This window comes from Macaca nemestrina, chromosome 7, assembly GCF_043159975.1.
Source record: "Macaca nemestrina isolate mMacNem1 chromosome 7, mMacNem.hap1, whole genome shotgun sequence".
Classification (NCBI taxonomy): domain Eukaryota; kingdom Metazoa; phylum Chordata; class Mammalia; order Primates; family Cercopithecidae; genus Macaca; species Macaca nemestrina.
The window spans coordinates 5,677,278-5,798,976 of NC_092131.1; the positions used below are offsets into that span (position 1 = coordinate 5,677,278).

The window sequence follows — 121,699 nt, forward strand, 5'->3', positions numbered from 1 at the left end:
CTTCAAGACTATGCTGGGTGCCAGTGGCTCACCCGATAATCCCAGCACTTTGGGAGGCCGAGGCCGGAGGATTGGTTGAGCCCAGGAGTTCAAGACTAGCCTGGGCAACATAGCAAGACCCTGTTTCTACAAAAAATAAAACATTAGGCCAGGCATGGTGGCTCACGCCTGTAATCTCAGCACTTTGGGAGGCTGAGGCGGCCGGATCACCTGAGGTCAGGAGATTGACACCAGCCTGGCAACATGATGAAACTCCATCTCTACTAAAAATTAAAAAATTAGCTGTGCATGGTGGCGGGTGCCTGTAATCCCAGCTACTCGGGTGGCTGAGGCAAGATAATCCCTTGAACCTGGGAGGTGGAGGTTGCAGTGAGAGCACGCCACTGCACTCCAGCCTGGGCAACAAGAGCGAAACTCCATCTCAAAAAAAAAAAAAAAATTAGCCGGGCAAGGTGGTGTGCACCTGTAATCTCAGCTACTCGGGTGGCTAAGGCGAGATAATCACTTGAACCTGGGAGAGGGAGGTTGCAATTAGCCGAGATCACGCCACTACACTCCAGCCTGGGCAACAAGAGTGAAACTCCATCTCAAAAAAAAAAGAAAAAGAAAATTAGCCGGGCAAGGTGGCGTGCACCTGTAATTCCAGCTACTCAGGAGGCTGAGGCGAGATAATCACTTGAACCTGGGAGGGGGAGGTTGCAATTAGCTGAGATCACGCCACTACACTCCAGCCTGGGCAACAAGAGCGAAACTCCATCTCAAAAAAAAAAAAAAAAAAAAAAAAAATTAGCCGGGCGAGGTGGCGTGCACCTGTAATCCCAGCTACTCGGGAGGCTGAGGCAGGAGAATTGCTTGAACCTGGGAGGCAGAGGTTGAAGCGAGCCGAGATAATACCACTGCATTTTAGCCTGGGCAATGGAGTGAGACTCTGTCTCAAAAATATATATATAAAAAAAAGAAGTGTGTGTGTTCATCCTGGGAAAACGGGCCTCTACGGCCTTCTAGGGCTTCCCGTTTTCCCTGGTGGCTGATCCAGAAAAGGTGCTCAGATACTGAAAGCCTAAACCAGATCACCGTTGCAGGTGGGTGGAGGAGTAAAGATGCAGCATGCGGGGAACGGAGAGCATTTCAGTATTGCCTGGGAACGAAGGGATCTGAGTCTCAGCTCACCCTAAGCCTCTTAGGAACTACGCTGGGGAGAAGGAGCTTGAGAAATCTTTCACACACATTGCAAGGAAAGGATGTCTGGTTTTGAACTAAAACTATTGGTGAATCATTAAATATTGTTAAGTGGGAACTCCTGAATCACGTTTTTCCTTTAAGGCAGAAACGCAGCGTTGAGTTAAGCACTGGTCTGAACCTGAGGGCAGCCTAGAGGTCAACGCAGAGGTCATCTGTTCTGAATCCTCACTCACCCACCATGCCTGGGGTGGTAGCCTGATTTTCTCTTTGCTCTCTGATGGTATGGAGGGTGGGGACAGGTCTGGAGAGTATATTTGCTAACCCCTCTTTGTGGAAAGACCATTCTGCATCGGCTGGGACCCCAGTCTCCCCTGCTCTTCTCTCCGGAGTCTGCTCCCCAGACTACACTCCGCCTTCCGGACCCCAGGTAGGAGCGCTGGGAGGCGTTTCTGGCCTTGCAGCCGCCTGGCCCTACCGGCCGCCGCTCCCCTGGGCGTGGCTGCAGGGGTGGGGTTACAGGGCTGGCGCCCCGGGAACCCGGTCAGTCCAGTCTCGGGGAGGGAGGCCGCCAGCACGCCTGGGGCTTTGGTCTGTCTGGGGAAAGCCCTTGTCATCTCTGTCCTCTTACTGCCTGGTTGACAGGCATTTAATTATTATTATTATTATTTTTTTTTTTGAGACGGAGCCTCGCTCTGTCGCCCAGGCTGGAGTGCAGTGGCGCAATCTCGGCTCACTGCAAGCTCTGCCTCCCGGGTTCACGCCATTCTCCTGCTGCCTCAGCCTCCGGAATAGCTGGGACGACAGGCTCCCGCCACCACGCCCGGCTAATTTTTTGTGTTTTTAGTAGAAACGGAGTTTCACTGTGTTAGCCAGGATGGTCTTGATCTCCTGACCTCGTGATCCTCCCGCCTCAGCCTCCCAAAGTGCTGGGATTACAGGCATGAGCCACTGCATCCAGTCTAGATAATGTCATTTTTCTCAAAGCACCCAATTCGTTTTTTTTTTTTTTTTTTTTAAGACGGAATCTCATTCTGTCTCCCAGGCTGGAGTGCAGTGGCGCCATCTCCGCTCACTGCCAGCTCTGCCTCCCAGGTTCACGCCATTCTCCTGCCTCAGCCTCCAAAGCAACTGGGACAACAGGTGCCGGCCACCAAGCCTGGCTAATTTTTTGTATTTTTTGTAGAGACGGGGTTTCACGGTGTTAACCAGGATGGTTTCGATTTCGTGACCTCGTGATCCGCCCACCTCAGCCTCCCATAGTGCTGGGATTCCAGGTGTGAGCCACCACGCCTATAACCTTTTTTTTTTTTTTTTTTTTTTTTTTTTAAGAGAAGTCTCTCTTGTCCCCCAGGCTTGCGTGTAATGGCCTGATCTCGGCTCCCTGCAACCTCTGCCTCCTGGATTCAAATGATTCTCCTGCCCTTCCTTGCCTCCCAAGTAGCTGGGATTAAGGCACCTGCCACCACACCCGGCTAATTTTTGTATTTTTAGTAGAGACAGGGTTTCACCATGTTGGCCAGGATGGTCTCGAACTCCTGACCTCAGGTGATCCACCCGCCTCTGCCTCCCAAAGTGCTGGGATTACAGGCGTGAGCCACCGCGCCCGGCTCCCAGTTTGTTCTTATACCTCACAGAGTGTAGGAGTTTCTTATAGCTGCCAACAAATTACCACAAACTGGTGGCTTCAAACAACAGAAATGACTTTTTTTTTTTTTTTTGAGGTGGGGGGTCTCACTATGTTGCCCAGGTTGGTCTCAAACTCTGGGCTTAAGGGATTCTTCTGCCTCAGCCTGCCGAGTAGCTGGGATTACAGGTGTGCACCACTGCACCCAGAAATCGATTCTTTCACAGTCCTGGGAACAGCCCTCTAGGGCTTTCTGCTTTCCCTGGTGGTCTTGGAGGTTAGAATTCTGACAGGGCGTGTCAGCAAGGCCGGTTTCCTCTGCAGACTCGGAAAGAGGGTCTGCTGCAGGCCCTGCTTCCGGCTTCTGGTGGCTCCTGGCAGCCCGGGGCACTCCTTGGCTTGGGGACGCCTCTCCCCTGTCTCTGCTTCCGCGCGCGCGCGTGTGTGTGTGTGTGTGTGTGTGTGTTTGTGTGTTTGTGTGTGTTTCAAATCTCCTTCTGCCTTTCTCTTATAAGGACACCTGTCATTGGATTTAGGGTCTGTCCTAAATCCAGGATGATCTCATCTTGAAATCCTTAACTTAGTAATTTCTGCAAAGATTCCATTTCCAAATAAGGTCACATTCACAGGTTCCAGAAGTTTCGATGTGGATGTGTATTTTGTGGGGGGTCACCATTCAACCCACTCCACAGGGCCTCCTGAGAGCATTTTAAACAAGACCCTCCCTTCAAAGAAGACGACACTGGGCTGGGCACAGTGGCTCATGCCTTTAGCCCCAGCACATTGGGAGCAATGTGGGAGGAGTTTGAGACCAGCCTGGGCAACACAGTAAGACCCTGTCTCAAAAAAAAAAAAAAAAGAAAAAAAAAAAGAAATTATCTTAAAAAAAAAAAAAAAGATGGCCAGGTGCAGTGGCTCATGCCTGTGATCCCGGCACTTTGGGAGGCCGAGGCAGGTGGATCACCTCAGGTCAGGAGTGCGAGACCAGCCTGACCAACATGGAGAAACCCCATCTACACTAAAAATACAAAATTAGCCGGCCGTGGTGGCAGGTGCCTGTAATCCCAGCTACTTGGGAGGCTGAAGCAGGAGAATCACTTGAACCTGGGAGGTGAAGGTTGCAGTGAGCCGAGATCACGCCATTTGCACTCCAGCCTGGGCAACAGGGGCAAAACTCCGTCTCAAAAAAAAAAAAAAAACGACACTGTGTGTGGCATGCAGACTTCCACTGCCCTGGGTGACAGGTGATGCTCTTATTTAAAATGCAATTTTCCAGTGACTGGGCATCCTTTGAGCCTTGTGATTTTCATGGGCAGTGATTTGTGTGGAGTGGGAAGTTGGATGTTGAAGTGAAATGTTTACCTTGGGGTAGCCAATGAAATGAAAACCTCTTCACGTGTGGGGACTCCTCACTGTTTTGTCCAGATTTACTGATGGGAAAACAGGCTAGGAGAAGCCACTTTAGATGTCTGAAGTCACACAGCTGGGTTGGTGGCAGATCCGTTTTTTGGAGTCATGTCACTGCTCAATGCGTTCTTCCTGTCGGCTGTGCAGACAAAATCAATCCACTTTAGTGCATGGCATTGCACTAAAAAAAGTTTAGGAGGCGGCCGGGCGCGGTGGCTCAAGCCTGTAATCCCAGCACTTTGGGAGGCCGAGACCGGCGGATCACGAGGTTAGGAGATCGAGACCATCCCGGCTAACCCAGTGAAACCCCGTCTCTACTAAAAAATACAAAAAAAAAAACTAGCCGGGCGAGGAGGCGGGCGCCTGTAGTCCCAGCTACTCGGGAGGCTGAGGCAGGAGAATGGCGTGAACCCGGGAGGCGGAGCTTGCAGTGAGCTGAGATCCGGCCACTGCACTCCAGCCTGGGCGACAGACCGAGACTCCGTCTCAAAAAAAAAAAAAAAAAAAAAAAAGTTTAGGAGGCCGGGCGTGGTGGCTTGCGCCTGTAATCCCAGCACTTTGGGAGTTGAGGCGGGTGGATCACCTGAGGTCAGGAGTTTGAGACCAGCCTGGCCAATGTGGTGAAACCCCTTCTCTACTAAAAATACAAAAATTAGCTGAGTGTGGTGGCTCACATCTGTAATCCCAGCTACTTGGGAGGCTGAGACAGGAGAATCGCTTGAACCCTGGAGGTGGAGGTTGCAGTGAGCCGAGATCACTCTGCACTCCAGCCAGGGCAACAAAAAGCAAGACTGTCTCAAAAAGAAAAGTTTAATTGACATGAGGCTGGCCATGCCATAAAGGAGACAGTTATTACTCAAGTCAGTCTCATCAAAGGCTCGGAGGTTACACGTTTTTCAAAGGAAGTATGGTGGGTGGGGGGCTAGGGCATGGGTGCTGCTGCCTGGTTGGGGAAGGAACTGTAGGGGTGTAGAAAATGGTCCTCAGGCACTGAGTCCGCTCCTGGGCGGGGACCACAGGACTGGTTGAGTCATGTTCTGGCTGGGGCCATCCTGTTATCAGAAGGCAAAATCCTAAAGACATCTCAAAAGGCCAATCTTAGCTTAATTGCAGGAGTGATTCGGGGAAGTTGCAATTCTTGTGACATGCAGAACAATGACTGGTAATTGTTTTAACTAAGCCGACCAAGACCAACCGTTAGCACAATTCAGGGCCCTCTCATCCTTCTAACCTGGTGGCCTTTTTTTTTTTTTTTTTTTTTTTGAGACAGTCTCACTGTCTCCCAGGCTGGAGTGCAGTGTCCTGATTTTGACTCACTGCAAGCTCCGCCTCCCGGGTTCATTCTCCTGCCTCAGCCTCCCAAGTAGCTGGGACTACAGGCGCCTGCCACCACACCCAGCTAATTTTGTTTTTGTATTTTTAGTAGAGACGGGGTTTCTCCGTGTTAGCCAGGATGGTCTCCATCTCCTGACCTCGTGATCCACCCACCTCGGCCTCCCAAAGTGCTGGGATTACAGGCGTGAGCCACTGCGCCTGGCCTTTTTTTTTTTTTGAGACGGAGTCTGGCTCTTTCGCCCGGGGCCGGAGTGCAGTGGTACTATCTTGGCTCACTGCAAGCTCCACTTCCCAGGTTCACGCCATTCTCCTACCTTAGCCTCCCAAGTAGCTGGGACTACAGGCGCCCGTCATGGTGGCCCAGCTAATTTTTTGTATTTTTAGTAGAGGCGGGGTTTCACTGTGTTAGCCAGGATGGTCTCAATCTCCTGACCTCGTGATCTGCCCGCCTCAGCCTCCCACAGTGCTGGGATTACAGGTGTGAGCCACTGCGCCAGCTCTTGGTGGCCTTTCATTTGTTTTACAAGGGCGGTTTAGTATGGGGAAGGGCTATTATCATTCAAACTCCAACTAAATTTCTCCCAAAGTTAGTTTGACCCACTCCTAGGAACGAGTGAAGACAGCAAGGCTGAGAGGCTAGAAGCAAGATGGGGTCGGCCACATCAGATTTCCCTCAGTGCCATCATTTTGCAAAGGCAGTTTCACCCAGGGAGTCTGGTTCTAGACCCGTCAGCTATTCAGCCTCTGGTGGAAGCTTTGTGGCTTCAGGCTCAGGAGTCTTCGTGGATAGTGGGAGGCAGATTTGCCCTAAGCAGTTGCCCTAAGGAGTTAACTAAAAAATCAAGCCCCAGCTGGACCTTTTCCTTTAGCTTAGTGATTTTGGGGCACTCAAGGAACACTGCAGACAGAGGGGCACGTTCTGGGGGAAAGGCATTTGGTTTGGGGCGTGTTAGGTGAGTGGTCTCTGGGATGTGCGTGTGTTCATTCATCCAGCAAATACCTGCTGAGCACCCCTGCCTGCTCAGAGCCAGGTTCGGCTTCCGGGACACGGCTGGAGACAAAGCAGCCGAGCCCCAGGCCTGGAGCACTGGTCAGTTGGGAGGGAGTGATCCTGACCCTAACTGTGATAGAGGAGGAAGATGTGAGCACGTTACAGAGTGCAAGGACCAAAGAGAAAAGTGCAGAGTGTGTGTGTGTCTGCATCTGTGCAGCACGTGTGTGTGAACATGTGTGCATCTGTGCAGCGCATGTGTGTGCGTGTACACATGTGTGCACCTGTGCGTGTGTGCACCTGTGCGTGTGTGAGGTGTGTTGAAATATGAGGAGGGGGCTCCAGGAGGGCCTCAGGGAAGGGTCACCCTAGAGTAAAGACTGGCTGGAAGGAGGGGTTGGCCAGGTGGAAGGCGCGGGTGGGCTGAGCTGCAGCAGGAGTTGGGGTGTGGCGAGGGATCAGCCTCTCTGGCGTGCTGCGTGGCGGGGTTTAGCAACATGTGAAAACAAAAATCTTGGGGCCCCCAAATCACTAAGCTAAAGAGAAAAGTCAAGCTGGGTACTGCTCAGGGTAAACCTGCCTCCCATTCTATTCAAAGTCATCCCTCTGCTGGCTGAGATCAGTGCATATCTGATCGCCTCCTTTGGAGAGGCTCATCAGAAACTCAAAAGAATGCAACCGTTTGTCTCTCACCTGCCTGTGACCTAGAAGCCCCTCCCCACTTGGAGGCTTCCCGCCTTTTCCAGACTGAACCAACATCCATCTTACGTATGTTGATGGATGTCTCATGTCTCCCTAAAATGTATAAAACCAAACTGGGCTCTGAGCACCTTGGGCGCATGTCAGGACCTCCTGAGGCTGTGTCGTGGGTGCCCTTCCTCAACCTTGGCAAAATAAACTTCTTTTCTTTCTTTTTTTTTTTTTTTTTTTTTTTTTGAGACAGAGCCTCGTTCTGTCGCCCGGGCTGGAGTGCAGTGGCCGGATCTCAGCTCACTGCAAGCTCCGCCTCCCGGGTTTACGCCATTCTCCTGCCTCAGCCTCCCGAGTAGCTGGGACTACAGGTGCCCGCCACCTCGCCCGGCTAGTTTTTTGTATTTTTTTAGTAGACATGGGGTTTCACCGTGTTAGCCAGGATGGTCTCGATCTCCTGACCTCGTGATCCGCCCGTCTCGGCCTCCCAAAGTGCTGGGATTACAGGCTTGAGCCACCGCACCCGGCCAATAAACTTCTTTTCTAAATTAACTGAGACCTGTCTCAGATATTCGGAGTTCACAAGCATTGCTCCAGTCTGAGAGTGGATGATGGGCTGGGGGCCAGAGCAGGGAGCTAGGGCAGAGATCGAGATGGAATAGCGGGGCCCAGGACAGGCAGGGAAGTGGGGAGATGGGGCTGAATTCTGGACATGTTTCAAGGTTAGAGTCACCGTTTGCTAATCAGCCGCCTGTGGGGTTTGCAAGGAGGAGGAGCCAGGGCCTTGGGAAGCATTTCAGCCTGAGCAACGAGATACCTGGAGGTGCCGCCAAGGAGCAGGGACAATTTCAGGGTTTTACCTTGGACAGGTGGAATTGGAAGAACCCATTAGAGACCTCAGGACGGGGCTGGGCAGAGTGGGAAACCAGGGCTGTGAGTGGAGCCTTGGCCAGGTCGACAGGGGGCCTCGATCAGATGTCTGGAGGGCAGTGGGGACACGGGGGTGGAGCTTAATTGGAGGTGGAGGTTTGGTGGCTTTGGCGCAGGGGCAGTGACTCCAACAGGAGAGCATGGGGTCATACTCTACCAGCTTCAGTGACTGTCGAGGCCCGGCCGATCCTGTTTCATCGTCCCACCCGCATCCCATGTGTCCCCCTCAAAGAGGAGGCCTTTGTAGACACAGCCACGCACCCTGGGTCCGGGTGTTCCTAGCCTTGGCTGTGTCGGGGGCGGGGCACTGCTGCAGGAGGGCAGAGTGGTGGTCATGAAGCGCACACTGCACCTGTCACTTAGGTGACTTGTCACTTGAGTCCAGAAGACAGCTGGGATTCTGAGGTCAGAAAGCCGACTTCCAGGGGTGGAAGAGAGAAAGTGGAAGTGAAGAGGAGGGGGCTTCTCCTCCAGGGTCCTCCTTAAGGCCTACTTTGACCTTGGCTAGGAAAGAGAAGTCCAGGAGGCCGGGCGCGGTGGCTCAAGCCTGTAATCCCTGCACTTTGGGAGGCCGAGGCAGGTGGATCACGAGGTCAGGAGATCGAGACCATCCTGGCTAACACGGTGAAACCCCATCTCTACTAAAAATTCAAAAAATTAGCTGGGCGTGCTGGCGAGCGCCTGTAGTCCGAGCTACTCAGGAGGCTGAGGCAGGAGAATGGCGTGAACCTGGGAGGCGGAGCTTGCAGTGAACCAAGATAGCGCCACTGCACTCCAGTCTGGGCAACAGAGCAAGACTCCGTCTCAAAACAAAGAAAGAAAAAGTCAGCCGGGTGCGATGGCTCGCACCTATAATCCCAGCACCTTGAGAGGCTGAGGTGGGTGGATCACCTGAGGTCAGGAGTTCAAGACTAGCCAGACCAACACAGTGAAACCCTGTCTCTACTAAAAATACAAAAATCAGTGGGCGCCTGTAGTCCCAGCTACTCAGGAGGCTGAGGCAGGAGAATCACTTGAACCCAGGAGGTGGAGGTTGCAGTGAGCCAAGATTGCGCCACTGCACTCCAGCTTGGGTGACAGAGCAATATTCTGTCTCAAAAAAAAAAAAAAAAAAAAAAAAAGAGAAAGAAAAATTCATTTGCAAGGCAGAGCCTGCAAAAACCAGCCTCAGTGACAGAAGGAAGAGTCAGTGCGTGTGAGCATGTTAGACTTGACTCTGCCTCGAGGAACTGCTCCTGGACTGAGAAACACTTTTGTCCTCAGCTGTCAGATCTTCATGATGGCAATTCGGAAGACACCCCCGGTCGTTCCGACTGGAGCTGCAATGACTGCTCTCTGGGTGGCATGAGCTGTACAGTGGCTTCCTACACACCGAAGTCAGAGTCCAGAGAAACTTCATATAGTAGACGCCCTGTCACCAAAAACCCCAATTCTTGTCATAAAACTGGCCAGCTGGGCCCCATGTCCCCGGAAGCCAATGATGTGGACATGTAGCCTGAGGACTCGAGGATGATGGAGGAGGACCAGACACCCAGGGCTGCCGAGTCCTTCCTTACTCCCATGGAGCCCCTGAGACTGGCAGACATGTGCCAAGCAGAGCTCGAGGGGCATGGCCACCACCTACGTTCGGGAGTGACAGAGAAGAGGGGCTCAGAATCTCCTCCAAGAGGAAGCTGGAGCCCTTCCTTGCAGAGCCTGAGAAAAGGAACAGGAAGCAGCAGTGCGTGGCCTCATCCAAGACGGGCAGACTCAGTCCAGGAAGGGGTCCCAGCCCAAAAGGGGCAGGGGCTCCTCTGATCAAAGCTGATGTCAGTGCACATAAAAAATGTCTTTAGGGGCTGGGTGTGGTGGCTCACACTTGTAATCCCAGCATTTTGGGAGGCCAAGGTGGGAGGATCTCTTCAGCTCAGGAGTTCGAGACCAGCCCGGGCAACATGGTGAAACCTCATCTCTACAAAAAATACAAAACTAGCCGATGTGGTGGTGCGTGTCTGTGGTCCCAGCTGCTCAGAAGGCTGAGGTGGGAGGATCACTTGAGCCCGGGGGGTTGAGACTGCAGTGAGCCATGATCATGCCACTGCATACCAGCCTGGGCAACGAGTGAGACCCTGTCTCTACAAAGAAAAATGTTTTTAGGGGCTGAACTCAGTGACTCACGCCTATAATCCCAGCACTTTGGGAGGCTGCGGTAGGAGGAGCCTTTAATGCCAGGAGTTTGAGACCAGCCTGGGGAAAATAGCGAGATCCCATCTCTATAAAAAATACAAAAACATGGCCAGGCACAGTGGCTCGTGCCTGTAATCCCGGTACTTTGAGAGGCTGAGGAAGGAGGATCACTTGAGGCCAGGAGTTTGAGACCAGCCTGGCCAACATGGTGAAGCCTTGTCTCCACTAAAAATATAGTAATTAGCTGGGCATGGTGGCACGTGCCTGTAATCCCAGCTACTCAGGAGGCTGAGGCAGGAGGATCACCTGAACCCGGTAGGTGGAGGCTGCAATGAGCCGAGATCACACCACTGCACTCCAGTCTGGGCGACAAGAGCGAAACTCCATCTCAAAAACATAAAATAAAGACATTGAGATGCCAGAAGGCCGTTTCCACGGGTGTAGCACACTCGTCACCTCCAGCACCGTGAACGTGAGACGCAGCCAGCCAGCTGTATGGGCCACTGCCATCGCCACCACTGGCAGATTGTGTGGGAATGGATGTGCTAGGGTGGCGATGGGCAACTCCCTCATCCGAAGCAGGAAACTCCCTTGTCTGGAGCCGAGTCCTGGGGCCCCGGCCAAGAACACGAGCGGTTGGGGGTTGTTTTTTTTTTTTTGAGACAGGGTCTCACTCTGTCGCCCAGGCTGGAGTGCAGTGGTGAGATCGCAGCTCACTGCAGCCTCCACCTCTTGGGCTTGGGTGATCCTCCCACCTCAGCCCTCAAGTAGCTGGGACTACAGGTGTGCACCACCATCCCTGGTTTAATTTCTTGTAGAGACGGGCTCTCACTGCATTGCCGAGGCTGGTCTTTAACTCCCAGACTCCCCAAGTGCTGCGATTACAGGCGTGACCCACTGTGCCCAGGCCCCAGGGCTTCCAGAGCCACATCTGGCTGCGTCTGTGTCTGAGAAGGGGTCCGAAGGTCTTAATTCATGAGTGCTGTGGCCGCTCTGGAGCAAACTCATGATGCAAGCGAGGTGGGGAGGGGCATGGCTGGCGTGGGCTGCCCTCCCGGGGCTGCGTGGAAGGCAAGGCTCTCTGCCCCGGACGAAGGTGAGAAAGAGGAGGCGGAGTCGGCTCATGCTTAGTGTTTTATTTCCTCAAAGGAGCCCTGCCGTCGGCCTTCTCAAATACCTCCTGGTATCCTCCCAACTTCCACCACTCCCAGCCGTCAGATTCCATTCAGCTTCCTCCAACCTCGAACCAACCACTTTCTTGTCACAAGCTCAGACCTTCCAAACATTTTAATAATGAATAAATGTTAAATAACAACTTTCACTATTACAGAAAGGGGCAGCTAGAAAAGTTTAGTTCTACTCTGTGCACAAGACCGCGACACCCCGCTCGTAGAAGCTGCGAGGATCCTCCTTTGTAGCAATTTCAAAGTCGACGGTGAAAATCAGGTCCGCCCGGGTGAAGTTCAGGTACACTGGTAAGGTCACCTGCAGGAGAAGCAGAGGGGTTTACTGGTGGCTTCGGGGAAAAGTAAGAAAACTGGAAGACTGCCAGGGACAGCTGATGGGGGCCCTGGCGAGAGAGAGGTTGGGACAGGTGCAAAATGGTTTTGCTCTAGGAACCTGACTTCCAGGTGCAAGCAGCACCCAGGGGTAGAAAGGAGGCGCCTCTGCCCGTGGTTACTGCAGGGGTCGCTGCGGGAGACCCCGGAGAGGTGGCGCTTCCTTACCACACTGGCCTTCTTCTCGGCGTTGGTCTGCTTGAGCCAGCGCAGCTGCGTCAGGGGGAGGGCGGTGGAGATGGCGCTGGACAGCGACAGCTTGTTGTTGCTGCACGTGGCCCCTTGAAGTTTCAAACCTGTGAGGCGGAAGCCAAAACCCAGGCTGAGGTGACCACGACAGCCACACAAACCCCGTCACAGGGCTCCCAGAGGCTGCCAAACACAGCGGCTCCACCCGAGCACCAGCGGGTCACCCTAAGTGCGTGTATCTGGGAACAGTGGTCTCAGGCCACCGAGGTCACCTGCAGAGAAGAGCCGGTATTTCCTGTGAGACTCCACTCACCCGTGACTCCAAAGCTGCAGGCGTCCAGGGTGGCGCCCTGGGAGGTGGTGACGTTGACTTCCAGGCAGAGCTCCTCCAGGGACCAGCTGTTGGCCTGGGCCACGTACTGCCTGGTGGCCGTGATGTACGCCTCCGGCACGAACAGGCCACCCAGGCACACGTGGATGTTCTGTGGAAAGCGGCAGCCCCCGGGGGAAGGAGCTCAGGTCAGACCTGGGCCCTGTGTTTGTCCCCAGAGCCACTCCCACCCCAGCCCAGGACAGCTGCTGGCCACCCCAGACTCGTCAGGAGCGCCTTCACCTTTAGCTCCTTGGCGCCACCAGACGCAGCTGCCAGTGAGATGTTCTGCAGCTGTTTGATCCTCTCGCTGAAGTCGGACACCCACTGGATGACCGTCATGCCGGCAGGCACCGTGTAGTGGGACCAGCTCCGAGGCAAGATCCCTGCAGTCAAGGCACAGAGCGCAGGGCGTCAGCTCTCACAACTGCCCCAGCACAGATGCGGCAAATCTGCAAGTGCTCCGGCATCCTGGCTGCCCACACAGGCGGCTGGCGGCTCCACCTGCTGCCTTTCCCAGGCTGCGCTTTATGCCCCGGGCGCCGCCCTCACCTCCGTATCTGCTCTAACTCAGGCTGGTCCAGAGCATGTCTCAGAACCGTGAAATTTCTAGGGTCAAATTAGTCCAGGTGTGTCTGTCTGGAGGACCATAATCACATTCAAGTAAAACCGTGGCTATAAACTCATGTCACACAAGTGGCTCAGTGTTCCTGGTGATTAGGGCTTTTTGGGCAAATAGGAGGATGCTGGGGGCTCCCCACAACTTTGGACAAGCCCCCCCATGCCTGCCTGCCCCTGCTTTTCCACTGTCCTGGGGGATGGCCATTCTTCACAGGCCGTAACCTACTACCGTCTGTCACTGTCCTGGACCACCACATTCCCCATTCACTGTCTTGGAAGACCCCTAAAAAAACTGTAGAAGTTGCGTAAAGATTTTGGTCAACATTCAGCGAACCAGCACAGAAGAAAAACAAATTCTTCAGCATTTCCAATCCCTGCCCCTCCCCCCGCCCACCTTGAGGGTAAGAGCACAGAGCTGCTCTCAGAGGCAAACCCCCAGGCCTGCTGTCCGCAGGCACGTGGGGCTGTGTGGCTGGGCTGGGCCAGGCTGTGGCCCCAGGCCAAGGTGCCCGCCGGAGGCCACACCGTGAGTTGGGCGTCTCACGCACCTTTCACCAGCTCATTGATCAGCGTGCGCAAGTAGTTGGTCTGCTTCTTCTTTCCTTCGCACACCTGGACCACATCCGCAAGGTCCTGGCGAACGTCCTGAAGCAGCTTCGCGCCCATCTTCACTTCTCTCTCAAAGAACCTGAACAACGGATCCTAAAATCGTTCAAAAGGGTGAAGAGAGGTTAGGAAGAGGTTCTTTCTCCAGCAGAAAGATCAAACAGAAGTAACTCGGCCTCCGGGGAGAGCCCCAGAGCTTCCGACCTGTCCAGAGTCATGGACAGCTCTGGCAGAGCGTGACTTGGAATCGAGCTTGTGTGAGGCTGAGGCTGCTCGGAAACCCGCCGAGGCCCTGCCTGAGTCGCAGCTCTCGGGGCCCTCTCGGGAGGAAGGGCTGCGGTCGCTCGCTGTGGAAGCTGTCTGCCTATCTCGCCGTCTTCTGAGTATTTTCGGTCCACTTCAAAAGGGCCAACTCATTTTGCCCAATGCCTGGGCTCAGCTAGACACCTGCCCTGAGGTGACATGGATGTGAGCACGTTCCGTCCGGCACAATGGAACCAATGATCCACGGAACGATGGTCTGTGACCATATCCAGCACCTGGGACCTTGAGACCTGGCCGGCCCGCCACCCTGCAGCTACCTTGATATCCAGCACCTGGGACCTTGGGACCTGGCCGGCCCGCCACCCTCCAGCTACCTTGATATTCTCCACAGTGCGCTTGAGGTGGCTGAGTGTCTGGGGGATGAGGTGGAGCCAGTTGGACGCGGTGGTGTGCAGCGTCCGCATCCAGGCAGGGCGGCCGTCAGACGTGGAGTCTGTCCTCGTCTTTTTCTCGGTCTCTGCGTAGGCCAGGTCGTCCTCGTCCTCCAACATCTGCATCTTCAGCATCTTACTGATCATGTCCACACCTGGCCCATAGTCCCACAGTCACAGCAGGAGGGAGGGAGGGGACGGGTAAGAAATCACAGAGGGAAAAAGGACTTGAATGTAAAGGCCACGTGGTGAGTCTGCACTGGGAACTGCAGCAATCTGAAAGGTGCTCAGTCGTATATATATATATAGAGAGAGAGAGAGAGAGAGATGGAGTCTCGCTCTGTCACCCAGGCTGGAGTGCAGTGGTGTGACCTTGGCTCACTGCAACCTCTGCCTTCTGGGTTCAAGCGATTCTCCTGACTCAGGCTCCCAAGTAGCTGGGATTACAGGCACGCACCATCAGGCCCAGCTAATTTTTTTGTGTGTTTTTAGTGGAGACAAGGTTTCACCATGCTGGCCAGGCTGGTCTCGAACTCCTGACCTCAGGTGATCTGCTCGCCTCGGCCTCCCAAAGTACTGGGATTACAGGCATGAGCCACCATGCCTGGCCAGTCGTATATGTTTTTAAAGCACAGAAAACGCCCTGACCAGAAAGCTAACGAAACAGATACAGAAGAAAAAACTGTTACCAGGTCAAGTACATGACTCTTAAAACTGACCCAGCAAGACAGACACAGTGGCCCACACCGACAGTCCCAGCACTGTGGGAGGCTGAAGCGGGAGCATCTGTTGAACTCACGGGTTCAAGACTAGCCTGGGCAACATAGTGAGACCCTCATCTCTACAAAAAATGAGAAAGCCAGGTGTGGTGGTGGCACCTGTGGTCCCAGCTACTTGGGAGAGTGAGGTGGGAGGATTGGCTTGAGCCCAGGAAGCTGAGGCTGCAGTGAGCTGTGATTGCATCACTCGTCTGAGTGACAGAGCAAGACTCAGTCTCAAAGCAAAACAAAAAAACTGAACCAGCAGCCTGAGTCCAAAGACTCAAGGAAGGCTCTTCAGGACCCTGGGTTCACTGCGACACCTGGGCCAAGCCCCAGCCCGCTTTGTGCCCAACCATGAATGAGTGCGTGCTCGAGAGGGGCTCCAGGAGAGGGTGCCACCTGCCCTCTTAACTCAGAAAACTGGTCGCCATGGTGTCCCTTGACCTGTGACTGCCACCATGTGGCTGGGATTACCCCGAGCCTTGTGGTGCCTGTAGTGTGCTCCAGCCCCGCCCAGGTCACCCGGCTTTCCCTCCGGCCCCGCCCAGGTCGCACGGTTTTCCCTCCGGCCCCGCCCAGATCACCCGGCTTTCCCTCCAGACCTGCCCATGGCACCTGGCTTTTGCCGTCTCTGGGATGTGACTGGTGATGATGCGGGGCAGCTGGATCTCTGGGTTAGGGCAGCTCCCCTTTCCTGCCCCGACACAGTGCTGAATGTCAGGCTCCCAAGAGCGCTGCCTCTGGGACTTGCACCGCAGGGAGGCAGAGCCTGGGCCTCGCTGCTGTGCTCTAAGTGGGACTGGACTAGGTGACGGGTGTGCTGTCCCCTGCACAGTGCTGGCACAGTACGGGGCTCAAAGAGCAGACATGATAGGCCTGAGGGGTCCTTCACAGGGACCCAGTTGTGCAGGGCCACACTGGGGCTCCCGGCATGTGACACCCAGTGCTAAGCACAAGCCTCTGTAGGAGCCAATGCCCCTGCCCCACCCTTGGAAGCATGCTTGGTACCCAGGGCTCCAATTCTCCTGGGCTTCCTCGCCAGCTCCACATGACTCAGCTGCCAATCGTCTTATGTGTTCATTCTGAATGGGCAGCTGGGTTTGCGGGCCCAAAGCTGGTCTACAAGCACATCCTCCGTGGGAGACGGCTGCTCTCACAGGAGGCACAGATGCCCTGCAGGGTGGCCTCGGCTGAAAGTCAAGCCCCATAACTGGAAGTTCTGCCTACAGGACTAAAGAGGTGGCCTGATACTATCCTGTTAACTAGCCGTGAGCTTCAGCAACCCCTTTGTCTTCTTTGCTTTTCGTGATTTTTCCCCGTAACAAAAAGTCGAGATTTGATCAGCCACTGTCAACCCCATGTGTAGTGCTTGGAGGCTTTGTGAAGGCCAACTGCTGGGCCTCTCCCTAGTCCTGATGGAGTGCGTCTGGGCAGAGCCTGGGAACATGCATTTCTTTCTTTCTTTTTTTTGAGACGGAGTCTTGCACCGTCACCCAGGCTGGAGTGCAGTGGCGCGATCTTGGCTCACTGCAAGCTCTGCCTCCTGGGCCCACGCCATTCTCCTGCCTTAGCCTCCCGAGTAGCTGGGACTACAGGCGCCCGCCACCATGCCCGGCTAATTTTTTTTTGTATTTTTTTTTTTTTTTTTTTTGAGACGGAGTCTCGCTCTGTCGCGCAGGCTGGAGTGCAGTGGCCAGATCTCAGCTCACTGCAAGCTCCGCCTCCCGGGTTCCCGCCATTCTGGGACCACAGGCGCCGCCACCTCGCCCGGCTAATTTTTTGTGTTTTTTAGTAGAGACGGGGTTTCGCCGTGTTAGCCAGGATGGTCTCGATCTCCTGACCTTGTGATCCGCCCGTCTCGGCCTCCCAAAGTGCTGGGATTACAGGCTTGAGCCACCGCGCCCGGCCATTTTTTGTAATTTTTAGTAGAGACGGGGTTTCACCGTGGTCTCGATCTCCTGACCTTGTGATCCGCCTGCCTCGGCCTCCCAAAGTGCTGGGATTACAGGCGTGAGCCACCGCGCCCGGCCTTTTTTTGTATTTTTAGTAGAGACGGGGTTTCACTGTTGTTAGCCAGGATGGTCTCGATCTCCTGACCTTGCGATTCACCCGCCTTGGCCTCCCAAAGTGCTGGGATTACAGGCGTGAGCCACCGCACCCGGCCGGGAACCTGCATTTCTAAGAAGTTCTGGGGAGGTTACTGCTGCTGGTTTGGGAGCCACACTGTGAGAGACACTGGGTTAGAGAATTTTTTTTTTTTTTTTTTTTTTTTTTTGAGACGGAGTCTCGCTCTGTCACCCAGGCTGGAGTGCAGTGGCCGGATCTCAGCTCACTGCAAGCTCCGCCTCCCGGGTTCACGCCATTCTCCTGCCTCAGCCTCCCGAGTAGCTGGGACTACAGGCGCCCGCCACCTCGCCCGGCTAGTTTTTTGTATTTTTTAGTAGAGACGGGGTTTCACCGTGTTAACCAGGATGGTCTCGATCTCCTGACCTCGTGATCCGCCCGTCTCGGCCTCCCAAAGTGCTGGGATTACAGGCTTGAGCCACTGCGCCCGGCCTGGGTTAGAGAATTTTTAAGGTCCCTTGTGGCTCACAGCACTTGAAGTCTTGAAGAAAACATCTTGTAAGTGAAAAGGAAAAAAAGACTGCTAAAAAATTCTAGGGAAGATGAATGGTTTTAAAATATCCCTTAATATCAGGTACTTTTCAACTCTTGAAGAAAAAAAAAACAGTTTTTGTTTTTTGAGACAGAGTCTCGCTCTGTTGCCCAAGCTGGAGTACAATGGTGCATTCTCAGCTCACTGAAACCTCCGCCTCCCGGGTTCAAGCGATTCTCCTGCCTCAGCCTCCCGAGTAGCTGGGATTACAGGTGTCTGCCACCACACTCGGCTAATTTTTGTATTTTTTGTAGAGATGAGATTTCACCATGTTGGCCAGGCTGGTCTTGAACTCCTGACCTTAGGTGATCCACCCACCTCTGCCTCCCAAAGTGCTGGGATTACAGGCGTGAGCCACTGCACCCAGCCTTTTTTTTTTTTTTTTTTGAGACAGAGTCTCACACTCTGTTGCCCAGGCTAGAGTACAGTGACGTGATCTCGGCTAACCGCAACCTCCACCTCCCAGGTTCAAATGATTCTCCTGTCTCAGTCTCCTGAGTAGCTGCGATTACAGGTGCCTGCCACCATGCCCACCTAATTTTTGTATTTTTAGCAGAGATGCGGTTTTGCCATGTTGACCAGGCTGGTCTGGAAATCCTAATCTCGAGTGATCTACCCGCATTGGCCTCCCAAAGTGCTAGGATTCAGGTGTGAGCCACTGTGCCCAGCCAGTAACTGCTTTTCAATATGAGATGAAAATCTAAATGTTATTTCTAGGCTCATTTACATAAATATCAAGGCTATTCTCTAGAACTAAGTTGATGCTGCAGAAAAGATCCCTGTTAGAGCCAATTCTTTCCTCTGCCTCCCCTCCGAGTGGAGCTAGGAGCAGCTGGAGACTGGCAGGGAGGCCGAGGCTGACAGAGCCACGCCCAGCATAACCAGGGAGGGCCCTGGGACAGCAGCGCACACTCACCCTGTGTGTGGGGACCCTTGCCACCCACCCTGCGTGAGGGGAGGACCCTCGCCACCCACCCCATGTGTGGGCACCCTCGCCACCCCCCCGCGTGTGGGGAGGACCCTCATCACTCACCCTGTGTGGTAAGGAGGACTCTCTCGGCGTTGTTGGGCAGGCCCAGCCAGGAGGGCGTCTGGGTGTCAGGGAGCAGCTCCACCCACTGCACAAACTCCTCTCGCCTAGAAAACCAGTGCGTTTGGAAACGATGTTAGAGGCTACCTCTGAGTGACACCAGACGCTCTGACGTCACAACTGTCTCTATTCCAGCAGGCAGCAGCATACCTGATGCCATCTGGCATTTGAATGTCTTTATGCCCGTCAACCTTGCATGCCAGCTTAAATTCACTGTCGAAACTCCTGGTTGTGAACAGGCGCTCCAGGAAGGTGTTGAGCAGACGTTGGTCAAACTCGTTGTCCACGCGCCCGCCATAAATGGACTGGGCCATCAAGGTCTTTAGTGCAGACCACGGGATCTTATCCGGTGAGATGTTCTGCCTGCCCTGGGGGAGGAAAAGCAGGGTTCGTGTGTGGTCGGAGGCGGGCATGCCCGGGGCTCCCTTTCGAGGGGCACAGCTTTCCTCCTCACTCCCCATGGCCCGCTAGGCTTTGGCGGTCACGAGCGGTCAGCTCGCTCTTCCAAGCTGAGTCTGGCCTCTCAGCACCACGCCCTGCAGCGTCCTTCCCAGGTGCACATCCGCTGCCTGTCCTGGCACAGCCCACACTTGCCTTGGCTGTGTCGTCCAGCCACGTGTCCACTGTATCGCAAGCTGACCGCAGGTCAGACTCTCCAAACTCATACTTCTTTGACCACCCCAGTGGTGCGTATCGTAAGCGTTCTTGGATGATGGCATGGAACCAGGCCAGCAGGAAGTACAGGCGGGCACGCTCGTTGGGAGACTGGGTGAGGAAAGTGACCGAGTACAGTCATTAGACAGCAGCACTTCTCCAAGAACAGCGCAGAGGCTAGGTCAGAGTCAAAGCTTTACAAAGAGCTCTCCACATCCTGATGATGGCAGCAAATTCACACGAGTACTGTTGCTAGGAGAAAAGTATGCCAACTTTTCTATTAATAGAGATGTCATCCAATGAGGCCATCAGAGAATTTATTCAGCCAATAAGAAATCTACAGAAGACAGAGTTTCTAAGAATGTCAGAAAAGGTGGATATGGCACAAAATAGAACAGAATTGACAGAACGAAACCCCTGCTCTTCTCTTGCCCAAGAGTCTTGGTTTTCACTTGGCACCTGGGAGGGCTCGGCTTGGTCTCCGGGGGCCTGTGCCGGGGGAGAGGAGATTGTCCGCCACCTGGGGACACAACGCTGAGTCCCAGCTTCTCCGTGGGAGAAGCTGCTCCTCTGGGACCTAATCACACCCCATAATCAAACATGGCTTTTACTTTTCAACCTGCTCACAGGAAGGAAATTTTAGAGAGAGAGACAGGATCTCACTATGTTGCCCAGACAGGTCTTTTTTTTTTTTTTCGCCCAGGCTGCTGGAGTGCTGTGGCCGGATCTCAGCTCACTGCAAGCTCCGCCTCCCGGGTTCACGCCATTCTCCTGCCTCAGCCTCCCGAGTAGCTGGGACTACAGGTGCCTGCCACCTTGCCCGGCTAGTTTTTTGTATTTTTTAGTAGAGACGGGGTTTCACCGTGTTCGCCAGGATGGTCTCGATCTCCTGACCTCGTGATCCGCCCATCTCGGCCTCCCAAAGTGCTGGGATTACAGGCTTGAGCCACCGCGCCCGGCCAGGTCTTTTTTTTTTTTTAGACGGTATCTCGCTCTGTCGCCCAGGCTGGAGTGCAATGGTGCGATCTCAGCTCACTGCCAACCTCCGCCTCCTGCATTCAAGCAATTCTCCTGCCTCAGCCTCCCCAGTAGCTGGGACTACAGGCATCCATCACCACGCCTGGCTAATTTTTTATATTTTTAGTAGAGACGGAGTTTCACTATGTTGGCCATGCTGGTCTCAAACTCCTGACCTCAAGTGATCTGCCCACTTAGGCCTCCCAAAGTGCAGGGATTACAGGAGTGAGCCACCACACCTGGCCTGCCCAGACAGTCTTGAACTCCTGGGCTCAAATGATCCTACTGCCTCGACCTTCGAAAGTGCTGGGACTACCAGTGTGAGCCACTATGCCTGGCCAAGGAAGGAAATTTTACCTACAGCCGAAAAGCAAAAGCACCTGTGCAGTTCACCGCATGGCACTTCTGGGACGCCCAGAGACCCACTTCTGCATTTGGTGATGGCACTGGGCTTCAGCTTCTATGGAGAAAGCACGCCAGGAGGACAAGGTGCTTACCTTGCATATCCGTGAGACAGGAATGCTGCTGAACGTCCTCAGCATGTTGGCCTTCACCCCTGGCGGTGGCTCGAACACAAAGATGCGGCCCGCACGGAGCAGATTCACCGGCACCTAAGGGAGAGCGCGGCCCCCGTTACGGCTCGGGTGTGGACACGGGCGCCGACGGACTGCCACACCAGCCTGCAACGTCTCCACCCCTTCGACTACCCACCTTGGGGTTGATCTCCATGGTGAGGAAGAGTCGGAAGCAGGCATGCGGCTGCAGGGAATGCAACTTCTTTTCCAGCTGCATCAGCCACCCTGGGGCCAGATGCACATTCTTCAGCATCACCCACCTGCACACACAACGTGAGAGTCACACAACACGCCAGGCTGCCTGCCTGAATGCCTGGGGACTAAGGCTTTCTTCAGCCAAAGAGAACAGGCCTACCTGCCCGACTTCACAGCGGTGTTGATTGCCTTATCTGCTTGGTTAAAGCCTTCTGCAGAGCCTGGCGCAAGGAAACTTAGTGTCAGCAGTGGCAGCCGCGGTCATCAATGCCCACCACGAATCCTGCAGGGCTCCAGCCCATGAAGCCCATCCAGTGCCCTTACCGATTGCAATTGAAGTGATCTGCGTGTTCTGCTCGGCTGCAAGGTCCTCGACATGCCCACTGGCGTCGTAACCAGGCACAGAGCACATTAAGACAGGAGTGTTGGGCTTCACCTGCAAACAGAGAAGGCAGAAGTTACAGCGGTGCCAGCAAATAGTGTGTACCTGTCAAGGGAAAGGAGCGCCCCGAGTGAGGGGCCTGAGATGTTCTTTCGGGGTGCAGAGGTGTGGGCACCACACAGCCGGTTGAGAATCTGCAGCGAGCTCCTGGTCTTAGGAGCAGACTGTAGCCTGGAGTGACAGGAGACGCCAGGGCTGCTGACAGCTGTGGTTGGGGAGGTGGGCGTGGAGTCTCTTGAGACGCCTGGGCTGTATCAGGACATTACCTCTGTGCCCACAATGTGGGTCAGGTCGAGCGGCTGCTCCATGATGGACATGAAAGACTCCCCAAGGTTTGTTGAAACAAACATGTGGGCCATGGCCAACAGGCGGTCGGGCCGGAAAGCCTGGATCAGGAGCAGGCGGTGGATGGCCTGGCCAATGGGTGCTGAAACAGGTACAGAGGGGTGGGTGCTGGGTGGAAGCAACGACTTGGAGACACCCTCCCCTGCCGGCAGCGTTCTTCCCAAAGCACCCCCCACGCAGTATTTCAGGATCAGCTCAAATCAGGAAATTCAGCCACATCTCCTGTGCCTTCCGTGAGCCCTGTGGACACACCTATGAGAACACTTACCACCTGGATGTCTCCATAGGACAAGGTGCCGTTTGCTGATTTTTAAATTACTACACTAACACCGGCTGACTTCCTGAAAACACCTGAACGTACTCAGGAGGGGGGTCCACGCTCTGCCCTCCACAGTCCGACACTTCCCCTCAGCCTGGCTAGCCCAGGGTCTGGCTAACACACTCAAAACCGGCTGATGGCATTCCATTCCTCTGCAGCGTGAATACAGCCAGTTAACTCCTTACCATCAGGCAGGAGCTCCCCACCTAGTTCTCTTATGGTCTTCAAGCATGAGATGAATAGGAATTGGAAATTTCTGATCTACCTCTAAGCCAACACCTATCTAGAAGCGATCTCCCTAAGTGGTTTCCTTAAAAAGTTTAACATTGAAACACTTATCTTGGGCATCAGTGACCACTCACTCAGAGACAGGTCTCTGTCTGCTGCCCAGGCTGGAGCGCAGTGGCGCAGTCGCAGCTCATGCAAGCTCGACCTCCCAGGCTCGAGTGACCTTCCTGCGTTAGCCTCCCGAGTAGATGGGACTACAGGTGTGGCCAAGGCTGTATTTTTTGTAGAGATGGGGCCTCCCTATGCTGCCCAGGCTAGTAACTTTACATGTTTTGAAAGCATCCGTTTAAGCAGCAAAACCCAACTTTACATTCAGGTTCAGAAAGAAAACCACAGCGGGGCTTACTTGCAGGTGTTTCTTCACTCCAGAGGTAGGGCACGGTCTGCTCCGGGGAGCTGCTGTCCAGCCAGATGCCAAATTGCTGTGGAGACAACAGTGGAAGCACCCATGGGGCAGGGCCGGCCTCGGGGGACTGACGCAAGAGTCTGACGCGAGAACGCAGACACGACATTCTGGGTTTTATTTTATTTTTTTGTTTTGTTTTTTTTGTTTTTTGAGACGGAGTCTCGCTCTGTCGCCCAGGCTGGAGTGCAGTGGCGCGATCTCGGCTCACTGCAAGCTCCGCCTCCTGGGTTTACGCCATTCTCCTGCCTCAGCCTCCTGAGTAGCTGGGACTACAGGCGCCCGCCACCGCGCCCGGCTAATTTTTTGTATTTTTAGTAGAGACGGGGTTTCACCGTGGTCTCAATCTCCTGACCTTGTGATCCGCCCGCCTCGGCCTCCCAAAGTGCTGGGATTACAGGCGTGAGCCACCGCGCCCGGCTGACATTCTGGGTTTTATACAACATGCGATTCCTGACATTTCCTGGGAAAAGGCCGACATTTTTCACTGGGAACATTCAAAAGAACAATCACCTCGTCTGCCTGAACCTTTGCAATCAAGTCCTTAAACGCGGGAAGGCAGCTCAGCCTCACCACCGCCTCCGCCTGCTCCACAGTCAGGCCCTGGATCCTCGGGGTGGAGCCAGCACTCAGGACGATCTCATTTCCTCTCAAGAAGTGCTGGAATTCTGCATCGTAGGTGGGCTCCCTGCAAAGGGTGCAACAGGTTAGCTAGGGTCCCTCATGTTCATTCCCACTGTCACTAAAATAACAGTTGTGATTTAAAGAAAAGAAAAGAAAAAACAGGCCAGGCACAGTGGCTCATGTCTATAATCTCAGCACTCTGGGAAGCCAAGGCAGGCAGATCACTTGAGGTCAGGAGTTTGAGACCAGGCTGGGCTGCCAACGTGATGAAAATCTGTCTCTACTAAAAATACAAAAAAAATTAGCCTGGGGTGGTGGCAGGCGCCTGTAGTCCCAGCTACTCAGGAGATTGAGGAAGGAGAACTGCTTGAACCTGGGAGTTGGAGGTTGCAGTGAGCTGAGACTGCACGACTGCACTCCAGCCTGGGAAACAGAGGGAGACTCCATCTCAAAAAATAAAAGAAAAAATAAAAGCACGTATCTGATCATGAAACCCTTGTGGGCCACCAGCAAGATGGCATCCTCCTGCGGGCGTGAGTGCTCTTACCCCACGGTGCCCTTCAGTTTGATTCTCGCCAGCAGCATGGCAAAGGTGATGTGGTCCTGATGCAGCATGCCTCGAGCTACTCGGTTAAATGCCACCTGGGACAAGAGCAGGAGACGATGTTGTTCCATAAGAGAAGCAGCACCCTGCTTCCCCCCGCCGGGGAGCGGCTGAGGACCTCGCTCTCTACCTGGAAGAGGTCCTTCGTTATAATGGACAGGCGCTGTGTGTGGTCGGTGACGCCCTTCAGGTTCGGGTTCTCATATAAGACGTTGTGATAAATGTCCAGGAAAAACTGGAGGGAGTACTGGTACAAGAAGTGTATCTGAAAGGAAGCAGTGGGCAGCCGTGAGGCAGCTCCCCTGGCACCCGCCGAACTTCTGCGTGGCCGACGAGCTACTGTGCGGGGCCGGCCAGCCTCTGCGCCACCAAGGCACCCACCTGCTTGAGGGACTCCATGGTGAAGTAGATGCTGCTGCAGGCGGTGGAGAGTGGGAGGTACTGCTGGGACACGGTCTCCACCTCCTGCATGACAATGTCCGTCTCCTCAACTTTCCTGGTGACCTCTGCAGCCTCTCTCTTCAGGTTCTCCAGAGTGGTTATGATGGTGTCGTCGTCCAAAATGCGCCCTTTCACCTCGTTCAGAGCTTGTAGTAGAGATTTTTCCAGCTGACGCAAACGGAGCTGAAATTCCCCTTAAATGAAAACATCCAGAGTTTGCAATAATACTTCAGAAGTGTTTGCCACAAACGTGGAACATCCTAGTCACTTAAAAGTTCAGCCCCTTCACCTGTACCAACCATCTAACAGCCACAGGTCCAGATCCTACCTTGAAGTTTAAGAAGATCAGATCGTTTCTCATCCACATCAGGTCTTTCTGCTTTAAGTACTTCATTTAGACACTGGCTTTGTAAACTGCTACGGGTGACTGTGAAGTTTACAAAAGTAACCCGGGAACAGAGATCTGGTGGGAACTCGACCTGCCAAAATAGATAACAGAACAGTCTGTTTTAATTCAGCTTCAAAACCAAATCCTGCCAGATTTCCCTGAAGAAGAGTCCCATTCCTTACAGTTGGATCCCGGGTGGACAGGAAGATGACAAACGATGGCGACAGGTCTATGTCCTGGTCCCCGAGGGTGATCAGCACTCTCCCTCCTGTTCGCCGCACTTCACGGTTCAGCACCGGGTTCAAAACTGGATCGTAGCTTTCCACATCCTGCACAGCACACGGGTGGAACTTGATGGCCAGGGCTTTGTAACTTTATCTTCACCCAAATGCTATGTTGCTGTCCTACTTTAGATAAGCATACCTTCCCAAAAGCCACCCACCACTTGTGTATGGTGGCCACTAGCTATGTGTGGCTACTTACATTTAAATAAACTAAAATTGGCCAGGCGCGGTGGCTCCCGCCTGTAATCCCAGCACTTTGGGAGGCCAAGGTGGGCGGATCACGAGGTCAGGAGATCGAGACCATCCTGGCTAACATGGTGAAACCCCGTCCCTACTAAAAATGCAAAAAATTAGCCAGGCGTGGCAGTGGGCGCCTGTTGTCCCAGCTACTTGGGAGGCTGAGGCAGGAGAACGGCGTGAACCCGGGAGGCGGAGCTTGCAGTGAGCTGAGATCACGCCACTGCACTCCAGCCTGCGCGATTGAGCGAGACTCCGTCTCAAAAAATTAACTAAAATTAAAAACTCAGCCAGGCGTGGTGGCTCATGCCTGTAATTCCAGTACTTTGGGAGGCTGAGACAGGCAGATCACTTGAGGTCAGGAGTTCAAGGCCAGCCTGGACAACATGGTGAAACTCCATCTCTACTAAAAATACTAAAAAGTTAGCTGGGGGTGTTGGCACATGCCTGTAGTCCCAGCTACTTGGGAGGCTGAGGCAGGAGAACTGCTTGAACCTGGGAGGTTCAGACTAGGAGACAGAGCAACACTCCGTCTCAAAAAAACAAACAAACAAAAAATTAAACACTCAGTTCCTAGTCACACTAGCCGTGGGAAGTGCTCAGTATAAGCCACCTGAGACTAGTGGCTACCACACTGGAGAGTGTGGACCATAAAGCATTCCTGCCCCTGAAGAAAGTTCTGGGGGACAGTGCTGATACAGACCCTCTGAACGGCATTGTATTTCATTTCTTAAATTTTTTTCAATTTGCATAATGAATTCATCTTGTTGCAAATCTGATGCTTCCTAGTGACCTTACATGCTGTATTTAAAAACAAATTTTTAACTTTTAAGTTCAGGAATACAAGTGCAGGTTTGTTACATAGGTAAACTTGTCATGGGGGTTTATTATACAAATTATTACACCACCCTGGTTATAAGTCTAGTACCCATTAGTTGTTTTTCCTGATCCTCTCCCTCCTCCCACCCTCCATGCTCTGAAAGGTCCCAGTGTGTGTTGTTCCCCTCTATGTGTCCATGTGTTCTCATCATTTAGCTCCCACTTATAAGTGAGAACAACTGGTACTTGGTTTTCCACTTTTGCATTAGTTTGCTGAGGATAATGGCCTCTAGCTCTATCCATGTTCCTGCAAAGGAACATGTTCCTTGTTCTTGTTTCTTGAACATTTTTCTAGTTCTTTTTTTTTTTTTTGAGACGGAGTCTCACTCTGTCACCCAGGCTGGAGTGCAGTGGCGTGAACTCGTTTCACTGCAGCCTCTGCCTCCCAGGTTCAAGCAATTTTCCTGCCTCAGCCTCCCGAGTAGCTGGGACTACAGGTGTGCACCACCACACCCGGCTAATTTTTGGATTTTAAATAGAGATGGGCTTTCACCATGTTGGCCAGGGTGGTCTTGATCTCCTGACCTTGTGATCTGCTTGCCTTGGCCTCCCAAAATGCTGGGATTACAGACATGAGACACCACGCCTGGCTGTTTCTTGGTTTTCATGGCTGTACTGAATATAATTTTTTTTTTTTGAGATACAGTCTCTTTCTGTCTCCCAGGCTGGAGTGCAGTGGCACGATCTCGGCTCATTGCAACCTGTGCCTCCTGGGTTCAAGTGATTCTCTTGCCTCAGCCTCCCAAATAGCTGGGACTACAGGTGCCCGCCACCTCAACCAGCTAATTTTTGTATTTTCTGTAGAGACGGGGTTTGGCCAGGCTTTCTTGAACTCCTGACCTCAGATGATCCACCCGCCTCGGCCTCCCAAAGTGCTGGGATTACAGGCATGAGCCACCTTGCCCCACCACTGAATAGAATTTTAAATGCAAATAATGATTCTGCCAAATTTATCTATTATAGAACCATCTCAAAGCTTTATCCTTCTGATACAACGTGAAGTCTTACAAAGTTGAAAACTAAATGCAGTCCCCAAAAAGGAATTCACTCTTGAATGCGGTGTTTCAAGAACTCAAAGGTCAACACCAACCTGGACCAGAAGGGGGTTCCCAAATCGCAGTGCACTCTCTAAGTTCTTCCTGAAGGCGTCATCCAGGAAGCTGGTCCGTGTGATCTTACGATCCTTATATTCATTCATAATGAATTCTGTGGCCTGTCCAGAGGGGTCAATGATCAGGGGATACCTGAGGATGAAGCCACAGAAGAGAAGGTTGAAACACTGAATGGGAAAAGCACAGGATCATGGTCAGCCAAGTCCCTGATGAGAGGGACAGGCTGTTACCGCCACCCGAGGGTGCTTTCCAGAGACGTTTTCAGGTTTACCAGCAAAGCTTACATGCTTAATGCTAACATCACATCATCCTTTTGAAGAATTATTGGCATGAGGAGGTAGCTTGAGTCATATAACAGGAGGGCCATGGTTAAAAATCCTTTTTCTTCTGGGACAATCGTCCTCCCTTAGCATCTGGCACTGTTAGAATAGCTTTTTCGTATTTACGATCCTTCTAGACAGCCGGTATCAACACCGACGCTGAGCAGCACCAAGGGATTAACTTTACACAGAATTTAAATTGCCAGGGACTGTGTCAAATTACAGACACTATCTCAGGTAATCCTCCTAACAGCCCTACGAGGCTGACACTGTTATCAAACCACTCTACAAATGCGGAAAGAAGGGCACAAAGAAGCTAATGTGAAGTACCTATAGTCTAGCCAGTTAAAATGTGGAAAAAACCTAGCTGGTAATACACACAAGCTTCTACAAAACTCAAACTATCAAAGGGCATATGCTGAGAAGAACCACGCTGCTCTGCCTTTTGGACCCTGTTCTTTGGTCCCCAAAGTCCCTTCCCCAGGTGATGGCTTTTACCAGTTTCTCGTCTGTCTTTACAGAGAAGGTCTAAGCATTTACAGACACGTGTCAGTGTGGGTGTTGTGGCCTCGGGGGAGGCCTCTACCGCCTGCTCTGCACCTGTCCAGCCTGTATTCGAATGTCCTGTAAAGACTGCCCAGCACCGCAGCGTCGTGGGCCCTCAGGAGGACCATCTGAGTTATCTCCAGTCTTCAGCTGGGACACACTTGCTCTTAGATTAGCCATTTTGTACACAGGCCAAGCTACTGTTGAATGAACACCTAGAAGTGGAACTCCTAGGTGAAAGGGTCATTTAGGCAAATCTAGCCCTGTGCACAGGGTGTACTGATCGATTCATATTCTTGTTGGCGCCACCTGGTGAGACATGGCGCCCTCTCAGCACCTAGCCCATCTTCACTGCAGTTACGTCCCAGTTCTTATTCTGTCCTTCCTAAACAGAAAAACAGGCAGCACTTCCCCTTTAACTAGCTATTTTCAGTTCTTGTAACAGAGGACTGTTTGAATGTCCACCCCCAAACACAACCCTGCCAATCAATTTTATTTTTATTTATTTTATTTTTTTTTGAGATGGAGTCTCGCACTGTCACCCGGGCTGGAGTGCAGTGGCGCGCTCTCGGCTTGCTGCAATCTCTGCCTCCCGGGTTCAACTGATTCTCCTGCCTCAGCTTCCTGAGTAGCTGGGACTACAAGCGCCTGCCACCACACCCCACTAATTTTTTGTATTTTTAGTAGATATGTTGGCCAAGCTGGTCTCAAACTCCTGACTTCGTGATCTACCCGCTTTGGCCTCCCAAAGTGCCGGGATCACGGTGTGAGCCACCGTGCCCAGCCTATTTTTGTTTTTTTGAGATGGAGTCTCGCTCTGTTGCCCAGGCTGGGGTGCAGTGGCGTGATCTTGGCTCACTACAACCTCTGCCTCCTGGGTTCAAGAGTTTTTCCTGCCTCAGCCTCCTGAGTAGCTGGGATCACAGGCGCACACCACCACGCCTGGCTAATTTTTTTGTATTTTTAGTAGAGACAGGATTTCACTATGTTGGCTAGGCTGGTCTCAAACTCCTGACCTCACGTGATCCACTGTGTCTGGCCCCTGCCAATCAATTTTAGAAGGTTACAAGAAGCATTCACTGCAGAATAACTCAGACACTTGACAATAAAGAGAACAGCACACGCCCCACCGTCAGAGGAGCATCAAGCTGCCAGCACTGTATGCCCACGTCCCATTTTCTAGTCCTGTCTTCAAACAAGGGTGTATTTTGAACAACATTCAAGATCACCACCCACGTTCTTCCCGAGCCTCTCCTTGGCACCCGAGCTCGTACCTGTTGAACCGTTTCAGCATGATGGCGTTTTCTGTGCACAGGTCATCAGCAGGCAAGGAGCTGGCCTGCCAGCGAAGACGCTCATCCGCATTGGAAAGGTATTCCGTCCTGGCAATATCTGTACGGAACTGAAAGGCAAGGCCGTTACCTTTCCTCCTCTTCGAAGCCACAGATGGGGCGTTCTAACTGTGCACTAAACACCAGCTTGCCTCACACTGCTCGCACATCCTTTCTGAATTCCCCGCGATTCTCACCTGGATGTTGGCCTGCTGGAGGTGATGGGACCAGGTAGTGAACAAGTTCTGACGCATCTGCTGGTCAAAGTAACCCGCGTAGGCAATGAACGCAGCCGACAAGAGACAGTCCCCAGCAATGGTGGACATCTGGTTTTTGAAAGTTTCACTTGTTTTTTCCCATCGTTCACGTTCAGCAGACAAGCTCTTCAGAAGAGCAGTGCTTCGGTTTACCTAAAAGGAGAACCGAACAAGATGCTCAGGGATCAGGCCTTTCAGGATTTATACCGAATCCTGTAAATTGGTTCATCCACATCATGTGCAGGGTTTTGGGTGGGTTAGAAACGTGCCCAAGTTGTTCACAATCCCAAAGGAGATAAGACCCAGATCATACATAACTAATGACCACACACGACTCAGAATCTCAGCGGGGCAGAGGCTGAGTGCGGAGTGAGGCCTTCAGGCAGCAGAGCAAACAGGTCTGGAGCTGCCAGTGGGGGATTCAATGGCTGTAAAGCATCCAGTTTGTATCAATCTATCCGAATTAACAACACTTAGTGAATAGTGAATACTCAAGTGTGTATTATTTTCCAGGGAAAAAAGTGCTCTGGGCCCTTACAGATGTTACAGAGTGAATTCACTGAGGCCAGCATGGTACATGCAGCGCGTGTTAAAGTGTGTTAATCTCTGCTTCCACGGCAGGAAAGACTGAGGATGAATGATGATAATCTTACTTTTGCCTCGACAGCAGCCAGATCTGCCTTGATAGCCTGGGCCTCTGAGATCAGGACGGCGTATTCCTCCTTGTAGCGGGCGATGCTGGCTTCCAGGTCTCGGATCATCTGCTCCACCTCATTGGCCTTCTGCTGGTTGTCCTTGGCGTCATCTTCCAGCTTCTGCAGCTCATTGCGTAGGGGCTCCACTCTCTTTAACATGTCTGCATAGTTAAGCTGGGAAGAACCAATTGATAACTGTTATTTAAGTGACAGAAAATGAGGTTATCTTTCACATGGGAGCTCTTGGCTGTGTTAATCACCTGTGCGATTGCCCATTTCACCATAGGGCCGCAAGCCAGGGAAGCCCGATTAACAATTTCGTAATTGTAACTTGGATTGGACATGTAATTTTTCTTCATCTTCTCCCTTATGGCGTCACTGTAAGAGAGGAATGATATTTCTAAGCACATGCGGGACAAAAGCAAGGAAGAGTTTTCATAAAATTAAAATGGAAGAGACCAGAGCCAGCTGTCATCTCATTGCCCTAGTGACTGACCACTGGGGATGAGCGAGACTGACCCTTGGTTCTCAGGCAAAAGCTGGAAATGTGCTCTCAACACTTGAACAATTTCTTTCTTTTTAAAAAGCGAGACAGGGTCTTGCTCTGTCACCCAGGCTGGAGTGCAGTGGCGTGATCTCAGTTCACTGAAGCCTCGATCCCCTGGGTTCAGGCAATCCTCCCACCTCAGCCTCCCAAGTAGCTGGGACTACAGGTGCATGCCACCCCACCCAGCTCATTTTTGTATTTTTTGTAGAGACAGGGTGTCACCATGTAGCCCAGATTGGTCTCGACTCGTAGGCTCAAGCACTTCACCTGCCTTGGCCTCCAAAAGTTCTGGTTTTAGAGCCGTGAGCCACTGTGCCTGGCCTGAACAGCCGAAAGTTCTGGGACTGGAGGCGTGAGCCACCGTGCCTGGCCTAAACAACTGATTTCAGTTTCTGGCAATACCTTGGCACTTCCACTTTCTCACCTGATCTCCTCTGCAGAGAAGTTGACGATGGTGGGGATGAAGTTCTCCCGCATGATGATGGAGCGGATCTGCTTCCAGTCCGTGGTGCTTTCCCCCAGCAGCAGGCAGATGGACTCCAGCGCCAGCTTCACTGCAGCAGGAGGGTTGGCCATGGACCTCACCTCCACCAGGTGCTGCTTCTTGATCGACTTCACAGCTGAGTGGCAGCAGGAGTGGATGAGGGTCAATGGGTGGGAGAAGACAGAGCAAAGCATGGTGAGAATGAACCAAACAGTCAGGAGCTCCAACTCCAATGAGAGAAAGGACAGCTAGCTGCTCAGAAGAGCTAAGAAATGAGAGACTTTTCTGTATTAAACCCTCTGGAATAGGGTAAGTAGCTGATCTCTTAAATGATTACGAAGATCTTACAAAATGCAAGCATTCCTTAAAAAGCAGGATATTACCTTTAATATTTATTTGAGACAATAATTTATTTGAGACAGAGTCTAGCTCTGTTGCCCAGGCTGGAGTGCAGTGGCACGATCTCAGCTCACTGTAACCTCTGCCTCGCAGGTTCCAGCGATTCTCCTGCCTTAGCCTCCTAAGAAGACGGGATTACAGGCCCCTGCCACCACGCCTGGCTAATTTTTTGCATTTTTTTTTTTTTTTGGAGACAGAGTTTTCGCTCTTGTTGCCCAGGCTGGAGGGCAATGGCATGATCTCGGCTCAATGCAACCTCTGCCTCCAGGGTTCAAGCAATTCTGCCTCAGCCTCCCAAGTAGCTGGGATTACAGGTATGCACCACCATGCCTGGCTAATTTTGTATTTTTAGTAGAGGTGGGGTTTCTCCAAGTTGGTCAGGCTGGTCTTGAACTCCCAACCTCAGGTGATCTGCCCGCCTCAGCCTCCCAAAGTGTTGGGATTACAGGCGTGAGCGACTGAGCCCTGACAAGAATATTTTTAAGTGTAATTGTGCATTTATTTCATACAATTTCAACAGACATTTTAAATTTGCTACACTTTAGAGGGATGAGTAAAGATGTGGAGTTAACAGTTCTAAAACAATGGCTGCCAGGCACAGTGGCTCACACATGTAATCTTAGTACTTCTGGAGGCTGAGGCAGGTGGGTCGCTTGAGCCCAGGAGTTTGAAACCAGCCTGGGCGATATGGCAAAACCCTGACTGCACAAAAAATACAAAAATTAGCTGGATGTGGTGGTGCGCCCCTATAGTCCCCGCTACTCAGGAGGCTCAGGTGGGAGGATCGTCTGACATGGAAGCCTGAGGCTACAGTGAGCCACGGTTGCACCACTACACTCCAGCCTGGGGGACAGAGTGAGACCCTGTCTCGAACAAAGCAAAACAAAAACAATGGCCCACGACTGCTATACACTGAAAAAGTTTTCCAGGCTGAAACTTTTGTAGATCAATTTTAAGTAATTATTTAGAAGGTGAGAACTACATTAAATTATCATCCAGGCCGGGCGCAGTGGCTCAAGCCTGTAATCCCAGCACTTTGGGAGGCCGAGACGGGTGAATCACGAGGTCAGGAGATCGAGACCATCCTGGCTAACACGGTGAAACCCCGTCTCTACTAAAAAATACAAAAAAAAAAAAAAAAAAAAACTAGCCGGGTGAGGTGGCGGGCGCCTGTAGTCCCAGCTACTAGGGAGGCTGAGGTAGGAGAATGGCGTAAACCCGGGAGGCGGAGCTTGCAGTGAGCTGAGATCCGGCCACTGCACTCCAGCCTGGGTGACAGAGCGAGACTCCGTCTCAAAAAAAAAAAAAAAAAAAATTACCGTCCAAATCCAACTCTGAATGAAAATCTATAGCTTGGGCCGGGCGCGGTGGCTCAAGCCTGTAATCCCAGCACTTTGGGAGGCCGAGACGGGTGGATCACGAGGTCAGGAGATCGAGACCATCCTGGCTAACACGGTGAAACCCCGTCTCTACTAAAAAATACAAAAAAACTAGCTGGGTGAGGTGGCGGCGCCTGTAGTCCCAGCTACTTGGGAGGCTGAGTCGGGAGAATGGCGTGAACCCAGGGGGCGGAGCTTGCAGTGAGCCGAGATCGCGCCACTGCACTCCAGCCTGGGAGACACAGCGAGACTCCGTCTCAAAAAAAAAAAAAAAAAAAAAAAAAAAAGAAAAAAAGAAAATCTATAGCTTGGATGGTGCCTTTGAATTCATCTTGTTGTATAAGGTAAAAACTACAGATAAGTGGGTTATTTGAAACTGGTTAAATACTAGTGGGCAAGAAGAGAGCACTGTTTTTTTTTTCTTTTGTTTTCATTTATTCAAAAATAGAGATGGGGGTCTTGCTATGTTGCCCAAACTCAGGCTGGTCACAAACTCCTAAGTTCAAACGGTCGTCCTGCCTCAAACAATCCTCCTGCCTCAGCCTCCCAAAGTGCTGGGATTAATGCGAGCCACCTTGCTTGGCTGACAGCAGTCTTAATCACTGCATAAACTGCAAACTAAAATAGGGTGGCAGGTTATTGCCCTTTCTCTTTTTTTTTTTTTTTTTTTTTTTTTTTTTGAGACGGAGTCTCACTCTGTCGCCCAGGCTGGAGTGCAGTGGCCGGATCTCAGCTCACTGCAAGCTCCGCCTCCCGGGTTTTTACGCCATTCTCCTGCCTCAGCCTCCCGAGTAGCTGGGACTACAGGCGCCCACCACCTCGCCTGGCTAGTTTTTTGTATTTTTTAGTAGAGACGGGGTTTCACCGTGTTAGCCAGGATGGTCTCAATCTCCTGACCTCGTGATCCGCCCGTCTCGGCCTCCCAAAGTGCTGGGATTACAGGCTTGAGCCACCGCGCCCGGCCATCTCTTTTTTTTTTTGAGATGGAGTCTTACTCTGTTGCCCAGGCTGGAGTGCAGTGTCTCGGCTCACTGCAAGCTCTGCCTCCCAGGTTCATGCCATTCTCCTGCCTCAGCCTCCCGAGTAGCTGGGACTATAGGCGCCCGCCACCACGCCTGGCTAATTTTTTGTATTTTTTTTTTTTTTTTTTGAGACAGAATCTTGCTCTGTCGCCCAGGCTGGGGTGCAGTGGCCGGATCTCAGCTCACTGCAAGCTCTGCCTCCCGGGTTTAGGCCATTCTCCTGCCTCAGCCTCCCGAGTAGCTGGGACTACAGGCGCCCGCCACCTCGCCCGGCTAGTTTTTTGTATTTTTTAGTAGAGACGGGGTTTCACCGTGTTAGCCAGGATGGTCTCGATCTCCTGACCTCGTGATCCGCCCATCTCGGCCTCCCAAAGTGCTGGGATTACAGGATTGAGCCACCGCGCCCGGCCAATTTTTTGTATTTTTAGTAGAGATGGGGTTTAACTGTGTTAGCCAGGATGGTCTCGATCTTCTGACCTCGTGATCCGCCCACCTCGGACTCCCAAAGTGCTGGGATTACAGGTGTGAGCCACCGCGCCAGGCCTGCCCTATTTCTATAGCATCTTATAGGCATGTAAGGAATGGAAAAAGAGAAGTAAGTGACTGCTATCAATACTTAAATTAGCAACTGGGTCATAGCCAGAGCACTCAGAAATAATTACAAGACAGTCACACTGAATATTTTGTATTTCTTGGTGAAATTCAACTCAGGGATAAATAGCATATTTATGTTATTATCAGCAGATCTCTAAAAATGTATTATTGACATAAAGCTTATATTGTGAAGTTTCTTTTATGAGAGGGGTTTCACTATGGTACATACAATCTAGCTTTATAGGAACTTTGCTTTAAGAGATGAAGACAGTCTCAAGCACTCAGAAAAAGCTTCAGATGGTTACTAATGATATTTTTGGAAACATACATAACCAGAACCTTTGAGGGAAGCGTGTGTGCGATGTTCAGTGACCTGAACTCCACAGTAATGTTGAGGAAGAGCACCCTTCCTAGACGTCAAAGCTCTGACAGTCTTTACATACCATTCTGGGCCTCAATGACAGCAGGTTCCACCTTATCAAGATCTTCTTTGACACTCATCTGTTTGTCTGCAATTACCTCCTGCTGCTTATGCAGCTGTTCCTGGATTTCTTGGCTCATAACCTAGAAAGGAAGGATGGCTTAGGTATGGGTTAAGCATTAATTTGCTGAGTAAATTCTAAACAACATTCTTCACTCTGCCAACACACACACACACTCACACACTCTCACACTCTCTAACCCTAAGACCCATTTTGAACTACAGTTCCTACTCTCTCATTGGAGACTGAAAATGCCCAGTCCGTACAGGCAGAATTCCCTGACACCATACCTTCTTCTTTTCAGCCTCCTGCTGGTCTTTCACCATCTTTTTCAGCTTGTCATTGGCTGCTGCATTCTTCACCTCCAGCTCCTGGCTCTTTATCCTCAAGTCGCGACGCAGTTCTTCTACCTAAAGAGCAAAGCCCACACTCTGAGACGAGAAAGGTGCAGAAATCACATGGAAAGGGGTCCTCACTGCAGCTCACTCCCGTGAGGAATTTGTGCCTGTGGCGCACCTGGTCAACTGTCTCCTTGATCTTCCTGAGCCCCACGTTCAAGTGCATCTGCTGCTCCTCCAGCTCGCTCCGCTTCTCGTGGAACAGGTTGGCGTAGTGATTGATGAAGTCCAGGTAGTGGCGAGGGGTGATGGCCATAGTTCTGCCGCCTCGCTTTGCTAGTCGAGCATTCGCCTTTCAGAAAACAGTTACATCTTCTCACTCTTCGGGAAACTCTGTGACTTAACCTCAGAAAACAAGTTTGGTCTTGGCAGACGGGTGTGACATGACAGAAGGAGCCCAGCCCTCGGGGGCCAGAACACTCGAGTTGGGCCTCAGCTCAGCCACTTAGAGCTTTCGAGACGCCCCCTACACTTCCAAACTTCTCTAAGCCCCTTAACTTCTCTAAACTGAGGATGGTGATTATGCCAACTTTAGAGGTGTACTTTATGTGAAAGGCATCACAAATGTGAGTTACTACAGAAAGGTTAGCTAGCCTGCTTCCACCTTTTATTAATAAGAAATGACACAAGCAAGAAAGGGGCAAGGCAGGCCTGACGTGAGAAGCTGCTCTGGTCCCTTGATTTCTGGAGCACAGCAAGATGATCAGACTACCAGGGGAAGCTGGGGCCGGAAGACATTCCAAGGGCAATGGAGACGGCCTGCAGGGACTGGGCAGCAGGACACCTACAAGCTCAGAATGGATGTCACAAACCTCTTCCGGGAGAGAGGAGTAGACTGAAAGCTTCTATTACAGAAAATCTATAGCAAGGATTAGCAAAATACGGCTAGCAGGCCAAGTCCTGCATTTTTCGGTAATGAGGTTTTACTGGCCACTGTCACACCCATTCACATATATATGGTCTTTGGAGGCTCTTGCCCTACAATGGCAGCACTGAGTAGCTGTGCTGGAGACTACTCCACCTGCAAAGGCTAAAACATTTACGATCTGGCTCTTTGAAGAGAAAGTGTGCTGATTCCTGGTCTACAGGAGAGAGTAAGGGCCTGAACATACAGCAGCACTGGGAGAAACAGGCCAAGGAGATCACTTTATTAGAGGCAGAGTCAGTGGGGGCACTAAAGTGTTAGATGGCTCCAGAATTTGCAGCCCAGTGACAAGAATGAGACGTTGTTAAGGAGGCAAGAGGTAAGAAACAACTATTTCCTTTACAAATAACAGTACAATGTCAAATATGAAGTGCCCTCCTAAGGTCTATTTATGGTTTTTTGAGTCTACATCTTGCTCTGTTGCCCAGGCTGGATTGCAGTGGTGTGATCTCAGCTCAATGTAACCTCCTCCCACCTCAGCCTCCTGAGTAGCTGGGACTACAGGTGCCCACCACCAGGCCCGGCTAGTTTTATTTTTATTTTTTGTAGAGCTGAGGTCTCGCCATGTTGCCGAGGCTGGTCTTGAACTCCTGGGTTCAAGCGATCCTCCTGCCTTGGCCTCCCAAAGTGCTGGGATTACAGGCATGAGTCACTGCACCTGGCCTTAAGGTCTATTTTTATAGCAATTTAGTTTTATGTTAGCATGATGGTTAGTTCTGTGTTTTATGTGTTGATCTGAAAATTGAACCCACCTGGTGAAGAGTCTGATGAACAAACACACAGCTGTTCACAATGGCTTCCCGATGGGATGGTGGCTGTGGCAGTTTATCATACACAACGGGCATGTAATCAGGAACGATGTAATTTGGCTTCTCCAGGTCCATCTTACTTGTGAATTCTTTGCCAACCTGATACAGTGCTTCGGTGGACCAGTCTCCAAACCAATTCAACACACACCTGAGAAAGAGGCCCACGTTTCAAAACAGCTATGAAGGGCAGGCTTTGCCCCTTGGAAGGACACCGACTTTCCTGACCCAGAGCCAAGTAAAGGTCCGCATACCTGTTGAAAAGTGCTGGCGATGTGGCTGCCCGGTCCTTGAGTCCTTCCGAGGACGGGTTCATGGTGAACACGACGTGGAGGTTACGGATAACCTGGCTGGTGAACCACTTGTAGAGCTCCTCGTGCGAGTCCAGCATCAGGCCTTCCTTCTGTGCCCCCTCTTTGCACTGCGTCATCAAGGTGGCATACTCATCTCCTTCAAAGAGACCAGGCACCTGGGAAACAGCACAGGGCTGACTTACTGGTCCCCCGGTAACACGTAACGCAACGCAACACGTCACCTAATTACCTCTCCATTGGCCAGAAGGGTATTCATTCGCTCCAGGAATCCAGAATCTAATACATTAGATTCATCCATTATAAATGCTATCTTTTCATTTTTACAGCCAGAGCGTCTCAATACTGTCCGCAGATCTTCATCGAAGTCTTCCCCTGTGTACTTCCTGTGGACCTACAGAAGCACAGGCAAGTTAGGTCCATTCCTACTCACGGAGCTCTGCACACACATCAAGAATCTGTTGCTGGGATTAAGAGGCCACCAACCAGACGCACCTTAATCTGGTACACACTCAAACCGTTCATCCAGGCGACAAAACGAGACAGGGTAGTTTTTCCTGCTCCACTAACACCAATCAGAAGCAAGTGGCCTTGAGGTTGGCGGAATATTCTGAAACATCATGAGAACTGATCAATGTTAAGGCTTATAACGCCTCATTCCCCTTTTGACTCATATCTAGTGTCTACAGTATTTCGGACATGTTTTAACTTGAACTCGTATATTAAACGTTTGCTGAGCAACTGTCATTTGTGAGGTCCAGGAGGAATGCAAAGGCCGGTAAGACACGGTCCTGTCCTCCAGACTGACATGAGACTAATGCAATCCTAGCAGAAGGTCAAAGGGCCCTAATCATAGCAGGCATGCAGTGCTGGGGGGAGGAAGAATGAAGTTCTGCTTGGGATAAACTGAGGAAGGCTAAGCTGGACTTAGAAAGAAGAGAAGGGGGAAGCTGCTTGGCAGAGAAGGCTGAGGTGGAGGTGGTAGGACAGCATCAGGCCTGGCGTGAGCCGGCACACATACTTACTCAAGAGCAGCTTAGGCGAGAGGCGGGCCTGTAACAACAAAAAAGCCCACCTGTCAATCCTCAGCACGTGGTCTAGGACTTCATTGAACAGGACCAGCGGAACATCAAGTTCTTCTTCATAAAAGACCTTCAGCCTAGCTTTGACATAATCTCTTAACTCTTCTTGGTCTACTGGGATGTAATCCTATAGAAAAAAAAGTAATACCCAAATTACTTAGAAAAAATGTTAGTTATTAGATCAAAGTCAACTGTATTTTCACATACCATGAAGAAACTGTTAAAAAATGCAACAAAAAAAGGTATCATTTACAACATAGCAAAAAAAATATAAATTCACTAGAAATGGATCTAAAAACATGAAAAGTTTTTATAGAGAAAACTGAACTTCACCAAAAGGCAATGAAGATGACCTCAATACATGAAGAGACATACCCTGATCACAGAGGGAAAAACGCTCTACTATAAAAATGTCAGTTCCATCAAACTCAACCATAGGTTCAACGTAATCCCGAGCGAAACCTCACTAGTGGGAGGTGCTTACTGTCTTGGTGCAACCTGACAAGTCAATTCTGCATTTCATTTGGAACAGGAAAGATCCCTCTAAAAAAGAAGCAGGTGTGAGGGCCTGCCCAATTTTTTTTTTGAGAGTAGCCTCGCTCTGTCACCAGGCTGGAGTGCAGTGGCGCGATCTCAGCTCACTGCAACCTCCACCTCCAGGGTTCAAGCAATTCTCCTGCCTCAGCTTCCCAAGTAGTTGGGACTACAGGTGTGCGCCACCACACCCAGGTAATTTTTGTATTTTTAGTAGAGACGGGGTTTCACCATGTTGGCCAGGATGGCCTTGATCTCTTGACCTTGTGATCTGCCTGCCTTGGCTTCCCAAAGTGCTGGGATTATAGGCATGAGCCACCGCACTTGGTCTGGGCCTGCCCTATTAAACAGACTTATTACCATAATCAGGACCATGTGGTTTTAGCACAGAGAGCAACCAACAGATACCTATGCACACAGGGAAACTATGATGACAGACTGATACTGTGGAGTAAATTATTATTTAATAAACTTTGCTGGGATAAGGGGCATACACAAGGAAAGAACTGAAAATGGAGCCACTGCTCACTCCATACACAAACTCAATTAGAGACGTGATTAAGGGTTTCAAAGATCCATCTATTTTTTTTTTTTTTCCTTGAGACAGGGTCTCACTCTGTCACTCAGGCTAGAGTGCAGTGGCCTGATCTTGGCTCACTGCAACCTCCACCTGGGTTCAAGTGATTCTCCTGCCTCTCAAGTAGCTGGGAGGACTACAGGCACATGCCAACATGCCTGGCAAATTTTTTTTTTTGAGTCGGAGTCTCCCTGTGTCGCCCAGGCTAGAGTGCAATGGTGCAATCTCGGCTCACTGCAACCTCTGCCTCCTGAGTTCAAGTGATTCTCCAGCCTCAGCCTCCTGAGTAGCCGAGATTACAGGCACGCGCCACCACATCAGGCTAATTTTTGTATTTTTAGTAGAGATGGGTTTCACTACGTTGGTAAGGCTGGTCTCGAACTCCTGACCTCGGGATCCACCCGCCTTGGCAAGACGGGGTTTCACCATGTTGGGCAGGCTGGTCTCGAACTCCTGACCTCAGGTGATCTGCCCACCTTGGCCTCCCAAAGTGCTGAGATTACAGGTGTGAGCCACTGTGCCCAGCCTGAAAGATACACTTTAAGAACGTTTGTTCTGCAAAAGATCTTAGAAAGGAGTAAAAAAATGGCTGGGCGCAGTGGCTCACGCCTACAATCCCAGCACTTTGGGAGGCCGAGATGGGCGGATCATGAGGTCAGGAGATCGAGACCATCCTGGCTAACACGGTGAAATCCCGTCTCTTCTAAAAATACAAAAACATTAGCTGGGAGTAGTGGCAGGTGCCTGTAGTCGCAGCTACTGGGGAGGCTGAGGCAGGAGAATGGCGTGAATCTGGGAGGCAGAGCTTGCAGTGAGCCGAGATCATGCCACTGCACCCCAGCCTGGGTGACTGAGCAAGACTGTCTCCAAAAAAAAGAATAAAAAAAGATAAGCCACAGGGAGATGTTTCCTATATATGAAAAAGAATGGGTACCTAGAGTCTTTTTTTTTTTTTTTTTTTTTTTTGAGACGGAGTCTCACTCTGTCGCCCAGGCTGGAGTACAGTGGCCGGATCTCAGTTCACTGCAACCTCCGCCTCCCGGGTTCACGCCATTCTCCTGCCTCAGCCTCCCAAGTAACTGGGATTACAGGCGCCCGCCACCTCGCCCGGCTAGTTTTTTGTATTTTTTTAGTAGAGACGGGGTTTCACTGTGTTAGCCAGGATGGTCTCGATCTCCTGGCCTCGTGATCCGCCCATCTCGGCCTCCCAAAGTGCTGGGATTACAGGCTTGAGCCACCGCGCCCGGCCTAGAGTCTTAAAATATATAGAAAATTCTACCACCATTGAACACACCCACTTTACTACTCCGGGCTCCTATCAGGCCCTCTGCCTCGTACGCCCTCCCTGACGTGGTGAACCCTTCTAGAGAAAGCTGAACTTCACTGAACGCCACTGAAGAAGACTTAAACACATGAAGACCCAATGCAAGGGTCACTCTACCAGAAATCTCTTCCCAGCCTGAGTTACCTCCCTCTGTCCCGCTCTTTCCTCCATTGGAGGGGGAGCTCCCTAAAGGAAGCTCTTACTCATGTCTATCACCTGGGGCTACTGACTGAAATGCAAGTGAAGAATGTAACTCAGTAAACATCCTCATCCTTGTCAGAGAAAAAGGACAACTCACAGCCATTCTGGAGAGGTGAACTCCATCTAGTATTTTAGCACATGAAACATTTTCACACAAGTTATTCACAATTGTCCTATTTTCAGTGTGAGGAATGTGAAAACAAATTTGTGGCCGGGCGCGGTGGCTCAAGCCTGTAATCCCAGCACTTTGGGAGGCCGAGACGGGCGGATCACGAGGTCAGGAGATCGAGACCATCCTGGCTAACACGGTGAAACCCCGTCTCTACTAAAAATACAAAAAACTAGCCGGGCGAGGTGGCGGGCGCCTGTAGTCCCAGCTACTCAGGAGGCTGAGGCAGGAGAATGGCGCAAACCCGGGAGGCGGAGCTTGCAGTGAGCTGAGATCCGGCCACTGCACTCCAGCCCGGCTACAGAGCAAGACTCCGTCTCAAAAAAAAAAAAAAAAAAAGAAAACAAATTTGTGAAGCAAAGATATTCACTGTAAACCCACTGAAGCAACACCTTCTACCGGATGGCAATCCAATGGCTTGACCCTCACACAGAAGTCAGAACCCCAGCAGCAGCCAGCCAGCCATACTCCTGGGAGTTCCTGCCCTAAAGCATCAGTGACTGCAAACCCATAGCCCATCACTGACGTAACAGCAGCCTCATTTGTAGTGCACTTCAGGACAAAGAGATTTTTCTTGTTTTTTAAGTGTTTTTTTGAGGTAGGGTCTCACTTTGTCACCCAAGCTGGACTCTTTTTTTTTTTTTTTTGAGACGAGTCTTGCTCAGTCACCCAGGCTGGAGTGCAGTGGCGCGATCTTGGCTCACTGCAAGCTCCACCTCCTGGGTTCACGCCATTCTCCTGCCTCAGCCTCCCAAGTAGCTGGGACTACAGGTGCCCGCCACCACGCCTGGCTCATTTTTTGCATTTTTAGTAGAGACGAGGTTTCACCGTGTTAGCCAGGATGGTCTTGATCTCCTGACTTCGTGATCCGCCCGCCTCGGCCTCCCAAAGTGCTGGGATTACAGGCGTGAGCCACTGCGCCCGGCCAGCTAGACTCTTTTTAAGTTTTTAATTCTTTTTTATTTTTGAGACAGAATCTCGCTCTGTTGCCCAGGCTGGAGTGCAGTGGCATGACCTCGGCTCACTGCAACCTCTGCCTCCCAGGTTCAAGCAATTCTCAGACTCCCGAGTAGCTGGGATTACAGGCATGTGCCACCATGCCTGGCTAATTTTTGTCTTTTTTTTTTTTTTTCGTATTTTTAGTAGAGACGGGATTTCACCTTGTTAGCCAGGATGGTCTCGATCTCCTGACCTCGTGATCCGCCCGTCTCGGCCTCCCAAAGTGCTGGGATTACAGGCTTGAGCCACCGCGCCCAGCAATTTTTGTCTTTTTAGTAGAGATGGAGTTTCAGCATGTTGTCCAGGCTGGTCTCGAACTCCTGACCTCGAGTGATCTGCCTGCCTTGGCCTCCCAAAGTGCTGGGATTGTAGGCGTGAGCCATTGCACCTCATTGTATTTTTTTTTTTTTTGGGGACACAGTTTCACTCTTGTTGCCCAAGCTGGAGTGCAATGGCGCAATCTCAGCTCACCTCAACCTCTGCCTCCCGGGTTTAAGAGATCCTCCTGCCTCAGCCTCCCAAACAGCTGGGATTACAGGCATGGGCCACGATACCCAGCTAATTTTGTATTTTTAGTAGAGACGGGGTTTCTCCATGTAGGTCAGGCTGTTCTCGAACTCCCGACCTCAGGGGATCCACCGCCTCGGCCTCCCAAAATGTTGGGATTACAGGCATGAGCCACTGCGCCCGGCCAATGTTTTGTTTTTTAAAGTATTTTTTGAAACAGGGTTTTGCTGTTTTACTCAGGCTGCAGTATGGTGGTGTGATCACAGCTCACTGTGACTTCCCGGGCTCAAGCCTCCCAAGATGCTGGAACCATAGGCGTGAGTTACTTTGCCTGGCTAAATTTTCAAATTTTTTTGTAGAGATGGGGTCTTACTATGTTGCCCAGGCTGGGCTCAAACTCCTGGGATCAAGTGATCCTCCTGCCTCAGCCTCCCAAAGTGCTGGGATTACAGATGTGAGATACCATACCTGGCCCAAAGGTATTTTTGAGTAGAAGATAATTGGTTAGAATTGGTTAGAATTAGAAAGGGACGGCAGAACAAGAAGGACGTCTAAAACACTGCGAGTCTGCTACCTTTGACAGCCAGTTGCTGTACAAGATGGGCCGGCTCATTGCCTTCTCTCTGTCGATGTTAGGGAAGTGCTTCAGAGCAACCGTGTCGATGTTCTCGTCAGTCCAGCGCCTCTCCTCATCCTCCACGAGTCTGTGGGGAGAGCAGCACGTGCATTTGGGTAATTACAGGCCACGGTGAAGCAGCACCATGTTTGTGGGTGCTGTGGGCTCTTCCAAAGGATGCAGTCTTTATCACACATCTTCCTTTACTATGCATGGACAAACCTAAGAAGCTGAACTCATGACAGCTTAGGCAACCTGAAATTTTATTTACTTATTTATTTATTTACTTTACTTACTTACTTACTTACAGAGTCTCACTCTGTTGCCCAGGCTGAAGTGCAGTGGTGTAATCTTGGCTCAATGCAACCTCTGCCTCCCAGGTTCAAGCGATTCTCCTGCCTCAGCCTCCTGAGTAGCTGGGATTACAGGTGTGTGCCACACCATGCCCAGCTAATTTTTATATTTTTAGTAGAGATGGGGTTTCGCCATGCTAGTCTCGAGCTGTAATCCCAGCACTCTGGGGGGGCAGAGGCAAGCAGATCACTTTAAGTCAGGAGTCCGAGACTAGCCTGGCCAATGTGGTGAAACCCTGTTTCTACTAAAAATATAAAAATCTGTCTCAAAACAAACAAACAAACAAACAAAAAAAGGGAACTGTGATGTATGTAGTTTTAGAGGTGTAAGACTTACTTACTACAAGGCAAGCAGGTGAGACTGTGATTGCCCTGCCGTGTGAGGACCTTTCGAGAAGCTGACTGTAAGATCTCCTATGCGGGCTACCAGGTGAGGGTCTACTGAAGGCAGGTATATACTTACTTACTGAAGCCAATATGAATTTGTAAGCACAACTGCTGTTGCTACATTTGAATTTAAACAAAATTCTCTGTGGTATTAGAAATCTGTGAAAATTATATTGTGGGAGACAGGGTCTTGCTCTGTCACTCAGGCTAGAATGCAGTGGCACAATTATGGCTCACTGTAGCTGCAGCTTCCCAGGCTCAATCGACCTTCCTGTCTCAGCCTCCCGAGTAGCTGGGACTACAGGTACATGCCACAACACCTGGCTAATTTTTCATTTTTTTTTAGAGATGGGGGTTTCACTATGTTGGTCAGGCTGGCCTTGAACTCCTGGGTTCCAGGATCCTCCTGCCTTGGCCTCCCAAAGTGCTGGGATTATAGATGTGACCCACTATGCCCAGCCAATTTTTTTTTAATTGAAAAGGGGAGAGTGAAGGTAGTTGACGCAGCAACAACCAAAGACCGTTTAAACAGCAGCAGAACTCCAATAAGAAATACAAACAGGGCTGCCACGGCCAACACGCTCTGTACTCAGCCTTGCCTGCTCATCTCTTACAGTGGCTCTCAGTAATGTGCCCAGTATTACCCAAGAGCCCCAAGGGGTCGGGTTTGAAAGCCAGCGATTACAGCTAGGCAGTATTCTGAGACCTCTTGTACAGTAATGATAGGAAAACCTGCGGGATGACACCTGGTCCAGAAGCACAGCTGCCCAATACTTAAGCATTTCTTAGTCTGGAGGGCACCATCTGCCAAGTCATCTTACTGTGATTCAAACCACAAAACCTACACAGTTGATGCTGATCAGTCATCCGTTAGCGATTTTTTTCCCTTAAGTACTGGTCACTTAACTAGAAAAACTCAAAACTTACAAAACAAGAATTGATCCAAGTGGGCAACAGGTAAAAGAGAAAACCAGTGCCCCAGGGCTCCAGCTGCAAAGCCTCTGATGAGAACACAGGCTGAGAGTCAGGAAGAGGGATGGTGGTTATGGAGCATGTACAGTGGGCAGTTGTTGGGAGGCCTTTTAACTCAGCAGTGAACCCGTGCTCTGGGAAGGTTATCACAGGCAGCTGCTACCTTGTGTGGTCCCACCTGACAGTTTAAAAGGTTTATTAAAGTGCCCTGTTTTTTGACTTCTATGGTGTATCTTTAAAAAAAAGTACCCCGTTCATGGCCACAAGGTTTATGAAAGTGCCTTGCGTAAGCAGATAGTGGTGGGCAGCTGGTGCATTCAGTGCACTGTGACTTTGGTACCCTGGGGCGACTGTGACCAGTGTCCAGGCGGGAGGCTGCCCTGACTGACGCTCCTTCCACCACTGGCACCACCTGGCTCTAACTTAAGCAGGCCACCCCTGCAAAGACCCCAGCTGGATCCTCGGCTTCCCTTACCTATCTTGGAAGAGACGCAGAGCTTCATGTGCCCAAATCCGAATGAGGCCTTCAACAGGCAGGGTCTCCAGAGGTCTCAGCGCTTCGAAGATGCCTCTCACCCACCTAGTCATTTCACGGGGCGAATAGATATAGTGAGGTTGTGTATCCTGGGTGAATCTCTCCTAAGGGAATGAGAAAAATGGAAGTTACATGTCAATATCTTAAGACACAGAGAAGTGGTCAAAAGGTAAAATGTGGCAAAATATGTTTACATTAAAGAACCCAGACCCTGAAATATTTAAGAAGATAGCTGGACATGGTGGCGGGCGCCTGTAGTCCCAGCTACTAGGGAGGCTGAGGCAGGAGAATCGCTTGAACCCAGGAGGCAGAGCTTGCAGTGAGCCTAGACTGTGTCAGTGCACTCCAGTCTGGGCAATAGAGCGCGACTCCGTCTCCACATGAGTAAACAATGTTGGAACAACTGGATAACCGTCCAGAACAAAGTTAGATTCAAGCTGCTCACTTTATGCTGAAATACATTTTGTTTCATGATTTAAACATTTAAACAATGAAACTACAAAAAATCCTTCTGAAAATGCTTAAAATTAAAAGCAAATTAAATACTGGGAAAAAGCATCTGCCACCTATGACAAGCAAGCCGTCCCAAAGCACGAAGAGCGAGGGAGACACAGCAGGGCGGTCGGCGGCTCCCACTCATCCCTGCAGCCAGCGCTCCATGGGAGGCTCAACAGAGAAATGCCAACAGCAACGACAAGAGTCATTGCTCACCAAATGGGCAACGACATTTTTGTTAATGACTCTTTTTTAAATGTTGCAGAACACAGGGAAGCAGGTGCTGCTGGTGGGAGTGTAGCTGGTCCCACCATCCTGAGAGCAATCTGGCAGATACGCAGCCTTTCTATACATTTAGAAACTGCACAGCCTCTGTTCTCATCATCTGCACATACATACACACGTATCGGATAATGATCTACACATACATACGCACGTATCGATAATGATCTACACATACATACGCACGCATCGGATAATGATCTACACATACATACGCACGCATCGGATAATGATCTACACATACATACGCACGCATCGGATAATGATCTACACATACATACGCACGTATCGATAATGATCTACACATACATACGCACGCATCGGATAATGATCTACACATACATACGCACGCATCGGATAATGATCTACACATACATACGCACGCATCGGATAATGATTAAACATGGAAATGGCAGCAGTCTTAGTACCTGCAGAGAAAAGTGACTTTGATGACAGACCTTGGAGAAAGTCTCTCGGCTCGATAACATCTCTGAATAAAGTCCAATCTTTTTCAACAGAGTTCTCATTTTTTTTTTGAGATAGGGTCTCACACTCTACTACCGAGGCTGGTGCAGTGGCACAATCACGGCTCACTGTAAGCTCTGCCCCCAGGTTCAAGCGACTCTCCCACCTCAGCCTCCTGGGCAGCTGAGACTACAAGCATGCACCACTACGCCCACCTATTTTTTGTACTTTTTGTAGAGACAGGGTTTTGCCATGTTGTCCAGACTGGTCTCAAACTCCTGGGCTCAAAGGATCCACCCACTTCAGCCTCCCAAAATGCTGGGATTACAGGTGTGAACCACCACACCTGGCCAACAGAGTGCCTTCATTATGAGAGGAAAACAATTTCTGGAAGAGCAAAGAAACTCTGCGTACCTGAGACATGGTGTAGAACTCCACCATGGCAGCAGTGAGCGGCTCCGCGTATGTCCGCAGGGATGGAATGAGCCTCAGCATGGCGCGGTTGAAGGTGCCGTAGATCTGTGTGAGGGAGGCGGGGCCCGGGTAATCCACATACACGACAGGCACGTGACGCAGGAACCTGTGCACAGACAGCCCAGCTCAGCGCCCCTCCCTGACAGCGGCTCCAGGGAAGGGGCAGTGTGCCAGTGGAGTCGCCCTGCCAGGGCCCTGTCTGGAGGTCGCTTCCTAACCCAGCTATGCAGACTTGACATCAGTGTTAGCTGAGATCACACACACACTGCTCAGGCTTGGGGTCCGACACATAACAGTCGATGGAAAACACTTGAAATAGAAACCAGCAAAGATGAGAAAATAACCGAGGCTTATTTCAGCCTCATCTTGGCTCTACAGATGAGTCTGGAGCAGTTCATCACTACCAAGAGATCAATGCTTTCATTTTATTTAATTTTATGAGATGAAGTCTCGCTCTGTCGCCCAGGCTGGAGTGCAGTGGCGCGATCTTGGCTCACTGCAAGCTCCGCCTCCCGGGTTCACACCATTCTCCTGCCTCAGCCTCCCGAGTAGCTGGGACTACAGGCGCCCGCCACCTCGCCCGGCTAGTTTTTTGTATTTTTAGTAGAGATGGGGTTTCACCATGTTAGCCAGGATGGTCTCGATTTCCTGACCTCGTGATCTGCCCACCTCTGCCTCCCAGAGTGCTGGGATTACAGGCTTGAGCCACCACGCCTGGCCAACGCTTTTATTTTTAACTTGTTTTTCTGGCATTACAGCAGAGAAGTAACCCAAGAGGAACCCACGATAAGCAGTATTGTTTTTATTCTCAAAACCAGGTTTTTGTGGTGCTGTGTGTACAGCAATCCTGGAGCTGTATGTGTGTGAAGCAGAGCAGTCTACCAAGCTGTTTTACCTGTGTGAGAGGGGCTTTCTTCCAGGGTCTGTGGGGGGATTACAAGCCCCAACAAACTGGATTCTCTCCAGCTTCACCCACGTTTGATCTGAGGTACGGTAAAAGCCTCCGTGCTCCACCATCTGAAGGAATGGACAGGTACTACATTAGGAGCAAAACGTGAACAAGAGACATTGTGGGGCAGGAAGGGCCTTGTGGACAGAAACAAACCTGTCTGATGAAGGATATGACCCTCTGCGTCCCATATTTATCCATATCTGGCAAGTTGATTTCATCACAGAACAACACCAGCCACTTTCCAAGTTGAACAGGAGCCAAAACAACCCCGTTAGGCGTGCGCCTGTACTCGCAGTAGTGATCAAAAGTCTTCAGAAGCAGCTCTGGCGTCGTAGCACTGGAGAAGTTGAGACCCACCACCTTTGGAGGGAAGACACAAAACCACACTGTGAGACCAACCCCCCGCTCAACACCAAAAGCTCTGCTGTCCACCTCCTGGCCTCTTTACCTCCATGTCAGGCAAGGCCCGGAGGGCGCTGAAGAGTGTCATGGTCTTGCCAGACCCCGGAGGGCCACACAAGACCAGGGGCTTGTGCTCGGCCAGCCAAGTGTACAAGAGGGCTTCGTGGCGGACTGTGTCCAGTGTCGGCACGACGACGTCAGGGGCTGCCACCTTGTGCGTCTCCACTTCAATCTGAGGCACTTTGGCCTGCCACGGAGACCACTCTCCGCTGATGGACACCTACACACAGAGATGGAAGTGTGAGTCAGGCTGGAACCAAGGTGTCTCCTCACGAGGTTTGCTTATCTGAACACAAACTTGAGCTTTCAGAATAAGGAAGGAATTGGTCAGGCTAATCTGCATTCTTTGCTAACACATGAAACTAAAAGGATAAAGTCCTTCTACGAAAAGGAATACAATGAAAAGAAAAAATACTCAAGGTCCATGGTCAGGTTGTTCCAGGACGAGTTAAATCAACACGGGCTGTAACCGCATGCTCACCTCATAATCGATAATGGGTATGTTGGGCGCAGTGGGCAGAGGCACGGTCGTGATTCTTCTGATGTATTCACCCAGCTCTGCTCTCATTTTTAGCCGGCTGTCTCCAGACAGGGACCAGAGTATGGCATAAACCAGATATCGCTATTAAAAGAGAAATTAAACTTTGATTTTTACAAAATTTCAACAACAAAAGAAAGACACTTACGGCAAAATTAACAAAAAGACAGTGGTTCCCAGTTTTCTTGCATCACAGACACCCACTGCACCTTTCCTAGCCCCTCAACGAAGGCTCTGCCCTCGCTTAGGAGAGAGCACCTCCACACAGGTGCAGCATTTCAGAGGTCCTCGGACCTGTGGTCGGGCGCAGTGGTGAGCTCTGTGAAGCCCCTGATGCCCCCTGACCTGAATGTAGCGCTCCAACTGCTCGATTTGCATGGGGAAGTCGGGATGGTTGGCGTTATACTGCGCCACGTTGCGGCAGGCCTGGTGCAGCATGGAGAAGAGCGAGCCCAGGCAGCGCAGGCGCGTTAGGTCCATGATGTGCTCCAGCTGGAAGGCGTGCTCTAGTGCCTTGGTGACCAGGCCGTTGGACGTGAAGTACGGTTGCATGATCGTGGCTGCATCTCTTTGGATCTGGAAAGTGGAATGAGTGATACTTAACTATCTTTCAAAAGGCAGGCGTGTTTCATGGATTCTAACCTGGTCCCAGGAGAAGGTCATATGACCTTGGAAAACTAATTTTGGATGAAGCTTTGGTGACCAATCCTCATTCCTTCACCCTGGTGGTTCTCAAAAACCCTGCTTCCCAGGAACTTTGGTTTTCCCATTGAATATGGCAAAGAGCAGTCTTCCATCAATTTGTAGAGAAAAGTAAGATAATGAAAAGAATTCGGTAAATTTTCCCATACATGACTTTTAACATTTGTAGCTGCTACAGCCGGGCTTCCTTGTTTAAGCTGGCGGAAGACAACATTGATTACACAACACTTGGCTGAGACTCACGCCTGTAATCCCAGCACTTTGAGAGGCCAAGGCAGGTGGATTGCTTGAGCCCAGGAGTTCAAGACCAGCCTGGGCAACATAGTGAGACCACATCTGAACATCCTAGCACCCTTGCGTCATGATGTGTGGGTCCCACCTGGGCGTACCTGCAGCATGGGGGAAGCGGCCTCCTCCCCCTCATCCTCTTTGCCCTTGCGCCGCCGCTGTGCCTCATCCTCCCCTTCATCCAGTGGGATGCTGCGTAGCCTGGCCAGGAAGTTGTTGAAGATCATGTCGGTGCTCAGCACATCCTCACTGAACCAGACCATGCCGCAGCGCGACACTGTGGCCAAGGTCGCGTATTTCAAGTCCTGTACCTCAAACATTATTCTCACCTTGAAAGAAAACATTAAGCAGATTTAATGACATAGGTTTAGAAAAAACCTGGACATTAAGATTCTTTCACCTATATACACACTGAAAGGGTGACTTAAAACTTAATTTTCCTATACAGAAAGTAGCCGGGCATGGTGGCGTGTGCCTGTAATTGCAGCTACTTGGGAGGCTGAGGCAGGAGAATCACTTGAGCCTGGGAGGTGGAGGTTGCAGTGAACCAAGATCATGCCACTGCACTCCAGCCTGGGTGATAGTGAAAACCTGTCTCAAAAAAATTTTTTTTCTGCACTTATTAAAAAAAAAACAGGCCGGGCGTGGTGGCTCATGCCTGTAATCCCTGCACTTTGGGAGGCCGAGGCGGGTGGATCACAAGGTCAGGAGTTCGAGACCAGCCTGGCACACATGGTGAAACCCCGTCTCTACTAAAAAAAAAAAAAAAAAAATACAAAAAAACAAAAACAAAAACAAAAAACAACACCTACAGCTCACATCACTACAGTATTCACCATTCTCTCTACAGGAATCTGGGCAGGACAAGTGTGTGTGCCAGAGAGAAGAGCAGGGCAGACCACCGTGTTTAAGGTTTCCCACTGTTCTTGAGGGCACAGAAGCAACAGCCCCTCCAAGGGTGATGTCAGTAGTGACTGCGTCCTGGGTACGCACTGGGCCTGGATCCCTCCAGTCTCACACAACCTGACCAGGCATGACCAGGCAGGCATGCTGTGTCTCCAGTGTTTTTTTTTTTTTTTGGAGATGGAGTTTCGCTCCTGTTGCCCAGGCTTGAATGCAATGGTGTGATCTCGGCTCACTGCAACCTCCGCCTCCCAGGTTCAAGCGATTCTCCTGTCTCAGCCTCCCAAGTAGCTGGGATTATAGGCATGCGCCACCACGCCCAGCTCGTTTTTTGTCATTTTAGTAGAGACAGGGTTTCATCATGTTGGTCAGGCTGGTCTCAAACTCTTAACCGCAGATGATCCACCTGCCTTGGCCTCCCAAAGTACTGGGATTACAAGCACGAACCACTGTGCCCGGCCTCACCTCCAGTTTAAAGATGGCGCAGGTGACTTGCTGGGGTCCCACTGCTAGTCAGTGGTTGAGATTCAAAGCAGGTGGTTGGACTCGAGTCTTAACCCCGGAGCTGTAACGAGGAGCTCAATCTCCTCTGACAACAGTTAGACTCTACTGATCAGCTGTCAGAGCGGAACTCGAGTTGTTGGAGTAAGTGCACTTTCAGATAGTACTCAGAATCCATGGCTGGTTCCTGAAGCTGAGATAAATACCAATCCTAAGCCTTGTTGTTGAAGGCTCATAAGCTGATCAGGCCAGAAACCTCGCATCATCCTTGAATTGTTTCCTTCACATTCACATCTAGTCCATCAGCAAATCCCATGCATGCTTTAAACTCCGACCACAGCCAGCCACCTCTCAGCACCTCTGCTGCTGCCAGCTCACCCCGTCCCTGATGCCTGGAGGACTGAGGCAGCCTTCAACTGGCCTCCTGGCTTTCACCCTGCCCTCTTCATTCTCCAAAAGGCAGCCAGACGGATCTTCGTGGACATACACCACGGAACATCGCTCCTGCCAGGCTGCTCCATGGATCCCAGCTTGCCCAGTGTACAAACTCACACTCCCACAATGACCTCCAGGGCCCCTGACCTGGCTCGTTTCCTCTCTGGTCTCAGCCCTGACTTGTCCTCCCTAGTCCTCTCTGTTTTAGCTGACTGCCCCTTGCTGTCCTCATGCACACCGGCCCCTGTCCCAGACCTGCTACTCCTGCTTGTGTGTTCCTTTGCCCAGAATACTTGGGAGCCTTGGAACCTAATCCCTCACTCCCCTGTGTCTGCTCAAACCACGTTCACAGGGAAGGCTTCACATTTTAACCTCCAGCCCCCACCAACACCTGACAGCTCACTTTCCATTTCTTTTTTTCTTTGCACCAATCACTATTCATTTTGTTTGTCCATTTTAAGCATCACACATGAGCAAGGGCTTTTGTCTTCCTGCTTTTTTTTCTTTTCTGAGACAGAGTCTCGCTCTGTCACGCAGGCTGGAGTGCAGTAGCGCAATCTTGGCTCACTGCAACCTCCACCTCCCAGGTTCAAGCGATTCTCCTGCCTCAGCCTCCCAAGTAGCTGGGACTACAAGCGCCCGCCACCACGCCTAGCTAATTTTTTGTATTTTTAGTAGAGACGGGGTTTCATCATGTTAGCCAGGATTGTCTCGATCTCCTGACCTCGTAATTCACCTGCCTCGGCCTCCCAAAGTGCTGGGATTACAGGCGTGAGCCACCACGCCCGGCCTGTCTTCTTGCTTTCTTACTGCTGTATTTTCAGCATCTACAACAGGGTCTGACTCAGTGCAAATCTATACCGGGCCTGGCAGTGTTTATTGATCAGTAGGTGTTGTCAGGCACCTGCACCATGCACTCATTTCCCAAGGGACAGCCTAGAAAGTCCCATTCCAAATTTCTCATTTTCCCAACTCTTTAGATGTATAATAGCTTAAGAAACCCTAACGACAACCCCACCATACAAGGTTAACCGATAATCACAGAATGTGCTTATTATTCCATAAATGATAGAAAGCCATTAATAAAACCTATTAAAATGTTTCTCACTAGTCATGGAAATGGAAAAAAAAATCTAGCAGTTGAGATGCTGCCTTTGAAAATTACTTACACAATGATCGCTACTCCACGGAATCTGGGTCCACGACTCCAGATCTGCACTTAGCTAGCATATGAATTTTAGTTGGCCAAAAGGAATTATTCAGTTGATGACATACAAAAGGCTACTTACATTGGGTGGAAGACTGAGGCGCTCTCCATTGGGCAGAGTTAGGAGCTTGTTGTCATCCAGCACTGAGTTCAAGTTCTCAACCCATTCTGGATCCACATCGCCATCGAAGACGATCCACTGGCGCTTCTGCAGCTCGCCTCTCACGCTGTCGATGATCCTGGTCGGGGAAGGATTTTAAAACAGCTGCTGACTAAATCAAGATTTTTTTTTTTTTTGAGACGGAGTCTTGCTCTGTTGCCCATTCTGGAGTGCAGTGGCATGATCTCGGCTCACTGCAAGCTCCGCCTCCCGGGTTCACGCCATTCTCCTGCCTCAGCCTCCCGAGTAGCTGGGACTACAGGCGCCTGCCACAATGCCCGGCTAATTTTTTTGTATTTTTAGTAGAGACGGGGTTTCACTGTGTTAACCAGGATGGTCTCGATCTCCTGACCTCGTGATCCGCTCGCCTCGGCCTCCCAAAGTGCTGGATTACAGGCGTGAGCCACTGCGCCCAGCCAATCAAGATTTCAACATTAGGCATGTTTACCTATGATGGTTTGAAGTGACCTTTAATTTGCTCAGACTTTGGCTGAAAATAATGTATACTCTGCTCTTGTGAGAGCAAAGTACGTAGGGCCCACATCCAGGAGAACACAAACACAGATCAAAGAAGACGTACTTTCTCAGCACGTGTGTGAAGAGCCCATCTGTCCATTCCCTGGTGTTGGGGTCCAGGGTTCCGTAGAGGTGGTCTTTGCTGATGGCCTTGGGGTCGATGATATGGGCCACACCTTCCACACCCTCGAGTCTCTCCAACGCCTTCAGCAGGACACGCCAGGCCATGCTCTTCCCACTTCCCGAGGGCCCCACCATCATCAGGCCATGATTGATCTGGGTGATCTGATAGAGCTGGAGAACCTGCAGGGCCCAACAGACCAGCACAGTGACCATCCCAGAGGAGGAATGGGGCCAGCTCCTCGCTCAGCCACCTCTTGTGAAAGTCAGCAAGAAATATTACGTGTGGACTTCTTTTTTTTTCTGAAACGGAGCCTCTCTCTGTCGCCCACACTGGAGTGCAGTGGCATGATCTCAGCTCACTGCAAGCTCCACCTCCCAGGTTCCAGTGATTCTCCTGCCTCACTCCCCCGAGTAGCTGGGATTACAAGCACCTATCTATGGATTCTCTCTTTTTTTTTTTTTTTGAGATGGAGTCTTGCTCTGTTGCCCAGGCTGGAGTGCAGTGGCCGGATCTCAGCTCACTGCAAGCTCCGCCTCCCGCGTTCACGCCATTCTCCTGCCTCAGCCTCCTGAGTAGCTGGGACTACAGGCGCCCCCAACCATGCCCGGCTAGTTTTTTGTATTTTTTAGTAGAGACGGGGTTTCACCGTGTTAGCCAGGATGGTCTCGATCTCCTGACCTCGTGATCCGCCCGCCTTGGCCTCCCACAGTGCTGGGATTATAGGCGTGAGCCACCGCGCTATCTATGGATTTTTAAAGGCAAGTACTGAAACTCCCCAACTGGAGAGATGTTACATAGGCCACATCTAAAACAAACATTTCCAAACTGGCGAGTTCTTTAGTAAGTCAGGAAGGCTGGAGCCAGTGGGACAAGACACCAACGAGCAGCCTCAACAAGGACACATCAGATCCCGGCAAGGACAACGAGAGACTGAATGGATGAGCTGTATGTTCAATCCCGTACAGCGTCTCTCAGGCTAAACACACACAGCTTGTGTAAACAACAAACTTTTTCTTAAATGAATCACATAGATTAAAGGAAAGAAGCCAATACAGAATGTAAACTACTTACTGATCAGCAATTTAGGCTGTTCATCTCTGGCACTGGAAAGTCTTGTAAGCAGAATTTTTACCAGTATAAACAACTTTCCAAAATAGTCATGCACTTAGCATTTTCAGAAATCGAACTGTATCGTGTAAAATTTTCAGGTTAAGTATTGTTTCCTCTTCATTTAAACAACAACAACAAAAAATTCAAATAGGCCTTGGGCAAATCTTCATAAAGCATATTATGCACCTCCACAGCCTCTGTGGACAGTTTCATCAAAGGGCCCACGGTTGTCATTACTGGACACTAAGGCCAGCAGGGTCTGTGAGGGCAGTGGTCAAGGAAACAATCCGAGTTACCTTTTCAACCCACATTCCACCAACTTCTTCTCCATCTCCATATGTCAAATACATCTCCTGACACACTTTCTTCAGCTCTTCTCGAAGGGCAGTCATCTCACCCCTGTGATACTGGACTCCAGGGAACACGTCCGACAGGAGGCTGAAGAGCAGCGGGATGTCCTCTGCCACCAGCTTCGGCACCATCGTCTCACAGACGCTCTGTATCAGAATCTACGGGGAAAGGGCTGGGCTGTGAGCAGTGGAGCACGGCTTAAGTGCTGCCCGCTGCATCCCCAGGAGATGCGTGATCGGTAACTGTTGGTGAACAAAGGGTGCGACCATCACTCGCCCACATTCGTGCACTCAACTCACTGGGCCAACATTCCAGTCGATTCCAGTCATCCCAAGACATGTGAACCACAAGAAGAACCCACAAGTCATGGCTTAAATGTTAAAAAGGTAAAGTTAAATAATGTATAAGGTTTGAATGATCAAAACGAACCTCTTGTTCAGGGAGATTTTCAGCAATTTCTCCTTCATCAACTGCTTCCCCTCGTTCCTCTTTCTCCCTCTTTATCTTCTGGATTCTCTCTCTCTTCACATTGCCTGCACTCACCAGCACACTCTTCAAAGCCCGAAGACCAAAGTCATAATGGCTTTGGGAAGATAGCTGCTCATCGCATAGTCTAGATAAGAAAAATAAAAGGCTTTCTTTAAAAACAGTATACTTTAAACAATAATAGGGTCAAGTGTCAAGAAATCAGAGATGGATATTTTGAAAGACGTACCATCATTACACATAAAAATTGTAAGGTTGGCTGGGCGCGGTGGCTCAAGCCTGTAATCCCAGCACTTTGGGAGGCCGAGAGGGGCGGATCACGAGGTCAGGAGATCGAGACCATCCTGGCTAACACGGTGAAACCCCGTCTCTACTAAAAAATACAAAAAACTAGCCGGGCGAGGTGGCGGGTGCCTGTAGTCCCAGCTACTCAGGAGGCTGAGGCAGGAGAATGGCGTGAACCCAGGAGGCGGAGGAGCTTGCAGTGAGCTGAGATCATGCCACTGCACCCCAGCCTGGGCGACAGAGCAAGACTCCGTCTCAAAAAAAAAAAAAAAATTTTTAAGGTTAAATGGGCACATTTATCACACGTAAGAAATATGATTAGGAAGAATTCTAGGCTACTTACTTAAAAAATGGGACGATTTTGTTGGCAAGCACTTCAGCAGTGCGGAAGCCCTGTGAGTACAGCATGACCTGGGCGATTAACTGCCGGTCGGGCTTGGTCATCGCCAGGCTCCGGAACAGCTTCTTCAAGTTGTCAGGAAGGTTAGACCGGCCCGCGTAGCCAGGGTTCATGGTGATGAAGATGGCCATGTCCGGGCTCACCTTGACTTGTTTGTTCAGTAGCTCACAAGTAATGGGGGCAGAGGCTGAGAACGAGATGACAGTGTTAAGGCCAGAAATGTTAAAAAACAAACAAACAAACAAACAAAAAACCCCATTCTAAAATGTCTCTAAAACAACAGACAAAGCTCTCGTTCTCCCAGGGAGCTGGAGTAGAGGCTTCCTGGGGGGCTACTCTCTGGCCTTTCTTCAGGGACCACCAGCCACGCTCTCCCAGCCCAGGTGGACCCATTCCCATGCACCTCACGTGCACGTGTCCCAGGTCAAGCCACCAGAGGCAGAGACCACTATGTTATTTGGGCAACACAGCACTGAGTGTCACAGAGAACTCAAGATAGAGATGCAGTCCACAAATGCGCAAAAATAAAAAGGAAGAAATGCCGCGACACTGACTGGCTTAGATCATGGGAATTACCTGTTCCTAGCATCGACAAAATAAAAAGAACCCCAAACCTCCAAGCACCTCTGAGCCACTTTGGAACAAAGTGTATTCTCGCCTTAAGAGAACACTGATTGCAAAGGCAAGTGCTGTGCTTTCTTCCACACTCCTTTTGTTTTACTTAGGAGGTCCGGGGAATTCTCCATAAGGCAAGTTGTTATTATGCAATAAAAGGAAACATTAAAAGCTACACTGTGTACCTAAGACAGCATTTCACACCTACCCAATACCTAAATGTTTGCCTCCTTCAGCATCCCACTCTCCCTGACCCATATGCTGGGCCTTTGTGTTGAACCGGGAAGGGAAGTGGTCCCTGGGGCCTCTCTGACAGCTGCTCCTATCATGATAAAGGGCTTGTTTCCAAAGACAGATGGCAGAACACTGGCCAGACAGGTGGCTGGGGAGGCTGGCTCTCTGACGATGTGGGAAGGAAGAGGGGGCACCGAGGGCCCACACCAGAGGACACACTCATCCCGTGGCAAAGGCCATGGAGGGCACACACAAGCTGTAAGGGAGCACGGGGGCATCTGCCTGGCTGAGGAAGGACTGTTCAGGTTTTTGGTTGTCCTGGGACATAGAAACCTCTATGCTGCTGCCCTAGAACAAGGACTGAAAGCGGTGACGCAGAACAGTCCTGGGTTTTTTGGGGGGAACAGTTTTGCTCTGTGGCCCAGGCTGGAGTGCAGTGGCATGATCTCAGTTCACTACAATCTCTGTTTCCTGGGTTCAAGGGACTCTCCCTGCCTCAGCCTCCCGAGTAGCTGGGATTATAGGTGTGCACCACCACGCCAGGCTAATTTTTATATTTTCAGTAGAGACGGGTTTCACCATGTTGGCCAAACTGGTCTTGAACTCCTCACCTCAAGTGATCTGCTTGCCTTGGCCTCCCAAAATGCTAGGATTACACACGTGAGCCACCACGCCTGGCCTGGGTTTCTTACCTTCCATCTTTAACCATGGCTCACTATACTGCCTATAATAGTGAGTTCCTGTGAGCTAAATTCCTATTTCTAATCCAAGAGGTAAAAAATCAGTTCACAAGGGAATTTCTCTCTACATTCTCTAAGTAATCTTTGAAGAAGAGGTGTCTTACTCTTGTCGTAGTTGGGGCTGGAATGTTCACGCAGTGCTTCCTGTATGCACTGCACCTGCTGGGACACAGCTGACAGCATCCGCTCCTCCAGGCGGTTGAACTCGTCAAAGCAGCCCCAAGCACCCACCTGGCAAAGGCCCACAAAGATCCGGCCCATTGCCTGGAAAGGAGAGGAAGAAAGAAGCTAAAACCACCTGCTGTGCCCTAAATTGTCTCCCCCTCTCCCTTGCCACAAATTAGTATGTTGATGCCCTTACCCTAGTGGGTTTGTCTCTAGCAAAAGAGCATGTAAGGATGTAACTAAGGTTAAATGAGGCCATGAGGGTTGGGCCGCTTATCCATGGGACTGGTGCTCTTATAAGAAGAGGAAGAGGAATCAGAATACTCTCCATGCTTATATTCCAAGGAAAGGCCTTGTGGGGACAAAATAGCCATCTGCAAGCCAGGAAGAGGGCCCTCACTAGGAACTGAACCCCACTGGCACCTTGATCTTGGACTCCCCAGCCTGCAGAACTGTGAGGAAATACATTTCTATTGTTAAGTCACACAGCCTGTGCTGCTTGGATATGGTGGCCTGAGCAGACTCCCATACCACCTGCCTCCGTGCTGGCTTCATGGGGCTCAAATCCTGACTCTGACGATCTGTTTGGCCTTGGGCAAGTCACATCTTTTTGAAACGCATATCTCCCCATCTTTGAAATGGGGATAATACTACCTACCTCCCATGGTGGTTGTGAAGGATAAATTAGAGTCACATCTCAGGTGAGGGGCCCAGTGCCCACACACAGCAGTTACTTCATGAACAATAGCCATTATCATGACAGATGAAAAGTATAATACCTTCTTTCCTTCTGTGCCAATAAAATCTCAATGACAAAGCTACTGTTTTTATTCTATCACTTTTTGTCGAATAAAGATAAACCTCCTCCATAACATGTGCTTATTCCAAGACACAGGCACTAAAAATGTCTTCAAAAAACTGACATTTTACAAAAATATTACACTAAAGATCTAACTTTGAAAACATGAAACTAAAGTCAACTTCAAAGCATGTATGCTGGACACCTCAAACACTTCAAAATAACACCTATCGCTACTACAGGACTCAGGAGGCCATACAAACCATGCTGAGCTGCAACGCAAATGGCTTTCACAGGTACGAGCTTGATATTCCCCAAACAATCCCCGCAGGGCATTAGATTTTAGGTGGATCCCATAAAGCGTCTCACCTGGAAATCAAAGGTTTCATCACAGTTGAAAACTAAAACAAACCGTCCAAGCTGATGGCCAAGAGCTTTGACAGACTCCGTTTTCCCAGTTCCAGCAGGTCCTGTTTAAAGAAAAGCAACAGAATGCTTGAGTCCATTACCTAACTGAAAACATATCTTTAGCTTTAAAATAACTATAAAAAGCAACTCATTTAAAAAACCCAAGTAGTGGCCAGGTGCGGTGGCTCACGCCTGTAATCCCAGCACTTTGGGAGGCCGAGGTGGGCGGACTGCCTGAGGTCAGAAGTTCGAGATCAGCCTGGCTAACATGGTGAAACTCCATCTCTACTAATAATACAAAAATTAGTCGGGCTTGGTGGTGGACGCCCATAGTCTCAGCTACTCGGGAGACTGAGGCAGATTGCTTGAACCCGGGAGGCGGAGGTTGCAGTGAGCCAAGGTTGCACCAGTGCACTCCAGCCTGGGTGACAGAGCAAGACTCCGTCTCACAAAAAAAGTCAAAGTAGTAATAAATGCAAACAAATTTAAGATTTTAGAATGTACACACCACATAATTAAGTAGTACATTCAGGCCGAGTGTGGTGGTTCACGCCTGTAATCCCAGCACTTTGGGAGGCTGAGGTGAGTGGGTCACCAGGTCAGGAGTTCGAGACCAGCCTGGCCAACATGGTGAAACCCTATCTCTACTAAAAATACAAAAATTAGCCTGGAGTGATGGCGCGTGCCTGCTATCCCAGCTACTCAGGAGACTGAGGCAGAAGAATGGCTTGAACCTGGAGGCAGAGCGTGCAGTGAGCCAAGATCACGCCACTGCACTCCAGCCAGGGCGACAGAGACTCCATCTCAAAAAAAAAAAAAAAAAAAAGAAGTACATTCAAATAATTAGTTCTATCTTCAAACATTTTAATACATGATTCCATCTGTCCAGATCTGTGGAAGAACTTACCAAATGGGGAACCCCCCAGCCTGGCCTCCAAGGCTTGTGTCATCGTCAAATAGCAGCGGTCAGTGAGGGGGGTCTGGACCAGTTTGTCCTGAACACCCAGGTACTCAAAGCCATAGTTAAATTTGGCATTTGCCATTTGAATTGACAACTGCTGTAACACATCAGTTTGCTTAGGGTCAAAGTAAAATCGCATCTGGCTGAGCCATTCAAAAGATTTGGCGTTGTCAATCTTGCTTTTGATCAAGGACCTTGTAACGTCTCTCTGGTGAACCAACTCTGTAATCTGAAGAAAGACAGTCACTTTAAAAGTTCATCTACACTAAAGCAATACAGTGCATTCTCGGGGGTTGTGGATTGTTAAACTGAAACTGAGGTTCTAGGTCCAGTTACAGTGGCTTTCAGTAAATGTTCCAAAAGGCAAATTCACTTTCAGAGATGAGAGAAAGGTTACTCATGAGATGGTATTACATAGAACCCAGAGCTGCAGCAAAAACAAAGAAACAGAAACACCTGGCTTTAAATATTTTAAAATTCTGCAACTATCCTAAAACATGATGGAAGACTAGCTTTCTGATGTCTGTCCTAAGAGTCTGCCATGTGCCACCATGGGACTCGGAGCAGGCACTGCCCACGCCGTGCAGCTTAGCACTGCTGTGGCCACCTCTCTGGGGAGATGACGGGAATGAGCAAGAGATCCTGACCAAGGTTGATCCCTTCCTCTCTACCGTGATGTCATGTAACCCCCGCATGCCCCTGAGATTACCTTTCAATAGGGACAGGGAGCCAAATGCCCACCCTCAGAGGATATCCGTACACCGTCCACTGTTCTCCTTGATACTATCTGAAACCTTTTTCAAGCATGATTTCCACTTAACTGCATGGTTGAGGGTGTAAGAGTCTAACTGGTAAGGAAGGAGTCTGGCGCGAGACTAACCAAGTGTTCTAGCTTCCGCCTTCGGAGTGGGGGCTGCTCCATGAGGACAGAGTCTGCTAACACATTGAGGGTGACCTCCACATTGCTCAGCACGGAGTGCAAGGGCGCGGCGTCTCCACCTCCGCCCATGCTGCTCAGTGCGGTCTCCACGTTCTCAGACCAGGCTATCTGGGCTGACAAAACCACAAGCTGGGCCTGAAAGACACAGGAACAAGATCCCAAAAGATCATTTTAAAGATTGGTCCACGTTTTCACCATGAGCCCACTCACTTCTATTATAGATTACCTGGTATTTATCAATCCAAGTGATGTAGGTATTTGGGTCAATTGAAGTTGCTTTACCAAAAATCTCAACTTCCGTAACAGACTCAGCAAGCAGTTTGGCCAGGGTGACCCTCATCTCCTTCTCTACCAGCGTGAGCCACTCGTTGATTTTGGGATGCTCAGTAATTGACACAGGAGTTTTAAACAGAACCTGAAATAAATGAAGAAATAAAATTGAAGTAACAATTTTAAATGAGGCGTGCAAAAATGTGAGAGAAGTTTTAAAAGTTACAAACAGAAATTTACCTCCTCTCCTTCCCGAGATGAAATACCCAAAACAACAGAGTTATCCTCGTTCAGGATGATGCTCGAAACTCCAGCAAACATCTTCTTGAAATGTTTCTGTAATTTAGCGACATTCTTGCTGTTTCCAATGATTTCAAGCAAATCTTCATCACCCACAAAATAGAACCTAAAATTAAAATAACACTCAAGTTGCTAAAATATGATATACACATATAAGGTGAATCAAGGCAAAATTTCAAACTGCAGGAAGGGAAAGAAGATGTGGCTGGTGGTGGCAATCTCCAGCCCAAATTCAAATCACATCGAAATTTCTTCCAGTCCTTGGCAAAAGATACACACTTACCTAACAAGATCTTGAAGTAAGAGGAATTCAACGAATGCAAAGAATTGCATGTCATCTGCCTTAGTAAGTTACTTTATTAACTTTTTTTTTTTTTTGAGACGGAGTCTTGCTCTGTCACCCTGGCTGGAGTGGAGTGGCGCAATCTCGGCTCACTACAACCTCTGCTTCCCGGATTCAAGCGATTCTCCGGTCACAGCCTCCCGAGTACCTGGGATTACAGGCAGCCACCATCATGCCTGGCTAACTTTTGTATTTTTGTAGAGACAGGGTTTCACCATGTTGTTCAGGCTGATCCTAAAATCCTGACCTCAGGTGATCTGCCTCCCAAAGTGCTGAAATTACAGGTGTGAGCCACCACGCCCAGCCTATTAACCAATTTTTAAAAAAATCTGTCCAATTCAGCCTAAGCAAACTACTCTGAAAGGAAAAGATGCCACTCAGAAAAATGTCAGAGGCTGGGTGTGGTGGCTCATGCCTGTAATCCCAGCACTTTGGGAGGCCGAGGCGAGCAAATCACCTGAAGTCAGGAGTTCTAGACAAGTCTAACCAACATGGCGAAACCCCATCTCTACTAAAAATACAAAAATTAGTTGGGTGTGGTGGCGGGCACCTGTAATCCCAGCTACTTAGGAAGCAGAGGCAAGAGAATCACTTGAACCTGGTAGGAGGAGGTTGCAGTGAGCTGAGACTGCACCATGTGCTCCATCCTGGGTGACAGAGCAAGACTCCATCTTAAAAAAAAAAAAAGAAAACTGCCAGCGATCAACACTGAAGAGATGCCATGCAAGCTGCCTTGGAGGGTAGATGATAGTTAAATTAAAGACTTAGGAAATCCAAGGTAGGACAATTTAAAAAATCCAAGGTAGGTACAATTAGTAATCACTGCATGACAGGGAAGGGAATGGTAATCATTATATGTATTATTGGCTAACAAAATCCTTGATGTCAAAACTAACAAACAGAGGCCCAGAAGGGAAAGGAGATAGCTGGAAAAATGCACAACTGAAATTCAGCTTGACTCCAGGCCAAGTCAAAGCAAGGATCTTACCTGGGGAAAGATGACCGCTCTCTTTCCAGATATTCTCCCAATGCTTTCTGGATCTTTCCTAGCAGGTCTGCCAATCTTTCCAGAGACCTCTGTACTCCCTGGATATTCAGAACATCCATAACAAGGGGAGACTTGGACACTTTTTTCATTAGAGCCAAAAACTCAGTGCTGATGCTACAAATGAAATTAAAACATGCGTCAGTCTTTGCACAGAGTAGTTACCAGCTGCTGGCAAATCTGGCTCTCGGGCTGGAGGCCATACCTCTGAAACCGCTGGGTTTCCACTGGCAGCAGGTGCTTGATATCTGCACTGCCTGTGAAGATACCCTCCAGGTAGACCCACCGCCTCTGCACATCAATCCACACATCAAAGAGAGCCATGATCCTGTTCAGCTTATCTTCCCAGCTGAGTGCATCCTCTTCAAAAACCTGGTGGACAGACAAGAGGGCAGAGGTAAACTGCTAACCCTTTTACTCACAGACATGCCAAAACTCACTGAAAAATGCAGATCAGGATCTCATGAAGTAATCTCATTCACATTGTAAAAAACAAGTAGATGGGTGCAGGTGGCTCACACCTGTAATCCCAGCATTTTGGGAGGCCGAGGTGGGTGGATCACTTGAGGTCAGGAGTTTGAGACTAGCCTGGCCAACATGGTGAAGCTCTGTCTCGACCTAAAATACAAAAATTAGCCAGGTATGGTGGCGCGTAGCTGTAATCCCAGCTACTTGGGAGGCTGAGGCAGGAGAATCACTTCAACCCAGGGGCGGAGGTTGCAGTGAGCCGAGATGGTGCCATTGCACTCCAGCCTGGGTGAGAGCGAGACTCCACTTCAAAAAAAAAAAAAAAAAAAAAAAAAAGCAAGCAAACAAAAAAACAAGTATTGGCTGGCTGTGGTGACTCACGCCTGTAATCCTGACACTTCAGGAGGCCGATGCAGGAGGACTGCTTAAGCCCATGAGTTCAATACCAGCCTGGGCAATATAGTGAGATGCTGTCTCTACAAAAAACAAAAAGTTAGCCCAGTATGGTGGCATGTGCCTGTGGTCCCAACTACCTAGAGGCTGAGGTGGGAGGATCACTTGAGCCCAGGAAGTCAAGGCTGCAGCAGTGAGCTGTGATCGTACCACTGCACTCCAGCGTGGAAGACAGAGTGAGACCCTGTCTCAAAAAATAAAATAAAAAACAGGTACCTAGTAACTGTCAGTGAAAAGGTATTACAGTGAAAGTGTGGGAGACCACTGGTGGGGAGGCCAAGCTTCCTTCCCCAGCGACAGCACCTTGTAATACGGAGAGAGCTTCATGGCCGAGACGCTGTTGATGTGCTCTTTGACCTTGTTGAAGAGGTCATCCCAGCCGCGGATCAAGCGGCACTTGTTCTGATAGTTAACCAAGTCTAGTTCATAAGTATTCCACACTTCTCGTATCTGAATTCAAACCGGAAAGACGCACGTTATCAATATGTGGGCATCCACTAGTTGCACAAGGGACCAAGCACTATGAGAACCAAAAGGACCACAGATGACAAGGCTCCATTTTTACATAGCTCAGATCCATGTAACAGCCTGGAACACAACATAAAAGCAGCCGTTCAGTCTTATTACTTGCCTGCTTCAAAAATTCTTCCAAAGCCATCTCCCCTTGTGCCACAAGCAGTACATCCTTGACAATAGCTTCATTTTTCTGCAAGTCAACATCCCAGATTTGGCCAAGGGTTAGCTCAGAAACAACCCAATTAACATGAAGCCTTTTCATGAGCTGTTTCCAATGGCGGTCTTTAAGTGCTTCAGATTTCAGTTCAATCACCAGCATGTTTATCTGTGGAGAAAGTAAACGAAGTGTCTGTGCAGGTGCATTTCTGACGGACACTCATCACCGTGCGACACTGGTCACCCACCTTCATGTAACCTTTCAGAAGCCTCTGAACAAACTCATAGGACGCATACTGTCGCAACCGGGCAGGGAAGCTTTTCAGCTGGTTCAGGAGGGCATCCAAATTTTGTCGAAGCTGTCGAGAGAAACATAAGATGCTATTTAGCTTGCCGGCATTTCTTTAAATGGAAATATTTCTTTAAAAAATGGTTTCAGGCCGGGCGCGGTGGCTCATGCCTCTAATCCCAGCACTTTGGGAGGCCGAGGTGGGCAGATCACAAGGTCAGGAGATCGAGACCACAGTGAAACCCCATCTCTACTAAAAATACAAAAAATTAGCCGGGCGCGGTGGTGGGCGCCTGTAGTTCCGGCTACTCAGGAGGCTGAGGCAGGAGAATGGCATGAACCCAGGAGGCGGAGCTTGCAGTGAGCCGAGATCGCGCCACTGCATTCCAGCCTGGGGGACAGAGCAAGCCTCCGTCTCAAAAAAAAAAAAAAAAAAAAAAGGTTTCAAAATAAGTTTTACAATATTCTGGACGAATAATGTAAATGACATGCAGGACATTAAGTGACATCTTATGAACTCACAATACAAATACACGAACTTGGCTTGTCACGTTCCTAAATAAGGTCTGTAACTGTTAAAATAGACATACACAAACACCGATTTCATGAGATATACCTTTCGAGGCTGTACTGAAACCCAGGGTTGCTCCTTCATCTGATCGATTTGCTCCCAAACCTTAGAAAGTTCTGACCAAACGCCTTTGAGGTCCTGTAATTCTTCTAAGGCCACCTGTGATTGAGAGTAGTAAAGCAGTTGACTTTGGAAACAGAAATGGCCCCAGAATCTGGCAGGGCCCCGGAGATGAACAAAGTCAATGGCAGAGTCCGGGTGGGGAGCGGGACTCTCCACCCCTCCCCAGTGGTTCATACCTGCACGCGCTCTTCACTGCCACTGAGAAGCCCAGTATCTGTCAATTCCAGCGCCTCCTTGGCCTTTGCACACTTCTCTCTGTCGTCCTTCAGCCTACCAAACTTCCCTTCATATATGGTGAGAGCCTGAAGTGCCTCTTCTGGGCGAAGGTTGCCCTGAAAGCAGAGCACAGAGAATTGGACACAACGTCTCGGGAGAGATGAGCACTGAGGCTTTAAGATGGCGCATGGAGCCCACAGGGCTTCTGGACATTTCGGATTCTTTGCACACATCTTCATCAGGAAACATTCAACAAGATGTCCACTTTGGATGTGTGTACAGTAGCGAATTTAATTTTTACATCAATATTTTACATAAAATAGAATGGTGGAGCATCTCTTGATTTAGCCATTGTCTTACTCAGTACCCTGGAAGGTGGGAGAAGAGGCAGCACAGACTCGGTCTCAAGTGCACATCCCCAGTGATACAAGAGGACAAACCCCCGGGGCCTGCCAGCCATATCCTCCCCAGAGAACACAGTCGTTACATCAGTCACCTAGCTAAGAGAAGAATGAGAAATCAACAGAAACAGACTCTACTTCAGCATTAACACTACTATTGGCATACTTCCTTTTCATTTTGATAACTGTTGAGAGGTGTACAAAATATTGCTGTTTTCTACTAAGGCAAAATATCAAAAAACATTTTACTTAGGCTGGACGCGGTGGCTCACGCCTGTAATCCTATCACTTTGGGAGGCGAAGGCAGGGAGACTGCTTGAGTTCAGGAGTTTCAGACCAGCCTGGGACTTCATCTCTACTAAAAATAAACAGTAAGCTGGGTATGGCGGGGCACGCCTGTAGTTCCAGCTACAATGCTTGATCCCAGGAAACAGAGGCTTCAATGAGCTATGACCACATCACTGCACTCCAGCCTGGGCGACATAGTGAGACTCTGCCTCAAAAAAAATTTTTGGCCGGGCGTGGTGGCTCACGCCTGTAATCCCAGCACTTTGGGAGGCCAAGGTGGGTGGATCATGAGGTCAGGAGATCGAGACCATCCTGGCTAACACAGTGAAACCCCATCTCTACTAAAAAATACAAAAAATTTGCCAGGGGTGGTGGCAGGCGCCTGTAGTCCCAGCTACTCGCGAGGCTGAGGCAGGAGAATGGTGTGAACCCAGGAGGTGGAGCTTGCAGTGAGCTGAGATTGCGCCACTGCACTCCAGCCTGGGCGACAGAGCAAGACTCCGTTTCAAAAAAAAAAAAAAAAAATTTTAACTCTAACACATTACTGGCACCAAGGTGAGGTGATAAAAAATATTCAAATTTTGATGACCAGAATCTTGCTATTACTACTCAACTCCTCCACTGGAGCAAGCACTCATAACCTAGCAGCAATAGCAGCACTGGCAAAAGCAGAGACCATCAAATCAAAATTAAAAACCAAGGACACAGTAGAACCCGCAGGGAGGGGCCCAGCAGCACGGGAGCGGTTACCGGCAGGATGGGACATTCACCAGCAGATCTTTGTGGAAGGCTCAATCTGTCACTGGCCTACTGTAGGAAACTTACATCCCCAAATGAGAAAAAGATTAATATTCAAAATATGTTCACATCTTTTCCATTTGTCTTTTCTATGCTTATATTCCATAAATAAATAAAAATTTAAAAATTTGAAAATTAGAAAGAAAACAAACCACTCGCCTGGGACCCACGATAACCCAATGGGATCAGCATGTAGAGAGGAGAGGGCCCAGGCATTTGCATTTACACGCTCTCCAGATAATTTCATGCGCCCTTAGGAAACCACCAATACAAATAACAAGGGGAGCAGAACATAAAATACATACAATTTTGAATTCCACTCCCACTAAACCAAACACACCGTTATCTACTATCGCCTCCGCCATCAGCACGAGTTGCCAGCCCCCTTCCACACCACCCTCCCCGGCACGGCAGTAGCCACCAAGCCAGCGTCCTCTCATCCACTTCTGTCGCGGCAGCACTACCACCTGCCTTGCCTGTCTCTTCTGGCTCATTTTTTCTCTCTCCCACTGAGCGTCACTCCATGAAGGTAGGAGGCTCTTGTCCTTTTCACTCACTGCTATACCTCCACAACCTAGAACAATGCCTGGAACACAGGTGGTGCTCAATAAATGCTTGAATGCAAGAAGAAGAGTGGATATGGCAGTTTCTGAGTGGTGGCAGGTTTAATGGCTACGGTAACGATGGCAACGGAACCTGCCTCCCCACAACCCACCAGCAGCACTGGCAAAAACAGAGACCATCCAACCAAAATCAAATTAACTAGCAGCAGAAGTGGGAAGCTTGGCCTTTGTCTACAGGAAATTAAATTCTAATTTCTGTGCATATCTACGTAAGAGAATGAATGATCTAAGAACAGAAAAACTTTAATCCTTGAAACCAGCTCCTGAATGCCATTCTGGGTAAAAAGAGGTCTAAGCTGGGCTTCATATTTTCACATTTACTATCTCCATCTGCTTTTTTAACTACAAAAAGGAAAAGAATCTTCAGTACTGGAAAGCTCAGTCACAGCAAGGACTTTTAGGCTTGAAAGAAAGTCACCAGGCCGGGCGCGGTGGCTCAAGCCTGTAATCCCAGCACTTTGGGAGGCCGAGACGGGCGAATCACGAGGTCAGGAGATCGAGACCATCCTGGTTAATACGGTGAAACCCCGTCTCTACTGAAAAGTACAAAAAACTAGCCGGGCGGCCGGGCGCGGTGGCTCAAGCCTGTAATCCCAGCACTTTGGGAGGCCGAGATGGGCGGATCACGAGGTCAGGAGATCGAGACCATGCTGGCTAACACGGTGAAACCCCATCTCTACTAAAAAATACAAAAAAAAAAATTAGCCGGGCGAGGTGGCGGGCGCCTGTAGTCCCAGCTACTCGGGAGGCTGAGGCAGGAGAATGGCGTGAACCCAGGAGGCGGAGCTTGCAGTGAGCTGAGATCCGGCCACTGCACTCCAGCCTGGGCGACAGAGCGAAACTCCGTCTCAAAAAAATAAATAAATAAATAAATAAATAAAAAACTAGCCGGGCGAGGTGGCGGGCGCCTGTAGTCCCAGCTACTTGGGAGGCTGAGGCAGGAGAATGGCGTGAACCCGGGAGGCGGAGCTTGCAGTGAGCTGAGATCTGGCCACTGCACTCCGGCCTGGGCGACAGAGCGAGACTCCGTCTCAACAAATAAAAAAAACAAAAAAAAAAAAGAAAGAAAGTCACCAAATCACACTGCTGGGTGAGGAGTCTCCTGGGTCCCCAACAGGCGGGACTCACCGTGACAGGCTTGGTCTTCTCCCAGTCGGTCAGCAGGTCGGTGGTGCGGCTTTCCACGGCCCGATCCTCCTGGACAATCTTCATTTGCAGGTTTGCCACCTGCTGCTGAATGGCAGAGTCCTTTCGCCGCATGATGTCATTGAAGGCTCCCCACTCTCCCTCGATGTTGTCAATATAAAGCCAGGAAGGTGGGAACTGGAATCTTTGCTTTTCCAGTAAGCGCTGGCCATTGCGGTAGAGCTTTGAGAGTTAACAAATAAATCAAATTTTTTCTTCTATAACAATGATAGAAATTATTAATTAGAGCCCCATGAAAGAGAAGGCACTTGATAGTTATAAAACATGCAAGACTGGCCGGACACAGTGGTTCTCGCCTGTAATCCCAGCACTTTGGGAGGCTGAGGCGGGTGGATTGCTTGAGTCCAGGAGTTTAAGACCAGCCTGGGCAACATGGCAGGACTTCGTTTCTACTTAAAAATAAAAAAATCAGCCGGGCATGGTGGCATGTATCTGTAAGCCCACCTACTCAAGAGGCTGAGGAGATGTGAGGAGATTTGAGGAGGCTTGAGGAGATTGAGGCTGCAGTGAGCTAGGATCCTGCCACTGCACTCCAGCCTGGGTGACAGGTGAGATGCTGCCTCAAACAAAACAAAACACACAAGATCAATACATGTGCTCTTCTCCTAAAACCATTCATCCTAAGACATCATGGCCAGAGGGCGACTTCCTCTGAGAGCCCACTGCAGCTAGTCTGGGTGCTGCACTCCACTGCATCCAGATGGCCCCGGACAGGATACAAAGCAAGGTAGAGCTGGGCTTCACCCTTTATTCCAAGTTATTAAAAGGATACTTGGCCGGGCATGGTGGCTCACGCCTGTAATCCCAGCACTTTGGGAGGTCAAGGCAGGCAGATCACCTGAGGCCAGGAATTCGAGACCACCCTGGCCAACATGGAGAAACCCCGTCTCTACTAAAAATACAAAAACTAGTTGGGCTTGGTGGTGGGCGCCTGTAATCCCAGCTACTTGGGAGGCTGAGGCAGGAGAATTGCTTGAACCTGGGAGGCAGAGGTTGCAGTAAGCCGAGATTGCACCACTGCGAGACTCCATCTCGGAAAACAACAACAACAAAAAACAGAAAAACCCAGATGCCAAGTATCTGCACTGAGTTTTTCATTATTTATTTAGCTTTTTGAGATGGAGTCTTGCTCTGTCACCCAGGCTGGAGTGCACTGGCACGATCTCAGCTCACTGCAACCTCCACCTCCCAGCTTCCAGCGATTCTCCTGCCTCAGCCTCCCGAGTAGCTGGGACTACAGGCACGTGCCACCACACTCAGGTAATTTTTTGTATATCTTTAGTAGAGATGGGGTTTTACCATATTGGCCAGGCTGGTCTCAAACTCCTGACTTCAGGTGATCTGCCCACCTCAGACTCCCAAAGTGCTGGGATCACAAGCGTGAGCCACCACGCCTGGCCTGCACTGAGGTTTTTTTTTTTTTTTTTTTTTTTGAGACGGAGTCTTGCTCTGTAGCCCGGGCTGGAGTGCAGTGGCCAGATCTCAGCTCACTGCAAGCTCTGCCTCCCGGGTTTACGCCATTCTCCTGCCTCAGCCTCCCGAGTAGCTGGGACTACAGGCGCCCGCCACCTCGCCCGGCTAGTTTTTTGTATTTTTAGTAGAGACGGGGTTTCACTGTGTTAGCCAGGATGGTCTCGATCTCCTGACCTCGTGATCCGCCCGTCTCGGCCTCCCAAAGTGCTGGGATTACAGGCTTGAGCCACCGCGCCCGGCCTGCACTGAGTTTTAACAAGCACATCAGGCTGTTGTAATAGAGATGATCTGTGGGCCATACTAAGAAAACAGTGCCTTAAGGGTTGAGTCAGGTCATTCTCTCAGAATGCAAAATACTATAGAAGCCAAATTAAACTAGAGATCTAGCGTGATTTTTAAATTTTTATTTATTTATTTTTTTGAGACAGTCTTGCTCTCTGTTGCCCAGGCTGGAGTGCAGTGGCGCCATCTCAGCTCACTGCAAGCTCCGCCTCTCAGGTTCACGCCATTCTCCTGCCTCAGCCTCCCGAGTAGCTGGGACTACAGGCACCCGCCACCACACCCGGCTAATTTTTTGTATTTTTAGTAGAGATGGGGTTTTACCGCATTAACCAGGATGGTCTTGATCTCCTGACCTTGTGATTCGCCCGCCTCGGCCTCCCAAACTGCTGGGATTACAGGCGTGAGCCATGGCGCCCAGCTGAAAATTTTTAAATATTCATAGAACTCACCTCAACTTGCTTCTCAAACTGCTTGATCTTCCGTTTCAAAGACTGCACATAGGTGATGAAGGTCACTGCATCGGAGGTGCTGGCTGTGTCTACTGAGTGCTGCTCCAACTCTTGGCGGGACTGTTCAGAGAGAGGGGAGCATTTCATCACAGAGCCGGGGTTTACCAGTAGACTGGTTACAGAGACAGTCTTATGTCCTCACCTTTGAGATCTGGGAATGGAATTCCGTCATGTTTGATCCTAGCATCTGCCCAAATTTGCTAAGAACCTCCTTATGCCAAGAGTCATATTTCAAGTTCACCTTAGATTGTACCTGAGGGTGAAACAGCACACAACACATCATCAGCTCTTTTCTGCTGGCATTTATCCTTCCAATGAGTATCAGTCTAACAGAAATATTGCTTTTACACTTCCCTTGATACCTTTCAACTACACAGCAGTGCTCACCTTGCCATAATCTATAACTACTGGTCCAAACTCTTTCTTGGTTTCCGCATTGTCAAAGGTTCCCCTGGCCTTCCTTATTTGGACCAGGAGGGCCTGCCATTTGCTGAGATCTTCCCCAAGTCTGTTATAAATGTTTTCAGCCTGCATGTCCCATAAACACTGATACTGAAGCCAAACCTGCAAATGAAGAACACAGTTAAATAATAGTTTGAGTTTTCATTTTGTAGAATACTAGCACCTCTGACGTTCACATTTCCCATTAAGAAGGTTCATGTCTTTCACCACTGTTAGAGAAATTCTCATTTGAGATTCTCAGAATTTTCATATCAAAAAAGAATAAAACTTACTATTCTCGAATGTCATGGTTAAAACTCCAAAAGATGTATCCTAGCATTTACTCTCTGCTTTGAAAGAGCAAATATAATCCAGCGAACCACACATACAGTCAAGACCTTTTAGCTCCATGTTCTTTATATCTTGTACTCTTAAGCGTCTAGAATAGATCATATGCATATTTGAATGAAATTAGGAGTTTCTTACCTTGACATATTGCTCAACTTCAGTTACAATGCCCATGACAGCAGAATACGACTCTTCCAGGGCAACAGGGCCATCAGGCATCCGTGTTAAAGCATTCCGATAGAATTTCTCTTCCTCAGTCAATTCGTAATGTACACCCACCTGGCCAACCAAAGCCGAAATGAATGCAAGTAGTGTATATGAAAGCGGTAATCTAAGTGTCACCTTTTACTTAAATAAAATGAACCGAAAAAAAGCTCATGGCCAAAATGGCATTTAAGGGGTAACATCCACTTACCCTGGCCACAAGTAACCAGAAAGCCTACTTATATTTAATTCATCAAACCAATACAAGACACATTAATGACAACAGAGAAATGTGGCAATGCAAAAACAGCTGAAGAGTGCATGAAGCCATTTGCTCATTTTAACTGAGTGCTTGTTATGTGCCAGACACTATTCTAGGTACAAAAAGCAGATAAAAAAACCCCTGCTTACTTACACTCTATGGGAGGAGAGATGCGATTAGGGAATCAGCAAAACAGCCAGAATGTCAGGTGGTGAGAGGGAACTACGGAGCAGAGTGAGGACGAGAGGGAGTGTGGGCGCAGCACGGGGAAGGCTGCATTTTCCTTTTTTTTTTTTTTTTTTGAGACGGCGTCTCGCTCTGCCACCCAGGCTGGGGTGCAGTGGCCGGATCTCCGCTCACTGCAAGCTCTGCCTCCCGGGTTCACGCCATTCTCCTGCCTCAGCCTCCCGAGTAGCTGGGACTACAGGCACCCGCCATCTTGCCTGGCTAGTTTTTCGTAGTTTTAGTAGAGACGGGGTTTCACCGTGTTAGCCAGGATGGTCTCCATCTCCTGACCTTGTGATCTGCCCGCCTCAGCCTCCCAAAGTGCTGGGATTACAGGCTTGAGCCACCGCGCCCGGCCTGAAGGCTGCATTTTCAATAGTGAGGTCAGGAAAGGCCTCGCTGAGAAGGGGAAAGTTGCGAGAAACCAGGAAGAGGGGAGGGGTAAGTTGTGAATATTTGCCGCCAAGGATTCTGAGTTGAGATCAACAAATGTGAAGGCGTAGGGGCAAGAGTCTACCAGCATGTTTGAGGACCAGCAAGACTGCAGTGTGACGGGGCAGAGCCAGTGAAGGAAGCAGCAGCAGCAGCTGAAGTCAGAGAAACAATAAGCAGCACATTACACGGGGCCCAGCAAGCTGCTGGGGCTTTGGTTTTCATGAGTGAGATAGGAAGTCATTCAAGGGCTCCGAAAAGAGTGTCAGGATTGACTCAGAATCTAAGACTTGCTTTGGCTGCTGTGTTGAAAACAGATTTTAGGGAGGCAAAGGCAGAGAGAACAGATAGGAGGGAACATGAATAATTCAAGTGAGAGGTGATGGTATCTTGTACGGAGTGGGTCCAGTGAACAGCTCGGCATTCATTTTCAAGAGACACACAATGGGAGGCAAGGACAACACCACGATTTTTGGCCTGAATGAGCTGAAGGATGGGAAGTGAAAGACTGAGGGAAGATCAAACTCGGGGAGGCAGGGCTCAAGAGGTGCTCAGTGTGACGCCACTCCCAGACAGCCAAGTGGAGATGCCATGCTGGCAGCTGGCCAGACAAGCCTGGATCGGGAGAAGAGGTCAGCTGGAGATATGAACACAGAGCTGTCAGCTTGCAGGTGGCATTTAAAGTCAGTAAGACTAGATGAGACCACAAAGACAGTGCACAGGAGTGGAGAGGGAATGGAACATTTCGAGGGAGTTTAAGGGGAAGGCAAAAGAGGAACCAATAAAGGAGACTAGCCACTGAAGTGGGAGGAGAACCAGGAGGCACGGTGTTCTGAAGAGTCCAGTGCATCACGCAGGAGGCAGCTTCCATCAAATCCTGCAGTTAAGAGGTGAGGCAAAGACAGAGAAGCCCACTAGTCAGCAGGGTGGGACCGCGGGCGATCACACAGAACAGTGCTGGAGGAGGCTGGATGAGCGCCTGAGAAGGGAGCTTCCTTATGAAGATTGCAGGGGACGTGGGGTCCCGTTTAGGTACTGAAAGAAGACCCAGAAGAGAGGGAAGAACAGCTGAACAAGAGTGAGGGGATGGGCTCTAGGGAACAAGGAGACTGCTGGCTTTAGTTTGTTAAATTTGGAGATAAGCAAGAGAATGATGCAAACAGAAACGAGGCTGGTCAAAAACAGAAGCATGATGAGAAAGACGCTAAGGATTGTATGTAGACTCCTTGAAGGGCAGAAGCCAATATCCAGAGCTTGGTTCTGATTAGCTGGACAGTGCCCAGCATTAGGTGAAACACTACCACGATTTTGGTCATAGGCAATTAACTACCTAAAAAAAAAAATCCTAAAAGATCTGAGTTTATGTTCAAAGTTAAGAAAAGGGATAATGTCTTAACAAGATCACTAAATTCTGGAAGAGTCTGCAATAGCAGAAGTTGCGCCATCTTTTTATTGAAAGTCACTGGTTCTGTTTAGAAGTGACACTGGGGACTAAATTGTCTTTTGAGCTTTCTTTTTGCTCTAAAAATTTACCACGAGTATATTATATCTGAGATTTGCTTTAAGATAATCTGGTGGGGGTGGAGAGGTAGGGAAGAAAATATAAATAACATTGGCCATATATTGATAAAGCTGTGTGGTGGGGGACTCTTGATTCCCTCAACTTTTGTGTATGTTTTAAAATTCCCCTAATAAAAAGTGGGGGGTGGGGAGGAGAGGGAGAAGCAGGAATTGAGATTCCCAAAGAAGCTCATGGACAGAAGTTCAAAGAGACTACTGAGACCAAGCTACAAATGCCAAGTAACTAGTTGGAAAAAAAGGTCAGGGCACAAAAAGCCTCCCTAACTTTCCCCTGGGATGTCTGGAGTTTGTAAACAACATCAAGAGCTTATGTAAAGAAGCACCATGAAGAAGTGGTATCACGAGCCCATGAGAAGCCTGGTCAGAGGCGTGTGCTTCAAGTCGCCGAAGGCTTACCTGGTACCTCTGACTCTGGATCCTGGGGAGAGACAGGACAACCATCTTCCAGGCAAACATTTCCTGATACAGCTTGTATCTGCACTCTTCAATTGGCGGATTCAAGTAGATTACCTGATTGGTTATTCTTAGCTCATGAACGACATTCTGTGAAAGAAAGGTTTCATTTTTTACTCAGCAATCTATTTCAATACAATTTTTTTTGTTTTAAGACAGAGTTTCACTCTTATTGCCCAGGCTGCAGTCCAATGGAGCAACCTTGGCTCACTGCAACCTCCGTCTCCGGGGTTCAAGTGATTCTCCTAAGCCTCCCAAGTAGCTGGGATTATGGGCATGTGCCACCACGCCCAGCTAATTATACATTTTTAGTAGAGATGGGTTTCAGCATGTTGGTCAGGCTGGTCTCAAACTCCTGATCTCAGGTGATCCACCTGCCTTAGCCTCCCAAAGTGTTGGGATTACAGGCGTGAGCCACCATGCCAAGTCCTTTGGTTTTTGTTTTCTTGAGATAGGGTCTCACTCTCTCACCCAGGCTGGAGTGTTGTGGCGTCATGGCTCACTTGACATTCTGGGCTCAAGCAATCCTCCTGCCTCAGCCCCTCAGGTAGCTGGGACCACAGGCATGCACCATTACACCCAGCTGATTTTTGTTTTGTTTTTGTTTTTTTTGAGACGGAGTCTCACTCTGTCGCCAGGCTGGAGTGCAGTGGTACCATCTCGGCTCACTGCAAGCTCCGCCTCCGGGTTCAAGCCATTCTCCTGCCTCAGCCTCCCAAGAAGCTGGGACTACAGGCATGCACCACCATGCCCAGCTAATTTGTGTGTGTGTGGGGTTTTTTTTTTTCACTCTTGAAATACAGAATTTTATTTAGAAACTGTTTAAAATAGAAAAAAACCCTGTCAAGAAAGACCAGGTGGAAAAATGGGTTCCCAATAAAACGGAATTTTAGGGCAAAAGAAGTCTAAGAAGCCACACAAAAGGAACAGCACCACTGCCGTCTGAACCATGGCTGGTCACTCACATTTTCTGGCACCGTTAATCACTGAGTCTGGTTTCCTCTGAACTCCACACAGCACGCACTACACAACAATTTTATCATACAACACTTGCTTTCTACACACATTTCAGGACAAGCTACCACCAGAAACAAATCAATACAAATACATCAGAGGCTGAACAATCTCAGTAGCAGGTGAGACACATTTTGCAGAATCCTGCCAAAAAAGGAACTGAATAGGCTGTGGGCAAAGCAAATAAGGGAGAGTTAAGGAATGAAATATTTTAAATATTAATAATTAATTAAGACACGGTACTGTATTTTCTGCAAAAGAAAATTAACATTTAGTAACACACTAATGAATTTTATCTCCAAAGAGATTAGTGCACGGCAAAGTATTTGGATTACAGTGGAGAGCTGTGGACAGCAGACACTGAAAACACGCCAGTCTGGCAGATCCCAAGGTAACGATGGCCTTCACTGACCACTCCCTTTGCCAGAGGTCCAGAAAGAGCTTGCAGCATGATCACCTGCCTGCTGGACTTCAACTCTAAGCATCAAACTTCAAGGAGCCAAAGAGGAGTCCCCAGTGGGCAAGGGGAGCAGAGAAGAGAAACGTGGTAAATGTAAACCTAAAAGACAGTAAAATGGGATACAATCCCCATTCAAATCCCAGAGATGTGGGCAAGTCCCCAAAACTAGTTGTTAGATTAAAAAACTGAGCACACCTCACTTCCCCAAAAACATAATACATAGAAATTTCGGGGATAACTGGAAAAATAGAGAAACGCTCAGTGAAAACTGAGCTCTTCAACTCGAACATCTCAGGGCTGAAACACAACCTCTATTATCCAGGCAACGATGCCTCTTGCTTTTTAGCAGGAATGCAATTGGTCAATGACACCAAATAACTTTACAGGGCAACTTTTAAAATGTTCCTTTTAGACCAAAGCCTAGGCCTAGCCTTGCAAGACCTGTGACAGCAGCTTCCAAAGGTTCCAAGGTCTGGCCCTTCCTTCTCAGACACGATGTCAAACGCAAAATCTCCTGTCATGTTACATTTTATATTTTGAAATATGGAAGCATATTTTGAATACTCTTAAGGCATTTATTTATTACAGCATTCTCTGATTTCACATTAGCTTAAAACTGAGTCTTTCCATTTCTCCACTGAGGTGGCCACCTCAGCACATTACACAACACCTTCTCCCACACTCAGTGTGACCTGCATCCACACGGTCAGCCCCACGGCCAGCCTCTTTGTCTCCCAGGTGAACCAACTACATGTTAATACTGCTCTGCTACAAGGTAAAAGCTCCTACCTCAAACTTACTGGAAAAGGAGTGAAACGTCTGCAAAGTGCTCTTTAAGAAGAGGCACTTTTTGCTTATGAAAAGAAACCAGTGAGTCCTCTAAGGATAACGAAAGTGCTCTAAGGATAACAGGTACTCAATGAACCTTCATCTGATGGGACATAAGTATATGACGATGTCTCAATATAACGACCTTGAGACCTGAGAAATTAGTACCACTGAAGCAGTGATACAAGTCAGGTTATCAGTTGTCGGGCAATGACTCAGGTTGACCAAGGTCAGGTAAGTCTGTGCCACCTGCCAGTGCTTTAAGCTAAACAAGAATTCCAACTTAGTCTCCACTAGACAGTCATGTGTTGCTGAACAACAGGGACACGTTCTGAGAATCACGGTTAGGCGATTCTGTCACTGTGAAACTCCACAGCATGTACCTACACAAGTCGAGTTGACAGAGCTGACTGCCCACCTAGGCTACGTGGCATGGCCGATCGCTCCTGGGCTGCAAATCTGCACAGCATGGTACTGTACTGAATACTGCAGGCAACTGGAACACAATGGTAAGTATCTGTGTATCTAAACATATTTCAACATAGAAAACGGACAGTAATGGGAGGCTGAGGCAGGAGAATGGTGTAAACCCGGGAGGCGGAGCTTGCAGTGAGCTGAGATCCGGCCACTGCACTCCAGCCTGGGCAACAGAGCGAGACTCCGTCTCAAAAAAAAAAAAAAAGAAAAGAAAAAGAAAAGGGACAGTAAAAATATGGTATTGTAATCTTCAGGACCACCATTGTATATGTGGTCTGTCGTTGACTGAAATGTCATTATGCAGTGCATGACTGTAATTGCATCAATTCAGAAACACTCATTTGCTTCTCTGGGACTTGGTATTCTAAAAAGTATGCTCTGGGGATGAATATCCAATAATAGTAATAGTCAAAGGTAAAAATAGAAATATTCAAAAATGAAAACATTTTTCAAGTGTAAGGGAAAAAAATAAAAAGGTAAAGTGTAGGTAGGGAAACAAAGCCAACTGTTTCTCCCAGATCAAAGATTTTACTGTTTTGTGAGGCCTTTTTATTGGTGAATATAACACAAATACTACAAACACTTACTGTAAGGTGGATTCCTTCGTAACCACCACCAACAGCAGCAGATAGGGCCTGCTTACACAGTGCTAGTTGACAGAAGCATTCAGTTGTGTAGAAAGCTTGCTAAGCTCCACACCAATGGGGAAGAGATGGCTCGGGAGGCACAGACTACTACTCTGTGCGGTGGCCACCGTGTGCCACCTTCTTCCCAGGGATGTGGACTGAGACCTTTGTTAAAACAGTAGAGTACGTTTCAACGTCACGGTCTGAACACTTTCTTCTGGTGGATTACCTGCAGTTCTTGAAATAATTTACTGCATGAATGTTGGGTAAGACATTTTTTTCCACAGTGTAGTTTTCTTTTCCAAAATTTAATTTTTCATTTTTTAGGACTTAAAATAATTATTTTAGACTTACAGGAGAGTTGCAAGGGAAGTACAAGGAGTTTCCACATATCCTCCACCAGCTTTCTCTAATGTTAACATCTCACATGAGAGTGAGGGATTTTGGAAAAGGAGCGCAGAGGTGACCTGCCCTTCCCTTCCCATCACATCACATCGGAGGGCACATGACACCTGCACATCGCCCGGGTGAGGCTGACCTTCATCACCTGGTTAAGGTGGCATCTGCCAGGTGTCCACACTAAGTGACCTTTTCATAGGTGCTTTTTAACGGGAGAGTTTTGTTATCGTACTTACTAGCAAATAGAATGCCACAGAAGTACTCACTTTGATCTTTGGCTCTCCACCAGGCTTGTGACTAACTTGTGGAGCATCCGTGTCCATGTCAACTTCTGCTTTATCTTCAGCTTGTCCAAGAAGAACCTGGGTCCAAGCTCTTAGGCCAGCTTGCAGACGGACGCCCAATATTCTTTCAATCTACAGACAATGTTATATCAGAGAATAGTGTTTCTTCTAAAAGTTAGCTCACAAAGCAAGTTAATTAGAAAGTGGTAGGTGTTTCAGATCAAAGATACACAGTTCCTAACTATAAGCCTTCATCTCTCTCTTCTCAGAATCTCACTTTCTCCCAGCCGCAGATCACTTGTTAGGCTGTGTTCTCCATCTTTGGATACCGAATCACCAATCCTTCACAACCTGTAACCTCTGCTATAAAATATCCTCCTCCCCAGCACTCTCCTCTGGCGTGCTCTCTGAAGTCCACCAATGAGAAAAGGAATGGATTGGTAAGCGTGAAGAAAAGCAAGGAAGGGCAAATAGGAAGCTATCAAATATCCAGCAAATAAAGGGAGCACTTTCTCCTCCCTCTTGTCTCCCTGCTTCCAACTTAAACTTGATGTGAGTACTGACATGCAGTATCATAATTCAGTTCCTTTTTTGTGTGTGTGACAGGGTCTCACTCTGCCACACAGGCTGGAGTGCAGTGGTGCAATCTCAGCTCACTGCAACCTCCGCCTCCTGGGCTCAAGTGACCTCCCGCCTCAGCTTCCTGAGTAGCTGGGACTACAGGTGCTCGTCACCACACCTGGCTAGTTTTTGTATTTATAGTAGAGATAGGGTCTTGCTATGTTGCCCATGCTGGTCTTGAACTCCTGGGCTCAAGCGATCTGCCTGCCTCGGCCTCTCAAAATGCTAGGATTACAGGCATGATGAGCCACTGTGCCTGGCCACAATTCAGTTCTATCATTAGTTAAATGAGAGAGATTTTGGAGGGGAAGTGAACTATCACAGATAATTTCCAGGGAAAAATACTTTTTAGTGACAAACTAACAAACTTACTGGAGGGTAAGCAGAAGAAAAAGGAGGAACACGCAAGCAAATTCTAACCCTTACCTCCATGTCAAGCTTGTTGACCCAGATGGGCAAATTGGAATAGGAGTGCAGATTTAAGTCATCCACTGCTTTCTGGACTCTGTTCAAGATCTCTGAGAATGTCTTATGGTCATACATACAAGTTTCCAAGGAACGGACCTCTAGGTCTATTTTTTCTTCAATGATCAGCAGATCATCCACCTGAAGGAAGAAATATTTAATATTTAAAACACCCACTCACACTCTGTTCCTTTATTCTCACACAACGTTCTCCTCGGGTATTATACATTGACAAATGCTCCAGGCAGTTCTTCCATAAGAAGCTAATCCTAGCTGCTGGGGTGAGAACACTAATCCCCACTCGCATGTCCTTGCAGAGGGAAGGAAAATGCGTGGAGCCTCCCCAGCTTCTCTTCCCTTACTCCCACTCACGGGAGGGGTGGCCTCTGACGGGTAAATGTGCGAGAAGGAAACAAACGTGCTCTGTTCAGCTCCTCCTGTGACTGGTGAGCCAGCCTCGCTGTCGTATGCGTCTGCTCTGCTGGCAGCCGCGGGCTCTGGGTAGGTCATTAGCAGGCCTCCATGGCTGCAGACCTAGAGCCTGCTCTGCATTCAGCTGCATCAGCAGTAACACTGCATTCTGCTCTCTGTCAGACTCCTGGGTCCTTTAGCTCTCCACTTGTTTCTAAACTCAGGTTGTTACTTAATGGCCTCCCTGAAGCCCCAGCGCCATCTAACAGCCTGGTGAGTACAAAGGGTCGTCCTCCCTTGCAGCTCACACGGCCGTATGCTGCATCAACCATGCATGCCTTCTTCGGGAGACCTGGTGTTTTAGCTGAGCTCGCTATTACCGTGCTTCATTCATTACCAGGACACCTGAGGATTACACGAGAGCATACCTTTTCTTGGAAGTTGAAGACAGTCTCTGCTAAGCGCTGTACATACGGGTCAAGTTTGTAGGATTCCCACACCAACGCAATGCCTTCTGCGATCAGGGCCTGCACTTCCTTTTTCAAGCCAGCCACCAAAAGCGAAATGGTGTTCCGCTCCTCCACCTTCTCGCAGGTCCGTTCATAGGTACGAACGCTCTCGATCAGTGAGATGGCAAATGGGTAAAGCTGGTTTGCTTGATGGGCTTTGTTCACAATCGCCAGTGGGACTCGGAAACCAAGCCACTTGAGGTTCCGGACTTCTTTGGATAGTGTGATAATCTCAGGAAGAAAGTTAACTTTCAGCTTAAGCACATTTCCAGTTCGGCCCCGAACCCGAGTACTTTCAATAGTGAAAATGCGCCCCGAGACACCGAGGTTGCGCTGCTGCACCTTCCTTGCCCAGTCATCAAAGATCTCCTGTGTGTTAAGCTTCATACGGAAGCTGTCTCCATCCTGCTTCAGCTTCTGCCCCTCCACGTGATTTTCCCAGCCCTTGCCGAGGACATCTTCCACCCGCTTCATGTAGGCTGTCAGCTGCCTGTCGATCTGTTTAGCCCAGATGATAGACCCCGACACAGGGGGCAAGTCACGAACATGACTCATCTTACAAGCCTGACTCTGTGGGTACTGGACCTTGAACTTGTCGTGAAGAGACTCGATGTCATCTTTCACACGCTGGATCAGCTGGGTCTGGTATTCGCGAATGGCCCCACGGATGTGAGGTCTGACAAACAGTGCATTAAACCTCGAGAAAATCCTGAACATCTCGTTGGCATTCTTGGCTGTGCCAAGCTGATCTCGAAGGCGAGCAGTGATCCGGGTCTCCACTCTGTCGATCCTCTCATCGTACCTCTTCATCGCAGCCTCCCAGGCTTCCGTGCCCTCTTTGGAAACATCCAGCCCGTCCACTTCCTTGACGTTCTCATAAGCAAGGTTTACTTCCTCAATGGCATTCGCATCTGCAGCATCAAAGAGAACCTCAGCCACTTTCATATCTTGGGGTTCGGGGACCTCTCCTTGATTCTGTTGTGCAACTGCTGTGACCTAAAGGAGAAAGATATGTAATCAAGAAATGCTGACCAATGAAGGCTTTAAAATTTATTTTAAACTGGGCACAATTGCTCACGCCTATAATCCCAGCACTTTGGGAGGGTGAGGCGGGTGGATCACCTGAGGTCAGGAGTTCGAGACCAGCCTGGCCAACATGGTGAAAGCCTATCTCTACTTAAAATATAAACAATTAGCCGGGCATGGTGACAGGCGCCTGTAATCCCAGCTACTCGGGAGGCTGAGGCAGGAGAATCACTTGAACCCAGGATGTTGCGGAGGTTGCGGTGAGCCGAGATTGCGCCACCGCACTCCAGCCTGGGCAACAAGAGTGAAACTTCATCTCAAAAAACAAACAAAGAAAAACCCACAAATTTTTAGAATGCAAATCGTACCTGTGGCCTCAGGACCCTGACGATAACAGCTCTCAGCTGTTCATGCTGGCGTCTAAATTTCCTCATCTGGTCAAGGCGAGCCTGCAGCTTCCTGTGGGCAGGGTTGATACGCCACACCATCTTCAGATTTTCTTCCCTTTTTCTTTTGACGATGTCTCTCAACAATACCTGAAGTTTCTCATACTCATCATCCCAAGTCTGAAAAACTTCAAAGCATGCTACCATAACCTAGGATATAATTTCAAAAATGAGGCTTATTATTAAGACATATTTTCATCTAAATGTCTTGAGGTTAGTTTTCTAATATATTCAAACTTACTTTTTCAAATTCTTCATAAGCAACATGCATCAATTTCCTAGTGCCCAATACTTTGAGTAATTGAGAACTCAAGTCTCTTGAAATTGCCTCCACTAAACGCAGTGCCCTCTGAATAGGATATTTTGTGTTTCGGATCTTTCTCAAATGGGTGAAAATGGCAACAAGTGCCTGTCTTATTTTGTCCAGCTCTGTGGCAGACAGCAAATCATTCAGAGGGAAATCTTTCATCAGAGGATTATAGTCATTCACGGTTTCCAAAGCCTGTTTTAGACCTATATTAACAGAGAAAGAGTTAATGGTTTTCACATAAAGTAACAAAACTAAGTAAACTAAAATGTGCAATTACAATGGAACATTTTGATGTTGCAAAAGATCTAGCGAGACAAAAACCACTCACATTTGAAAAAACGTTATTAACAGGATAACTCTAGCGTTGTTCCATTTTTGCTTATTTAAGAGTACGAGCCAACTCACATATACTCTAAAGGCTGAAGGTGGCAGCCTCAGAGAATTTACCTTGCTTTGCTTTCTACATCAGCGCCCCCAACATTTCTGGCAACAGGGACCAGTTTCATGGAAGACGATTTTTCCACAGACGGTTGGGGGGGCAGCGGGGTGGGTAGTTTCCAGGTGATTTGAGCGCATTGCATTTATTGAGCACTTTATTTCTATTATTTTATTTTGTTTTGTTTTTTTGAGACGGAGTTTTGCTCTGTTGCCCAAGCTGGAGTGCAGCGGTGTGATCTCGGCTCACTGCAACCTCCGCCTCCCAGGTTCAAGCGATTCTCCTGCCTCAGCCTCCCAAGGAGCTGGGACTACAGGCGCCCGCCACCACACCCGGCTAATTTTTTGTATTTTTAGTAGAGACAGGGTTTCACTGTGTTATCCAGGATGGCCCTAATCTCCTGACCTCATGATCCGCCCACCTCAGCCTCCCAAAGTGCTAGGATTACAGGCATGAGCCACCGCATCCAGCCTATTTCTATTATTATTATTATTACATACTCACCATAATGTAGAATCAGTGGGAACCCTGAGCTTGTTTTCCTGCAACTAGGCGGTCCCATCTGGGGGTGATGTGATGGGAGACAGTGGATAGATCATTAGATTCTCACAAGGAGTGCACAATCTACATCCCTCGCGTGCGCAGTTCCCAGCAGGGTTTGTGCTCCTATGAGAATATAATGCTGCCACTGATCTGACAGGAAGCAGAGCTCAGGCAGTAACGCTCACTCACTGCTGCTGGTCTCCTGCTGTATGGCCTGGTTCCCAACAGGCTGCGGACTGGTACCAGTTGGGGACTGGGGGTTGGGGACCCCTGTTCTATATTATTTTAACGTTCTATCAGTCACAATTAAATTTAGAAGAACTAAAGTTTTATCCGTGAGAACATTAAAATTTAAGTTTTACATTCATGGTTTAATTTAGGTGAATGTATTACTAACTACGGACATGGAATCATGAAAGTGCTTGGATCCTAATCTATTTATTGACTTTCTTTGGCATAAGATCAAAAAAAGTATTAGGAAAAATACAAAGGTTTCAGAGGTGTTAAAAAAATCAAAGTATACATTTCAGCATAGCGAATGTGCAGGTAATGCGTGCAATGTGATCGAAGTAACCGGAACGTTTCTACTTGCAGTTTCCTCTGACATTTAAGACGCGGGTATCACACGTTTTTTGGGGGAAGTGAGAACATGACAACGGCTACTGTCTTAATTACTTGTTCTAACACGTCTTCTCTGAGCACAGAGTTGAACAGAAATGCCTTATAATGCCTCCTGTTCAAACACTGTAGACCTAGTACGTGCTCACGCAGCTCAGCCAAGTTTTAAAGTTTTTAAAAGAATTTAAAAATAATCATAATAATGACTGTGAGTGGTAGCTCATGCCTGTAATCCTAGCACTTTGGGAGGCCAAGGCGGGAGGACTGCTTGAGACTAGGAGTTCAATACCAGCATAGGCAACATGGCAAGTCCCCATTTCTACAAAAATTAAAAAATTAGTTGGACATAGCGGTGCATCCCTTGTAGTCCCAGCTACTTGGGTGGTTGAGGTGGGAGGATTGCTTGAGCCTGGGAACTCTAGGCAGCAGTGAGCTATGATCATGCCACTGCATTCCAGCCTGGGCAACAAAGTGAGACCTCCATCTCTTAAAAAAAATAAATTTTAAAAAGAAATAAAAACAAAACAAAACAAAACAACATCACTGGCACTGTTCTCCACTCAGAAAACTAAATTCATTTTGGTCACTTATCAGAATAGGAAGGAAGACAAAGAAGAGAAAGGGGCAAGTAAAAAGAAGAAGAGAAAGCGGTACGGACTAGTTCTTTTTCCACAACCCTCTGGACAAACAGAACTGCTTTAATGGAACCACCTTCTTGCCTGGCCTGTCAAAAGCACACCTGACTTTGTGCCAATAGTACAGCCGACTCATGGAGATGACTCATGGAGCCGCGCAGTGGGAAACAAGAAGGAATCTGTGCTCATACCTAGAGACTGTTTCACATTCTTAAAACCCCTGAAGGGAAAGGGGAAAGCTAAGTGTGCAGGAGAATAATTTTCATTACTTGGAACTGAAGGAAAAGATAAGATGTGATGTAAAAGAGGAAATCGTTAAAAATGACAGTACATCTAGAAAACTATAGTTTTCATTTAAATTATCAAGTAAGATCTCATAAAAGCCAGATCAATAACTTACTGATCAGATTATTAGTTCTAGTTGTTACCTGTGTCAGTGTCAAAACTGACGGTGGCATGGAAGCGCTTGCCATGTTTCAAGATATCCAGAGTCAGGAGAACTTCCGGGCTCTCCCGTTTCTCCTGGATGCGGTATAACGCACGTTCCAAGTTTAGCCAAAAACTAATTTCCTGTAAGGCAGTTCCCGATGCAGGATCTCGATCCAGTTTGGTCACCTTTGAAAATAAAATAACATCCAAGGGTATTCACTAAAGGTAGAGATATCGTTAACTAAACACATGCATTACAACGCAATTTTATGCTCAATGCTCTATCAGGGTGCCGACTGAAGCAATCTCACGCTGTCCCCTGACCATTCCGCCTAGACCAAGGCTCGTCCTGCACTGAACAGTCTCAGCACCAAGAGGAGGCACCACTAACACGTTACCACGTAATTTACCTCACTGACAAAATCCAGATCAGCTTACCCAAACATATTAAAGAGTAACATATTTTACATAACTTTCAATCCTGTGCTCTTACTTTTTGAATTTCTCGGATCCAGCGGTTGACTCCAGACTGTAACTGATTAAGAAATGTCGGGTCTTCAACCTTATCACCAAAGTCTGTAACTTTCGGCTTTTCTCCACGCTCATAGCACTGTTTTGCAACATTGGTGATGATGGGATGAATCGGCAGGCTGATTTCCGGAATTTCAATATTTTGCTGCAAGTGAAGCAGTCCCATTTCGAGTTCTGCAATCTTCTTTTCAACCGAAGGAGCCATCTTGTCACCATCCCTGAAATGACATTGCACACCTCAACATTTAGTGTGCTACTGGTCTCCAAGGAGAGTCTATCATTTCAGGTCTGTCAAATAGCAACGACACACATATTTATTAATGCACAGGGTTTATATCCCCTTGGTTCACTAGCTTTACCCTCCCAATTCCCAAGTTTTACACTGAGTTCTACACTATCTCGTGAACATTAAGTGAAATATAACATTCAAACCACAGAAGAAAACTGGTTTTTACCTGTCTGCCTTGCCAGACTCTCTAATATAGGACTTAAAAAAAGGAGCCACCGCATTGCTAATGAAAGAATGCAATGTTTCGTAGGGCGAGTCTTCACTGAGTGTAAGGACCCGGAGCTGAGAAGAGACGGGTTTATCGGCATCAATCACAGGAGTACGTTTAATGAATGCCAAGCTAAAAAGAAAAATAAAACAAGAAATTAGAAAAGTTACACTCCTAATTAGGCTTATTAACTTAAAAATCATACTAAGAATATACTGAAGTGTTGTTTTTCTAATAGTGAAATGCACTGCTTGTCTTTCTTTAGTACATACGTGAGAGCTACTAAATCAAGGTTATGGTTATAGAATGTGAACAAACACGAAACCAGGCAAAGTTAACTTGTCTCATACATGGGTTGAATTCATAATATTGGCCTAAAACGAACCTGCCCTAGAAATACAAGTTATGAGCCAAGTAGTACTTAAATCTGATCTTACACTAATTTGTAACATTTATTTACTGTACTAAGTAAACAAAAGTTGCTCGCTGGTTAAAGTGACAAGAGGGCATTCCAGGCTCCCTTTAGCCTGGTCCTACTCAACTCTTCCTGTTTCACCTCCTGCTATGTATCCTTTTTCCCACCCTGAGACACCACTTAGACCAGATGTCCCATTCCCTAAACACATCATGTGCTTTGTGCCTTTGCTTACGAAATCTATATTCATCTGCCGAAATTCTAACCCTCAAAACTCAATTCCAGTGTGACCTCTTCCGTGGGCTTCCCCTAATCAGAAGCAATCTCTCCAATCTTCATGTTTCCATTGTATTTTGACAAGCATTACAATTAGTTACGTATCTGCCAATCTTTCTCCCAAAGACAAGCTTCTTGAGAACGGAAGCAGGTTTTATTTCTTTGTGTATTACTCTATACTGCAGGTTTTATTTGTGTATTACTCTATACCTACTGCCACACCTTGTACACAACAGGCACTCAAAGTTTGTTAAATTAATGCCTTTAAGGTAATTAATAAAATTTGAATTTTCTGGCCGGGCGCGGTGGCTCAAGCCTGTAATCCCAGCACTTTGGGAGGCCGAGACGGGCGGATCACGAGGTCAGGAGATCGAGACCATCCTGGCTAATATGGTGAAACCCCGTCTCTACTAAAAATACAAAAAACTAGCCGGGCGAGGTGGTGGGCGCCTGTAGTCCCAGCTACTCGGGAGGCTGAGGCAGGAGAATGGTGTAAACCCGGGAGGCGGAGCTTGCAGTGAGCTGAGATCCGGCCACTGCACTCCAGCCTGGGCGACAAAGCGAGACTCCGTCTCAAAAAAAAAAAAAAAAAAAAAAAAATTTGAATTTTCTAATTCCCTTGCCAGTACTTTATACACAATACTTCACAGGCCAGGTGTGGTGGTTCATGCCTGTAATCCCAGTACTTTGGGAGGCTAAGGTGGGCAGATCCCTTGAGGTCAGGAGTTCCAGAACAGCCTGGCCAACATGGCGAAACCACATCTCTACTAAAGATACAAAAATTAGGCCGGGTGCAGCAGCTCACACCTGTAATCCCAGCACTTCGGGAGGCCGAGGCAGGCGAATAACTTCAAAAAGTTATCTGAAAACTTCAAAACCCCATCTATACTAAAAATACAAAAATTAGCTGGGCATGGTGGTGCATGCCTGTAATCCCAGCTACTCGGGAGGCTGATGGAGGAGAATCACTTGAGCCCGGGAGGCAGAGGTTGCAGTGAGCCGAGATTGCGCCATTGCACTCCAGACCGGGCGACAGAGTGAGACTTCATCTCAAAAAGAAAAAAAAAAAAGGCCGGGCGCGGTGGCTCAAGCCTGTAATCCCAGCACTTTGGGAGGCCGAGACGGGTGGATCACGAGGTCAGGACATCGAGACCATCCTGGCGAACACGGTGAAACCCCGTCTCTACTAAAAAATACAAAAAACTAGCCGGGCGAGGTGGCTGGCGCCTGTAGTCCCAGCTACTCGGGAGGCTGAGGCAGGAGAATAGCGTAAACCCGGGAGGCGGAGCTTGCAGTGAGCTGAGATCCGGCCACTGCACTCCAGTCTGGGCGACAGAGCGAGACTCCGTCTCAAAAAAAAAAAAAAAAAAAAAAAGAAAAAAAAGAAAAAAAAAAAAAATTAGCCAGGTGTGGCAGCAGGCGCCTGTAATCCCAACTATTCAGGAGGCTGAGGCAGGAGGGTCACTTGAGGCTGGGAGGCAGAGGCTGCAGTGAGCTAAGATTGCCCCACTGCATTCCAGCTTTGGCGACAGAGTGAGACTCTGTCTCAAAACAAACAACCCCAAAAAACTTCATATAACTGTAAAGTAAATGAAGCTTTCTGATGTAACATATTGAGAAAGAACGAAGTCACAATAGTATTTCTGCCAAAATCGTATAACCTGAATCTAAACATCGGGCAAACCCAACAGTTCCATGAAGCTATTCGTGTGCAAATGTCAAACATGTCAGTGTCATAAAAGGTACACAAAGGCTGAAGTACTACTCCAGATTAAAGGAATTTAGAGTGACAAGAAACTAAAGTGTGATCCTGGACCGGACTCTGAATCAGGGGAAAATTACTATAAGGGACATCATTGAGACAATCTGAACACGTACTATAATTAGAGAATAATACTGCAGCAATCTTACACTTCCTGAATTTGATCATTGTACTGAGGCTATGAATGAGAATGTCCTTGTTCTTAGGAAATACACACAAGTATTTAGGGATAAAGGAGCATATTGTCTATAACTAACTGTCAAATGATTCAGGGGAAAAATGATAATGCAAAAGTGGCAAACATTAACAACTGATATCTGGGAGTTCTATATACTATTCACGCAACTCTTCTGTAACCTGAGATTACTCAAAATAAGTTTAAAAAATGCAGAATCAATTATGACATTTACATATTTAAATCTGGATATATCTACTAGGATACATTAGCACAATCTTTCTGAAAGGTGGAAAATCTGGTAACATGCCTTAAAAATTTTAAGGTTTTGCAAGTGAACTAGTAATGCTGTCTTTAGGATTTATCCTAAAAAGAATCAAACCTGTACATAGAATGTTTACTAGTTATTTGTAATAATGAAAAATCAGACATCCTGTTGTCCCCTGGTGTATGTGGGAAATTGGCTCCAGGATTCCCCTGGGACACTAAAATCCGCAAATGTTAAGTTGCTTATGTAAAATGGCACAGTATTTGCAGATAACCTATGCACATCCTCCAGTATACTTTAAATCATCTCTAGATTACTTAAAATCCCTAACACAACGTAAAACTATACAGTTGTTGGCCGGGCGCAGTGGCTCACGCCTGTAATCCCAGCACTTTGGGAGGCTGAGACGGGTGGATCACGAGGTCAGGAGATCGAGACCACCCTGGCTAACACGGTGAAACCCCGTCTCTACTAAAATATGAAAAAAAATTAGCCGGGCGTGGTGGCGGGTGCCTGTAGTCCCAGCTACTTGGGAGGCTGAGGCAGGAGAATGGCGTGAACCCGGCAGGCGGAGCTTGCAGTGAGCTGAGATCCGGCCACTGCACTCCAGCCTGGGTGACAGAGCGAAACTCCGTCTCAAAAAAAAAAACAAAAACAAAAACAAAAAAACTATATAGTTGTTACACTAGCTGTTTTTTACTTGCTTTCTTTTTTATTTTTGTACTATACGTATTGCTTGTTTCCTGCAAATATTTTCTATCTGTTGTTGGTTGAATCTGCAGATGTGGAACCACAGATATGGACGGCCGACTGTGATCTGAGAGTATTATCAGACATGCTACATATATTATAGCTCAAACAGAAGGTAAATGCCATGATATGGCAATTAAAAGGACAACACTTTATAATTTATATTGTCTTGGAAATCCCAATTTGAAGACATGAAATCAAAGACACTGAATTTAAAGACCAGAAATCTTTTGAGCATTTTCTTTTTTCTTTTTTGAGACGGAGTTTCGCTCTTGTTGCCCAGACTGGAATGCAATGGCACAATCTCGGCTCACTGCAACCTCTGCCTCCCGGATTCAAGCTATTCTCTTCCCTTAGCCTCCCAAGTATCTGGGATTACAGGCATGCACCACCATGCCCTGCTAATTTTGTATTTTTAGTAGAGACGGGGTTTCTCCATGTTGGTGAGGGTGGTCTCAACCCAACCTCAGGTGATCCGCCCACCTCAGCCTCCCAAAATGCTGGGATTACAGGCGTGAGCCACCATGGCGGGCTTCAGTGTTTTCTTAATGTGTTTGTCTGAGTCAATTAAGATTTATATTAATTTTAGGCCAGGCGTGGTGGCTCATACCTGTAATCCTAGCACTTTGGGAGGCTGAGGCAGGCAGATCTCCTGAGGTCAGGAGTTCAAGACCAGCCTGACCAACACGGAGAAACCCCGTCTCTACTAAAAATACAAAATTAGCCAGACATGGTGGTACATGCCTGTAATCCCAGCTACTTGGAAGGCTGAGGCAGGAGAATCGCTTGAACCCAGGAGGCGGAGGTTGCAGTGAGCTAAGATTGCGCCATTGCACTCCCGCCTGGGCAACAAGAGCGAAACTCCATCTCAAAAAAAAAAAAAAAAAAGATTTCTATTAATTTTCTTAGTAAGAATTTCCGAGTTTGAAAAGAAAAAAGATTCATATTAGTTCTCACAAATTTATAATCGGAGATAATGGTAATATTCATACTACTCACCTATTGGATTTAACCCCATAATGAATGTCTATGTTGATGTTATAGGAAATGAATTCTTTTTCTTCTTCTCCTTCATCACCAACGTCCTCTACAAATCATAATAAATATATCAAATTAATATCAACATTTCCAATTTCTTATTTATCAACTGTTTAGACAATGACTATCCTCTCCCCACTCCCAACCTGACATACCAACACCTACATGACTTGGCACTATTTTTCCCTTCCCATCCGTTTTTTCCCTCACTCCTGACTTTGCTGTGTGACTCTGGGCAAGGTGGTTGTCTGTGCAGTGGGGTAGTGTGGGCATGCCAGGGCTTCTGCAAGGATAACGGAGTTGGCGCTTGAAAGCACTGGAACAGGGCCTGGCCGTGGGCAGTGCTAGCTGCTACAGGCTATGGCCAAGTTCTCAGCGTCTCATCCCAGGAGGCTCATCCATTGTGCTTCAAACACAGGAGACACTTTCCGCCCCTGCTCTCAAGAATATTCTGCTCAGCTGTTCACTCAGCACCACCTGTGTGATGGGCATTTTACAAAGCACTTTACAGCTACATTTAACCCTATGGGGTTGGTGTGACTATGATTATCCTTGTTTTCTCCTTAAAGAATATCAGTAACTTGCCCACAGACACTTGGGTGGGAAGCAATGTGAGAATTCAGAAGTTTGTGATTCCAAAGTCCAGGCTCCTCGCCACGATGTAGCATGGCCAGTTTTCATCCAGGCCAGGCCCAAGGCAAATCCCAATCAAGAAAACTATGAAGAAACATCCCAGGCTGGGTGCGGTGGCTCATGCCTGTAATCCCAGCATTTTGGGAGGCTGAGGCGGGAGGATCACGAGGTCAGGAGATCGAGACCATCCTGGCTAACATGGTGAAACCCCAACTCTACTAAAAATGCAAAAAAATTAGCCGGGCGTGGTGGCGGGCGCCTGTAGTCCCAGCTACTCAGGAGGCTGAGGCAGGAGAATGGTGTGAACCCAGGAGGCGGAGCTTGCAGTGAGCCAACATCACACAACTGCACTCCAGCCTGGGGGACAGAGGGAGACTCCATCTCAAAAAAAAGAAAAGAAAAGAAGAGAAGAGAAGAGAAGAGAAGAGAAGAGAAGAGAAGAGAAGAGAAGAGAAGAGAAAAGAAACATCCCCAGGGTCACTGAGAAGCATTCGTCTAGCCTTGCCCTCCGCTGCACCACAGCACTTAATCTGAGTCTGCTCTGGGTTTGACTTACGAATGTATCTTCCTCCCCACCTGTGAGCTCTTGGAAGGCAGAGACCACGCTAGATTCCACACAGTACAATATGCACACGGCAGTCATTTTCAAACATTTACGGAGGCTGGGTGTGGTGGCTTACATCAGTAATCCCAGCACTTTGGGAGGCTGAGGTGTGGATCACTTGAGTTCAGGAGTATGAAAGTAGTCTGGACAACGTGGTGAAACCATGTCTCAGTTTTTTAATAATAAAATTTAAATCTAAAAAAGCTTACTGGAAATTAATAGTAAGAGAGCCTCAAGAAGCATGTGAACCAAATTTCTAAATTAAAAATCAAGATTGAAAAACTAAAAAAAGTATAATAGAAAATAAATCTCTACATCTAGTACTAATCCACGCGATACCTAAGCATTCTAGTCAAATTATCTTTGCAATGACGTACTGTATGAAATATATATTGGCAAAAATTACAATCTAATTTAGCATGATTATTTTATACATAGTTCACCTTTGTTTTTATTTTTTTTCTTAAGACGGAGTCTCGCTCTGTCGCCCAGGCTGGAGTGCAGTGGCGTGATCTCGGCTCACTGCAAGCTCCGCCTCCTGGGTTCACGCCATTCTCCTGCCTCAGCCTCCTGAGTAGCTGGGACTACAGGCACCCGCCACCACACATGGCTAATTTTTTGTATTTTTAGTAGAGACGGGGTTTCACTGTGGTCTGGATCTCCTGACCTTGTGATCCGCCCGCCTCGGCCTCCCAAAGTGCTGGGATTACAGGCGTGAGCCACCGCGCCCGGCTGATTCACCTTTTAAAAGTCATGTAACAGAAAGGGAAGGCTAGGCGCGATGGCGCACCCCTGTAATCCCAGCACTTTGGGAGGTCAAGGCAGGTGGATCACCTGAGGTCAGCAGTTTGAGACGACCCTGACCAACATGGAGAAACCCCGTCTCTGCTAAAAATACAAAATTAGCCAGGCATGGTGGCACATGCCTGTAATTCTAGCTATTTGGTAGGCTGAGGCAGGAGAATTGCTTGAACCTGGGAGGCGGAGGTTGTGGTGAGTCGAGATCGCACCACTGCACTCCAGGCCAGGCAACAAGAGTGAAACTCCATCTCAAAAAAAAAAAAAAAAAAGAAAAGAAAGAAAGAAAAGGAAAGGGCAGTAGCTTTAAGAGATTAAGTTCTATTGCTTAGAAGATATATGACCTTGAGAAAGTCATTTTTCTTTCTCTGGGCTTCAAATTTGTGAGGTGTACAATGGGCGGTGGAACAGGCAGTAGAATATTGAGTTAGGTGGTCTATAAGGTTTCACTAAGCACTAAAAACTATGAAACCTGGTTATATAGGGTCTGAGCAAAAGCTATTTGCTTCTTTAGTTGTTGTTTTAAAAATCTTGCTCCTTCTGCAAGCATTTTATTTTAATTAATTTATTTATTTAGAGATAATGTCTTGCTCTGTCGCCCTGGATGGAATGCTGTGGCTTCATCAGAGCTCACTGCAGCCTTATCTTCTGGGTTCAAGATATCCTCCTCCCTCAGCCTCCCAAACAGCTGGGACCACACGCTCAAGCCACCACCTTCAGTGGATTTCTTTTTTTTTTTTTTTTGAGACGGAGTCTCACGCTGTTGCCCAGGTTGGAGTGCAGTGGCGCGATCTCGGCTCACTGCAAGCTCCGCCTCCTGGGTTCACGCCATTCTCCTGCCTCAGCCTCCTGAGTAGCTGGGACTACAGGCGCCCGCCACCGCGCCCGGCTAATTTTTTGTATTTTTAGTAGAGACGGGGTTTCACTGTGGTCTCGATCCCCTGACCTTGTGATCCGCCCGCCTCGGCCTCCCAAAGTGCTGGGATTACAGGCTTGAGCCACCGCGCCCGGCCCAGTGGATTTTTAAAACATTTTCTAAAGACGGGGTCTCTCTATTTGCTCAGGCTGGTGTCAAACTCCTGGGGCTCAAGAGATCCTCATGCCTCGGCCTGGCATTACGGCATTCCAGGAATGAGTCATTACCCCCAACCCTTGCTTCCTTAGTTTTAAGATGAGACAAATACAAAATTCACACTAAAGAGTATAAAATATTAGTCTATCTGGCCAGGCGCAATGGTTCATGCCAGTAATCTCAGCACTTTGGGAGGCCGAGGCAGGCAGATCACTTCAAGTCAGGAGTTCAATACCAGCCTGGTCAACGTGGTGAAACCCCATATGTACTAAAAATTCAAAACTTAGCCGGGTATGGTGGTGGGCGCATGTAATTTCAGCTATGTGGGAGGTTGGGGCGAGAGAATTGCTTGAACCTGGGAGGTAGAGGTTACAGTGAGCTGAGATCAGTCTCGAAAAAAAGAAAAAAAAGTGTATCTATCAAGAGAACAATAATTTTTCCAAATTATTGTTTTGGATATATTTGAATATAATTTTAGGAAGAGGAAGGAGTAGGCGGCAGAACATTCTAGTATGCCAGATACTTGCTCTTTTTTAAAATGACCATTAAAAAAACTAAAGAAATCAACCAATTTTTCTAACCACTCAAATGTAGCTAGACCACAAGAGAAATCACATTGCCTGAAAGCAGCCACACATGATTACAACCTGTAAAATGCAAGCACAGAGAATAAAGAACTATCTCCAAACTGAAACAGCTGTCAAAGTAGTGCGACGATTTTCTCCCTCAATCTTCTGAACTCTCCATAACATTGCTCTACCACGTATATAAAATATGCCATCAAAATAACACCAAAACAACACACAGAAAATAAAATTAACATTCTATAAAGATCAAAGGAAATCACTGATGCAACTAAAAATATGGCTTGTTAACTCTGAATCATTTCTTCCCCCCCATAAAGAGTCATCACTGGTACAAATAAAATAACGCAGAAAATGTGCAGTCAGGACACAGCATCTGAGCCTGTGGCCTGCACTTCCTAACGCAAACTGGGTTAGGGGAACTAGGCGCCATTCCAAGAGATGAGTCACCGCTGTGTGGCGAGAGCTCTAGCTCTGCACTGGGAATACTGCAATGCAGCAGAATACTGCCTCAGCTCAGGAAGGCACACCCGATGACATAATCCTCAAACAATGATCATGCAAATAGATATTCCCTGCTGCTTTGTTAAATTCTAACTTCTCTTGATAATAACTTATGGAAGTCGCTATGAATCGGTCACAGAAAACATCTTGGACAAGTCTTTTTGTGCATATTCCCTATATAAAGACACGGATCAAACACAGTTGAGTATGTCTGACTCTCATTTACAGTCACGCAATTTAGGACAGTTTCAAAAACTGCCATCAAATAATAATCTGACATTCTACTTTTCTTTTTTTCTTTTTGTTATTAATTCTTAATAACAAAGAGGCTATTAACCCTGCTATATTTAGAAGCTTACATACAAACACAATCTGCAAGTTTGATTAGTTAATATCACTTTCAGTAAAATTTGAATCCATTTCCTTATGCTTGGAGGTTATTAGTTAATACAAAGTTACTGTTAACATGTAACAGACCAATACTGTACTATCTGTCCATGTAGTCAAAGAATCAAAGTACTGGGCCTGCTTCGTGAGCTCCTTCCCTGCAAGCAATACTGACACATTACAACAACTTGTGATCACTTTCTTGGTCAACTTCTGAGAGTTTACTGAATTTTTAGAGATGTTCAAAATGGCATTTGGCACTAATGTGTGTATACTTTTATTCAAAGACAGTTTAATGTATTTCAAACTTGTAGTAATTTGTATCATTAAACTATGACTTACGTAAGCATTACATCTGTTTTATTTTTTTTTGAGACAGGATCTCACTCTGTCACCCAGGCTGGCGTGCAGTGGTGCAATCACAGCTCATCACAGCCTTGACCTCTCTGGGCTCAAGTGATTCTCCTACCTTAGCCTCCTGAGTAGCTGGGACTACAGGTGTGCATCACCACGCCTGGCTAACTTTTGTATTTTTTGTAGAGACAGGGTTTCTCCATGTTGCCCAGGCTGGTCTTGCTCCTGAGCTCAAGTGATCCGCCTGCCTCAGTCTCCCAAAGTGTTGGGATTACAGGCGTGAGCCACTGCACCCAGCCAGCATTATGTCTTAATGAAATATAAAAACTATGCAATTTGGTTACCTTAAGAACTATATCACCCTCGACTGGACCCAGTGGCTCATGCCTGTAATCCCAGTAGTTTGAGGGGCCAAGGTGGGTGGATCACTCAAGCTTAGGAGTTTGAGACCCATCTGGGCAAGACGGTGAAACCCAATCTCCACAAAAAAAACAAAACTTAGCAGGGCGTGGTGGTGCATGTCTGTGGCGGGAGGATCTCTTCAGCCCAGGAGACCGAGGCTGCAGTGAGCTGAGACTGCACCACCGCACTCCAGCCTGGGTGACAGAGCAAGACCCTGCCTCAAAAAAGAATGATACAGCCCTCTCCTGAGTAGACAGGGCACGCCCTCTCAAAGTTTGGTGAACGGGCAGTTGGAAAAGGGACAAAGCACACTGGTAAAGTGCCAGGTGAGGCTGCCCAACTCCTGCACCCTTGCTCATTCACTCATGTACTCTTCCTTCCAAACTTTCTCCCAGCCAGAGAGCAAGTCTCTTCCTGGTCTCGAAGCCATTCATTTCCTTTGGCCCACGTGTACTACCAAATTGCATGTTAAATGTTCCGGGGGTTCTCTTTATCTTTTGTCTTCTTTCCCTTTTAAAATTCCAAACATGGGCTGGGCACAGGGGCTCACGCCTGTAATCCCAGCACTTTGGGAGGCTGAGGCGGGTGGATCACCTGAGGTCAGGAGTTCGAGACCAGCCTGGCCAACATGGTGAAACTCCATCTCTACTAAAACTACAAAAATTAGCCAGACGTGGTGGCACATGCCTGTAATCCCAGCTACTCAGGAGGCTGAAACAGAAGAATCACTTGAACCCAGGAAACAGGGGTTGCAGTGAGTGGAGATCACGCCACTTGCACTCCAGCCTGGGTAACAGAGCAAGATGCCGTCTCAAAATAAATAAATAAATAAATAAATAAAATAAATCCCAAACATACTAATACCACATTATTCTGGTCAATCACTGTTATACATGGCCTCCCTTTTTTTCCTGCCTTAGTGCTCCCCTTTCTTGTCTCTGGTGCTTTCTCTTGTCACACGGACGTCCACCTTTTCATCCTCCTGAGGGGCCATGACTTCTTCACCATAACCACTCCCTGCTCTGGTACAAGGCTCAGAACACGGTGAGAAAGTCAGAGCATTCTTCTCCACCTGAGGACTTCCCTGTAACATCATTAGGAGTATGAAGGGAGCACGAAACCCCATAGAATATTTATATTTAATGTAAACTGGAGTTCATTTTGGTATTTCCAGAAAAGAAAAGAGAAAGAATTTTTAAAAACCTAGTAAGTTATTAACACCTAAGGAACTTAAGACTTGGTACTTTTCAAGTTACTACTAATTCAAAAGAAATGACAGATACCAAGGCACTGCAGAGATGAGCGTTTAGGTTTCAGAACCCTCCTTAGAACATCCTTTTCCCAATTGTGTCTTAAAATCCTAGGGTTTTGGTTTCCTCACTCATGAAAGATGAGGGCTGGACTAAATCTCTCTTGTTGCTCCCAATCTGACATTCTCCAATGCTGACACGCAATTTTCATCCATGTTTACTTTTTTTTTTTTTTTTTGAGACGGAGTCTCACGCTGTTGCCCAGGCTGGAGTGCAGTGGCGCGATCTCGGCTCACTGCAAGCTCCGCCTCCCGGGTTCCCGCCATTCTCCTGCCTCAGCCTCCTGAGTAGCTGGGACTACAGGCGCCCGCCACCGCGCCCGGCTAATTTTTTTGTATTTTTAGTAGAGACGGGGTTTCACTGTGGTCTCGATCTCCTGACCTTGTGATCCGCCCGCCTCGGCCTCCCAAAGTGCTGGGATTACAGGCTTGAGCCACCGCGCCCGGCCCATGTTTACTTTTTTAAAAAAAGTGATAACTGTTTTCCCTTTGCTGTACATAAATTTCGTTTAGTATGCTACACTGCACGTTCAAATTTATCTTGCTGCAGACCGTGTGTCCCACAGTGTGATGGCATGGGGCAGTAAGAGCCTCCCTGACGTGCAGATACCACTGAGTCCAGAGCCTGGTAGCTAGGTTTGTTCTCTCCTTTTCAACGGGAGGCTCCTGGTGCAAACATGCACTGCCAGATCTTCGGTCAGGCCAAGAAGCATCTGAGTCTGCTCCCCGTCTCTGTGTCTGCTGGAGCTGCAGGTACTGGAGCAACACTGTATGGCCTGTATCTGGCACTGCTCAATCCAGATTTTACTTGGGACAGAAAGAAGAACTGAGCGCCCTAGAACAAACCAGGTCACACGGATCAATACGAGTTCTCCCCAGTGAATGTGGATTACAGTAAACTGAAGAAAGAAGGTCCAGATTTCTAAATAAAATGTTTCACTATAAAGCTGCTTTAGAAAGGTCTTGCAGAAGCCATCAGCACAATTTTCCACTTAACCAGAAAACATTTCTCCTCTAAACGCATGAAATCATGTTGATATGTTGTGTTGGAGATTACATTGATTAAATTACATTTCTTCACCCTTTATTAAATCCTCAGGCTGGATGTCATGGCGCACGCCTGTAATTCCGGCACTTTGGGAGGCTGAGGTAGCAGGATCACTTGAGTCCAAGAGTTCAAGACCAGCCTGGGCAACATGGGAAGACCCTGCCTTTACAAAAAATAAAAAATGAGCCAAGCATGGTGGTGTGTGCCTGTATACCAGCTACTCGGGAGGCTGAGATGGGTGGATCGCTTGAGACCGAAGGTTGAGGATGTTGTGAGCTGAGATTGTGCCACTGCACTCCAACCTGGACAACAGTGAGATCCTGTCTCAAAAAAAAATATTCCAGGTCTCAAATACTGCAGCGATAAACAAACAAGAGGGGTGTGGTGGCTCACACCTGTAATCCCAGCACTTTGGCAGGTAGAGGTGAAAGTATTACTTGAGCCCAGAAGTTCGAGACCAGCCTGGGCAACATGGTGAGACCTCACCTCCATAAAAAAATGAGAAAATGAACTGGGAGCCCAGGAGGCCGAGGTGGCAATGAGCCAAGATTGCGCCACTGCACTCCTGCCTGGGTGACAGAGTGAGACCCTGTCTCAAACCAAACAAAACCCTCTCACCACCAAAAACAAACAACCCAAACTACACACACTCATACAGACCAACCAACTTGGCACCCGATTCCAGGCAGGTCATGAACAAGCTGGAGAGCACAGACAAGTCATGGAAACGTCAGTTCCATCAGCTGCAAACTGAAGTATTCCCAACCAATGGGGATATACAACCAAAAAATGGTCCTTGAAGTAAAAAATGCTACAAAAACATCATTAACATAAAATGGCTCATTAAGTAATGAACACCTGTTTTGTCACCATACTGTTAAGTATACTATGAGGAAGATAATATCCTACCGGCCAGGAACTATAGAAAGGTTTCTCTTTTTAAAATGAGAGCTATAACTTAACAATCCCTTTTTCCCACAAACTCTCCAATTCCTCAGTGTCAAGATAAGTTGTTAAGTTCACATTTATTCTATGTTTTTAGTAATGCTGTACTTGATTTATTTTAGAGATAGGGTCTCAGTCTGTTACCCAGGCTGGAGCAATGTGGTGTGATCCTAGTTCACCATAGCGTCAAACTGCTGGGCTCAAGCAATCTTCTCCAGTACCTGGGACTACAGGCATGTACCACCATGCCTGGCTTATTTTTTAATTTTCTGTAGAGATGGGGTCTTGCTGTGTTGCCCAGACTGGTCTTGAACTCCTGGCCTCAAGTGATCCTCCTGCCTTGGTCTCCCAAAGTGCTGGGATTTACAGGTGTGAGCCACTGCACCCAGCTCAATGCTGCACTTTAACTACAAAAGTTTATCACTAGCTGGGGTAGCTAAAACAAACAAAGAAACAAAAAAATATATATATAGTTTCACATAAAAATGTTTCCATATTCAATTACAAGTGTTTGGATACTTCCTTCCACAAAAAAAGGGGAAGGAATAAAATAAATAAAAGTAATTTCTACTGTTCATTAAATTACATGACTTCATTGTTGATGATCTTTATTCAGTTTAAATAATTCAGCTCTGTTTTCTATATCAATCCAAGCCTGTCTTTTCACTGTAATTAACTACTGGATGCACATATTTGATTACATGTACAAATGCCAAAGCTAACTCATAAAAGCCACCGTGAAGAAAGCCCTCCTACCAAAAGTGCCGGGTTTCTACTTATAGCTAAGGTGTCCTAGTGTAGCCAGGCTGCTAATAAGACAGAGAGACCATCTATCATAAAACTAGATTAACTTTAAAATCTTTCCTTAGGTTTTTATAAGTGAAAAATAAACTACAGACAGGTTGAATTGGTAGAAATACTTCAGGGATTGTTATAAATACAGAAATGAGGTAGGATTTCAATTTTAGATAGTCTCATTCCTTAGTCAACTTTCAAAAGTGCAAGTCATTATGGAGCCAAGATTTGGATACCTGCATATTTGTTTTGCTGAAAGAAAAAAAGGTACCCATAAGAAAACACAGAGACAATTTGTACTAGATAGTGTACTACATAAACATAGTCCCCCGCCCCAATAATTTTAGCAACATCCAATTTTAAGATGCCTGGAAAAAGCAAATTACTGGTGATCACTCGAGAAGCAAAGTATAAAACTTAAATTTTTTTTTCATAAAAAGAAACGGTGACCCAAGGTAAAAAAAAAAATAAAATAAAATCACTGATTCTAACACATAAACTATGCAATAAAAATATCAAGGATTAGCCATGGTCAAGCTACTCAAAATACAATTAACTTTAAAAATGCAGATTAAAATATATTTTAATAAAATAACGAATAGGCATTGAAAAATGACCACAAAGACATGGACCAAAAATGCTGACAGTGATCACATCTGGGTCAAACAATTCCCAGTGATTTTTACTTTAGCTGTATATTACATTTTCTACAATGACTATGTATGTTTTTTGGGAAAAAAAAAAGAGTAGATAATTTTTTTTTTTAACTCTTGTGGCTTCCACTCAGGAATACATAACCCCAAACATCACAGTAAACCACCCTCAACAACATTAATACTCTAAATATGCTCAAATGGTTTATTTGCCTTGAACATTCCATGTGGATATAAGAAAAAAATATTCTTTTACACTCTGCTAATCTCTGGCAGGAAACCAAGGCTACAGGGAAGCATCTTCTCAGTAAGAATAGCCTTTGAAAGAAACAAACTATCAGAAACACAGTGTGTGTTAAGGATGGGGCAGACAGTACAGGTTCTCTTACTGACAGAACCACACAGGTTTTTGAAATTTTAAGAAGCTTGTTGGCAAACATTTTTAGACAATCTCCAATCCCTAGAGGCTAACCTTGGACATCATCCTTGGGTTCTTAGATGGACATGCCACACCCAAAGTGGCTGTAATGGGCTACAAAGTGGTTGTAATGAAACCATGAGAAAGCCTGCCTGCAGGCAAGCCCCAGACTTAGATGAATGTAATCTTGCTGGTGGGCGATCATTATTTGAGGAGACAGTTGGAATATGCTAACTCTTGCCTCTTCCCCCTGCTAGAAGCCTAACCTGAACCTTTTTTTTAAATCTGTAAAATTAGACTCAAATATTACAGGGTTATCATTAGGATCATCGAAGCATTAAACAAATATGAGGTATGATCAGTGAAAACAAGCAATGGACAGGGAACTGAGATACTGAGTCTAGTCTCAGGACTAGGATTAGCTGGTGACCTTGGGTGAAATCACTTAACCTGAGCCTCAGTTTCCTCAGGTGTAAAATCAGGATACACTCGTTCAGCAAGGATGCTGTGAGAGCATCTACCTACAACAGTGATGCTCGCAGGCCCGGGGCTGGCACCGTCGCTCTGTGGGCCTCGGCCTCTTGGTCCCCACAAGGCACGGCTGGGACACCCACCCGACCTCCTCCAGAACCAGAACCCCGGCTGCCCCCGGCTCCGCAGATCTGTCCCCGACACATCCCTCCTGAAGGCCGCTTGGCCTGGACACAAATCGAAACCGAAAAGCTCATGTGACATTGGAGGCAGGGATGCGGCCTCGCCCGCGCTCAGCCCAGGGAGACGCTGTCTCCACCCAACTCGGCCATCTTGAGAGGCCCGAGCAGACAAAGCGACCCCATTGTTTTGGGTGACGGCAGACGGGGACTCCTCTCCCCTCCCCGCGACGAGGAGCGGGGCGCCCTGGGGGCTCCCGGCCTGGCAGTGCGTGTGGCGAGGGCGAGCCCCGGGCGCCGCGTCGGCCTCTGCGGGGCGTCTGCGGCCCTGGGGACCCGGCCGGCGGGACGTCTGCGGCCGCCGGGCTCTGCCCATCCCGGGGTCATCTGCAGCTGCCGGGATCCTCCCATCCCAGGAACATCTGCGGCCCCGGAGGACCTGGCAGGCCCTGCCCTCCGCGAGACTTGGCCCTGGCGACCCCGCCCTCCGCGGCCTCGCACCTTTGAGCGTGGAGCGCTCCACCAGCACCGTGTGGACCTGCGGATCCGAAAGGAACTTGCGCATCTGCTCCAGGGCGCTCTTCTCCTCCAGCGCCGCCTCCAGCGCGGCCGGCGCCTCGCCGCCGTCCTCCAGCAGCAGCGGCACCAGCTTGCGCAGGTGCTTCTGCAGCACCGACACGTCCGCCACATTCTGCACCGCCGACACTTCCAGGCCGGCCGAGCCGTCCTCGCCGCCGCCGCCCCCGGGCTCCGACATGGCGCTGCGCTCGGGACCCTCCAGGAGCGATGAGAAGACGGCCGCGACTCAGCGAGACAGCGAGCAAGGGACAGAAACGGCCGCCGGAAGCAGGACCATCCGCTAGCCCACGGCGGACTAAGGAAAGCCGGAGCCGGCTCCGCCCTAAAGGCACCCACTGCCAGCTGGCCCCGCCCCGCCCCGCCGGCGCAGCCGCCGCAGCCACCAGCGCTCGCTCGCGGCCTTGGCGTCACGGAGTCGCGCATGCGCAGGGGGCGGGCCCGGCGATGCCGCCGCGCAGCTTTCTGGCACTTGTAGTCTCCGCGCTGGGCGGGGCCCGCATCCACCGCACTGCGAGTTCTAGAGATGCGGACTTGGCTCAACGTCCTGGCTCGGTGCCTGGGCTCGGCGAGGTTGGTCCGGGGCCGTGTCTGTCTTCTTCACTGCTGTGGACTCAGCGAATACCACACAGCCAGAGAAACTTTATAGTGAATGAGTGATGTTATTGGCGAGAGCTAACGTTTAATGAGCGCTTAGCCTGTGCCCGGTGTTGTTCTAAGCCCTTAACCTCTCATTGAATGTTCTCTCACTGAATGAATGAATGACTACATATCAGGTACCAAAATATAGGCACAACAGATGTGTTATTAGATATAGACGGGGAGATTGAGGATACTTTTCAGAGGGGGAGGAGATGAGGGGCGTGCTCAGAGGGTCCCATTGCCAGGCTGGAAAGGGACAAGTGGGGAGGGGGCCTTCAGGGCAGTGTAAGGTTAAGCCAGTAATGACACCTTCACTGTAGGTAAAACCAAGCTGTGATGGGATCTGGTTCCTAATGACAAAAATCATTGTCCCCAAGGTCGCTATGAGGAACAAGAGGGAGACCTACTGAGAACAGCCAGCAGTGGTGCTCCTCCAGCCACGTAGAACTGGCACTGTCATTCTGTGGGCCTCAGTATCTGAGTCAGTACAAGGCAGGGGCTGGGTTGCCTGCCCACCAAGTTTCCCCCTAGCTCTGGCCCACCACCACCTCCTCCCCTAAACCATGACTACATAAGGGCCAGAATCCAGGCTGCCCAGCTGGGTGCGGTGGCTCACGCCTGTAATCCTAGCATTTTGGGAGGCTGAGATGGGAGGATTGCTTGAGGTCAGAAGTTCAAGACCAGCCTGGTCAACATAGTGAGACCCCCATGTCTGTGTATATTTAAAAATTAAAAATTTTGTAAAATAATAAAAAAATAGAATCTAGGCTGCCCATATTTGTAGTTTAGAGATGGCAGGTTCTTCTAAGGGGTAGTAATTGGCCTTTGAAAGTTCACATACATAACTTCTTTCTTAAGTTGGGTGGAGAGAGGGAAGCAATGGCGTTTTTTTTGTTTTTTTTTTTTTTAACAATAAAGTGCACTGTCAGAGTGCTCAGTCCTGATTGGTGGAATGATGATGGTATGATCTGATTCTCCCAAATCATCTTTGAAAAACTGTGAAACATACAATAAGCTTATTCCTTGCCTAATTACCGGTTGCTGGGTCCCAGGGGGTTGCTGGAACACGGAGACTAATCAGATGATTCTTGTCTTTAAGGAGCATGTGAAAGAGGGGACAGATTAATACCCCATCTTCCTGCTCTCCATCAGTTCACCCTGGTGTGATGTGCCCAAGCAGTTCTGAATAATCTTCCTGGAAAAAATAAATAGGCGACTGCAATGAATTTGTGCATGATCCTAATGGTAATGAATAATAACAACACACCACTGACAGCGAACGCTGAGTGCTCGCTGCGTGCTAGGCACTATGCAGAGGGTTTCCCCTCACATGTACTTTAGGGGTAGAAAGAGGGGCAAAGAGGAAACTCTATTAGGTGCAGGTCAGTGAACTCTGAATAGGCCAGCCACCATCTGAGACTCAGAAACCCGCAGGGACCTGGCTGATGGGCAGGCTGCATGCCGTCTGCACCGTGAATCAGCACCAGGCTGGGAGACGCAGCCACTCGGGGATCCAAAGGACTCAAACATCTGCAACCTGGCCCCAGGCCAAGAGAACAAACTGCAGGCTCTGGATTTGCCGCCCTGTAGAATAGGCTCAAAATGAAACATGTTTGTTATTTCTAACTGGATGGGAACTGAAGGAACCTGAACAATCAGTGTACAAGGATTCATAAATGGACCAAACATGCTTGCTTTTTGTTCTTGAAAGATGTTTGTTGTATTTAATATATAATGAGAAGAGCAGTCAACACTGCCTGGGTGCTGAGCACTTTAAGTGCATTACCTGGGTGGCTGGCTGGGCTGTGCCAGGGCTGAAGGGTGTGGGGAGCTTCTTCCGAGGTGCTCCTTCGGCCTCCTGGCACAGGACTCTGGCTCCAGCACACCCCAAGCTGACCCTGGTGAGGGTAGGGCCCCGCACCCAAACCTGGCCTCTCCCATCTCTTGTTCTGCTGCCTCAGCTTTCTCCTGTCTGTGGTAGAGTCTGCTTGGACAGACTCTGGGCAGGGTAGGGGCAGGGCAAGCTGGAGAGAGAATTCGTTCTAGGTTGATGTGGGATGATAGTGGCTGGTAGGACACTTGTATCCTATCAGAAACCAGTGATGAACTGTCTGCATGGATGAGATCCCATCCATTCCCACCCTTCTCTTAAAAATACCATACACAATGTCTCCTCGAGGCCAAGTCTCAAGTCGGGTGCCCAGTTTCATCCCATCCTTCCTCTCCCTCTCCCAACCCTCGGGCAGGACCAACCCCCCCAGAGGAACCACTGCTGCCCCAGCCCTTTTGGGCTCTACGCCCAGGATCTCCCCTCCACTCCCTGGAAATTCCACATTGGGCCAGGTGTGGTGGCTCACACCCTTGGTCCCAGCTACTCAGAACGCTGAGGTAGAGGTCGAGGCTGCAGTGAGCTGTGATCTCACCACTGCACTCCAGCCTGCAGGACAGAGTGAGACCCTGTCTCTAATAATAATAATAATTATAAATAATTTAAAGAAAAAGAATTTCCATCTTGGGCTCATTCGTTCATTCATTCATTCATCCCCACTTGTGACAGCAGGGAGGTCTAAGCTTCTCGGGATTCTCAGCACCAGCAGGGCCTGGACCAAAGTGTGTACTTGGTTGGTGGGTGTGAAACTAATGCCTTACCCTGAGGAAGGGGCACTAGCGGTGGCCGTGAGGACACGGGGTGCACTGTGGATCAGGACCTTCCTGGCCACATCTCTGGGGCTGTCAGGGTGCTGCTGGAGGGCAAGGCTGGGACTTCACAGGGTTCGCAGGGCTACAGGACGCTTTCTGAGGAGGCTCATTCCAGGATCCACCCCCTTTCTGTCTAGATTCCTTGTCAAATGAGCTTCAGGGTGAGACTTGAGCCAGATCTGGTTCCTGGAGGCTTTGACCCCAGCAGGTTGGAGTTTGAAGCGCGTGGTGAGAACAGAATGGTCTCTTGGCGCCGTCTAGTGGCAGAGGAGGACGTGTCGCATGGAATTTTCTTCTGCTTGTAGGGGGCCCACCTCCCCAGGCTGCTGCGCATCCATGCTGGTGACGCCAGCAGGCTCACCTTCCCAAGGTCACCTGGCTTGCTTGTCCAGGGTCACAGAACAAGTAATGACAATGACCAGAAGGAAAATGGCAGCCTGCACCCCACTGCCCACGGGGAAGACGTTAGTGAATCCTGTCTCTACCTGGGCAGACAATTCCCACCTGGCTCTCCTGACCCCTGGATTAACCCAGGCTGCCTGCAGACGCTCAAAACCTCTGACACCGCCCTGGCCCTTCCCTCTGGTGGTGTGTGGCCCCTTCTCTAACCAAAAGCTCTTGGTGTCCCCAGCCAGGACCACTACTCCCTGGGTGTGCTGGGCTCCATCTCCTCCCAGGGTATCACCTCTAAAATTCTTCCGTTGCTCCCAGATGTTCTCTCTCCCTCCTAGATTTTTTCCACTGATATCGGAGCTATTTTAGCCCTTCTTTAAAATGAAAAAAAGGAAGCCCTACCATAGCCCACTGCCAGCACCTTTCCACTGCTTCGCTGCCCTTTCCAGCAAAACTCCTTGAGAATAAGCATATGTGGGCATTGCCTTTCCCACCCCATCCCCACACTCATGGACAGGTACTCTTGGCAAGGTCACCAGTGGCTTTCGTGTGGCCAAATCCAGTGACCAGTTCTCAGTCCTCATCTTGCTTGACCTGTGGACACACTGATGCAGCCGGCACTCCCTCCTTCTCTGACCACCACCTTCACCTGGCTTTTGGTGGCCGCACTCTCCAGATCCTCCTCGTCACCAAGGTTCCTTCTCCAGTCTCCTCTGCTGGATCCCACTCTTCGCGACCTCTAAAGGTTGGAGGGGCCCAAGCCCCCTGGCTGCTTTGTGTTCTATCAACATGCCCTCTTCAGTGGCCCTCTAGCCTTGGATTGATCTATCTTTCTTTCTTGCTTGCTTTCTCTTTCTTTCTTTCTTTCTTTTTTTTTAGATGGAGTTTCACTCTTGTTGCTCAGGCTGGAGTGCAATGGCACGATCTCTGCTCACTGCAACCTCTGCTTCCTGGGTTCAAGTGATTTTCCTGCCTCAGCCTCCCAAGTAGCTGGAATTATAGGCATGTGCAAAATTAGTACCCGGCTAATTTTGTATTTTTAGTAGAAACGAGGTTTCTCCGTGTTGGTCAGGCTGGTCTCGAACTCCCGACCTCAGGTGATCCGTCTGCCTGGGCCTCCCAAAGTGCTGGGATTACAGGCGTGACCCACCGCACCCGGCCCTTTTCTTTTTTTTGAGACAGGATCTTACTCTGTCAACCTAGCTAAAGTGCAGTGTCACAATCATGGCTCACTGCAGCCTCAACCTCCCTCCCAGCCTCAAATGATCCTCCCACCTCAGCCTCCTGAGTAGCTGGGACTATAGGCACATGCCACCACGCCTAGGTAATTTTTGTTTCTTTGTTGTTGTTATTTTTAGTAGAGATGAGGTTTTGCCAAGTTGCTCAGGCTGCTCTCAAATTCCTGGGCTCAAGGATCCTCCTGCCTCAGCCTCCCAGAGTGCTGGGATTACAGGCATGAGCCACTATACCCGCCCAAGTCTTCCTTGGATCTTCAATACAGCCATGTGTTGACTCCCAACCTTAGAAGGCGGTGTTCTGCTGTTGTTGGGTGGAATGTTCTAAGAAATGTCAATTAGGCCATGTTGGTTGAAAGTGTTCAAGTCTTCAATATCCTTATTGGCTGGGCATGGTGGCTCACGCCGGTAGCCCTAGCACTTTGGGAGGCTGAGGCAGGAGAATTGCTTGAGACTAGGAGTTTGAGGTTACAGTGAGTCATGATTGCACCACTACACTCCCGTCTGGGTGAGAGACCCTGTCTCTATTTTTTAAAAAATAGTAAAATAAATATTCATTTAGTACTTTCTAACTTAAAACATTAGAAACACTGATAATTTTTTTTTTTTTTTTTTTTTTTTTTTGACAGGGCCTCACTCTGTCACCTAGGCTGGAGTGCAGTGGCACAATCTCGGTTTACTGCAACCTCCGCCTCCCAGGTTCAAACGATTCTCCTGCCTCAGCCCCCTGAGTAGCTGGGATTACAGAGGCATTCCGCCATGCCTGGCGAAATTTTTTTTTTTTGTATTTTTTACTAGAGACTGGGTTTTGCCGTGTTGGCCAAGCTGGTCTGGAACTCCTGACCTCAAGTGATCTGCCTGCCTCGGCCTCCTAAAGTGTTGGGATTACAGGCATGAGCCACCACGCCCGGCCAGGGCCAAGCATCTTCTCTGGGCCCTGATGAGTTGCCACGCTCCTTTCTAGTTGGATCAGCTTCCCATATTTTATCCTTTGCACTTCCAGAGTTGCAAAATATCTCCCAGAGTTCCTTTCGTGTGAGGTTTTTGTTTTTGTTTTTGCTGGCATCACACCCCCAGGACATCATCATCCTTCTCATCTCAGCTGTTTCCTTACTTATGTGGACAGGCCGCCCTCACTCCACCCCTCTGGCTGCACTGCTGGAGCCCCTGGCTGGTGGCAGTGTCCACCTTCACTCCCGCAGCTGTTTCCTCTTATGACCTCATTTATATTTGATTGGAATGTTCGCTCCAGGGCTATCGCATTTTATTTCTTTTTATCACACATTCACCTCTGTGGGTCAGTGATGTAATTGACCATGGATCATAACGTGCTTCTGTCTTTTATGATGCAGTGATTTGTGGACTGAAGAGCTGGCCGCAAAGCTTGTATTTTATTCAGTTACTCACAGGTAATTTACCATGGTAACTGGTACTTGAACCGTGTTGCTGGGAAACTGGTGTTACTGAACTAAACCGCGATAAGGAAATCTTGTCCATATAGACTGGACCCATACAAAGCTGGGACTGCCTATACTGACTGATTTTCTCCCTCCATCTCATGTTCCTCCTGCCCGTTCATGCAGGAACCTAGCTTGGTCTGTGGTTCTAGGACTGAAAGTAGAAGGTGCCTGTTGGTCTTTCAGGCTTTTGTGTTTTTTTTCCCCCCAAAAGTCCAAGCCCTTGAGAGTAAAAGGGCATATGGGGGAGAAAGGAGAAAGTTAGAATCCCCCATGTAGGCAAAGCGTGCTGGAGAAGCAGGAGGTGACAGAGCCATAAGAAGACTCTCCAGGCTGGGGTGAGGAGAGGCAGGTGAGGGGGCCCTGCTACCCACCAGCCCCTGGAGAGCAATGCTGGTGAAGTGGGAGCTGGCACCCAGGTGACAAGACCCCAAGCGGGCTGGCCAAAGAGGCCCTCCTACCCATTGAGGCCAGGAGCAGCAGGAGAGGTGTGGGACCAGGGGGCCAGGGTAACTGGTGGGAGACAAAGTAGCAAGTGTAAGAAGCCATGTGCGTTCAGTTCTGCTTGCCAGCAGAATTTCACAAAGCCCTGCCCCTTCTGATTCTCTGAGGACAAAACGGGACAGAGCACAAGCCCACGTGTCTTGCTGGAGTCAATCTATCCTTAAAAGATAAATGGCCCTAGCCTTGCCTTTTCCTGCACGTAAGATAATGTATGACGGGGTTAGTGCTGATGATAACCTGATGTGGTTATAAATCTACAATCTATAACCAGATGTACTCTCTCTCTCTCTTTTTTTTTTTTTTTTTTTTTTGAGACGGAGTCTCGCTCTGTCGCCCAGACTGGAGTGCAGTGGCGCGATCTCGGCTCACTGCAAGCTCCGCCTCCCGGGTTCACGCCATTCTCCTGCCTCAGCCTCCGGAGTAGCTGGGACTACAGGCGCCCGCCACCACGCCCGGCTAATTTCTTTTTGTATTTTTAGTAGAGACGGGGTTTCACCGTGTTAGCCAGGATGGTCTCGATCTCCTGACCTCGTGATCCGCCTGCCTCGGCCTCCCAAAGTGCTGGGATTACAGGCTTGAGCCACCGCGCCCGGCCTCTCTTTTTTTTTTGAGATGGAGTCTCACTCTGTCACTCAGACTGGAGTGCAGTAGCACAACCTCGGCTCACTGCAACTTCCACCTCCCGGGTTCAAGCGATCCTCCTGCCTCAGCCTCCCAAGTAGCTAGGACTATAGGCGTGTGCCACCACACCTGGCGAATTTTTGTATATAATTTTTTTTTTTTTAGACAGTTTCGCTCTTTTGCCCAGGCTGGAGTGCAGTGGCACAATCTCGGCTCACTGTAGCCTCCGCCTTCTGGGTTTCAAGTGATTCTCCTGCCTCAGCCTCCCAAGTAGCTGGGATTACAGGTACCCACCACCACGCCCAGCTAATTTTTATATTTTTAGTGGAGATGGGGTTTCACTATGTTGGCCAGGCTGGTCTCGAACTCCTGACCTCGTGATCTGCCTACCTCGGCCTCCCAAAGCGCTGGGATTACAGGCATGAGCCACCGCGCCCAGCCTAATTTTTGTATGTTTAGTAGAGACAGCGTTTCACCATGTTGGCCAAGCTGGTCTCAAACTCCTGACCTTGTGATCCGCCTGCCTCGACCTCTCAAAGTACTGGGATTATAGGCGTGAGCCGCCGTGCCTGGCCTATAAACAGATATACTCTTGTACCCAGACTTTGATGTGATTTTGCATGCACTGAACCTCCACTACCTGGATGTAAGCTATGATCTGAAACGCTGTTCTGGAGCATTCTGACAGTACCTCTCTCAAAGACTTCCCCTGGCCTGTGCAGCCTCTAGGCTTCAGTGAGGCTTCTGAATAAAATCACACGTGTTTAAACGCTTGGGCAGGGACCAGGCACGGTGGCTAATGCCTGTAATCCTAGCACTTAGGGAGGCTGAGGAGGGAAGGTCCCTTGAGACCAGGAGCTTGAGACCAGCTGGGGCAACAAAGTGAAACCCCGTCTCTACAAAAAATTAGGTGTGCATGGTGGCATGGGCCTGTGGTCCCAGCCGCTTGGGAGGCTGAGCTGGGAGGATTGCTTGGGCACTGGGAGGTCGAGGCTGTGGTGAACCCTGATCACACCACCCCAGCCCAGGCGAGAGTGAGACGCCGTCTCAAAAAGAGAAAGACAAAAAAAGTCGAATGCTTTTCTTGCGACAATACTGGTGTGACAGATGACAGATGACCTGGGCCAGCACGTTCTCCCCAGATAGAGCCTGTCCCTGCTGTGCTTTAGCTGACTCAGGAAAGGGCAGAACCCTGAAACTGAATCCTGGGATGTGCCGGCCGTGGAATCGCGGAGTCGTGGAATGGGAGCCTGGACAGACACTAGACTGTTGCATACACTGGAGACAGCAGACTTGCGGGCACGCCCCGCTGCTGGAGGGAGAGGCCTGCGTCTCCGGCTGTGTCGTCACCACGCGCCGGGGGCGTCTAACGGCTTCGTCCAGCATCCCCAGATCCACCAGATGGGTTAACTGCGCAATGCAAAGGGCAGGAACAGGTTTGGAAAGGGCAGTAGCTTGCTGAAGTCTCAGAGATAACAGGAGGTTGAGTAGGGGTTCGAACCTGGAGGCCGACTGTGTCTAGAGCCTTCAAGCCACCAAGGGGCATGGGCCGGGTCCTCTCCTTCCATTTACCCCATGCAGAAGGGCTGGGAATCCTCCAATGTTCCCTCCCTCTCTCCCAAACGTCGACGAGCTCTCTGGGCGGCAGCGTCCAGTGCAGAAAGCCGGATGCCAACAGCCCGGCTGGGATGCCCGCGCAGCAGCAGCGGGGCCAGAGCATCCCGACACCTGCAGGCCCCCACCAGCGCACAGCACCTGCAGCTGCCCGCTGTCCTGGCATGTGGGGCCGGGCCCGGCACCGAGCAGGCGCTGGCAGATATTAACATAGCCGCTTCCCTTAATTCCATGATACCTTTCCTCCCAGGACTGATGGAGAGGCAGCAGCAGAATCTCCTCCATCTGCCTCGCCAGCTGGTCACACAGGAAGGCCTGGAACCACCTAGAGCAAGCTTGTCTAACCTGCGGCCCACATGTGGCCCAACACAAATTGTAAACTTTCTTAAAGCATTTTATTTTATTTTGTGTGATTTTGTGTTTCCCCGCTCTTAGCTGTCCTTAGTGTATTTTATGTGCCCCAAGACAATTCTTATTCTTCCAACGTGGCCCAGGGAGGCCAAAAGACTGGATGCCCTAGAATGACCTAGGTCACCTGCCTAGAACAACCGTCACGCCCGGCCAAGTCTTGGTCTTGTTGCTTAGACTGGAGTGCAGTGGCGCGATCTCGGCTCACTGCAGCCTTCACCGCCCCCCGGACTTCAAGCAATTCTTCAGCCTCAGCCTCATGAGTAGCTGGGATTACAGGCGCCTGCCACCACACCCAGCTAATTTTTGTCTTTTTAGTAGAGACAGGGTTTCACTGTGTTGCCCAGGCTGGTCTCGAACTCCTGACCTCAGGTAATCTGCCCGCCTCGGCCTCCCAGAGTGCTGGGATTACAGGCGTGAGCCACCGCACCCAGCTTCACTTTGAAGAAATAACTCCCCACTTTACTCCAAAGGATGTGCATATTTCACAGGCAATCCGAAGTTCCCAGAGGCTTGCCTGTGTCTGCAAGACTGGGACTTTGCTGGGCCTCAGGACCACGGTCACTTCTCACCATGGCAGTGGGGGAACATGTTGACATTTTTAGTGACAAAACAAAACCCTATTTCACCCTTAAAGGTGATAGAACATAAAAGGATTTATCAGAAAATAGTGTTACTCTTTCCCTTATCACTGCAGAATCCCCTGGTGCTGCCAGATAGCCTTATTCTAACTGTATTTCTTTCTCTCTGTCTCTCCTGCTTTTGAGACAAGGTCTCTTTCTGTTGTCCAGGCTGGAGTGCAATGGCACTATCATAGCTCACTGCAGCCTTCACCTCCTGGGCTCAAGCGATCCTCCTGCCTCAGCCTCCCCAAATGCTGGGATTACACATGTGAGCCACTGTGCGCAGCCTTTCGTGTATATTAAAACTCTTTAGCATTTATTTTCTAAGTGGAGTGAGTAGGGGGCTGTGGATCAGCCACTGACCTCTCTACACTTGACTTCCATTCCTCGAGCATGAGGGGAAGACACAGCGAGACCCTGTTTAGGAGCGCTGCTCAGGCTGGGCGCAGTGGCTTACGCCTATAATCCCAGCACTTTGGGAGGCCAAGGCTGGTAAATGGCTTGAGTCCAGGTATTCAAGACCAGCCTGGGTAACTTGGCAAAATCCTGTCTCTATAAAAAATACGTAAAAAGTAGCTGGTCGTGGTGGCATATACCTGTGGTCCCAGCTACTGGGTGGTGATGGGGGACTGAGGTGGGAGGATCGCTTGAGCCTGGGAGGTGGGGGTTGCAGTGAGCTGAGATTGTGCCACTGCACTGCAGGCTGGGTGACAGAATGAGACTCTGTCTCAAAAAGAAAAAAAAAAAAAAGTAGCACTGCTCAGACAGCCTGTGAATAGCAACTTGGAGGCCTGAGGCCTGTTGATGGATCTTGCAATGAAAATGGGCTGCTGGGGCCAAAGAGATTTGGGAATCACCGAGTTAGATGAAGCCGAAGGGGTGTCATCACTGCAGCTCCTTTCAAATCCTCTAGGAGGCCCTTCCCAAACTTACTTGGCTATGAGACTATTTTTATTTATTTATTTATTTATTTATTTGGCAGGGTCTCACTCTTGCCACCTAGGCTGGAGTGCAGTGGTGTGATCACAGTTCACTGCAGCCTTGACTTCTCAGGCTCAGGTGATCCTCCCACCTTAGCCTCCCAAGTAACTGGGACTGCAGGTGCACAAAACTGTGCCCCGCTATGAAACTACTTGTCGGTGGAGCATCTGTGGGGGTAGAGATCTACAGGTGACGTCAGCCTGGAGAACACTGTTGTGGAACATAGTATGTGTTTAATAAACACCAGTCACTACTGTAATCTTTTTAAAGAAGGCAAACAGCCCTTCCTCTTGCTAGTCCTCATTTGGACCAGAGGGCTTATTCCACAGGCAGCTGGCAGCCTCCCTCCTGGGCTTGGCCAAGGACACCTCTCTCCTGCTATTGAGGTGACTTTGGAGGATTTTGGGAGGCCTTGCTGGCACTGACATGGGTGGTGAGAAAGAGCTCTGGTTCTGGAAGGATCCTGGTGCTGCCACTCCCAGCTGCATGACCTTGGATGAGTCCCTTAACTACCCTGTGCTATGTTCCCGTGAGCGTACCTGCCCCGGGGCTGTGTGAAGAACAGATGGCACCACGTGGTACAGCTGCTAGCACAATGATCGATCAATCACGGCCGTTGTTGCTATCGCCATTGTGATTAGCAGTAGCAATGACGGTGGTGCTTTAGCCCCATCGGCACTGATCCCGGAACTCCGTTCTGGGGGTGAACCTTACTTGAGGAATGTAAAAGGCTTCCAAGCAACAGACTGAAAAAAAAATAGTTTCCTTTACTGAAAAGCAAAAAGCAGAAGCCTTAAGTTGCATCTTTATTTCTTGAGATTTTAATTTTAATTTTTTGAGACAGAGTCTCGCTCTGTTGCCCAGGCTGGAGTGCAACGGCACGATCTTGGCTCACTGCAAGCTCCGCCTCCCAGGTTCACGCCATTCTCCTGCCTCAGCCTCCCGAGTAGCTGGGACTACAGGTGCCCGCCACCATGCCCGGCTAATTTTTTTTTTTTTTTTTGTATTTTTAGTAGAGATGGGGTTTCACTGTGTTAGCCAGGATGGTCTCGATCTCCTGACCTCATGATCCGCCCACCTTGGCCTCCCAAAGTGCTGGGATTACAGGCGTGAGGCACTGTGCCCGGCCTATTTCTTGAGGTTTTAAAAAAACTGTGATAAATGATGAATAAAATTTACCATTTCAATCATTTGAAGTGTATAATTCAGTGGCATTAAGTAAATCTGTAAAGTTGTACAAGCATCGCCACCATCCATTTCCAGACATTTTGTCGTCCCAAAGAGAAATTATGTACACATTAAACAGTAACTCCCCACCACTCCCAACTCAACGGGCAGTGTGGGAAGGGACACTATGCAAGGTGAAGACCCTCCCCAGTGTCCTGCTGGTGCCTGCTCAGCTGTCACCCGCCAGGCAGAACGCTGAGACTCAGCCACAGGCTGCTGCCGCCATCTGCAGCATATAACGAAGGGAAAATTCAGCAAGTATGTGCTTCTTTGGCCTCCTCTCTTAATACTACACCTTCAGAATTAAAATTGTGGTGGACAACTACATGCGATGTGGTGTTCTGCATGGGATCCTGGAACAGAAAAGAAACACGAAGAAAATCTGAACACACTGGGCGTGGAGGCTCATGTCAGCAACTCCTGGGCCAAGGCAGGAGGATCGCTTGAGCCCAGGAGATCAAGGATGCAGTGAGCCGTGTTCATGCCACTGTACTCAAGCCTGGTGAGAGAACGAGACCTCATCACTTAAAAAAAATTATAGGCAGGTGGATCACTTGAGTACAGGAGTTCAAGACCAGCCTAGCCAACAGAGCAAAACCCCATCTCTACTAAAAACACAAAAAATAGCTGAGTGTGGTGGCACATGCCTGTAATCCCAGCTACTTGGGAGGCTGAGGCACAAGAATCGCTTAAACCCAGGGGGTGGAGGTTGCAGTGAGCTGAGGTTGCGCCACTGCACTCCAGCCTGGGCAACAGAGGGAGATTGTGTCTCACAATAAATAAATAAATAAAATCATGACTATAGGCCGGGCGTGGTGGCTCACGCCTGTAATCCCAGTACTTTGGGATGCCGAGGCAGGTAGATCACCTGAGGTCTGGAGTTCGAGACCAGCCTTGCCAACATGGCGAAACCCCGTCTCTACTAAAAGCACAAAAATTAGATGGGCCTGGTTGCATGTACCTGTAATCCCAGCTACTCGGGAGGCTGAGGCAGGAGTATCGCTTGAACCCAGGAGGTAGAGGTTGCAGTGAGCCGAGATCATGCCACTGCACTTCAGTCTGGGTGACAGAGTAAGACTCTGTCTCAAAAAAAAAAAAAAAAAAAAAAAAAATTATATAGTAATGTCTGTTTAACAAAGAAAGTCAAAATTGTCACTGTTGAGCCTCTTGGGGCCCCCAGGTCATGGGTACTGGGGTACGGTACAACATTCCTTCCCTTTCAGAGGGACTTACCAGCAAAGAAAGGGGGTACTATTTTCTTTATGAACCAGTATACTTTCCCCTCCAAACCTCCCCTCATTCAGGCAGCTGGGCCAGAGCTTGCCATGGCTCTTAGCAGGGACTGTTACAACAGAACACAGAAGAGCAAGAGCCAGTTCCTGGCTTTTGACCTTCCAGAGGTTTGTGAGCACACGAGGCCCATGGTGGCTCAGAGGTGCCTTTGTGGAAATGAGGAAAAGCGCCTCTCCACTTCTTTGTATGCAGGTCCAAGCCACGACAGGCAATGTGCCAATTTCACCGCCACTGGCTCACTAAACATCTGCATAACCTTGTGGGGCAGCCTCAGAGCTGAGAGCTGAGCCAGGGACGGTGTGGAGGGAAGTGGATACATCAGAGCCAGAGTTTCTCTGGGAATATCCCACAGGCCAGGGTGGGGTCAGGGATGGGAGAATCAGAGGACAGGCAGGAAGGTGAGGTGCTTGAACAGGGGCAGCTGCCCTGGCCTGGGCAAAGATGATAGAGACACTGAGGGTGGTTTGGGGTTCTGGGAGCAAAGGGCATAGCTCCTTCTTGCTCCTGAGAGGTGTCCAGCTCAGTGAGAACAGCAAGAAAGCTGCTGGGGGCTGCCTGGGAAGGAGGCCTGAGACCACCTGGCAGTTACAAGGCAGCAGGGTGTGGAGGCAGCTGAAGGGAAGCTAGATGTGGAGTGGGAAACGCTGTGCCCCGTGTGGACCTTCCTGGAGTGAGATGGCCTCCACAGATGCCAGTGGAGATGGACAAGGTGACAGGGGACCAGACTCCCCACCCACACCACCCATGACTTGGCTGCCACAACCCCCAGAACTGAAGGGTGGGATCCTGAGATTGAGTTTCTGTCCCTCTGTGGAATGGAAACTTGAAGCAAAAGTGAAGGGAAGGTGCCTTCATGAAGAGGAAGAAAGGTTTCCAGGATAGCAGGCCTACGGGTGGTGATCTGGAATGGCATGCATCCAATTCTACCTTTGGAATACCTCCCAAACCCAACTCCTTTCCCCTGTTTGCACTGCTGCCACTGTGGTCCAAGCCACCCTCATCTCTGGATTATCTCTGTAGCCCCCCAACCCTCCAAAGGCTCTCTGCCCCTACTCTGGTCTCAAAGAGTTAATTCTCAACAGACCAGCAGAGCGCACCCACTACAATGCAGAGACCAGGTCAGTCCTTAAAATCCTGCAACGGCTTTATGCCACTGAGTCTTTTCGGTAGCCACTTATTACCTCTCTGACCACCACCTAGTACTGAAACCCACGCTCACACCACTGCGTGATCACTTCCACCCCTGGGCCCTTGCACACAATGAGCCCCAGGCCTGCAATGCCCTTCCTTCACTTCCTTCATAGTCACCTTCCCAGTAAAGCCTTCCCTGCCTCTTTTGTAAATTTCTCCCCACCCTCTATACCCTTCCCACCTCTCTCCCCATCTTCAGCTTTTCCCTGTATCACTTACTTCAACACGGCATAGATTCTGTTGAAGGCAGGGATTTCTGCCTCTTGTTTAACGCTAGCTGCCCAGTGCCTAGAAAAGTGCCTGGCACCCAGTAGGTGTTCGATAGATATTTATAGAGCTACATGAACTAAGCTTGGGAGGGGGGGTTGTTTTTCTTCGGGCCTTTGCCCATTTCACTCCCTCCTTCTCGTTCCAGCTTCTAGGTTTCTCATTCCTTCTGCTTCTCCTCTTTTGCTGGCTCTGGCCTGCAGCCCTCTTGCCCCTGGTGTAAAGGGCTCAAAACACCAGACAGCTCTGCCACCGTGGGGAAGAGACCCTGACTGAGAAGCCAGGGCCCCGGCCTGCAGGGTCACCAGTATCTTGGGCAGGCCGGGCTGTCGCTGGGGCTTGGGTGACTCCACCAGGCAGGGAGAGGGTGGGTACTCCCAGCTGGCTCGCCAACCCTCGCTTCTTGCCTCGCAAGAGCAAGCCGGCGGAGGGTCTGTGGGTCAAGCAGGGTCCAGCTCTAGTTTCCCCACCGCCAGGCTGTGCGCCCTCAGCTAGGCCTCTCCTCGCTTACAGGGCTTGCGGACACTTCTGACCCTCACTGAGGTCGTGAAGATGACAAAAGTCAGTGGTCCACAACTGGTGGCGTCGGGCCCGCAGCATACCCACTACGTACGACTGGCCGCTAAGTCAGCCGAGGCCTTGGAGCTTGGCTCCACAACCCAGTCCACGGCCAGCTTTCCCGGGCTGCTCCGTCCCGCGAGGCCATCGCCCCATGGATATTCGGCAGGGCATTTCCACGCGTCCCAACTCAGGCAAGCAAGCCCCAGAGAACCCTTTTTCGGGCCACACTGTGCCCACTTCACTAGAGAGGGAACCGAGGTCCAAGTCACTGGGAGAGGAACACATGACGTATTGAGCTCTTTCCTTAGCAAGTGACCTAACCCGCCTTGCCCAACGCCGCGAGCAGAGGGCCAGGCCGGAAGTGCGCTAGCTCTGCTGTTCCGAGGCCCGCCAGTCTCCGAACCCTGGTCTCAGAACGCGGTCTCTCTGGCCCTTGCCCGCCGCAGCAAGAGCCTTCTTCCAGGACCACACCAGACGGGTCACATGACCTAGGTCGGCTCGGTCACGTGTCCCGCAGTCCGGTCATGTGCACCCTCGGACCAATCCCAGCGGCCAGGAAGGAGAGACATTGTGATTGGTCCATGCCCCTAGGGGGCGGGACTCTTGCTGAGGAGGGCCCTCCCCGTTCTCACAGCTATGTTCCGCGTGAATCTCGCTCTCTCGCGAGATTGGGTGTATGACTGATGCCCTCAGGTCCCACAATGCACCGGCCGGAGGCGGGGCGGTCCTGCATTGGCGCAGCCTGGCGCGCCGTTTGCGTCATCTCTCGGTGTCGCCCTTGAGGTTGGGGCATGTTCCACTGAGATCCTGCCCTCTGCTCTGGGGAGCCTGGAGAAGAGAACGAATTTGCCCTCGGCCCAGGAGTTTAGGCTCGTTGTCGTCCCCTCCTTGACTCTAAGGCCCTCTCCTCGCGACAGCCTCTGAAACCGTCGGCTCCTTCCTCGTTTTTGTCACAGTCTGGCTTGCATTCCCAGCCAGGCACTCATTTCATGTTTATTGTTCCAGATGGACTAGGGGTTCTTAAACCGTGGTCCATGGCTGGGCTTCTAGGGTCGTGACCCCCTTCAAATTATATGTAGTATATAGTTGTTGTGGGTGCTGCTTTTGGAGATGGTGCGTGGCTGCTGTCACACTTAAGTGCTGGGTACCATCACAGGACTGGCAGGGCCCTACTGTGGCCGTCAGTGCGCTCTTTGTCAGCGCAGAGCCTGACGCAGATGTCCAAAGGTGCTAATTAGACAGAAGCGAATCTCCCAACTGTTACCTTCTGCACACACCTCGGTCTACTCTTTTGGG

The 121,699-nt window shown here is 49.1% G+C and overlaps 1 protein-coding gene and 1 long non-coding RNA gene across 2 annotated transcripts; one reads left to right on the forward strand and one right to left on the reverse strand.

The window, feature by feature from the left end:
* Positions 1–11,446: 11,446 nt before the first annotated feature.
* LOC105467655 (dynein cytoplasmic 1 heavy chain 1) lies at positions 11,447–105,005 on the reverse strand. The gene is made up of 78 exons (XM_071099569.1): positions 104,612–105,005; positions 92,916–93,003; positions 88,229–88,402; positions 87,736–87,991; positions 87,242–87,428; positions 84,513–84,784; positions 84,194–84,421; positions 82,719–83,795; positions 81,841–82,020; positions 80,776–80,925; positions 76,649–76,795; positions 73,687–73,827; positions 73,147–73,323; positions 72,902–73,012; positions 72,700–72,819; positions 70,418–70,657; positions 67,140–67,295; positions 66,886–66,999; positions 66,229–66,339; positions 65,940–66,149; positions 65,612–65,758; positions 64,593–64,759; positions 64,331–64,504; positions 62,940–63,105; positions 62,656–62,844; positions 62,370–62,564; positions 61,436–61,718; positions 60,490–60,590; positions 59,261–59,420; positions 57,511–57,754; positions 56,826–57,009; positions 56,342–56,554; positions 54,876–55,114; positions 54,218–54,374; positions 51,191–51,418; positions 50,445–50,675; positions 50,043–50,183; positions 49,548–49,781; positions 49,253–49,459; positions 49,043–49,164; positions 48,088–48,253; positions 46,372–46,535; positions 44,143–44,272; positions 39,251–39,384; positions 38,671–38,785; positions 38,408–38,569; positions 38,119–38,333; positions 37,811–38,015; positions 36,252–36,425; positions 36,026–36,145; positions 35,697–35,817; positions 31,800–31,995; positions 31,089–31,206; positions 30,787–31,002; positions 30,074–30,286; positions 29,820–29,947; positions 27,658–27,811; positions 25,350–25,496; positions 25,108–25,258; positions 24,720–24,973; positions 24,469–24,603; positions 24,282–24,376; positions 23,624–23,798; positions 23,054–23,129; positions 22,022–22,182; positions 21,638–21,749; positions 21,474–21,534; positions 21,255–21,378; positions 21,041–21,154; positions 19,467–19,637; positions 19,023–19,240; positions 18,816–18,919; positions 14,309–14,520; positions 13,613–13,766; positions 12,687–12,829; positions 12,387–12,555; positions 12,053–12,180; positions 11,447–11,810 (listed from the first exon to the last, which is right to left on the reverse strand). Exons 1-78 carry the CDS (start codon positions 104,865–104,867, stop codon positions 11,682–11,684), a joined length of 13,941 nt encoding a protein of 4,646 aa, XP_070955670.1. The 5' UTR covers positions 104,868–105,005; the 3' UTR covers positions 11,447–11,681.
* A 144-nt stretch (positions 105,006–105,149) lies between these two features.
* On the forward strand, positions 105,150–106,235 carry LOC139364177 (uncharacterized). Its single transcript, XR_011625497.1, has 2 exons — positions 105,150–105,462; positions 105,706–106,235. It is a non-coding gene; the product is annotated as an uncharacterized lncRNA (long non-coding RNA).
* The last annotated feature ends 15,464 nt before the right edge of the window (positions 106,236–121,699 follow it).

Bases quoted from the DNA above. Each gene is read 5' to 3' on its own strand.
- LOC105467655 (XM_071099569.1), bottom strand. From the start codon at position 104,867: ATGTCGGAGCCCGGGGGCGGCGGCGGCGAGGACGGCTCGGCCGGCCTG. The intron at 87,429-87,735 runs GTAAGAGCACAG...TTATTTTCAAAG, and splicing joins GGATCCGAGAAATTCAAAAA to GTGACCAAACTGGATCGAGA. The intron at 84,422-84,512 runs GTAAGTTTGAAT...ATTATATCCTAG, and splicing joins CTTATGAAGAATTTGAAAAA to GTTATGGTAGCATGCTTTGA.